We start from the raw sequence: 144,179 nt of genomic DNA, 5'->3' as shown, positions 1-144,179 counted from the left end.
CTTCTAATAAGAGAATTAGATGTTTATATTAAAAATATTTTATATTTAACACAAAATTATGCCCCTGAAGTCAACAAATTTTCTATGCTATACGGGATTCCTTTCGAACAATAGTGTAAAATTCAAACGGTCAGTGGAAAGTCCTTTAAGTTTGGTAACGGTAATGATAATTTATTCACCCGAATTCAAAAAGCAGGTAGCAAAACTCAGTCGAATAAAACTAGGCACGTGAAAAAATTATCATCAATTCCTCATTCATAGCAAATTATGAATTAAGCAGCAACACAGCAAAAATAATTCAGGTTAAAAAATGGAAGTTCTTATATAGCGTTATTCACCAAAGAGAGAACTCATTTGCTTTTGTTTTCAATTTATATAGATTTTTCCAACAGGAAAAGGAGCCTTTTGGAACAATGGGAACTGGAGCTCCAATAAGACATTGATTTAATTCCTATATTTTCAAAAAGCTTACTTTTTGTTAAAAAAAAAAGTCACTAAATTTGTCACAAAGACGCTAAATGGTTGCCAAGTTGCTGCCAAGGTCAGTACTTATTATTGACTTAACATTCATTAAAATATCTGCTAATTACAATATTAAAGGTAGCTGCAATATTAAGGATTCTTAACAATATTTTGTAGATAATCCTGATATACATCTTTATGTTATAATAAAATTTATTTATTATAACATAATTTAAGTAAACTTTTACATAACTTTTTTGTAATTTAATATTTTTCTTTGCATTTAGATGTTAAAATATTTTAATCGCTTAGCATTGTTCTTTCAGTTTGGAAATAACTTCTAAAAGCTATATATGCATCTTTTCCACAATTACGAAGCTGATGTTGGAAAGCAACTTTTACAATTTCCCAAACAAAATTATTGTTTTCCCTAAAGTTTGCCACTAATAACCATAGCTAAAATGCGAGAAAAAAAATAATAAAGGTTGTATAATACAGTTTTTATACTTTTGCCTTCTTCAAAAATTTCTGCGAGGAATTATTAATTTTGATGTAGCCAACGCGTTGATATACGTAAATTAGTCTCCAAATGGCGATATGAATTCTTATATCGGAAAAAGTATATCGAAAATACTTCAAATATATCATCTTAATCATGCAACTTTATTTAGAGAGATGAATATTTCATTCTTTATTTTTTATAAGTTTAAATCATCTTCACCTTCATCAACTGAGTGATATCAACTGGTATCAACAAAGCAATTTATTTATTTTTAATAATCAATTAATATAATTATCTGTATTCTTCATGCATTTATATATTCCTAGCAGGCGATTGGATCTGGATATAAATAACTGATAAAAAATAATTTAAATTAATTATTCTGTTGAAATTAATAGTATTAATGGGTAGAGTATTTCTAAGTTATTTTTGATAGTTAATTTTTTTTAGTAAATCGAAAATTGTTCTAGATTGAGTTAAAATAGTAAATTAGTAGTAATTAACTATTTATATTTAACAAGAAATAGCCTTCTATTCAACAGAAAATAACATAAAAAATAAGTTTGCAAAGCAAAGATTTATTACTGATAACATTATTACAGACAGATTTATTACAGTCAGATTTATTACCGATACGTGTTTTTCACAAAATACTGACGAATATAGATTTGTTTTTGAATTTGAAAGGCGAAATAAATGGGTTTTATTGTTCTGTAAAAGTTTGAAAGAGGCTCTATCAAAGCTTTAGGAAAATATTTGTCTGGCGTAACTAATGCAATGCCCAATAAAATTACACCACTCAAAATTTTGTCATATTTTATACACAAGACAGAACAGTAAAAAAAAAAAATGAGGCAGTCACGCTTAATAAATTATTTCTATTGCAAATTGATCAGAATTAATTAGCATTTGAATAGAAATATTCTCCCATTTTAAATTAAAATTCCGTATTCATAAAAAAATTAAAGTAGTAGTAATTCATCGCGAGCAGTATCATTCATCTGTCTTTATAAAATCAAGTATATCTCTTCTATTAATAAAAGAGAATTTGTATGTATGTGTTAGTGCTTTATAGGACAGATTCATTGACTTAAAGTTCGGTACAGATATACTTTGGAAGGTGGAAATGTGGACCCTGCAGCCATTTTCTGAACTTTTAATTAATTAAAATTAAGTAAGATTTTGGATTCTATTATAATCCTCGAAAATATTATCGCACAAAATAATTTTTTTAAGACTTGCCATTACAATGGTATCCATTTAATTACCATGAATTTTAATAATTTTTCACAAAATTTTGATAATTAAAAAAATTATTAATTATTAAAATAATTTCAGTCTTGAAAGTTATTTCACGTTTTTTCATTGTTTTGTCCAATATTTAGCATACGATTTTCTTCCATAATTGTTTAACACGGAAGGAGAGATTTTGCAAATTAACAACACAATTTACATGAACAGTAAATAAAGATACATTACCGCAAAAAATAACACGCAATATAAAAAAAATTACGAAGATATCTAATTTTTTAATGGCGCTTTGATGCTACGAAATGCGATTCCGTTATAAAGATTATATACACATAAATAGTAAAGATGTAAAGTTATAAAATAATACTGTTTTTATGTCAAAATATTGTTATAAAATACGGTTTTGATACTTACAAATATTTTGTTGAACTAATTATGAACGTATAAATTATGCTTAAAAGATTAAATTGAGATTAAATACAACCAATATCCTCTAGGCAAAAGCTGGTCACCAATGGTGGATAGAGCTCTGATATTTATCAAAACACCCGAGTTGAAAATCTATACAAAGAGTAATTAAAGCTTCTGAACGGTGCAATATTCCTTTAAGTGGATAAAAATTGATTGATTTATGAATATACGTTTTAAAAATGGTGTCTAATTTTAGTGTCTGATTGAATGCCAAAGACGGTGATCATTTTAAGATATTAATGTTAAATTTGAAGAGTATTTTGAATATGATGATTATTTGGAAAAACTAGCGAAAGTTATTTCAATGAAATTTTCTCGAGTACTTTCTAATAAAAGTCTTATGCCCACTTCCAAATAAAATTCAGGAATTTGGTCACGGCCGTAAAAGACACAAAATTTTTATTATGAGAGTCTTACACATAAGCGTTTTGTGCTTCGTAGAATAGTGAAGAAAATCAAGTATGCATTTTGGATGCCTATTTTACAGATTAAAACCAAAATCTGAAACGTAATTACAGATAATCTGATACAAAATAATATATAATACAGATACAGACATACATAATACACAATACTAATACATAAATAATAATAATACATAATACAGATAATCTGATACAAAATGTGATACATAATTACTGAAACATAATTTCACACGATCCCATATCAAATTTCATTTAATTAAATCTACGTTTTTAAATTATCGCGTTAACAAGCTTACGAAATTGGAAATGGTTAATCCTTCGATAGATTTGGCTCAAAATTCGATAAGATACTAAAACCATGTATCAGATTTCATCATCTAAGTTGCTGTTTTTAAAGCTATTGCGTTTATAAGCCTTCGAAAGTAGAGATAGATACACATTCACATCGAACGATTTTGTTCCAAATTTGATAGTGGTCTCCCTTTTAAATGTTAATATCCCCATTTTCTATAGAAATTTTACGTATTGAACTTTTAAGGTTTTGTAGTTTGTTGTTTCACATATACTCGAACATCAGGATTGCTAAATTTCCTTTGAATATATTTTGGCAGAAGTCTATAAATTTGTTGCAATGAGCGTGAACAAAATTACTTCCGTCTGGCATGAAACGGTGTTTTTGTTTATATCTGTTTGCTCAGAAACAAATATAATTTTAAAATTGTTTTTTTAACCCAGGAAGATCTGAAATTTGAAGATAGATTTTTTTGGTGATTACAATACTTTCTATTTCTGTTCTTCATTCACAAGAACGTAAAAAAGGACCTCCAGAGATGATTGATTTAAACTCCAATTTATAGTTTTGAGGCAGATGACGAGGCGATCTTAATTTTGTTTATTCAGTGGTATATGTTGAAACAAGCAAATATTAATAATGGTATCAGAAATAAAAAACCAGACTGTTTTGAAGCTAATGGAACCATAAACAAAATTCATTGGATATAAATTTAAATTTATTAAAACTGAATCTAAAATGGGGTTTAATTAATTAGTTTAAATGGCAGTTACTAAAATAAAATGACAATTAAGTTTCAGTTGTAATATTCAGTATATTCAATATACTTCCCCATTATATTTAGCATTATTTATTTATTTATATTATTTAAATATTAAGATATTGCCTACTTATATTATTTAACATATTTTATATTTTTAACACAAACACTTAAAGGATATATTTTTAATAATTATCATATAGTCAATAAAAAATAATAAGTTTAATAATGCAAAAATTTGAGAAATAATTTTTAATAATATCATAGAATAATTCAGAAATTAAAAAAATTAGTTTGTGGCATTTTGATTGCATGCTACACTCGTAAAGAAACTTAAAAATAAACAATAAAATTCGCTTTATAATTTGTTAATTTTTTAAGTAAACATTTTTTGATATTTTTTTATTGTATTAATTGTAAAATAGTATAACTTTCGATTGAATTGTGTAATAAAAGCTGTATTAATGTTTCTAATCCGGAGTTGAAGTTTTAAGGAGTGGTAATTTCTTTAAAATGCTATTTGTGCATTTCTTAATTCCTAAGACATCTTTACTTATAGGATTTATATTGAGCATATGCTCAACAGGATTTAAAAAAAATCTTTCGTTAAACTTTACTTGTTTCATGTTTGTGCGAATGGAATATTTTTTATTTACTTTCTGATACCCAAGTATTTAACAAATGCGGCACTTTTCTTTTCCTTGATGACAATACAATGATTTAATATTTTATTCAACACAATTATTTTTCAATTTTTAACTATAAGCTTAAGCTTAATATTATTAAGAGCTTAATAATCGATAAATCTATTAATAAAGTTAAATTTTGATTCCGCACTCCTTGTGCCATTTGGTGGTGAAGAATTTGAGAAATAACTTTTAAGAACTTATAACATTCATAAAAATAAATAATAGATTAAAAACTAAAAAAAAAATAGTTAATAATTAAATAAATACTTTTAAGATTTTAATACGAAAGTATTTTAAAAAACTGTATTCTAGAAATTTATTCTTAATATAATATGAAATTTAACCAACCATTTTGCTAAGTTTTTTTTTTTTAAGTCCATATGAATAATGGGACTAACAATTACTTTCATTTTTGTTAATTAGAGAGTAAGAGAAAGTACAAAATAAATAAATAAATCCCATGCATTATTATGTTATATGAAAAAATAAAAAATAGAACATCAGCAAAACATTAGTAATTTTTATATTATCATTCTATACATTTTCTTCGGTTGCAGTTAAAGTGTTTTCACAGCAAGAAAAAGGATTGGCGGTATTCTTTAAAGAAAGCAAACAATGCGCGGAAAGAAGACGTTGGGCCACTCTGGTCCCGTCCGGCTGTCCAGGATGTTTTCACGGCCATCTCCATTTGTCCGGGGAGGGGGAATCAAAGGAGGAGGAAGGGGGATGCTCGGAGTCAAGGGATGCGTTGGAACACGGTGTCTGTCGGATGCGGGGCCAAATTCCGGCGGCTCATCCAATCAGATTGGGCTAGAGGCAGTCTTCTCGATGTGACAGCTTGGGATTTAGGAACGTCGACTATTTCCTACCATTGGCTAAATTCGAGCCGATGGTAGGATTTGGAGTCACTCTCTTCGCTCTCCCCCCCTTTCCGTTCGCATCTCCATTCCATCGGAGAGTGGACATTGTCCAAGCGCAAAAGAACCTTTGTCGGAAAGGAATGAGGGACAGTTTTTGTTTCTCTAGAGTAGGAAAAAAAAAAAAAGGAGATAGAAAATTGTGAGAATCTATATGGCTCAAAAGTATTTAAGACGTACGTGTGAACAAAGACCTGGAGGATTTGAAGTCAGTACAACAGACCAAATAAGAATCAGATTTGTAATTTTTTGAAAAAATCATATTTATTTTAAAATTATTTTTTAGAGGTGGGAGGAAAGTATTATTCGAGGTGGAGGAACATTTTTTCGACGCAGGAGACCCTATTTTTGATTTAAATCTAAGAAATATGCTTCGAAGTGTCAAAAGTTATTTATTTCGATTATGTTTACAATCATAAAATTTCAATTTATACTTTCATAAAAGTTCTTGAAACTTTACATTGTTCTTTATAAAAGATATTTAGATTTATCTCAATACCATATACATGATCCATATGATGCCAAGTTAGATGGAGACTATTCTATCTTCTTGTATTATCGTCTGTTGGTTTTCCAACTTTCTTGAGAAGTAATAATTCAAAATTGAGTAGCCAATTTTTTGTAACTCTTTACTGGATTCATTAAAAAAATGCTGCTATATATCTTTGAGATTTTTTTTAATAATCACTGCATTATGGAGTTTTTTTCAAATATGACATTAGTGTATGGGAGGTGTTTTACCATGATCAGTGATGCACATTAGGATTAGGGTTTGACTGTTTTCAAACCCGGTTGTAAAACATCGGGTTTTTAAAGTAAATTTGTCACATTCGAAAACCAGTTTTGAAATTAAGAAAACCGGTTTTAAGAATTCATATTATTATGTAAAAATTAATTTTGAACTTATTTTATTTGCTATTCATTCTATGCAACGGGGGACAAACACGTTTTTTCAACGTTGCAAGTTGCGTTGGCCAGTTCTTGTACGCTGCACAATTGCGCTTCGAATTCGTCAATTTATGTTTTTCATGAACATCCCTTTTCACTTTTTTTCTAGGAGAAACAAAAGTGTGATAAAGTTCATCTCATGCTTCTCGTCGGATGTTTTGTCTATCGGTGTGAAGTCGGTGTTAATAGAAACGTCAGCAATTTGACTGGCTCGTTTCGAAGAACGTGTGAAAGGAATAAATAATTCCCAGTTTTCTGCTTCTTGATCACAGTATTTAATGATATCATGTAAAATTTTCTTCGTACCTCTCCTGAAAGCTTTTTTACACCACTTGAACAAGCCATATCAATACGAAATATTCAGTTAAAATAAAATGCTATCAGAAATGACATAACACTCACATACACGTGGAAAAAAAATAGAACTAAAAAATTATCTAATGCGAGAAATCCAAGGTCAAATGTGCTTATCGTTCCGCGTCTCACTCCTTAATGAAATAGAATTGTCGAAATGTGGTCTCAGAATCCGATCCGTCTCGAGTCACGACAGGTTTGCTTAATATTGTGAAAGTGAAAACTGGAAACAAAAATATAAAGTTGTTATATTTGGTAAAAATAACGTAAATATTAAGTATGTTTAATTTTTTTGTTTATATTTTCTATTTTACATTTTAAAATTTAAACTTTATTATATAAATTTCTTCTATCAAAAATTAGTGTAAAATAAGAAGTTCTGGCTTCTGTTTAATGGAATTTTAAATAAAACACAGGGTGTTAAAATATTCCATATTTTCTTTCGCAACGTTTTAACATAAATTATATCTTTAGCAAGCATCGGAATTAGATTAAGAAGTGTTTTTTTTTTTCAAAATTCCTAGAAAATGTGTAGATTAGATTATTTTAAATTGCAGTAATATTAATAGTTAAAATAATAAAATTGTAAAATAAACGTCAAAAATATTTATTCAATAATTTTTATTTCATTTTTAGATAAAAATGAGTATGTCGGAAGTTTGGGATAGTTTCAAAAAGTTCGTTATAGACAAGACAATCTGAAATCATTGTAATAAAATGCTGAGCTGCAAAGGATCATCTACGAGCAATCTACATAATCATTTGAAAGCAGTTCATAAAATAACTGTCGGAAATAATATAATTGTTTAGTTTCTTGAAGACCCTGAAGAAAAACTTAAAAATCCAAAGGCACTGAAAGTTGAATTTTCAATATTTGAACAAACGAATCAAAGAACAAAAGACTTAGATTTGTAATTTGATGCCAAACTGAGTAACTAGTGAACGCGTATTTTCAATTTCAGGCAATATTGTGTCCAAAATAAGAACGAGACTTAGCCACCGTTCAGTGAATATTTTATGCTTTTTAAAATCCTATTTGTTTAGGAGAAATTAAAATTAGTGAAAATAATATAAATATTATTTGAAATTCTTGTTTGAGTTTTCGTTATTTTGTGTAAGTAATATGTATATGTAATCTTTAATTTTGTTTTTTATATTTTGACTTTGATATTGATTTCGTTTTTTGTTATTTTATATAAAATAAAATAAATAGAATAGGGGAAAAATATTTTATTTTTCCCTATTCAATTTTTTTTTGACAAAAATTCGAAAACCGGCTAAAACTGGGTTTTTTTTTGGAAATATCGAATTCGAAAACCGGTTTTTCAAAAAGTCGGTTTTTGTATAAACCCTAATTAAAACCTTCCCTTTCTGTGCGACCGTTACACTATAATTCAACGACGCCGGATGCTTTAACAAGGCGGAGGTAATTCCAACTTGTTTATACTCAGTTACTAGATATTTTTTCACATTTTCATTTTTGACATTGCCAAATGCAATGTCTTATATGATATTCTATTAAAAATTAATGCTGAATTTTCAGAAACAACATATATCCAAGATGTCGTTAACAACAACACCAACAACATATATCAAGACTCTAAGTAACCTCAGCATGTATTGTTATTTATGAATAGTTATTTTTTTCCTTCTTATATATAATAAATCAAAAGATTTGATATGTATAGCTAGTAAAATTATTTCCCTCGTTTCTTTTAACATCGAATCTACTGACATCACAATTTCGATTTTGCATATAAATTATTCAAATATTACATCGACCTGTAAATTAGACAAGAAGAACTTTTAGACTATTTTAATATGCCTTTATAATTTTATTTTATAATCTCTCCAAAATTGCAAATGGGCTAGCTATCTTTATAATTTTTTAGTAATTATTTCTTCTTCCTTCTGCAATATACAGAAAAAATATTCTGGAAGTGAAAGGCGGAAATAAGTCAACCCAAAATTAACCCAATCATCAAAGGTTAACGAAGTTTTCGTTCAAAAGATGCATTTGTCTCTTTTCTGCATTTTCTTTTCTTACTTTTTCTTTTCTTTGTCGATTTTCTGTTTTGTACTACGATTGATTACTAGAATATTCTCAAATCTAAAATTGTCAGCTAAAAATTTCTCGTCTTCTGGTGTCGAGATGAAAATTCCACTGGGGAAAATTGGATGTCAGTGAATTGTTGTATGTCGATCAGTGAATTGTTCAAGTTAAAAAGTTTCTCTTTGCATTTACTTATTAATAATATCGTTTTTTCTTTCTAATCTTATTATTACTGTATTATACTTGCATTTTATGAAGCAAACTTATAATAATCATTTTTATTAATCCTTCAATTTGTCATTTTTGAAATAATAGTTCTTATTAAATTTATAATTCGCCATTTTTTTACTTCATCTTGTGCTAACAAAAGTTAACAAAATCATAATCGACAAAAAAAAAAAAAAAAAAAAAAAATCTTTCGATTCGGAAATTGGATGGGAAAAAACATTTTTAGAATTTTATTTGTTTGTTAGTGAACATGGACTTAAAATTATAACAAGATTATCGCAGACGGAATTTGGTAAGTCATATTTATACAATTAAAATTTTTATCAAATCTTGCCGAAAATTGTCAAGGAAATGTCCATCCATCCATTCGTGTACATGTAAACATGATAACTCCAAAGCACAACTATCTAGATAGATGAAATTTGGCATATATTTTATTGCTAAAGAGTAGTTTAAAATCTTGCCTCATATCTGCCAACGGATTGAATATCTGTCGAACTATCGATCTATGTATTTATATCTATTTCCTTCTAATTTCTTCATCTGCGGGATTTAGTTGGACGTAGGATATACACCAAAAATTGTACACCTGTATTTAATATCGGACTAAGTTTGTCGGAGAGAGATTATATATTTGATCATGTATTTCCATATACATCAATACCACAAACAAAATGAAATTTTTTAAATTATATTTTTATTATATTTTTTTATCTTGTATCAAAACTGAAATTCTCTTTCAATTACTATCGAATATGCTACTAAAATCAATTGAATGAATTCATTAACGTGAACACTGGTATTCTTATCGTGATACTTCTGTGCAGTTATTTCAAGTGAAAATCTTTTCGTAATCATGTCCCGCAGATTCTTGTTGTATATATATTACAGCAATCTCATGTTGTATACGTCACACAAAATGCTGTAATTTGCTAAATAACATTGTAAGCTGCTATTTTGTTTTGTCGTATAATGATATGACTTATTAATCCCGGAATTAAATAAATAGTTTATGTTTTAATATGTTTTTGCTCATTTGAATCAGCCTTATTAGCCTATCTTATCCTTTAAAGTAATTTATATAGAATATTCATTCTGACTCTGAAGACATAACTAAAACTTTTTGCATTTAATAGATTAACTGGAAGATGTCATAAATACATACACTACTGCCTACATTATATTACGAGCTAAACAATCAACATGTCATGTTGTGGAAATATGTAAGTCATATCACTGACGCTCCAACCCACCCGAAGGCACACGGATAAATAATGCTGAATGACGGGACCACCGCAACAGCAACACTGGTGGGAACTGTGGTTGAGTCCTAAGGGCCATCACCGGCCACAGTACAACCCTTCCCGAAGGAAGTACGTCCCGTCATCGATGGGACTTGCCAGATCCCCCACCTTTTTGTGTACCCTCCAAGGTGGCGAGTTCCAACCACCATTCCGGAAGCATCTCATCTTCATTTCGAGGTGCCTCCCCTTGGGGGTTATGTGGAAATATATAAGAAAGTCGATGGATTACTACTGAATTTTAAACAAAGCTATGTTTTCTTTCTGGCCATCTTTTTATGTATACTCATATTTGCATCCGAAGGTACAAAATTGAAGAAAAATGAATTAAATAACTTATCTGTGTATATAAAATAATTGACAAGACCCATCCCCAGTCAATACCATTTGATCAACTTCGCCACTTTTTATCTTTTAAAAATGCCTCTTGGATACATCTTCTCTGCCCTTTATCACTTTGCATTTTCAGTAAATATTACAAAAATGGTTTTCCAACTTCAACCGCAATGCTGATTTTAATAATTTTTATTTGATATGTAAGATCATGGATTCATGGATGTTATCTATGCCATCAGCGGACGCATTCGCTCCCTCTCCCTAATTTGAGAAATGTTTCAAAAATACTATTTTGCTGTTTATTCTCTTTGGAGGAAAATCTTCACAAATCCTCCATCACCAATTCATGAGTTATATATTTTCTATCAAAACTCCTGATTCCTAGTAACCCATTAACGATTGTTTTTCATTTTCAAGAGACATCATAAAATAAAATTTTGATGAGATATCCTAGCTTTAACAACTAGTCCAATTTCATGAATATATTTCAGCATTTTTCAAGCATCGCTAAGCAATAAGAAGACACTACGTTAATTATGCAAGCTAAACAATATTTTTGGCCTTTACTCTCCTCAGCCAACATACAACATAGTTTAGCAAGAATAGCTTAAAACATCTACCTATAATAAAGGCACAAAGTTTTACAAAAATCAAGTTTTAATAATTAATGACATTCAATATTAATATTATAATAGAATTAGCTGATAGTCGAAGAAGCATAAAATAATTAAAGTTAAAATTACTCCCATAATTTATCTATTGATCTTTTTGCAGCCTTTAAACTAAATAGAATGGCTCATTTTACCAAAGGAATTTTTCGTACGAATATACATTGAACGTACTGAATATACGTTGAACGAATGACTCTGAAGAACGGTTCGGAATATATAAGTCCATTCTTATTAAGTTCTAAATTAAGACTAGTGACTCGGAGTGAAGTTCCCTTTCTCGTGTGAAACTGAAAACATCATACTTCCAGCCCCCCCCCCTTTTCCCAGTTTATCATCTTTTTACTCGCATCCTTCCAGACACCAGTAAACGTCAGAAGATGAAATGGAATGAAAATGGAAGAAATCCCTTTACCACACGCGCCGCTGACTTCCCATCTCCTTCTTTGCAGACAAACGGAGGAAAATATGGAAATAACGGAAAAGATGGGAAGAGGCACAGGTTATCGCTCTTCTACAAACCCCCTCCCTCTTCCAGACTGCACCCCACCAAATGAGTGGGAGAGGGTCCCGAATTCACGTGTCATCGCACTGTCGTATCTAAACTCGCACCTTATGTCTGGGACCTCGAAGTGAAGTGATTGCTCTTCGCCTAATGGTATTCGTCGCTCGAAGCCCGTCAACCGCAAGAAATCAGGATGGAATGTTAGGAATTCCTACTGATGGAGCGCATCGGCAGAGGGATGCCTTCGGAATCGGGATTCCTTTCTTGCCATTGGAATTTGTGATGGTAGAGAATCGAATGATATCTATTGGTGGGAAAGAGTTGATGGGAAATTGAAGGGATGATATTACAAATTTCTTTGTGTTTACTAATTTTTTTACTAGGGTTTCTTTTTTCTAAATCATTTTTCAAAGTTAAAATTTCAAGCATCAATTTTTGAAATATAAAAGATAGCCGGATTTCTGACATTATTTGAACTGTCAAGAAACCATTAAATTTAAAATATGAAATATGTGATTATTTAGATTAGTTTATTTAGCTTAAATTAATGCCCAATCATTTTTAAATAAGCAGTGGAAAAATATATTGAGTTGACCTACAAGGTATTGTGTTTTCTTTTCTATGAATGAAACAAAATAAAGAAATAGACTTAATGATCTGATATATTACCCAATTACTTCGATATATATATTTTTTTGTTCTCTTTTAACCTACTTAATCACACAAAAATCCTCAATATCAAATCGATATCAATAAAGTGCACACCTTTATTGATATCGATCTTTCTCAGGATTTTTTGTTGTTGTTTAAAAATAATAACAACAGAAATGCTAACATTTAAAGCATTGCTGTGGTTCTGGACCAATTTAATTTAGCATATCCTGCTGATTCTATGTGTCAGGAATTCATGAAGAAGAGTAAGTGTGATCCTTTCTGCTGGTCAAAATGACCTTGGAGCGTCTTAGGGACATCTGAAGCCTGACCATCAATGATGTAAAAAAAAAAAGTCTCTCCCTGAAATCTTAAATTTTTTTTCTGCAATTGTAACTTGCTTGAAAGAAAACATCTGAAAGCCAGCTCGAACACAACGAGAAATTCATTAATTTTTAAAGTGTATATAGGTTAATAAGTTTTGAATAAAGATGATTAAGATTATAGCCCGAGGACAAAAAAACGGGCCTCTTTTTCGATTCAAATTCCAGGCCATGTTTTAAGTCATTGTCTTTTAGTCGTTTAGGTCGTTTTAGTCATAGGATGTTATAGATATTTTTCTAGTACCGAAACAAATTTGGGAGAGGTATATATTTGATAAATATGATGCATATGGTAACACACTTTATCCATCCTGTCAATTTTTTGTTTTTGTTTAACATTATTTGTTTTGTTTAACATAAAGTGTGACCATGATTTTCGTCATTCACCACTTCTGAGAGCACCTATTATATGAGGCAGTTTAATTTAACTAGTAGGAATAGTTAACTAGTAGGAATAACTTATTTAATCTATGCGAAGTTATATACAAATATTCTCTATCATTGATATCCCTCCAGAATAACAATATAAACTAACGTTGGAGAATAACTGCCACTGAAATGATTTGACTAATTCATAATGGACACTCTATGATCTTTTCCTTTTTCTGACGTTTTAGAAAATTAAATATCAGCTTATTTGTATATTCTAGGTGACAATATGTTATTATATTATTTTCAGAGATAAATAATCAGTTAATCCATTAATAATAAAGGAAATTAATTAGTTAATTTATCCAATCGATCAGTTAATCCATTAATAATAATTTGTGAAATTAATTAGTTAATTTATTAATCTTAATTTATCCAATCGATCAGTTAATCCCTTGTTTAATAAATTTGATCTCACTTAAGGATGTGACGTTTGGCAGTACATTTGAGAAAAAAAATTTCTAAATTCCATAAAAAGGAATTATAAATTAAATCTCAAAAGTAGAAAGTAATTAAAATAAATGAATTCTTCTTTTTCATACACTAATGAAAGTATGTTTTTTTAAAAAAATATGTTTATTGAATTTATGCACTAAGTGTAGTCAATATGGAAAGAATGGAATAGTTTCAAAATAATCGTTTTCTAAAAATTAATTAGAGAATGTGAATTCTTCTTTTTAGTAAACAAATAAAAATATTTTTTAAAGAGCTTTTTTATTGAATTTTTGTGCTAAGTGCGATCAATACAGAAAAAAAGAAATAATTTTATAATAGTTGTTATCTAGAAGTTAATTAGAGAAAGTAGTAATTCTTCTGTATTTGTCTTTTTGATGTTTAATATTCTGTTATCTAGAAAGAGGTTTTATTTTATAAAATTCAAGCTCTTTCAATCAAGTTTACTCTTCACTAAAACAATCGACAAATTACTCAGAAATATGTATTCATTTTTAATATTCCCTTATTGTGAAATGTCGCTCATAGAATTGCTTGTTTTGTATGCAAATTGATCCTTGCGAGGCATCTTCGTAAATTGAATTTGTTTTAATGAGAACACGAATATTATGTTTTCTATTTTCAGCATTTCTTTCATTAGTTCTGTGTTGTTTTGAAGACGTTTTTATGGAATGATATTAATATGGTTTGACCGTTACACATTCGTAGACATTTATGAATTTTATTGTAATGCTGATGTAAAAGTATGTATTAAATATTGTACTGAAATAATAATGCAGTAAATGTGATATTTTCTAGTAAATGTCAATCAATAAATTAAACTATTGAGACATATTTAAATTACAACCCTGTTATAGTTATTTGCATTTCCTTCCTTTCTTTTTTACCAATTACATATTTAAATTAATGTTTATATTCTATTTAGTTATCCTAAATTAGAAACATTTTTTGTTTTTCTTTAAAAGTATCTCCAAAATAACAATTTAGTCGATAATAATTAATTTATATTAGTTAATAAGAATAAATTCATAACAATAAATATAATTTTATAAGTTAATAATAATTTAAAAGAATTTAATATTGATTTAAATTTTCATTTAAAGTCTAAAATAGTTTCCTAGAATTTTATTTTCTGTATTGTACAATAAAAATGAATAATATTTTGATAATTTTCTATGGGTTAGCCGGACCTGTAAAAACAAAGAATATTTGCAAAGATAAAAAAAAAAATTACAAAGAAAAATAAAAGTAGAATGTGAACTTTTGCAAATATTTCAAAAATGCCATTCTAATTTAACAAATATTACCAACCGTAAAATAATACGAATTTTTAGAAACAAAATTTTAATTTGCGACAATAAGAAAATGAATAAAAAAAATTGTGATTTTATTCCTTAAATGAAAACGATTTTTAATGCAGATAAATCTTTAAATTTAATAAAAAGAGAACGATTGTTGAAAGCAAGTTTTGATGAAAAAAGAAAATATATTGCATGAATGCCAGAATGAATTCGAAATTTATAACGAGAAAAAACTGAAAATGTCGAATTTTTTGTAAATAGTTTTGTAAGTGGATTTTTGTGAATGAATCTAATTAGTTAGTGCAGTTGGAGTATGAATTTCAGTTTTTACGAAAAAAAGAAAATATTAAACAGCATATTCTGATCCAAGGAGGTAAGTAAATATTTTTACCGAATTGCTCTTAATAAATTAAGAATAAAACTTTAGAGAATTAGATTAAGAAATTAGAAAATATATAGTTTTTTGTTTTATTTTGTAAAAAGCTAGTCTATAAGTAATCAACATTAATGATTCATGTATCTTAGAAATATCATACATTGTACGAGTTGCTTTTAACCTCGGCATCGGAAATTGAAACAGGTAAATTTTTTTCTGGTAGGAAAAAAAATCAAAATGATTTGAAATATTAAAATGGCTATTAATTTTTTAACTCTCCATCTTTGCTTCTTTCAAATCAATTCTAAAAAAGTACTGTAATCTTTGACAAAATTACTTATACAAAGCATCAATTATTATTCTGGAATTCTGTAGTAAACATTGCTAATGCTTTAATTTTTAAAGGCTTTTGTAATATATGAGAATCATAGACCATTTTCATTTCAGACTTTTTTTTGTGGTTCAAACAAGCTATTCTTTTATTAAAATAAATGTAAGAATTGCATTTTGTTTTAATCAAGGTTGTTTCTGGGCATTAATTACTCATTTTTAGTTTGTACCTACGTTTTATGCACTTGTACTATCTTATATATCTTTCAAAATACCCTTTCCAGTATTTTATTTTCCAGTTATTAAATTATTAATTACTATTTTAAATTCATAAAAGGTTGTAAAAGCATATTTTAAATATTTGCTTCCCATTGAGTTCTTTTCCAACCTATTTTTTAAATTAGCAAAAAAAAAAAAAAAAAAGATTGAATAGTAGATTGAATTTTTGCCTTATGAAAATTTTAAAAGTGTTCATACGCTTTTAAAATGTGAAAAAAGCGCTGTATTTGGAATTCGAATATAACATACAATATTTTTCATATACAGTGGCTCAAAAAATTGAGAGTACACCTTACGTTTACTTGATAAATGCGACTTTCAATATAAATAACACATTACCGGGAAGTGCAAACTTGTTTTTATTTTTACACATAACAAATGGTTTAATTTAGAGTAAAAATAAAGAAAAATCAAAGAAAAATTTCTAAATTGAAAATTTTTAGAAGCATTTTAAACAAACATACGCAAAATTTTGCCTCAAAAAATTGAGAATACACCAATGAAATTTTTGCATAGAAACAAAGTGTCACTCTTAAGTTGCATGTCTTTTGGCTCTTATAATGGCATCTAAACGTCATGGTGCTGATTCGATCACTTTTTGGTGGTATCTGAAAATATTTTACCCATTCTTCTTGCACCACTTGTTTTAAATGGGTTTTATTTCTAATTTTTTATTTTTGAACCACTTTTTCGAGTATGGCCCACGAATATTCAATGGCATTGATGTCAGGGTACTGTGGTGGTGTGTGTAACTGTTGTTTACAATGAAAAAGACATCATATTTTGACGTTACGTGCATTTTGTTTGGGGTCGTTGTCCTGCTGGAAAATGGAATTTCCATCTAAACCAAAATTTTTAACACTTTCCTTTAGATTACTGCGACCATATGGTTCATCCAACTTGTTGCAGAAACTTTTCAAATCATAGGCAGAAGTGTAAGTGCTGAAACTGTGCTAAATGCCATTAGACAAACTGAATATAAAAGTAGCATTGTTAGAGAGAAACCGTTCATCATCTTGCAAATTCAGAAAAAGCATTTGAAGTTTGCAAAAACTCATCAATTGAAGACCAATAACCTATGGAAGAAATCTATATTTAGTAATGAAAGAAACCTCAACATTTTTGACAGTGACAACCATCTTACTATGAGGAGAAAGCCTAATACTGCTTTGTATCCAAAAAATTGACGTCCTACAGTTAAACATGATGGTGACTCCGTGATGATTTGAGGTTACATGGCTTCATCCGGGGTAGGAAATTTAATTTTTATAGATAGCATTATAAATGATATGGTTTGCTTTGATATACTTCGCAGCAATCTAAAGGAAAGTGCTAAAAATTTGGGTTTAGATGGAAATTTCATTTTCCAGTAAGACTACGACCCCAAACAGAATACACGTATCTTCAAAATGTTTTGTCTTTTTCATTGTAAATAGCAGTTACACACACCACAACAGTACCCCGACATCAATGCCATTGAATATTAGCAGTTACACACACCACAACAGTACCCCGACATCAATGCCATTGAATATTCGTGGGCCATACCCGAAAGAGTGGTTCAAAAACACAAAATTAGAAACAAAACCCATTTAAAACAAGTGGTGCAAGAAGAATGGGGTAAAATATCTTCAAATACCACCAAAAATTGTTCAAATCCGTACCATGACGTTTAGAGGCCATTATAAGAGCCAAAAGACATGCAATTTAATAGTGACACTTTATTTCTATGAGTGATATTGCAAAAATTTCATTGGTGTATTCTCAATTTTTTGAGGCAAAATTCTGCGTATGTTTATTTAAAATGCTTCTGAAAATTTTAAATTTAGAAATTTTTTGTTGATTTTTCTTTATTTTTACTCTAAATTAAACTATTTGTTTTGTGTAAAAATAAAATCATGTTTGCACTTCCCGGTAATGTGTTATTTATATTGAAAGTCGGATTTATGAAGTAAAAGTAAGGTGTATTCTCAATTTTTTGAGCCACTGTATTTGTCCATGTGATTCTTAAAACGATTTTTTAAATATGAAAATGCAAAAAGAGAAAGGTAAGAACATTTGACAAAAGTGATGACACATCGAATTATTTTCAGATAAATTTATAATTGAAGGTATCGTCTGCTACTTTTTCTTTGCTTTTGCATTTTGGTGATATTTTAAAAATCGTTTGGCTTTAATATTTGCTTATTTACTTTCCTATGTTAGATTAATCAATTTAAAATAGCTAGTTATATTAAGGAAATAATGAATAGCAGTCTGAAATTGATTATTTTGAAACGTAATTGGTAATAGTAAACCAATTCGGCATGTCAGTAAATTGGTAAATTTATTCCATTCTACAATACATTATGTCTTAAAACGCTTTCAAGAAGGAAAAGTTGCCCAACAAAATTAATTCAATGTAATAAAAGGTTTAGAATTAAAAAAATTTGTGAAAAATTCACGTTTGATGGTTGAAAAGATTTATACAAAATTTATCAAAATATTTCATACTTCAATTTCACTTGAAGCTATTCGATTAGCTCTCAGATCAGCTGGATTACATAGATGCTGAGTCCAGTGAAAAATTTTTGTGAGTGTGAAAAAAAAAAAAAAAGATTGGGGCTTTCTTCACTAAATTAATATTAAATAGGCCTGGAATATTTCAGAATCATGCCTTGTTTGTAGATGAAAACAAATTAGCATTTTTGATTCTGATTTGCGTATATTTATAAAGAGAAGAAAAAGTAAGGAATTTAAATCAGTAAAATATGGTGATGAAGGTATTCTTGTGTGGGGATGCATATCAGCATTAGGACTCTGAAATTCGGTATTTATTGACAGATTAATAAATAATTCTCTTGATTTAGATAATTTAAAATGATCATTCCAATTATTAATCTGGAATCAAATGTTTAAAAAAAAAATCAAAATAGCAATCTTAAGCACGTTGCTTGACTCAACATTTGCCTCTGGCGTCTCGGTAATTGTTCACAAGATCTGAAAACCAGATCTCAGTCGGAAGGTTTAATCCTAAAAAATGCATTTGAAGAGAATTCTTGCGAAAGCCAAACTAAAAATAATACTGTTGGAGGAATGGAGAAATAACAATATAAAAATAACAAAAACAACAAAATTCACTTTATGGCCAGACGTTTAAAAACTGATATGGATGCTACAGAATATCCTACTAAGTATTTATTGATCAAAATATCACAATATTTATTAGTGTGTATAAATTTTTTTAAGTGATAAAGTTTTTTGTGAGATAGCTTGTTTTTTCATTATTGTTGTTTCAAATAACAAGAAGTTTTTATATATTCTTAAAATATATAACAAAATTTTATTAAGGAACTATTATAAATATTATTAAAAAATTCACATTCTGAAATATTAATTAGTTGTAATCTATAGAATATCATTTCATTAATATTCCTAAATGAACGAATACCTTTGGGAGCCATTGCAATGATTCATCTTATTTATAGGTTATTTCTATGCATGTATGTTGATTTTAGTATATATGAAATCAATAAAATTTATTCATGTATTAAATGCCGATTGTTATAAATATTGTAATAAAAATAACAGTCAAACTTAAGATCATGTACTTTCTTCTAACATAATATGAAACACATATCTTTTCAAGTCATAAGTGTGATAACCAATTCGGTGACATTGAAATATATCAATAGACTTCAAATATAATTGACATTAAAATAAACAAAAAGGAATGAATCTTGTTGAGGAGAAGCGCGGACTTCATCGATTAACGGACATTTGTGTCCTGCATCGATATCGAAAATGGGAGTTCGGATCGGCGGAAAACAGCCTTCTTGTCCGGGTGGCTGCGATGCATTAAAATGTCAAACGAATCGGCGGCCGTCAGCCAATTGGTGTCCCAGGGTCAGCGAAGCGTCGACCTCGGGTTCCCTCCCGGGACAAGGGCCCGGCCATCCGGAAGATTCGTTTAATGGGTCGGTGGAGGCTGTCTCCATCAATGATAACACTCTTCCCTGCCCCTTCGCACCCGAGCCAGAATGAAAGATTTCGATCCTCTAAAGGATTTCGTTTGGTGCTTCGAATCATCTGCTTTTGCCTCTAATATTTATGTTCTCAACTTTATACTCTCGGTTATGAAATTGAAGCAGAAATAATACTTTTTGAAACTTCTGCTGAACAAATTCAATTTGGACTCCTGAAGCAATTATTTTTACTAATGTTAGCTATTTTTTTGAGGATACAGTATTCTGATAAACAGAATTCCAATTTATTAAAAGTTTGGATATCATAACATGTGTCACTAATAAATTCTATTTAAAAACTCATGTACAAAAATTTGTACAAATAGTATTTACAAGGTTTACAACTCTTATTCGCATATGACACTATAAGACAAAGGTGTCAAATCTAAAGTCTATAGCATGAGACAAATAAACAGGATCATAATTTACATTGGTCACCCTCCTCCCCGATTTTTGAAAAAAAAGGAAAGTTAGATTCATTTCAAAAACACAGAAAAAAAACAAAAAAACAAGAACAGTAAATATTTTCTTCCTGAACAATATCATCCTTTTTCTGTTACCTTTTTAATAATCTCGAAGGTATTTTATTCGTGTTCATTACATTCAAAACTGAGCTAAAGTGATTATTAGTAATTATGGATCTGACAAGACACTTATTTTCTCTCAATAATGAAAATAAATGTTGACGCTGAGAAGTATTTCCAAATATTTACCCATTTTATAAAGTTTTTTTAAGTCGGACTGTCAAATACTTGTAACATTCAAGCATTTCAATTTGACTGTTCTATCTTCAAATCTGAGCAGCATTGGATGTATATTACCTCTATAACATATATCCAATGTATATAATCATTGATTCAATATTTATCTTTGATGATCGAAGTAAACAAAGAATATTTTTATTCCAAGCATTTAAAATTTTCCAAGTTAATTTCAAACTTAACCCTTAAACGTGAAATTTCAAAATTTAATGATATATTAGCTAAATACCATTTGTTACCAGCTGCAAATACATTCGTTGAGGATCATCCTTTCTCTAAACTGACACATTTTACTAATTTTTGTACTATCTAAAATATTAAATTGTTATTGAAATACTAGATAAATATTATGAGAAGATCCAAACAGATTCGTTCTTCAATTTAGTCTCAATAATTTAAATTCTCAGTATCTTCCGTCAAATATTCATCTAATAATAATGTCATTAAATGTGACGAAAACATGATTAAAAAATAATATTCATTATTCCAATATACACAGATTTCCGCTAAAGTCCTTTCCCATCCCCTTAACTTTTAAAAAACCATAGCTGTAATTATAAAAGTGTTAACTAGTATACGTATAAGTCAATGACCTACTACTTCAAAGAAGCTATTTAGCGTATCACTCGAATGTTATCCAGAAAGTAGTCAGTTGCAAAGTTACAATTAAAATAATATCGATTTAGAAAAGATACGAATGTGCGAATAGACATACGCACACACAAAAAAAACCCCATACATAATTCTTTTTCTCTTTTTTTTCTGTCCATGAGTTACAACATTACTACTCGTAAATTGCGCCAGAAACGAGCAATTAGTTGCCACGAGGTACATCCGTCTTTGTACTCAATTTGTTCTGCTTATAGTAACAATATACTCAAATGAATTTTAATTTGAATTTTATATAGTACAATTTAACAAACGGGCAAGCTAGATTGAACACAGTGGAAGTGGGGAATGATTTTATACACTAGTTCTTTGATGTAACTACACCGTTAGAAATCCATCGAGGATGATAATTGATGTGGGTGGAGCATTTCAAAGCTACCACCACAGTTTATCAATTGTTGCTTGAAAATGTGTAGTCTGAGATTTAACCCTGAATTCTGCTCTCGCCCGACAGAATTATTATGGATTATGTGTCAATTATTAGAATATTATAAACAATACCATCACCAATTATTTTTGAAATATCGCCGAACTTATACATGGTTTTTCTTTAATAAATACAAGTAAATATAAAATAATAATTATTTGACAATTATGAAAACAATGCCATAAAGACTACATTTGAAATCTCGCAAAACTTATGCATGTTTTTCTCTTTAACTATTACAAGTGATTAAAAAATAACAATTTAGTTTTGAAATGATATAACTTATAAAAATATTAATTGCATTCTTCAAAGTGGATTTGGTAGACCAAGTCTATGCTTAATTTTTTATTACAGCATTTTCACTTTTGTGCTTGAATCATTAGATTAAACGAAAATCCATTCTCGCGTAAATGAGGAAAAAAATTTAAAAAAAAAAGATTTTTATTCCACGCAAACTTTAAAACGTAACTAGTAATCAGAAGAACTTTTTTGTTCCAGATTATGCGAAATCTGCATCGTTTGTTTCAGTGCATTGCGTTTTCTGCTTAATATATAAAATAGATAAGATAGGCGTCAGAGTACTTTGCGTTGATTTCACCAATTTATTAAGTTTGCTTGTTTGAATAAAAGAAGACGAATGAAAGACCAAGTGATTATCATCCAGCCACATAATATAATCGGTAGTATAAAAAAAATATTGAGCGTCGTCCACAAAAATTAGCATATCGCGCTAGTGGTAAACCGAATAAATTCCACAAAACTGTTTGAAAAATTTTTACAACGAGGATTGCGTCTGAAACTATTGAGCATACCTTTAACTACAGCAAATGAATTTCTAAAACGAAGATATGGTTCAAAAAGTGTCTTTTTTAGATAAATTAGATCATTGTATTTACACGGAAAGATAAGAGCTCATAAAGATCATTATGTAACTATTAGGGGGAAAATAATATCATCATATTTTACAAGATATTTTTCATTTCATTACTTTCTAAAATGTAATGATTTTGACAGTGAATATTTCCGTGTATTGTCGTAATTATCTGGTACAAAGTAAATTTCAGTTATTTTAAGAAAGTTTCTACGTGTTTCTCTACAATGCAATTAAAATTATTACAATTTGTTAAAATTAGAGAAAAAATTGTGTGGGAATTAAAGGTAATATTTGAAATTTATAAGGTAATATTTGAAATTTATGTAATATTTTAAATTTGTAAGTGAAGTAAAAATGGTTTTTCTCTTTCTTAATGAGCATTTATTATTCAGGAAATAACAATCTGCAAAATTTGATAGGTCTCATCTCAACAAGAGCTTTTTTCTTGATATTTAAACAGGCTTGTCAGTTCAAGATTATTGCAATTTACAGATAATGTGTATGCTATAATTAATATCATGTTTAATAATAAAATGGTATTCACTCATTGAAATAATTTATAAAAAATTCATTAATAAAATTATTAATGGTAAAAAATTAAAATGGTATTCACTCATTGAAATAATTTATAAAAAATTCATTAATAAAATTATTAATTAAAAAAAATCCGAATTTGATCCCTGCGGTAGGGTAAGATAATATTGAGGTTAACAATATTAAGATATAATAAACCGGTATTGATTAAACCGTAGCTACTTAGTTTAAGGATAGTAATCTAGTAACAACAATTTAGGCTTTGCATTTTGGTCACTTTTCGTGAAAATTGGGTATAAAAATCGGCATGGAACTGCTTATACATTTTTCAATATTTTCAATATTTTGTTATTCTAGCTATATATTTCTATATGCAAAATCGTTCGAATTTTTCATCAGAGCAGACCATTGGAGTTATCAAACGAATGTATAGTTACTTTTAAATTTCAGTTTAAATTCAAATATTAAGCTTTTCAGTAAATACATACATTTCTTTCCTCACACACATATTCACTAAAAATGTAACAAATATTTAAAAATATTTTTAAGTATATTTTATAACACTTATCAGTATTTATTTACTTGATTTATATTCACATACGTTACGTTGATATTAAATATCTTATTGGTGTACATTTTAACGCTGTTATATAATTAAGTGCAAATTAAACAAAAAATAAAATAAAGATAGACGATTCAGGTCTAAAATATTATCATTTTGCAAGTTCTCGGATTAAAGTTCGAAAATTCGAATTAAATTTTTTTGTCCTTTGCTCAAATCTAGTTTGTATAGAAAAATTTGCCCGTAATGCAGATTGACAAAAATGACAAGGGAAAAATGTAAAATCCTTAATATCATGAAAACAATAGAGGAAAAAAAATGAATATCCATTTCGCTACTTATGACATTTTAATGCGACATTTATGTAGCCTTATGTTGTGCTTAAGAGGAACGTTTCCGAATTTTTACAGTTGAAACTATTACGACTTTTAATAATTCTATGGCTATATAATTTTTTAATAACAAGACTTACATAATAGAATAATTTTTCAATCTACTTTGAAAAAATGAAAAGTTACATTTTTTAGAAACACCATGAATGTATTTAGTATTAGAACTTAATGAAATAGTGGTGGAACTTCAAACTTTTATTGCGTTGTAAAATTACAGGCTGTCGAGATGGACAAACTAGAGTTCACAGGTTCAAAGAAGGCAGGGAGAATAGGTTCCCTATTGAATGAGTCCGTGATATAAAACTATCATTTTATTACGATAATCTAATATTTCGAATTCCTAAACCTAATTAATGAAATAATATATTAAAGCTGGCTGATGAACCATAAAAAGGTGGAAAAAACATAACCAAACTAAATAGGTTTCTTTTATGATGCTGTCTTCATTTCAAATGTCATACGATTGTATTTTGCAACGATATGTGAAAATGAGGTTAATGATCTCGCCGTAACGGCAAGCACACAACTATGATAATTTGTTTGGTTGAAGCAAGAGCAATAAAAATTTCGGGTTTTATTATTATTGATGTTTCAATCATCTTCAAGAAATACACTTGATCTATATCCTAGAATTTTGTGCAAAGTTGGACTATATATAATAAATAAACTCAACATTGATTTCATCATTAGATGGTTTTTATTGTATCATATTGGGTCATGAGTTAACGTAACAAGGTGTGAATATTTTTCAGTCAACAACAGGGAGGTCCATTACACGTCTGATACCATGGTTTTGCAAGTGATTGGGATATCTGATGTAAATTTTCTTCTCAAGTGATTGTCCCTTAGAAATAAAAACATAAGAAGATAAATATCCACCGCGCGCGCGCACGCAAAAAGAAAAAAATTATTTGGCATGTGAGAAAGTTAAAAATAAGTCACAGATTTTTCATGGACACAATTCATTTTATTTGTACAATATATATATTACATCAGTGCACTATAATACAGATCACCAATGCTTAGAATATTTGTATAAATCACGCGTTGGTTGATGCTGATATGTACAGTGTTTGAACAATATTTTCTAATAGATATATGCAATTTAATCTTTCAATTCCTATCAATACAAAATATTTTGAAATTGTGAAAAAAATTTTATAATATCCTAACTCTTGAAAGTATTTTTAACCTTGAATTACTTTTGCTTATTTATACATAATTTTATTAGTTTTTGAGACATAAACGTAAAGAGTGAGAAAGATGTGTATATGAAAAATATTTTTAATTCAATATAACATCCTTATAACTGCTGCCGGCTATTGAGAAAACAGACGATAAAGATAACAAATTAAATATCTGTTAATGCATAGATAATATGCATAATTTTACTATTGTATGTTTTTGATATATTTCTTTCATAAAGTCTTCTTTTAATAAAAAAAAATTTAAATAAAAATGCGTATTCTTGAACTAAAATTTACTGAATTCATTGAAAAAAAAATTGAAATAAAATAATTCTAAAATTAGGAATAGAGCACCGAATTGATAATTTAAAAAAGGAAAAAGATTCCAGAAAGTCATAAAACTGAACTATAACGCTTTCCAGTTACAAAATTTGCTGAAATTGACATTAACAATGCGTATTTTAAAACATCTTTCTTTTGAACAAAATAAAAATATTTATATGAGAATTAGAGATATATGAAAATGTTTACACAAGATACACTAAAAGATATATTACATAATTTAGAATCACATTAATTCTTTTGTCAAGTTATTATAAAAACAATATGCAGATAAATTCATTTTTTTAAATTCCAATTTCTAATATTGAAATAATTTACTGAATTTTATAAAGCAGATAATTTTTTTTTAAAGTTTACATCAGTTATGAAATAAAATACATTCATGATTGCATTCTCTCATTTAAATGATTAATTTATTTTCTTATTTAGATTAATCAACGACTAAGAAAAATCTCATTTGTTAATAATTCTTCCTATTTAGAATATTCAGAGGTTTACAGCTATATACAGTGATATGAAAGTGATAATGAATATACATTTTCTTTCTTTTTTTTTTACCAAAATGTTCCATGTTCCTGGAAAATGTATGTCACGGCAATATGTACAAAATGATAGTCTTTCATACAACGAGAATCAGTTTTAAAAAATTTATTTCTCGTTCTTTTTTGTGGCAAATCGGTGTGTTTTGGTACGCTCTAAGCAAGTGTTGTTAACAGAATTTTAACAATTAATGAAGATTATTAGAAAAGAAATGTACAGTTTTAACATATACAACAAGAACAATGATATATAACCGAGATTAATTGCAATGAGATAACATCAGAATATTTACTTAATTAGAGTATTCCTCATGTGTGAGTGCATTAAAATCTTGTACATTAAGGATTAAAAAAAGAAAATATAGAGAGATGTATTTGGCCACAAGTTGTTAAAGGTGTGATTGATGTAAAATTTTCAGGTTGTGTCGTAAAATATAAAACGGATAAAATTGGTCTAGCTAATTTTCATTCAAAATTTAATTTTATTCCTTTAAAACTGCAGAATATTTGGATATCATTGGTTGAAAAATGTATTAAATGTTTCACGGTCTTTCAAAAAATAACTAAATTTTTCTTATTACTTTTTCAACAATTATACAAAAGAGGTTTCGTTTATATTATTCAATTTATTGCTGAAAACGTTCATTTTAAATGTATATAACCCAAAATACTAGATGAATGTCTCGATTCTTAAATAATATAAATTATATGTTTAGTTCATTGCTGCTTTTTTTTTTATCGAAGAAGAAATCTTGAAAATTGTAACAGAAACTTATCAATAGTTTCGGGAACAGCTTTGCAACCCTGTAAAGACATAGCATCTAGTTCAACTAATATTAATAGCGATGCTGTTTTTTGTGTGCTCCTAATCAGCAGAATTGAAAGAGAAAAAGGCATTGTTCATCATCGTACAGAAGACATAAAGGGTCAAAGTAAATGTCATTAATCATGGCACTTGATGCAAATTCATCACTATTAGTTCCTAATAAAAAGATGAATTGACGGACCCCATTTTCTTAATACCGCATAGAGCATATGTGAATTTCTGTATTTCTTTGAAAATTCATTGAAAGAAAGATATTGTCTCATATTATTCTGGTTCATATGATATATTAAAGTTATTAACTCATTTTTTCAATAATCTCACAATTCTGCACTCCTAGAAGAATTTGGAGTTTATAGAGTTTTTAACAATAAATATAGAATCTCTTATCCTTAAATCCCTTTAAAGAAATCGAAAATTTGTTTACACTAAATATTCACTTCTTATTTGATTTTAAAACTGCGAAACTAAAGCCCGTTAAAAATATTTCAATAAGATAATCTTACAAATGATTTTTGCTATTTTAAACTAAGAGAATTTTTTTCCTGTGGATAAAGTTTTGAAAAAATTTTCTAACACTTTCATTTCTCAAATATTAACTCTTCTCGAATTTTTATAAAAGTCTTATTAATGATTAATTCAATGAATAAGTTATGAAATTTCAATTTAAAAAATAACTGTGTACATTTCCTTTTACGATCTTTCAAATAATTATTAGTATATAATTAAATGTTCTTTTATTTATTAAATCTCCAATATACGATGCTAAATATTCAGTTTCTGCAACAAAATATAGAAAATATATGTTTGTACCTCATGAAGACTTCAATACAACTAGTTCTTAATTTTTCAGCTATAGATTACTACAACAAATTTTTGCTAAATTTATTTCTTTGTTATTTGCCAATAATTGAAACAAAATCTTATCTGAAGAAGTTTTCCTGTTGAAACTTTATATTAGCTGATTGATTATGATATAAATATTCATAAATTATAGAAGTTTTTAGTCATTTTTTATAACTTAATTTCTATCTTATGAATTGATCAGTTCCAAAATCACTATGTCAATCAGTCAAAAATCAATGTCCCAAGTCTCTGGATATCTGTGTCTTCAATAGAAATTCTTTGTCCAATACATCGGTAAAAATATTGTAATCCATTTATGTTCAACAACAATCTTCTATTTATTTAATTTGCGTCCCATGTTAAAACTTTTTGCAAAGGTAACTGACGTCCTTTGCAACACTTCATTAATCGATATATTTATCGATAGCTTAATGTAGGCAAAATGGATTTCCATTTTTCACTTTCCATTACAAATTAAGTTACTTTGCCAAGTATTTTGCTGATATTTTAAAAATATAATCTTTTGTTAATTTTCACTTGTGGAGGACTAAAACTTAAAATGCTTAGACAACGTATATATTTTTTTAAACTTTTGTAAATATAAAATTAAGTAAACCAATAAAATTATTCTCATACGAGAGGGTATATCAGATTTTATTGAAGGGTAAGTATTCTTATGCGATTGATTTTCATCTGTCATAATGGATTTTTCTTGTTATTATATATGAAATTAACTATACAACTCTATATATTTCTTAAGTTTGTTTTTATAAAATATTTATCAGAAAATTATTCAAATTTTAATATTTGCATTAAATTAATCATTAAGGTATCCTCCAACAGATTTAACAACTTTTTAATTCCATCTTTGAAGAACATTTTCGTTTCTGATTCAGAATTCTTCATTAGAGTTAGAATATTTTACTTACTTCGGCCATTTTTGTCAATAAGAAAATGCTACATTAATATTAACAGATATAATTTATGATGCTATTTTGTGTGTATAGAGGAAAACAGAATAATTTTTCATCCAAAAGTTTTAAGCCTGCGTTGAATCATTGTTAAGTTGCTATATGTTATCGAACAATGTTAAGATAAAAAATATATCGACAATTGCACGATTTTTTTAATAATTAAAACTTTATGCAAATGAGTTGATTAATGGCAAATGTGCTTGTAGCCAAAATTCGATTATTTTCTGGCAGATAATAATACATTTTCATCATGCGCAAAGTGAAATCTTTTCATAATTTAATCCTAAGCAAATTGTGCGAATAGTTTTTTATTTTTAAAATTTCAGACAAAGCGTTGTCTTTTTTCGTACAGCGTTATCTTAAACTATCCATTTTTTATTACAAGACATGAATCGCTTTAAAAAGACTTTTATTCCTTTCATGTGACAACAAAAAGCAAAGTGGTCCTTGATATTGGCAGTTTCGAATTGAAAGTTTGCGTGACATTCATTATCAGGCCTAACAAAACTTTCCCTGTCATTTCAAATGTCATGTATGCCCCCCGATCATTTCTCTGCCGGTGAAAGCAGGTATGACTTCACAACTATTTTCAATTCATTATCATCAGTTTGATTTGGAAATCGACATGCAGACTGAAAATTAAAATCTCTCCTTAGAAACTTTTAAAACTGTCATTGGCATTTTATAGTCAATGATAGCTTTCGGGTATACTTAAAAAAATGTTCCAGATGTGAATTATGAAGCTAATTCATATGTTGCAATTATAAAAATAAATCAGAAAAATAGAGAAAAATTCAAGAGTACAGCAATTATAAAATTTGCTGGAACAGAATCCGTTTAATGGGTTACGTTATTCTAAAGTTTCGATGTGGGAAAATCCTGTATTAATACAATAATCAAAATGGATAAATACAAAATTCTGGCATCTAATTTTGAATTTTTAACAGAAACATGATGATAAATTTCAACTCATTTGTTATATCAGAATTATTCAGAAAACAGTTAATATTAAGGAAAAAAATATGAATTTTTGTCTCTATATAGTTTCTTTTATTTGAGTTAGTTGTGTAATAGCATATTTTTTTGATAATAAATTCACCAAAGCCTCTTATTTTTTCTTGTAATTGCCGATAAAAGAGTTTTTTTCACTACAACGAAAATTTTAACGCAATCCGTTTGCCTTGCATATTAATTGATTTTGGAGCCATTTTTAGTCCAGAAGCCTCAAAATTTGATTTATAGCAGAGACTATTTTGTGTCTCTCGCGCAGAAATCTCTGAAACTTTTCATCCATTGCAAAAGGTGTAATACCACATATTGCACTCTTCCTTTGATTGAATTACCTCTCTTTTGCAATCTGTTTTGATTAACAGATTTTACAGCAGCGAATATAGACATCACTGTCCTAAGCTTTACACAGACACAAAATATGACGGAATACTAAACCGCTGGTCTTTCAACGGCTGCGTACTGACAAGGTGAAAGAGTCGGTGTCTGTCTGGGCGACACTGACACACCCGTAGAATACGTCCCAAAACCACTTGTGTGTTGCTTTGCTTTCAACCGGAGGGACGCTATGCTAGATGTCATCGTAGGACACTGTTCTCGGTATACATAAGGTGGCGTAGGTGCTGCATAGGGACAGGGTGCAGCCGCACTGGTGGCCATGCTGACAGGTGGTGTGGAAGGGTTGAAGCACTGTCCTAAGGGATTGACGGAGTTAAGGGTGGGCCAAGGGAAGCTCTTCCCTCCCAGTGGGCTGGGTACCTTGGCCGCCCAGTTGTATCCAGACGAGTAACCTGGATAGAGGCCATCGTCGAAGGGCTGCATGAGTCCATTGAATTGGCTGCCGAAACCATTTTTCAGCTCAGCAGCGGCATTGCGTTCACGCTTGCGCCATTTGGCTCGTCTGTTCTTGAACCATACCTACAAGAGATAACAAAAATAAATTATTTTAACAATAAATAGAAGAATAGCATACTAACTTTCTTTCCTTTTTTATTTGCATTATGTTTTTACATTATTTATAAAGCTACAATACACAGGAAAAAATCACACAAAGATTTTTTTTAGATGTCACTGAGAGTTTCATGATAAATATATATAAAGTTACAATTATATTTGAGAATATGATGCGAAACTTCAAAGCACCTACAGCAAATGAATCTTCGAAGATATCACTTTTAGAAAATTTCACCATCGGAAATGTTATTTTTTCCAAATGCTTTCCTCCTTTTTTGTTTTTCTTCCTCAGTAACTTTTTGGTAATAAATTCTTCATAAATTCACAAACTGGATCACTAAATTTATATACGAACTAGCACGCATTATTGCAAAATGTTAGTAGAAACCCCAGGCCAAACAATTTATTTGACCTTTGATTTATAAGATTTGTTTTCAATATTTTACTCAATAATGAGATCAATGTTTTTAATTTCAGATGTAAAAATAGTTATATAAATTCATAAAAAATGGTTTGTTAATTAATTAAGACGTTGTCAGATAACCTTGATTAGAGTTGATCTAATTCTTAACTCTACAAGACAATCCGATAGATTATCTTATAGAGATATATAATTCGTAATTCTTGTTAGCCAGTGTCATTCAAAGTATTTGTGACTTTACTCAAGATCCCAGTTTTAAGCGGGGAGAGGGCGTAGAGGAATAACACCTTTATTAGAGAATATGGGATTAAAGGGTTGAGGGAAGACCACCCCACTTGTTTTTAAATATGAGTTTACATTCCCAAAATATTGCATATAAAGTATCTGCAATGATTGCTGTGAATAATCTTTTTCACAAATTATTATAAGAATTCTATCTACGTGAAGAGATTTTATAAATCTGCAAAATATAAATGCCAGAAAGACAGTGATCTTCAAAGTGCTGTCATAGATTTTTTTTAAAAAAATGAAATAGACAGATAAATATAATTCCAAAAATGTATCTTAGTTTTAGAAAAATTTAAAAGGGCGAGATTCGTCAAAATCTCGAGTTTCCATTTCTTCAACGATTTCAATAATATATTTTTTTGTATACTTCATAGGCAAGAAAATAAAAGTAAAAAAAAAATGGATAAATGACATTTGGTATATGATCTTGATTATAAAAGTGTAGATTCGTAATACATTTTGTATCCAATCGACCACAGGAATGAGATACGAAATATATACTCATTTTTTTTTTTACCGAGTTTACAGTATAGTAAAAGGATATGAGAAATTAAATGTCAGAACACTCTCAATAGTTATTAACAATTTTAATAAATATTGCCAAATTCTAAAAGGCTCATTTAAAAGTTCATATAGTCGAATCAATATAAAAGATTTATTTTCCTCCCTTCTATTCTAAATACCCCTCTGATACAGATACGTTGGTCTGCTTCTTCATTACAGTTCCAAGTTTATTACAGAACCATTAATCAATTTGGACCGGTGATAGTTATTACCACAACAACACAAAGCCGCAAAACAGAGGGTGGCGTGACATATCATTTAAATAAACATGACGGATCGTCTCACGTGCATGAACGCCCCTAAGGCCCCCTAGTGAAGATGCCATTCTTTCCGATATAAAATCGAGACTCCCCTAAAGGATTAAGGGGCACCCGACGTGTCGCCCTCCAAATCGGCAATGTCCTCTTTCCCCCCTTTATGTTCCGATGAATATTGCATGATAATGGGCGGCCAGAGATCCCCATCGATGCGGGGCCCGAAAGTCCCCCAAAAGGACAGCGCCTGTATTAGGGAAGGATTAGGCGTTGACAAAGAGGTCATAAAAAAGAAACATTGCGTTCGGTGGTGGGGCAGGAACTGACTTTTTTGGCACCCCGAATCTGGTGTTGGATATTTTAAATGTATTATTGAAATTAAAGTGGGTGATGCTAAAGTGAAAGTTTATATATTTATGCCCTTTTCAAAAATAAATTTTATGCGATCTTTTGATTCTTTTTTTATCATATTGGGTGGTTTCCCCCCCTTCTTTTTACTTTCTTGTATACGAGGTTTTATAATCATCAGAAAACTGAAACTCAAGTTTTGGACGAATCTCCACATTTCAGACCTCCCAGATTTCGAAAAACACATTTCTGGTATTGTGTTTTTCTGTCTGTTACGTACGTTTGTCTATATGTAAAAACGATATCTCAAAAACGCTTTCAGCTGGGACGATTAAATTTGGTATATAGATTTTAGACCAAATGTGAAGACTTTTATCAAATTTTGAATGAAATTCATTTACTGTCTGGCTGTTCGAGTACAAGTGAACTCGATAAAGAAAAGTAATGAATTTGTCAAAATGTGGTAAACAGGTTTAACATCTAAAACGTAAATTCTTATCGAATTTTGAACCAAATCTGTTAAATAGGTGAGTGACAGTCTGTTGGTCTGTATTTTCGTATGATTTATTGACTTAGTAAAATTCGGTGTGAGATCTTGTGACTACAATTGTAATTCAGTGTCAAAATTTGATTCTTATCTGTTAGAAAAAGGCGTTTCAGGGAGATTGCTCGATTATTACGACTTAATGCTATTAATTTATTTTGTTTAATTTATTAATTTAATTTTTATTAATTTATTTATTAATTTAATTTTTATTAATTTATTTATTAATTTAATTTTAATTAATTAATTAATTTTATTTTATTTTTATTAATTTATTAATTTTTGTCATTAATTTATTTTTAATCTGTTTATATAAGGTTTGTCACATATAAGGCCATCAGTAAAAAATAAAGTATCTTAATGTTATAGAATTTTTTTTTCTTATTTTACAAAAAGAAAATCTATTTATATCAAACATCCATTTTTTTAAATTTAACATTGTTTTTTTGCTATTGAACATTTTAAAAGTTAATTACTTTTAGACTTCTAATCTTTGCTTTTTTTATTTTATGCTTCAAATTTACATGTATTTGTCTAAGGACACAAAATATTTTTATTATGTTACAGCGTTTATTCCTGAAATCATTACAAAAATAGTTTTATAAATATTTATTAAAAATGATCTATTAATACAAATTTACTCTAGTTTCTTATTATTAGAAGGACAATAAAATTCTTAGATATTTGAAAACATTTAAAAACAGATTAAGGGAAAAGCTTTTTATGCGCATTTTTTATTTTTTATTTTGGAACTGAATAAATTTATAAAAAAAAGCATCCGTAATGGAGCGTTGATGTAAGTTTATGATTAGGTATATAAATCACATAAAACCTAGTGAATGTTATAATAATATATGCTCGATGCAATTTCCTCCACATCATTACTTATTGATGATTTTTTTCGTCTTAAAATTGTGCATGTAATGCTTACCTTCCAAACCATTTCCAATTTTATTTATTTTCCTTTTTTAAGTGATTTAAAAAATATGTCTAAAAGTATACAGCGGTAAAGTTTAGTTGTTTCAGAACAATGGAGTATTTTTATTGTTTAATGGAAATATGTTATCATAATTATGAATTTTATGATAATTTCTCATAAATGAAATCTTTAATTCAACGATAAATGAATGAAATTGGCAGCAGATTAGTATCTATACAAGATTTTCATATATAATGCTCTTTTTATTATATATAACCATGATGGGGGGAACTTCTAAAGTTTAGAGAGCGTGGGATATGTTGAAAATGTCTTTTCTAATAATGATCGTTTCAGTCTTAAAAAAAACAAATCAATTGTGATGATCTCTTATATAAAATCATGCTTATGCTGGGAAAAATAATACCATTTTTATTAGCTTTATCTTCTGTTCAAAATTGGATGATTGTTTTGCCATTAAGATACGTTGTTGAACCAAATACGATCAAAGAGATAAGAAACTAATGAGAAAACGTACATATGGAAGCTTAAAAATATTCCAAACAATTAATAATGAAAAAATAAAATGAATTTTAAAAATGGAAATGAATAAAAGAAATTCGATCAAGATAAATTAATTTTAAAGTATTAAACAAAGATTTTGAGGAATCATTCTTCTAAAAAAAACCTCAAGAATTTGGCCGATCCATTATTCTAAGGGCCGTTATTTATAACATCACTATGCCTCTTAAAGAAAAGAATAATATTAATTCACCTAAACGTTTATCTCTTATTTTTCACAAAATATTCAAGATAAAAAGACGTCAAAAAGAACTGAACAACTTTACAAGTTAAAGGCAGGTCTTTTTTTTTATTTTTTAAATAAATGCTGCTTTTGAAACAGTTACAAAATCAAGTATTTTTCATTTGAATCTAGAAGTATTTATTAATCTAACTTGTAAACAACTTAATTCTACACCAAGAGCTCTAAATGAAATCCTACATTAATTTTATTGAGTCATTTGAATAATGATTTTTCATTATTGCAAACGGCAAATTTTTTAAAGGGTTTAAATATTAAAGATCTAGATTAAATTTATTGGTATTATAATACGTTTAACTATTTTATATTCTGATTTGCTATGATTTATCTGATATTATTATCTTAATGCTTTCAATGTATGAAAAGGTAATAAAATTTTTACAAAAGTTTCATCTTATATAATACTAGCCGCCTTTGGCGACCAGCCGGTTCGCCAATCTTAATGTTTTTAAAATTTTAATAATTAAATATTTTATGCAATTTCTACTTTAATAGCTTCTTCATCAAAATATTTTAAAACTTCAAATTTTGATTATCATATAATTCATTCATAATATTATAAAGGCCTTCAGTCATAACGTAATATGTATCTCTCTCATTTTCTGTTAGCACCCGTAGAATTTATGCTTTAAATTAAAGTGGAAATAATTTATCTTCAATTAATATAATATTTTTTACTGAAACAAAGCATTTTTTTATAATCTGATTACTGAAAATAGAGTCACTCAGCGTTTAAACTTTATGGGCACTAAAGAATATCTTTTTAAATTTATGTAATATCTCAAGAGTTGGTCAACAAAATTTTCTTAGATTCATTATGAGCAGATCGATTAATTAACAATGTTTAAATTTAAATGCATCAAACACTAAGAAAATAAAACGAATCGTTTAAAATAAACGGTTGGAAACAGGTTTTAAAAAAACTACTTAAAAAACGATGTACTTAAAACTATAAGGATATACAAAAAATATATAACTAACATAAATACAATTTACTTACAAAAGCATGCAACTAACCCAAAAATAATTTAAATCATCCATTGATAACGTTGTCATGGCAACAATCAGAACAGAATGCGCATGCGTGAATTTTCTTCGCCGGTTACGTAACACAAATACGTGATTTTTTCTACGCCAGTTGGGGTAACGCTATGCGGATTAGAAATTTTTAATTTTCTTTATTCTATTTTATTTTAATTCAAAAGTACTTCAGAATGAATCTGAAAGATTGATTCATTAACAATGTTTAATTTTAAATGCATCAAACATTAAGAAAATAAACAGAACCGATTGAAGTAATCCGCCGAAAATTTTTAACCCTAGCCTCATTACTGTTGGGAGAAAAAAAAACTGAAGCCTTTCTCGTTTGGCGCTGGGGATAATGGAAGATTTTTTTGGCGGAAAAGTTGGCGGTGGGGAAAATGGAAGATTTTTTTGGCGGGAAAGTTAGTTTTTAATTAATAATTAAAATTCTAATTAAAAATTCGAAAAAAGAAACCCCAGGTGCACATTCCAAACCTCCAAGGTATACATGTACCAAATTTGGTAGCTGTATGTCATACGGTCTGGCCTGTAGAGCGCCAACACACACACACACACACACATTGAGCTTTATTATAAGTATAGATAACCAAACAGTATGAAAAATTATAGATATATTTCGCTAATACAGTTGTAAAATATCAAAATAGATTTAGAAGATTGACATACAAATTTCTACAATTATTAGAATATATCTAAATTATTGAAATAGATATTTTAAAAACAATGATCATTTGAGAAAGTTTAAAGAAATGATAAAATAAACAATAAAAATCATAGAATTATGTACACAATTAACATAAAAAAATTAATGCGAAAGTGATTGGAAAAATTTATATTTGCAAGCAGCAACTTTTCTTGAGGTATACTATGGTTATAAATTTTGACATAAAATTTCGAAGAATCATGTGATATTTTTAAATACTCAAATCAATGGAAATTTGCATCAAATATATTCCTAGTTGAACAATATTTTTTTATTTCCATCAAAAATTTTCTCTTTAAACACAGGTACATTTGGTAAAACTTTCTGAAATTGAAACTAGTCATGTCTCCACATTTTAATTAAATTTAATTGGCAAAGTTTATATATTTATTTTCAAAATTCAATTTCAATATATATTCAATATTTTATAAAAGTTAATTTTTATTTTACTAATATTTATTAAGATTTCCAATTATATTGGAAACAAGATAAATTCAGATTTTCAAAATAAAGACTTCATTAGGTATCAGCAATGACACAATTCTTTTCTGGGAATTTTTAAACTTCCTACATTAATAAATTCATGATTGCCTTTAATAATAACAAAGAAAATTGATGATATTAATAATGCTAAAATTATAATAATACACATTAAAAGTAGTTTCTACATGACAAATGAAAGTATATTAAGAATGGATTGCTACTTTACTTGAAAAGATATTTTATTTGTGTTTGATATATTTGATGCATATAATAAAATGTGTGAAATAAACTTAATTATTTAAAAAAATAATGAAATTTTATTTTAAATTTAAATTTTTACAGGAAACATTTGTTGCTTCAAGAAACTTAGTTATGAATGCCCTTTCAATATCATTTTAAGAATTTGCTTGATAATAGTCAATTCTATAAATAAAAACCTCTTCAGCCATAAAGCTAATTCAAATTTCTTCAAAAATCTCGTTTAGAAAGATCTGAAACACTGTGGGTATATTAAATCCTTGGGTAAGTAATTAACATAGAAATATTATAATAAAAAAATGACTGTGATTAGTTTACCAAAATTTGAACTTAATTGTTATATTAATTCTGTAAAGTTAGAGTTATTAAAATTTGCAGGCTAGAAAAGAAAACCTAATTTAAAAAGAAGAAGCAGAAAAAAAGTAGCTTTGAAATTTGTCAAAAACTAGTTTTATATTTATGAAATTTTTATATAGCTAATAACCTGAAGAAGGAAAATGGGACAATTTCAACTCTTTTTTTTTAATGTCATAACATACGCAAGTAATTTTTTATTTGTGTCTATTTACAAAATTGTCAACAATTTTTTAAATCTATAAAAGCGTTAAAAATTTTCTCTCATTCACTGAAAGCACTAAATATAGAAGCATTTAGACAACGAAAACAATGTAAAAATAATCGAAGAATTTACAGTTTATAATTTTGATATTAAATGAACCAAAATATACTAGAATTGTTGAAGATATATCAACATTATTTAATATGAAATTTAGGCGAAAGAAAGGAAAAAAATTGAATCACTGGAGATTTTTTATTAAAAACATTCCAATAAACTAATTCTTCCCAGTATGTAGAATCCGTTTAATAATTTCCAGGAACTGAAAACTAATAGGTAAATTGAAATAAATATTCGCCATCATGGCACTTACGAAGGCTAGGGCCTATATCATCAGTGCTTAACTTGCTTTAGTTCACCATGCCACATGTTGAAACATGAGTGAAATGCATTCTGTAAGTTGAAGGTTGAATAGTTTAATTTTGTTGTGTTGAATTTGTGAATTTGTTTTGTTCTGTTGTGTCCAAGTTTAGAGCAATAACCAAAAATTCATTCAGAATTTTAAAACAATTTTGTTAATTTTATTTTTTATTTTTATTATTATTAAGCTTAATAATACAATCCGTAAAGCTGCAATTGCATGTACACAATACAAATGATGTTTGATTATTAAAAAAATGTCTAACAAATTTCTCGACTGATTTTTTTTTAACAATAGGTATATGTTTCCATGTAAGATTACGAAATTTCAATCACTTGTTTTCTTTATCGTTAGCGTGATTTTCATTTGCCAATTGATAGCTTCGTTTATGACAAAGATATAGGACAACTCTAAAGAAATATTTTATATACCAATATGATACAAAACGAACATCATCAATGAAAAAAAAAACAACCCTATTTTTTTATTCTATGATTAAAAGTCGGTTCCGATAAACACGAATATTATGTTTGTATGAAGTAGAATTGAAATTTTCCCCGATTATCAAGAATTAATTTGATAATTTTGTTTAATAACAAAATTTTTCCCTTCGATAAATAAAACATTTAATCTGAAGATTAATATGTCGGAAAACTATTGATATGAGAAATAGTTTCACATTCTTTTTATTTTTAACACTGTAATTATTTTTGAGCACTACAAATATCGTCAATTTGTAGAGTAAAATATTATGCTCTATAGTTGTTTTGAAATTAGCCAAGTTTGGAAGAATTCTGGGATCGGAAAGAGGGAGTTGGATTACCTCCCTCTATATACCCCTCAATATTACATAAATACTTCCGTGCATGAATATTCAACTCAAAACAGTTAATAATAAATTTTTAAATTTTGAAAGTTTGTTTAGAAACATATAAATTATTTTGGTGTAAACTCCAATTTTCGTTAAACTGATATTTTTTCAATCTCATCAAGTTATAAAGGAAAAAATTTGTGCAGTTGTTCACTTCGTATTAATAGTTGGACAATTTAGAGAACCTATTTTCTGGTCGAATCAGTTTTTCCTCAAACGCGGCAAGTCTTAACATGAATAAAAATCATTGTGGCTATGTATGTATGCATGCGTCTGTTGTTCATTCTTAGATTCGAAAACCCTCTGCGCTTTTGCGCAAACGTCAGGAGAAGATTATTGAGCTAAAAAAAGGAGTGAAAAGAAAGATAGAAGTAGGATATGTTTGCATTTATCAAAAGGGCAAATTCAGATTATCGTGAAATGAGGAGGTGTAATAAACGTTCATCTTTCTGCATATCACCCTTTGTAGAAGTACAATCGCCGAAATGGGCTTGTCTCGCGATCCTGAAACGAATAGTATATTCCGTATCTCCTCGTAAACAACTGGGTCGAATTCAACCAAAGTTTGCACACTTATTGCTTAAGGTATCAGAAAGAACATTAATATTCAAAATTTTAAAATTAATATTGCTATTTAATATTAGAAATCTGATATTTAATTTATTGGAAAAATAACTAAAATTTCATCTATTTCCATAGTAATTTCAGGTAAAATTATTCCAAAAGAAATATTTTTAAACCAACTTAAAATATAACAACTTACCATTTCAATGATGCCAATTTCACAGTAATTTTTTCAATTGTTACTAATCTTTAAAAAAAAATATAAACGCATTATATTTTAATGCATAACTTTTGACTGATACTTTTTTTTTGTTACAAATTAGTGATATAATAGTATCTAAAAACAAGAATAAGATAATCGCTCAAACGGAGGCAGAAATACAAAGCTTTTCCGAATAAAGTAGATGTTCGATTACAGCAGAGGAGTGTTGTTAGGCTATGAGAAATTAACCAATATTTTAACTTTTTTTCAGAGAAAGTTTCGAAACCATTTAATCCATTTTAAGATTAAAAATTTTGTTTTTCTAAGATATAAATTCCATTTTTGTGCAATTTTTCTTTCAGTCTTTATTAATTCTTTAGAAATTATAACTCAGATTATTTTGAAATAAAAAAAAATTGCTACTCCTTTGCTGGGTAAAATTAGGATTTTTAAGTGATATACCACTATTTATTTTAAATTTCTTTTTTATTTCAATACATGTGCTACGATTGATATATCCTAACGTTTTACATAAAAGAAGTTTTTTGTTAAAATTACATTGGATGATTTCAATTCCGAGTAATGCTGGTATATTAACTAATATGATGTACATTAATTCAGGTGCTATCTTTATTTCATGTCCTTGGCATAGTTTCTACCTTTCATTATGTAGCATTAAAACAGAATTTTAATCATTGTTAAATTTTTCCGACATCAGTTAGACAGAGTGCTTAAAAAGTACAAAGAATTTGGCGGTCAGTATCGAGATTTGTACACGCGCAGTCGATGGAAAAGCATAAGTAAGTTAATTTTCTTCTATTTTGATCAACAATCGAGCTATTTTGAACAGATCAAGTAATTTTAAATGATTATAAATTTTTGAAGATGATACTTTATGTAGAAACCATTTCTATGAAAGTGATGATGCGGATTTTTAAAAAAAATAAAACAGTTCTAAATACCATCGATTCTCCATGAGGCTTGGACGATCTATCTGATAGCATAGGTATATTTTGTTCTCTGCCTTGAAATCAGATGACAATGTTTTCGAGCTCTTTTACTATTTTAAAAAGTTTTCGAGAGGTGTCGTCTTCAATCACCTAGTGCTAATGCCCATCTCATTCTTTTTTCTTGTACTTTGTATACATATTTTAAATCTTATTTATTATTATTGCATGCATTAAATTGTATTAATACTTGTATTTTGTTTAATTCTCTAATACAAAATGCATTTTACATAGTGTATGAATTTCTTTAAGAAATCAAGAATTATGGTCTAAAACCCGCTTGATTAATCTGGCATTTTTTTTTCTTGTTTCACAATGGGCTTTAAAAGCACAATTTTTTGCGATGACAATGGTTTGCAAAAAATCTGGCTGATACATTTTGAAAAATTAAGTGACGTCTTGGCAGAATTGTGGAAGCAAAAATGTGTTATAAATGTTGAGTGTCTAATAAAGTCTAATAAATTTGAAATATAAAACAGTTCCAGCAAAGGATTAAAAATTTCCGAAACAACAAATGCGACAATAATTATGTAATAAATAAATATGCTATTTTTATTAATAGAAGCACGAATACCGCTTCATACAGACTTTCGATCAGAATTAAATCGGCATAAAGAAAACATTTGAAATTTATAGCATACACCCACATGTAAATTTTAAAAACTGACATTTCAGAACGGTTCTGCTTTCTCAAACTTTTATTGATTGCACAACAGAGAAACGGGGAGGAAAGATAGGAAGAGGGAGGAAGGGGGTCTTCCTAAAACAGTGGATCACGCTCAGGAGAAGGATCGTGAACTTGATCCCATCCCTTCCTCCCACCCCACACTCAGTGGGTGATCCCAGCGGAAACTGCGGCCGCCGCCAATAACTCGCACGTCTTCTCCGACATTTATCACGAGGCCCTGTCACATCGAATCAGGGCTTAATATTTTGCGCCCCCGCCCGGAATAATTGCTCCCCCCCTTTTCTCGTGCACCCTCCCTCCCTCTGCCCTTCGCAAAGGAAGAGGCCGCTGCTTTATGACCTTCCAATAGCGCGTTTTAAAAGAAAGTCGATCGGAAGGAAAATTCTTTGAAACAATCCCATTTTTGTTTTGCTATTTATATATTGGCTGTTTTTTTCACTTTACGTAATATTTGAACCATGTTAATCATAAAATTAAAAAAAAATACAAAAGATAAACAGAAAGGATTAAAAAAAAAATTCTATCTTTAAAATAATAGATCCATTCTTAAGTTATAAATAGCGTATAAGGGACACAAATTTAAATTTTGAATCTATTACACAATTTACAAGAGAAAAGAAATAAAGGATGCAAGATCACAAGACTCTAAGATAAACACCTTTGCATTTTTCTGAAAGAAAATTCACCAGAACAGTTACAGCAGAACTTATACAAAACTCTCTGTCTAATCAAAATGTAGTCTCAAAGTAATGAAATGTCAATCATTTCAGAACTGATGCATGCATGAATTTCACTTTTGTGGCGGAATGGATTGGACGAGACGGCCAATCCTTCAGTAAATTCAAATAATTGATCAAATGAGTCGTAAATGCTTGTAAAATTGATATCTGAAAATATCATGAGATCTTTTGTTGAGGATCTCGTGAATCATGCTGCTATGAGGGATTAAGTGCTATTTTTGCAGCAATAGAAATATAATCGAACAAAACGACTCATGATTTGAATAATAGCAAATAATATATATGACAAATAACTGACTCAAGTATTTTTATTAATTTGTGATCTTTTCCTAGATACTGAAAAATTTGTATTTCAACAGGATTCTGCTTCTTGTCATGCAGCCACTGTATGTAAAAATTGGTTTCGAGACAATCAGGTTTCATTACTAGAATGGTCTGGGAATACTCCAGACCTTATTCCAATCAAAATTCTATGAGCTAGCTAAAGAAACGTATTGCGTAAATCCAACCCAGCGATACAAACCAATTAAATAAAGCAATAATTCTATCAGGATATCACATTATACCAGTTGAAGAATTAATGTAATGGTGAATTCCATGAAACGTAGAAGCAAGAATGTAACTGATGTTAAAGGTTACCCAACTAAGTATATTAAGTAAGAATGTTCACAGACATCATTATTCTTATGTTTCCTTTTTCTTCATTATATTGAAGATTCCATTATAAATATCCATTATAAAAATTATTCTATTGAATGTTTGGTTAAATTATCTTAAAAATGATATAAAACGTTTGGGTATTTCTCTTAATAAAATTACTTTTATGGGTCATTAACGCTCAAAAACGAGTTATTTCACAAAGGTTTCCCCAATTTTGTTCGCTACTGTAAGTTAAGAATTGATATTACATTTTCATTAACTAGCTGTATTACTGTAGTTTTATTAATCAATGCTGGCTGGCTAGTAAAACCTGTACTAAATTTTTCTTCATTCAAAGTTTTTTTTTTAGTTACATTACCTTTAAATTTATATAAATTAAAATGAATAATAGAAAAATTGATTTCTTCAAATAGAAAATCTTAAATAAAATGACGCAATGAATATGAAATGTAAGATTAAGGGTATTAATGGAATAATGCAATAGAAAATTGTTTCAATGTAGAATAATATATTTAAATGTGTCAACCGACAAGAAATTTAATTCAAAAGTATAAGAAAGTATATTCAAATTTTACTCAAAAGTGTAAAAAACTTAATTCAGAATTATATTTCCAATCTTTCCAATGTCACAATCGCCGAAAATTTTATTTGCGAATTTTAAAATATTGCCACAGTCAAACTTTTTAAAGTAATTCGCGCAGACCAAATACCTCGTATGCATTAATAGTTATATCGCTTTTTTTTAAAGAACCACCCTTTTTATATTACCAAAAAAATATCTGAAAATTTATAAACAAAAGCAGGAAAATCATATTTAACTAAAACTAATTTAAGTTTAATAACACTCTTAAATTTAGAGCAATGAAGTAATTTGTTATCAATTAAAAACATGTGGAATTTCAATATTTATATCCTGGTTGACTTTAAGCCATCGCTTAGGAAGTAGGAGCAATTAAAATGCTTTAACGGATTATGATCAAAACATTAACAAATATTTAAAAGTTTTATTATTCCTTAAATATATGTTTGCAAAATATAGAAGAAATAGATACATTTTTTGAAGATACAGATTTGAAAAGCTGTTCGATTTGGCATTGCGATATTACACCGCCAAAAGGAAAAAAGCAAAGAAATTTGCAATAATTCAATAAATATTTATTTGATGCCAATAAACCCAAGTGAAACTTTCTCACTCTTACTCCCCCTCTCAAAAAAAGCCCTTTTGTGAGAGGGGGTAAGGGGAAGTTCTATATGAGAAATTATTAAAGGGAATGCACAAATTAATAAAGGCAATTTATTGATGCTTTTACAATTTGAAATATCTTTTTGTAAACCATATCAAGTGTTAGGATGAATTATATATTTGCCGTTTTTGGTAAATAATGTACAAGATATTTCGATTTATTTACTTTTGAAAAGGTTTAAAAAAAGCTGACAATAGAAATAATATAAAGGATTAAAGTACTTCATATATTTAATATGGAAACTTTAATTAAAATAAAATATTATAGAACTATAAAAATGTTTCACTTTAAGAAATATGATTGAAGAAAATTGTATAAAATGTATAAAATCAAATATTTCCCAAAGGAGCTCACACACAAACGCGCGCGCGCGCATGGAAGGAAACTCCCGACATATTTAGGTGATATTCAGTTACTATGCGTAAAAATTTTGCATTTGAATTATAAAATTTAAATCCCTTCTATTATCAGCAGAGAAGTATTAAAAAAATTTAGTTGATAAAATTACCTTGCTGATAAACAAAATCTTTTTTGCATTTTGCTTTTTCCTCTTTTTCTTTGTTTCGGTTAGTCGTCCAAGATTTTAATAATTTAGACAATAATAAAATAACACTAGTAACAGTGAATGATCCTTAAATTAACCATATTTGAACATCAAGATGCTCGTCAATTTGTATTGGTATTTTTATTTTTTGTAATAATGGGGAAACTATTTTTTTTTATAAAATTTCCTTTTAAATAAAATAACACCATCAAAGTTTTATATTGTTTATCTGAATAAATTTCTTTCTTTTATGAGATTTAATTTTATTCAGGCCAACTAAACATGTTGAAAAAAAAATTAAACTTGAAAGTAAAGCAACTGTGCCTGAATTTTTTTTCGTTTTTTAAAATTATTTTTTACATTTCATACTTTTTTCTACAGTTACCACGTTAATCATTATAACAGAATTCACAAAGATAAAATCTATCATAGTACAATCCAGAATATAAAATTCTTAGTTAATATTATATTAAAAACATATATTATGTTTTTGTATTATTAAAATTATTGTATTAAAATAATATTATATTAGATAATTACGAATACATAAAAATTAAGAAACATTCTAAGAATATTAATTAAAATATTATATTACATTTTGAAAACATTAAGAAAAAATATTTCCTTTAATATTTTCGAGCCAAACAAAAGCTGAGTGATCAGTATGACTGAAACAATTTTGGCTATGAAGATAATAATTATGAAATTAATCCAATGCAGTTAATATAACCAAACAATCTAAATCAGCAGGGCGTTAATTCGTTTCAGGAAATCTTTAATTATTCAAATGACACGAAAATATTTATGGTGCATTACTATATCAGCAGAAACAAGTCAAAGTTACATTAGGATGAAGCAGTCTTAACTCTGCTTTGGTAATTAAAACTCGATTTATATTCAAATGTACTTAGACATTTACCAACCTAATTCCTATTTATATCTATTGCCAATAAATAACCATTAGTCTTCGACAGAGTAGAAGTACAATAGTAGCATTTTGTGCAATAACCTTGCATAGTTCAGTTTCACAATCTAAAACATTTATCTATTAATCGGCTACATCAAATGCAGATAGTTTTAGTTAAATATTTTCAACACATCGTAAATAGCATTAAGATGTTTCTAATTTACTTTTTTTGGAAGAGGAGTACATGATGAAAGCTGTGAAATAATTATATGTAAAATAATCTGTGTATATAGTTAATATTATCATAAAAATACAATTAAAAATCTAAGTTATCTTATTTCCAAAAGGTGATCGTTACCATTCACAATAATCAAAGTTTGTATGGAGTGCAACTTTTGTACATCTTGTAAAGCAGTAGGAATATGGCAATGAGTTGAAGTAGAATAAAATGAAGCGATTTCTTTCTCTTGAGATTTATTTAAGAAACTGCCCGCTAGAAGCAATAAATATGATTTAGATAAAACATTAATTTTCTTAAAATCTACACATTGTCTTTTAATCCTTATATTATTAATTTCTGGAGACGGATAAAGGCTCATGATCTCTTCGATCCCGTTTATGATGATCTCTCAAATTAAATTCTTTTTTCTTCAACAGGAAATTCATTTCAATATGAAATCCTTTATTCCACTATTAAATAAAGTTCCTTAATAGATTTAACAGTTTACTTAATAATAATCAGAAATATCGATGTGCTATTCTGACCGTAAAAATAATAATAATAAAAAAAGATTTTAATGCATGGAATTAGTGCACAGGATCAAAATGATTACGTTTTCAAAATACTCAAATAATCCTGGCTGACTATGAAACAGCTATGAAACTATTTAATCACAATTTTTCCTTGAATAAAAATAATTGCGTCAAGAAATCTTCGGAGTTTGTAAAATATTCGTTCAATATATGGATTAATACATGTGCCCTTGTTAAACTTTTACATTAACGATCTTTATTGAACCTTCAAACTACTGCTAATTCCATGACTTCTTTTTGATATGAGACTTTTAGCGGAAAAAAAAAGAAAAAAAAAATAATCTCCACATTTTCAAGTCATTAGAAGATATCTATGAGTTACCTATTTTTGTAAGTATTCGTTAGAAACTTTTTGTACATCTGTTATATCATAATATCACAGCATAAAGAAATAATAACATCTGCAAATTAAATGCGTTGAGGAGAGTGGAATAAACAGCATTCAAATTAAATGCAATATATATATATATATATATATATATATATATATATATATATATATATATATATATATATATATATATATATATATATATATATATATATATATATATATATATATATATATATATATAATATAATATAATATAATATAATAAATTCTATTCTTTATGTATGCCAGAAAAAGTTATTTTAAACAATCATAATATTTATCCCTCTCTTCGGAGGTCTCTGAGGAACACAGAGGTAATATCATAAGTAATCGACTTTGCTCTGAGGCACACGGATAAATCTGAATGACCAGATCTCCGCGATAGCATTGGCGGAAATTGAGGTTGAGTCCTAAGGGCCAACTCGTCCTATGGGAAGCATGTCCCATCATCGGTAGAGGGTATTCAACCACACACCATTTTGTACCACCGGATTGCCACTTGGGATATGGGTAAGTTAAAATTCAGTTCAGAAACATGATTATATTTTTTAGAACGATAACATACATTATACGTGAACTTATAAGTGAAACTCTAAGACTGGAGCTTATCATTTGTTTAAGGTAATATTAACTTTAAAAAAAAAACAATATTTTAAAAGGATATTTTTTTATTTGAGCAAATTATTAAGTTTATTTATTATTTTTTTACATGGCTACAAAAGCTGCAAATCTTTTTTTTATAACAATAAGTTTTAGCCAATAGTTGATGAAAAAATTTTTAATACCTACTCTAAAAGGAATTTCAATTTCTCAGATGACATTTAAAGACTTTATGCAAAACAAGTCTTGATTTATAAAATTGTTCGAACAAAAATATTTTATTAAACAAGGCACACTTAATAAGCCTTCTTCGAAATACTTCTGAAAATTTTGAAACATAAATGAAGCAATAACTTGAATATGCAGCATAAAAAGAGCATCTGCTTCTATAATAATTTCTATGAATATTTAATAAGCTCTTTGAAAAATAGTGCATGACCAGCCACGGAATATCTAACTGGAATACAATTCTAACCGATGTAATATATTCAAAGACCTCTTTCCATTCATTACATTGAATTTATTCTAGAACGACGAGGATTATTTCGACTCAAATCAAGCTATTATTACTGGAAAAGGAAAGGTTATCACGGTTTTTTTTTCCTATTATTTGCGGTAGAAAATTACTTCTGTTTCTCGTAATAATACATGCCGCCAGATAAAATTTTTCTCAACAAATCTCTTTGGGGATTAACTTAACAGCGAAGAATAATAAAATATGGTTATAAAGGAGAGTTGTGTGTTTTGGGGGAAATGAATAAAATTTAAAAACACCATTTGGAAGAAACTAAGTAGGATTAACTAAACTTAAATAATAATAGCAGTTATTTTGTTGGAAAGGTGTAGTAATTGTTCTCTTATGGGAGTTTTGCATATGCTGAAATATCATAAATCTAATTTGAGTGTTATTCAAGCAAATAGAGAGCACTCTAATATCGAAAACAACATTTACCTCCTTATATTAACTATTTTTCATTTGTTTATTTACGAAAGAATCGTTCTGAGTTAAACTGACAAATCAGAATGAGACTTTTTCATATAAGAGTTTATTTATGAAAATTGTCTGATTAATATTTGAATATGTCATCTCCTCTTTCGAAACAGTTAAGTAATTGATATTTCTAATTTATTTTGAATATTGGTTATTTATATGCATTTGAATTTTTTTATCTTAACATAAGATACATTTCAACAAAAAAATGGTATTGGTTATTGCAGTTACATAAATGTCTCGTTTTTTAATCAATTCGTTTCGAAAAAAAGTTTGTAATTTTGAATTATGATCAAAATTAAGATCTGAAAAGATCTTCTTACCTCTACAAATTTTCTTGACATACGAACAGACGAAATTTGATCTTGACAAATTGAACATGATCAGGCTCGTATAAATGGTGGAACTTTGGGGGAATCGAGTTTTGAAGCTAGAACCAAAATAGTCTTTGGATTTGTGAGTAAATAATTTTGTATTTGAATATTTTATATTGATATTTAATTTTACATATAATTTGTATTTTGTACTGATATTTAATTTTGTACCAATTTTGTATTTTATGTTGTATTCTTATTATATTCGTATAAATTTTATGTTTGTGTAAATTTATATTTTGTATTATTTTGTATTTATGTAACTTTCTTTAACTGAGATATAAATTCAGTTTTTATTGCAAGAAATTTGGGAATCATAAAATTTCGCTAAACATGGGCAAGCATTTTCTTGAATCGGAGTATTTCTTTTATAAAAATAGACAAATGAACGTAACAAATTCTAAATACATTGTTAATTTCTTTTATCCATCGCAGGTGCAAAACATTACTTTTCCCCAAAAAGCATACACAGTTTTACCAGACATGCAGAATATAAATTTCGTTTGCATAAATTTCCAAGTACATTTCTTAATAAGAAATTCTTATTTTCTTTAGATATTCCAATGCTTATCCTCTCCATGATTATTCCTTTTTTTAATGAAGACACATAGACAATAGAAATTAAAATATCTACTACCAGGCTGTATTTCTTACAATGTTATTTAAATGGACCCACCGGTAACCACCACAACAGTCAAGGTGTTATAGAGCTATATACTGCTTTTAAAAATATCCAGTATAACCATCTCAATACAAAATGAAAATGCAAAGAATTCTGAAAGTTAACAAAATGAATCTTTCTCTCATCAATGCCAAAGTGGCATGAATTATTTGTTAGAAACAAAAATTCACAGTGGAAGTGAATGTAAAATGTCTGAATCATTTTACTAAATGAAGAAATACATAAGAAAACTTCTTAATATTTCTTATCCTCCATAATCTTGAGCATCTTCTTGAAAATTAATATAACCATTTTTCAATAATCTCTCGATACTGTAAAATTAGAATCACGTTTTAAAATCAGAAGCGACCATTAAAATATACCAGGGATTTCGAATATTCCATGACACTTTTTCAATAATAGTTTAACTTAATTTATCTATTTATAAACATACTATTTTAACGACCAAATTTAGATTGAAAATTGTCGTTTAGTAGTTTATGTTGCTATTGTTTATTTTTTTGTAATATTTTTGTATGGAAACAGTTATTCTCCTTTTGCTGTTGGCATCATATTTTCATTTTTACTTTCTCGTATACGTAATATAGAGGAAGTATAGTAATCGTCGAAAAATTCGAACTCGAGATTTTGACGAATCTCCACGTTTAAGACTTCCCTGAGTTCAAAAAACACATTTTTGGATATTATCCGTCTGTCTGTCGGTGACTCAGATTACTCAAAAATGCTTTGAGCTAGACGGTTGAAATTTGGTATACGGTTTTTCAATCAAATTTGCAGATTTCTACCAAATTTTGAGCAAACTCTATTCAGAGGAATTCCGCCTATTCTAACATAAGTTAAATCGATAATTACAAAATTAAGAGATCTACATAGGTAAGATTCAATGCATAGATTTAACATCTATAATATAGACACCTGACAAATTTGGCGTCAAATCCAATGAAAGATTGATTGTATGTAGGGCTATACTTTCATAAACATGTGAACACGATAAATCAAAAACAAATGACATAAATATATCAAATTGGCATGGGATTTTGTGACTACAAGTGCAATTTTGTTTCCAATTTGTGTTTAAATCTGTTGAGGAAAATATGTCTAAATTATGAATTCGATTTTCGGATTCTATTAACAGCGTGCTAGGGATTAACTGCCAAATAACTCGACGAGGATAACATGATAGATTCAATAAAAATGCTAAATTCTAGCCAAAGGTTAATATTTCATAACTATTGTACGTCAATGCTATGCAAGGAGTTCTTTAGCACAAGTTTATTAGAGAGTATGCGAGAAAGTTTTGGGGAGACTAATCCTGCTAGTTTATTATCGTTCTTAGTTTTTATTCTTCTTTCACTTTTTTCCAAATAACGTATAGTATAATAGTTATCATTATTTCTCAATAAATGATATGTTATTTATATTCTTCTAAGCTTTATTGATTCTGCTTAATAAATGGCACAAGTTTAAAGTATCACAGAAATTTCTAAAAATTAATTATTATTTATATTTTGTATTTATCAAAAATGAAAGTAATTTCATTGTCACAAAATTTTTTTTCACCAAGAAGTTGGCTCCATTTTAATTAATTGTATTACTTTTTAAACACATATTTTTTGTCAATTTTATTGAGATTTTTCATTTATCAAAACTGGTAACGAATTAATCACAGAACGATAGATATATATTTTTTTGCAAAATTATTACTTAATATATTTATATATTTATTAATTTCCAAACACATATCATTAATTAAAGTTTTTAAATTATTATTTTCAGAAATTAAATCAGAAAATACGGCAAATGCATGAATAATGCAATTTCACAAAAACCTATTCCAGATTAAGTGACTTCAATTTAGATCATAAGAAACAATTTTAAAAACTTTATTTCATTCAATAACTAATTATATCAACTGAAAAATACTGAAAAAATAAACCCCAAACTCCTGAATATCAGTATCAAATATTCATCCAAAATACTCTAAGTATGGTGGTTTCAAAGAAATTATAAAACAAAGGTATTCATCATAAATTCGTTTCCGATTACGTTAAAAAACTATTCTGCTTTTGTAAATTAGATTTTTAATGCATGGCAATAATTTCTAAAGTTTAATTTGCAAATAATAAAAAATAAAATATAATATGCTTTTATTTAACGCTACTCGTTTCATATTTGAAAAGAATTTTGGTAATAGATATTTCGCTCATTATACAGTTATCTGTTCACGATGGCAAAACAATATTTTAATATTTTCAGGAATAATTAATAGATTATTTTAATTAATGATTCTATGGAAGAGATACCATCTTGCAGTGAATTTATAAAAAATAGATCATAGTATTGCTTTATATATATAATAACGAATTACAAAATAAATCACACAAAAAAGTGTAGAAAATAATAATCTTAAGTTTTTAAATTCGTTCACTACGTATTTTAAATACAGTTGGAATATATATGTTCTGTTAGTAGTCAAAGAATTTAAAAAAATGCTTTTATTAGTGCTAAAGAAGTAGCAAATAGTTTTTTTAAAAAAAATATCGAAGTCAAAATAAACATTTAATAGCATAAAATGCTAAAAAAATACTATAAAAAATTACATGATCAAACAAAGTTAAAGTTTTAAACACTCATTAAAAATTAAAATACAAGTATAATTAAAACTTTTTATTTAAAATATTTCAGTATCTCCCCTTTTACGATTTTTCTTTTATGTCAAAATTTCTTTGATAAAATATAATATTAAATTTTTATTTAAAGATTTTTGATATGACAACAGTCGTAATACATAACTCAAGCCATCATATAGTTTTTTTATTATTATGTTTCTTTATTTTTCTATCTATTTTTTTGGTTAGATACTGAGAAATACGGTGGCGCATTTTACAACATTTTAACATTTTTTTTTATAAAAAGAAATGCTCTTCGAAAGATATTTAACTTATCTCAAAAAGTGCCAACTTCTTAACGAAAGCTATACAGAAATATGGCAGCAAGCAGCAAACGTATCGTGCTCCAGAGCACAGCTTTACTTCCCTCTTATTAAGAATCCTCTCCTGATATTAAGAGATTAAGGTCTTGAGACGTGGGACTTGGACTAATTCCCTTTACGAGGCCGAGACGCGCTGCGATTTAAAAGGCCCGGATGAAGGCCAGATTAGTTGGCGACGTCTGAGAGAATTGTTCGCCAGCCACTTTGCGGCCGGCGAATTACTTGTTTTCAAACGCTTTTGCAATTGATTAAGCAAAAAGTCGCCTAATGCAATTACTTGGCGTGTCTTTAAAATGTCTTGAACATGAAAATAATAGACAGAGGCTACATTGCAGAGTTAACTCATTTTAAAATGAAGTATTTGATAGATTTACTCTAGAGTAATTGATTAAGCGAAAGACTTAAGAAGCTATTAGAGTAATTAGCTGGTTTGATTTATAATACTACAATGTAAGGCTATTTGAAAATAGTTAGCTTTAATGAGATAGGAAGTTATTAGTTAAAGTAGTTTTCAGATTCTAATTGAATGAATTGCTTTCGCATGTGAAAGTACTTTAACTTCAAGCTGAGCTACTATGCCTGCTTTGATTTGATGCATTTTTGTGAACACACATGTAATTTTGTCACTTATGGGACTTTCAGTAATAATTAAAAGCTTCAGTGACATATAGAATTAATTTTATTTCGCGAATTATGAAAGCAATGAATGATTTAAATATAATCAATTTAATATAAATAGTTTAATATTATAGCATAAATGTTCTATGTACTTACGAAATTATTTTTTAATTTCTTTCGTATTTGTTAAAAAATTTAAATTATAACCCAAAGTAGTCAAAGATTTGAAATTGCATCTAGCAGACATTATCATGCAATACAGTAAATACGTACTTGGGAAACTGTATACAGTAAATGTTATAATATTAAAATTTTAAGTAAAGAATAGGAATTTTTTTCTAGTTATGGGGAGATAAAATTATTTCGCACCAAGTGCCTAAATGTAATTATGACAATTTAACTAACTTTTGTTGATTTGTATTGACTCATGTGAAACGGGTTAGATTTTATTTTTCCACCTCAAAAATTCTCAAGAGAAATCACATTTGTATTTCAAGCAAGACAAACAAAAAGAAACCTTCTTTTAAAGAGATTTATTATTTAACAAGGACTATAAAAAAGGCATATCAGTCTCGGAATTTTTTTAAAAAAAATATCATAGAATATCACCTTAAAAAGGTACAACGGAAAGGTGAACGGAAAAAATGCACTAGCATTTGGGATGAAAGAGCATTAAGTGATCATACAAATATAAAAAAAAATGGTTATTTATATTATTAACAAACTGATTTAGATTTTGCATATTTACAAGAAGTTTTTCTACCACATTCTTAAAAAATGCGGAATACTAAAATATTTTGTTGGTACTATTAGCAAACAAAAATTCCTTAAGATGGTATAAAAAATTGAAAATTTAAATGTTCACGGGTAACCAATTTTTATCAAAGCTTTTAAACTTTTATTTGTCAGTACTACTTTCTAAAAATGAGTCTGATAATGGAATCAAGGAATCCAGTCCCAATCTTCCTAACAATATATAAACGCTTCGTACGAAAAGAAAACCCATCTAACTTTTACTCAAGTTGGAAATAACGAATACAATTTTCAAGATTTCATCATTTTCGTGCGGACACATTATTTTCCTCAATGAATTGAATTGGATTAAACACCATTATACAATTATTATTTATACATCATTTACTTTTTCTATTAAGATGCTGCTTAAAATCATAATTTTGAGTCAGCATTTGTTCATTGTTAATTGACATAAGGAATAGTTTATTCTGTATTTTAATCTTCTTCAGTATCTCTTCCTGGAAAACCTTCTTCGAAGAAGATGATGCTTAATATTATAAAAATTTCATAGGTTATTTTAAACAGTTCTTTTTATGATTTTTTTGAAGAATAAATATGTATAGTTATTTTCCGTTTATTGATATCATTTTTAACAAAGAGTAATAAATTTAAAAGTAGTATACGATATTTCTCATTTCAAATACTAATCTGTTGCCAGAAATTTTTATTCTAAAATACTTTATATTTAATTTTTTTATCGCAATCATTCTAAGCATGTGTAAATACATTCTGTATTAAAGAATAAAAGCTATAGAATTTCAAAATTATTATTCAAATAACTATTCTGGATGCAGCTCTCGAAGGTCACCAATCAATCTCATTATGGCTTCTTTTGCAATCAAACTTGGGACAATTAAATCAGTTTTTTTTTTGTGATTTTAATTTCTGTAGTCAAACTCTAAAGTTCTTATCTAGATATTTAAATTCTTTGCTTAAATCAGTTTTCATAGTTTAAAACAAATACTGAACTCGATTTTCTATATTTTTTTATAAAGCAGCTGAAGAGTTGGTAATCAAATTCCAGTAATCCTGAAATTATGAAACATTTTGTTCTTTTACTAAATATTCGTCATGAATCATAAATTAATTATTTCTTGACCATTCATCAAATGGTGGAAAGAGAATTAAACTTTTTTTTGAAGAAATGAATTCTTTATCATATATTGAAAATTGTTAAAAAATCCAAAGTTGTTAAGAGCAAGTCGAATTATGTAGTATACAGGTACAGGTAATGAATTTCCTAGAACTGTCAATAACAATAAGGTCGTGTAAATGAAATAATACTTTATTTTTTATTCTTTTGCAGTGTATTTCTTTTAAGTTGCTAGTGATCCAAAAAATGTTTTTTTTATTATTTTGAGCATTTCAAGCTATTATTTGTGAATTTCTTTCCTTAATTAATTATTTTATAAAATAGGTTTCTATAAGCATCTTTTTGAATTCACAAGTTTTTATAATTTTGTTTAATTCGTTTGATATTCACTTTAGCTAAAAGATTTTAATTATGAAGGATATGGTTCATTCTAATTATTATGGTTCATTCGTCCTCATTCTTTCTGTATTTCTGCAAATAATAAAGATCAAAGTGCATGTGTGTCTGTGTATGTGTTGGCACTCAGTAGGCCAGATTGTTTTACTGATAGCCACAACATCAGGCACATATATAGTTTGGAGAATAGAAACGAGCACATCGTAGTGATTATTGAAATTTTAATTAGAACTTTACTTAATTAAAAATTAATCCTAATTTCAGCATTTTTTTCAATGACTTTGCACAAAAATGAATGACGGTATAAACATGAATTTTACACTATTTCAAAATTTACAAAATTGCCTTTATATAAATTGTCAATTTAATTGTCGTGCAAATTTTTTTCTGTAATTTGGAAATTTTTTAAAAATATTTTTTGTGCCTAATTTGTAATAATAGATTACATTGTTGGCATAGTTCAAATAAGTTTCATTGTTTCATCTAATATTTAATCTCGTGATTTTTTTTCCTATCGCTGAAAATTGGAGGAAAAAAGAATTCTATTTAATATCTGCGCAATTTACAATACTGAGAAAGTCAAAAGATAGATGAACAGAATATTTACGCTTTTAATAACACTATGATATCATGAAATTGGTCTCCATTGGTGAGATTCATGTACACACAATGAATGACTGAAATGACCGCATGAAATCGCAGAATAATGCTTTTAAAATAAGATTTTTTTCCCAATCCTCGGGTTCCCACAGAAAACATACTTTTTTCATCAATCCCATTTTCTCCTTAAAAATTGCATTTTTCAAAAAGTAAAACTGATATCAATCTGAAATTTTTGCAAGTTATTTCCTTTTATATACTATGTATACTAAAAAAAAAATCCATTAATTTCTCTCAAATTAACTAAAAACAAATTAAAAGTATTTTTACAGAGCTTGCAGTAAAGGCAATTCGAAGCATCAAAATAGCACGAAGCCCCAAGGAAGAATTATTCGCTTGAGCTCAGCTCAACTGACTGACTTCATCCACGGATGTGCTTCAGCTTAGTCTCCCCAGTTTTTTTATAGTTTCTGTGACGAAGCAAAGAAGGTTATAAAAAAATCGCTATAACTCCGGTCCTGAAAGATATATCGCCAAAACTCCTGCCATTACAGGAATCATCTAATTTGTCTCCAAAGTTGTTAAATTCGTCGTCAAGTAGCTAATCGGTTGACTAATTTTTCGCCAAGCCTGGGACCGACATCCGAGAGAGCTATTTGTAAAACTATCTTCCTTACCATGATAGTTACTTAACAGGGAAGTAGTATTAAAAATTAATGACAATATGCAAGTACAAACTCAGAAACCTGTTTTGGATAACCAACTGAAAATTACTTTGGATATTCAGCTTAAACCATTAAAATTACTGTTATTAATTTTTTTAAAAATTACATCTGCCTAAAAATTCCGACGAAGGGATTATTTATAAAAACACTTAGAACATTGTTAATTTGTAAAAATAAATAAGAAGATAGTCAGTGTTTATTTTTAAGAGAATAATTCAAACATTTATTCATTAAAGTATTATAAAAAAATGAGCATTCTGGGAAATTCTTATTCATACTGAAATTATTTATCATATAATTAATTTATTCCAACACAATCTCAGACTGCCGTTAATTTCATTGAACCACCGACATCGCCATTTCATTTCATATTTAAAATCTCGCTGCCCTCAAACCTCTTTCGCGTAACCGCATTCAAATGATGCTGCAACCCCCTTAACATTCTTCCATTGACAACAGAACAAGAAATCTTGCGGCCAAAGGACAACGAAATCAGCTCCCCCAGCGAACTGCACAGGCTGGAGAAGGAAGAGGCGCACAAATCAGAATTCTCGAGCGGAAGCGCATCAGCCAATCGATCGGGCCCTTCTCGAAGAAGCCAGGAGAACTCGTAACTGAAAGAACCCTGATTGGCAAGAAGTAGAGAGTAATTGAGAGAATGAAGAATCTCGTACCGGAGGGGGGAGAAAGCGTTCCAAGGAATGGAGGATTAAAGATCTGGCGTGACCACCTTCCATCAATCATCGCGGGATTGTGTCCAAGAAGTTATTTTCCGTCTTAATAGGAGAGGGGGGCGTGAAAAATGGCCGCTATTTTAGAAAAGGACGATGGAGCAATCTCCGTCATTGCTATTACGCCATTTCCTATCAACCTTGGCTGCGCAGTGATTCCCCCACTGAACGATATTTCGTTCTCTTCTCGCTTGTTTACCACCCCGATGATTGCAAGGGCTGGGAAATGGAAAGGGAAGGGTTAGTGTTATGGGCTTTTTGAAATCGGAACGAGGCATTTTTCCTGGCTGAAATGATATTTTTATAACAATGAGAGTGGATTTTGATGGTCGTCAATGTCTCACTTGAAGAGGCTTTATTTGTGGCAATAAACTGGAGAGATATTTCGTGCCCATTCTGACTAAATATGCGAATAACGAATTTTTGCCGGAAGTGAGCATATTTTATGTGACAGGAAAGATAAATTTACTTGAATGAGAAATTTGGGTAACATGGAAATTAGTTCGGCAAGGATCTGAGCCTTTCTTGAATTCGTATTTTTAAAATGGCAAATTCAAGATGAGGTATGATTTTGTTGTCAATGATAAGCTTACAAGATTATATAGATTTGAAGGCAAAAAAAAAATGTTTGTATTGATATCTTTATTTGTCTATCTGATTTAATAATATTAAGATTTGAAAAGAATCTCTAAAAAATATACATATACATCAATAACTCGTAACTAGAGATATGAATTTCCTCACTCGGCCAGAGACATGGAGTCTAAATGACTCCATTGTTATTTTTCTTTAGTCAACAGCATTGGAATTTATTTTGAAAACACAATACATTCTGAAAATCTTGTATTTGCTAAAATTATTAAAATATTATTATTAAAAATGTTAAATGTTATAATATTAGATGGTGTAAAGATGTTATAAAAAAAACCTAAACAATCTTTTAATGAGTATTTTAATGAGATTACACTAATGTTAATAACTGTTAGAATTTAATAAACAAAAATAAAGAATACAATATTTTAAAATATTATTTTTAGAATATTTCTTTATTCTTTTTGCATCATTCAATTTAAAAGCAATTTCAGAGACGTGGTGTTAACGATTCCATAAATAACAACAAAAACTTTGAAAAAAAATAACTCAGTTACAGGCATGTGTTCAAACTTAGATTTTTGCCAACATACTACTGAAAGAACAACTTTACTGAGGAGATAATTGTATTCAAGGACAAAATGCCACGTGATAATCAGGGCTAATGAACAACGTGGAGTCATTTTCGTTCCCGTCTCCAGTTTTCGGGATAAAATATTTCCTAATAGTCACTTTCCATTTCACTGCATTTTAAATGGCAAAACCATTTTAACCGAAAACAGGCAAATAAAATTTAAACAATTAAACACCTTACTGATTGTTTGTCTTGTTTGCCTAGTAGAAAATTTGACACAATTCTTACCAGACTAAGAATTGGTCACACACGACTTACACATAAACATTCGTTTCTGAGGGAACCTGCACCCCAATGTATAGTATGTCAATGTCCTATGATGGTTCTTCATATTTTAGTAGGAAGTTTACAACTTACTAAACAATGCATCCGCTGCTTTCATTCTCCCAACATCAAATTAAGGGGCATTTTTCATAAAGTTCCCCATTCCCATCTTTTTACTTTTTTAAAAATGCTTGGCTTTTACCTTTTGATAAGATTTAAAATTTATTTACAAAGTTGTATTTTACCTTGCGACTAATTTTTAGCAGACTTTATAGGTTTCTAGGTTGACAGGTCCTAGAAAATGGCGCAATTTAGAAACAAACTTTTAAAATAAGATTAACTCTCATCATATGTTTGACACACCTTAATCATAAATGATTCTTGCACCAATAAACTAAACCAATTTACTTTCCTTTTAAAAATATTGTGACAAACATTTTAGTTAGTGATTAAAAGATAAATATAATTATTCTAATATACAACGGACCCTCCCCCCTCTATTTTTTGATTAACTTAAATGATATATGAGGGCCAGTCAAAAAGTTACATTTCTCTGTAAAAGGTTTCAATGAAAAACTAATTGATCAAACATTATGACAACATTTCAGACATTTATATGTATGTGTGATGTAACGATATTTATGCGACAATTATAGTTTGTCTGGAAGTCAAATATAAACATGTTTCGGCAGCTGAAGCTGGGATCCAGGTTGGAAATAATGGCAACAACTCACTTTTTGTGAGTAAAATGTGTAATTGCTTTCAAATTTATCGGTTGTTCTTTGAAATGTGTGATGAAATTACAACGTCACATTAAGTTATCACGAAGTGATGCAACATGTTTGAGAATGGACGTACAAATATGAGGCTGAATGCGAAGGAAAACCATCAACTATGATAAATTCTAAGATCAGCACTCGCTTGAATGATGTTGGATGGGATTTCTTTGCAGAAGATATTGAAAAACCTAATTTTTTGACTGATCCTCTTAGCACATTTTTTACTGAGTCAAATAATTAAAAGAAATGAATAAGAGTTTTAATTTTCTCCATTTGAATGGATAAAAATAATTTTGATGCGTCTCTACAATTTTAATTTTGAAATCACATCTCAAATTCCATTTATATAGCTAATTACAGTTTTTAATTATCCGTTTCATGTAGACACGAACGTACAAACTGTGAGACAATTAACTAATCAATGAATTTGATCCAAACTAGGACAGAAATCTACAATACTGGTGATAAAACCATAACTCCAAATTTTATTTGTTCATCTCATTTATAAATAAAAGGATAATGGATAAACATATAGACTTCCCAGACTTGGCTTCAAACTGCAAAAATCTATGATTTTTGTATAAACATTGTATACCAGATTTCATTAGTCCAACCTTTTCTTTTTTAAATGATCGTTTTAACAAATAGGCAAACAAACTGTTCGATGAATATAAATCCAGAAATGGGATTTTAGACTGAAGGAAGTGTAAAACAAGAAAGTTCACGAAAATAACCAAGTCAAATTTCTGGTATTTCAAAGTAATACTTTCTTCATTATAATAATAGGTATAAGATTAAAATTTCATTCATAAATTTATGTCGAATACTTGTAACAAAACGATAAATACTCGCACATACAAACCGAGGAGAAATATTTTATACTGATTTAAAAATATGTACTTTTATGAAACTATGTACAACCAAGCACATCTTCATTCTGAAAAAATTTAATTACATGTTGATTCATATAGCGATTAATGTATACAACAACAGTAGTTTCATAAATATAAAGAATTTTTAATTTCAAACTCACATTTTTCGATGAATTAATGGTCCATAGGAAATTAATCTCTTAAAACAAACGTTATGTTTCTTTTTCTTCAAAGTGTAAAAACACATGCTGATGCATTGCTGTTTTTGAAAAAAAATCTATCTATGACATTCAAATGGAAAAACAAAATATTATTTGAAAATATCTTGCTCTAAATAGATGTTTCCCATTACGAAAGTCGGAAGGCAGTTAGAGAAAAAATACTTTGATATTAAAAAAAAAGATTTATATAATAAAAAAGCAGACAGAAGGTTAATTTATTTAGCACTTTTACTTTATTATTTTAAAGAAAAAATTTAAAAATAAAATTGTGAAAGATATTCGCCATTGTTCAACAATTTATAACCAAGGAATCCAAAACCATTTATATTCTGAATTAATCTAATAAAAGTTTTTTACATGAATTTTTGAAACATTAGTATGTAATAACCCTGATAAAAGATAACGAAATATTTTATATGTAATGCCTATAGGTTGACACATTATATGTAAATTATGATATGCATAATTAAAAAAAACTTCTGTTAACTAATTCAGGTTAAAGTTAAGTATCATGCAAAACCTTTCAGAGGGCAGATCGTTGCACTTAGAACTACCGAATTTGACAGGTATTTACTTTTTAGATAATAAGTAATCAATATATTTTTTAATTTAAATTAAATTTTTAATCAAGAATTAATCATAATTTCAGTTTTTCTCAATAACTTTGAATCATCGTTTTGAAAAAGGCTATTATTCCACTACTTTAAAATCCAAAACAATTAAATTTTCAGTAATACCCATTTCATTTTCATACATTTTTAAAAAAAATTTAAATACAGCTTTCAAAATATTTTAAAGAAGAGTTTATAACAATTATTTTTATTGTTTTAGTCGCTGCATGTAGCTTCACAAGCACTGTAATACTATTAAATATTTTTATGTGGTCGTTATTATTCTCATAATTAAGATAATTTTTTTAAAAAAAATACCTCATAACTATAGAGGAATTAGTCCTAAAATATTTACATGCAACGTTATTTCGGGGTAAAAATTCAAATCTATTTTAATACTTTTTTATTTTGGCATTTTGTTAAATGCTTAAATACATATACTCCGATATCATACGATGTTTAATTACATCTAAACTTTAAATCATTTGATTTACACCTAAAATTATGAATTATGATATTTAAAAGTAAAAATTCATTACACTAGTGGCTGTATCTTAAATTTGTATTCGTACATTGTTCCCATTTTATAATATAAAGACATTTATTATTACATTATAAAAGAGCTAGACAGCTGTTGTTTTCTATTTTTTTATTTTATTGATTCTTTTCCAAGAAAGAAAGGAAGAAAAAGACGGCCAGTATATCTCACCAAAACAGAGTCTTCGTTATAAAATCAATAAATATAAAGGTAAACAAAACACTATAACTATTGATTTGTCTTGAAGGTAATTCAGTTTATAATGGAAAGTATTTTCTCCTAAATATTTATTCTATCTTCCTTTCTAAATTTTTCAGCTCGAAGACAAAATGAAATAAAATGCTTTGAAAAATGTTATAGAATTGAATCATTTTTCTGAATTAGTAGCGTTAGATTTTATCAATGTAACTTCCATTGAGAAGTATGTAACATCACAAATTCAATCACATTTACTTTCTTCAAATAAAATTTTTTTTAAAAAAATTCTTTTTATAAAAATATAAAAAGACGCGTACGCATATTTTTAAACTTTCGCCAAAAATCCATTTTTTAATTGTGGAAGCTGTTACTACAAAACTTTATTACATATTCTCTATGAAATGTTCTTGTGCATTATTAACCTATGCTATTGGCGAACAATAGCTACAAAAGAGTCAATTAGCATGAGATTTTCAGCAATTTATCAGTAGAATGCGGTTAATACAAAAGTATCAGAAAACTGAATGGATAATTTGGTGTTTTTTTCATATGTTAGAACCAAATATCATAAACAAAATATCATTTACATAAATAATGCCTTTTTTTGAATTATAACGTTGAGAAATGTACGAGGAAGTACGTACTGAGAGACCGTTAATCCTTTGACGGATTTAGTTTCCAGTTTGGTACATATCTTTAGGTGTTAAATCTGTGCACCAAATTGTACCATCTAGCTTTTTTGTTTTGTATTTATATTAACTTATATTCAGACAGTTGGACCGACAGACTTTCTTTGAATCAATTTTGTTCAAAATTTGATAGATATCTACAAATTTTAAGTAGAAGCTATATACTAAGTTTCATCCATGTAGTTAAAAAGGTTTCTGAGTTTTTGACTGCCGATGAAATAGACATAATTCCAAAAATGTGTTTACCCGACTCAGGGAGTACAGAAACATGGAAATTAGTCAAAATACTGAGTTGAATTTTTTAGCGTTTATTGCACTTTCTCTGTATGCTTGGTATACGAGAAAAATCAAAGGATTTAAAGAGGTATTTTGTAAAATAAATAAATAAATGTAAATAAAAACGGCTGAATTTTTTTTAATACTATGCATTTTGGAATTCAAATACTTTTATTCCTTCTTTTTGAAAGATTTTAAAATATGATGACCGTCAATAAATGAGAATTTTTTTTTTCAATTTCAGCTATTTAAAGCTGCACGAGGAAGACTTTTTTAAGACAGACTTTGTTATTTAATAATATAGCCGGCCGGAGAAATGGATATGAACCGGTAATACCTTCGATAGATTTAACGTCACACTAGATATATATTTATATAAAAAAAACTATTTCATGAAATTCGGTCTCGATTTTCTCTTGATTTAATTTTATAAATATTTTAAATCATTATGCATATTTTTTTGGTATTCTTTTGAAGTCTTCTTTCCATGCAAAAGAAATACTTGATAGTTTTGTTCCTTTCACGATTAAAAATTTGTTTATTATGCACTTATAAATTTTAATGTTATTCGCTTCACTACGTCTTTTAATTAGGAAATCGAAACAATTCTCTTCGGAAAATTCAAAATAATGTCTTTCAACCACAACTTAACAATAAATTTAAAAATAGCAGACGATACTTTTCGTTTCAAATAATAATCTGCTGCCAAAAAAATTTCATTCCAAACTTTTTTTAAAAAATTCTTTATTGAAATCGCTCTAAAAGTATGTAAATATCCTCTGCAGAATTTCTATTATTACACTGATAAAAACTGGAAACATTTTATTATCGCTAAGAGAGAAATTGTTTTTTGAAAAAAAATAAGTTAAATAAATTAATTAAAGTAAAACTAAAAAGAAAACGCGAAGATAAGTTTTTCATGTTTTAGCTTTTTTTTAAATCCTATTTATATTTCAAACAACTTTAATTTATTTGTTCAAAGCTCTACTTTCTCTGATTCCTAACTTCCAAAGCATATATATTTGAAATATATGATTTGAAATAAATTCTTTCCGACATCTTTTGCGGATAATACAAGCAGGTATTCAGTATCAGTTTTACTACAGTTAGAAAATTACCTTATATACCAAATTTAGTTTAGATACACTGAAATCAGAGTTTAAAGCAATGCGAGGGCTATTTAGGAATTCACCTCACAATTTTTGACCAGGCTGACGTGCAAGAATAGCACGATATCTGGTAACTCCTGCTTAAACAACTCTATGTCAATCGAAAGACATATGATTTACGACAGATTTAATTGTACTAAATCTTCACACATAACAGACCTTTGATGGGTTAAATCCCTACCTAACATTCCATTTCCGAAGTCACAAGCTTTATTTTGTAGCATTTGTAGTACGCTAGTTTTAAGTAGCTATTCGTGGTTTTAAAACACATATCTATGATAAATACTTTATGTTCATTCCTTCAATCTATGTAACGAATTAATTTAGCTCCTTAAAAACACGGTCATTTATAAGGGTCTCATATATTGGCGAATATTAGTTGTCGGCTGTTGACATTCTTCGATTTCTACTGACTTCAGAAAGTTGCTGATGTGATGGAAAGCTTTGTGTTAATGTCTTGTTGGTATCATTAATTATTTCCGACTACAGAACATATATATATGGTCAATACCCCGATTCTTATTCTCTTTTCGATTAAAATATGACTTGGGCCAACAGGTACATGTAGAAAAATTCAAGAAAAGACATAGTGTCTAAGAATAAAGGAACAGTAAAAATTAGTTTTTTGTGAGTGACTAATTCATAGAAATACGACAAAAACATAAGAAGATCTGGAAAACAATATACTCATAGAATATGCAGGACTTCTGGGTGTCGAAACATCGATTGATAAGTGTAAGTGGTTAATATGTTCTATCATTCAGTAGTTACATCAAGTTTTATAGAATTTCTGCTTTTTGATTGATAATAAAATTGTATAGACGCAAATGAAATTATAATGTAGGTGCAAATCATCTGGACTGTTTTGTGAAGATAGTCACATTCTTTTAGATGATAATCTAAATAATCTTTAATCTAGATAATCATTCTTTTAGAGATAATCTAAAAGAATATTGAGCTTGGGTAACTCAGTAAGCCATTCCGATTTATAATTATTTGCTTCGACGAACTTGTTTAATTTCGAAATTATCTTTTAAATCATTTTCTTATTTATTTTATAAAAACAAAGAAAGAAAGAAAAGGCAAATCAGTTTATAAAACTACTTTTTATGATTTTTTTTAGCACTGTGCTTTTCTTTTTGAACTGAATGCCAATAGTCTTTGGCATTCGGTATTTTTATTATTATTCCTAGAAAAATGGTGTCAGATTTACTAATTCCAATATGATAATATTTCAGATCAATCTTTGCACATACTCAATGTTATTTACTTTTACCAAACTAAAGTAAATAAAAGATATGCTTATTTCTCTTCTCCTCCATTTTTTTTTATAAAGACGTATCTGGTCAGCAAGAAAAGAAAATTTATTTCCCAAATAATGTAGCATTGGTTTTTAGATTCTTTTCCATTTCTTTTTGGGAAATCTTTAACATTTATAAGGAAAAAAAAAAAAAAAAGGAAAAAGTTGCTCCTTTGAAATATTCTTCAAACCACTTACCCTTACTCTTGCTTCTGTAAGGTTGGTCCACATGGCTATCTCCTCCCTCGTGGACATGTCTGGATACCTGTTACGTGAGAAAGTGGCTTCTAGCTCCTGTAGTTGCTGACTGGTGAAGTGGGTTCTCTGCCGCCTTTGCCTTTTCTTCTTCTTAGGGTCACCGTCGTCCGCCCCTGAGTTCTCGCCGCTCTCACCTCCGCCTCCCCCGTCGCCTCCTCCCCCACCACCTGCACCTCGTATTTTCTCGCCACCTGAAGGGTGATGATGATGGTGATTGGAATCCACTGGAAATGATACAAAATTGAATTTCATGAGTTCGTGCAGTCTTTTAGAGCGAATTGCGTATCTATATAATCTTAAGGTCTCTAGTCTAAAGTCTCTAGTGAACGTGTCAACAAAGTAAATTATAGACATGCATTCAGAGCGTTTTAAACAATATTAAGTAAAATTGCAGATTTTTATTTTACTTTTATAAGAAACAATTAAAATAATTGAAAAATTAATAGGTTTTCATCTATTTCCAATAATTAAAGAATGCTTATCATACCTTCTGCAAAAGTTGATGTTACCCTTTTATGAAAGACTTCACTTAGTATTTTAATATTTTTAGTTTTTCTACAGTTAATATGGGCTTCTAAGAGAGATCGTTAAATAAAAATAAGGTACATAACATAAATGAATAATCTTCATACTACATAGATGTACTCAATAATTTTTTATCATGTTTCATTTTGCAACCAAACTTTTCTTAAATGTACACTCTCTAAAAATCTTACTATTACTGTACATTTTATCATAAAAATTCCAGAGTTTCTTATTTGAATAAATCATATCAAAATACTGCAATTGAGCCACTTAATTTTTTTCAAAAGTTTTTTTTGTACCCGAAAGAATTGAATCACATTTTAAATCTTGTAACTTTTTGGGCGAAAACTTATTATCTTAGTATTTTATGAAAATCTGAAACACATGAAAACGACATCTCTTATTGAAAATTTACTGCAGTAATGAAAAGGAATGACTTTCTATGATAAGACATAAATGATTTGAATTTAAACACATATGTTTTTTTTACATAAAAAAATCTATATCTTCAAGATATTATTCGTGTTTAATGGTATATGTATTTATAGCGTTCTTTCATTGCCTATGTGATGCTTTCAATTTTTTAATTTTTTTTCTTATGCGATGTTTTCAATTTGTTTTGCCTATGCGATGAATTATAAAAATTTATATTTGTTACAGAGTTTCTATTATTTTAAATTTATATTTGTATTATAGATTTAAAAAAATCGGCAGCTTGTATAACATTAATTTAACTTACGGACTACTGTTTAGATTTTTGTATATTCATTAATTGATGAAAAAACGATGATTTCATTTTTAGAAAGATTTAATTTTTCATATTTTTCTGTGTTTTGGTCGCATCTTTTATTCATTCATTCTTTTCTGACATATTTATAAGTACATTTGCACATTTTTTAAACATAAGTTACAGGTTACAGGTATAATATTTAAATTTAATAACCCAATCTCGCAGAAAAAGAAATTTTTATTTTATTTATTTTATTTTGTCCTCTTAAGGATCAGAATCTTGTTTCAAAATAGTTTCTGCTCTTCTAATCTCATATCCTTCCAATAGAAAATAAACTTTTTTGTTAGATAATTTCATTTCAATCTATTATGTTAGAATGATGCATTGCTGTTCATTGTAAAGTCAAAATGGAAGGTATCTTGGAAGTCACAAATTTATTGCAACATGATAAGAGTATCGAACCGTTATTAATTTTTTAAGTGAGTTAAAGAACGGTTAAATGTCATAGATCAAATTGAAGTATATAGTTCCACTTTTTGGACATTAATTAGCCAAAATAATTAGCGAAATAAAATCACGGGTCTAAAACTGGATACTTTAATGACGCAAAATGTGAATATTGCAAATAAGATGTCCAAATAAAATCGATGCAATGATTATATTTAAATAGAATTTAGTTACAGAGTATTTTAGTCGCAGTTCATACGTAACAATACACTTACACAATAATTGCTGTTCACAGTGAAGTATTCTTTTTCTCACTTAGGAAAAAATGAACGACATGAGTGTCGAAACTCCTGTATTACTGACAGATCAAATTTTTCTTGATGTCTTCCTTTTTTCTCTAAGTGAAGCGGACATTTTAGAAATATTTTAAGGACCTGATTTTATGAAAATCACATGGAATAATATTGGTGTCGTATGGAAGAGGTTCGGGGATTATCCGTATAAAATTTATTAAAATACTGTGGACCTTCTTTCACATATTGCTTTGCATTTTCTCAGAGCAGCACTTATCCCTTTTGAGAAGTTGCCGCTGTGCAATTTTTTGGTAAATTGTTTAATCTTCAGCATTAAAAAGTTATAAAATCATGATCATTAACTGTTTCTTCATCCCATTCTAGCCAATAAATGTGTAGAAAACCGTTTTGTTGGAAAAAAAAAATAACTGTCAGTTTTTAACCCTCATTGAAAAGTGTAAAATTTTTTTCTGAAGATGATGTGAGAAATCAGGATGCCTTATATCCATGCTTTATTAATAAAGGCATTCATCGACTGTTATTAATCATAACGCTCATTAAGCGAAAGTTTCCATTTTATTTGTATTCATATTTTAACATACACTAAAAATTACTATATATATATATAGTCACGTAGATACTTTAGTGTGGAACGCAATGACACACACAAATAGAGCTAAACCAATTTATTAACTCAACTCAGAACTGAGAACACAGTGACTGACAAATCTTCTCTTTTATACTAGCAGGAAAAGTTCCAGAATACTTTTCTGGAGACAGTAAGAAAAGTCTAGAACACTTGTCTGGTAAACTAATGAAATGTCCAGAATCTTCTGGAACATGAAATAAAGGGAAGCATAAAACCAAGGAATTAAATATTTACACAAACTGTGAATCGCATTGTCTCTAGTGGGATTCGAACTTACAATCTCTTGAATATGAGATCAGTGCTATGACCATTCGGCCATGGAGAGTCGAGAGGATGTATATAATTTTTCGAGCAGAAGATACTTTGAATTTTTAACTTCGTCTCACTACATCCCGGGAGGCATGAATTATGTACAAACAGTAGCGACGAGCACACCAACAGAGAGCGAAAATGAGAAAAACCTAAAAAGGGGAGAAATTATTTTTTCCAGATCTTATACGCATTGAGATTCTGATAGGTATTTATTTATACGTGTCGATTTCGGTAGCTGAATCTAGGTATCTTTTAGAATTCGCTTGGCTTACAGTTTTTTATCCCTTCACTCGGAGCGCGTGAACTGCCGATTTAAGAATTTTATAAAAAGCTTCTGTTGAATTAATTAAATAGAAAAAGTGCAATGGATATATATATAGTGAAATGTTGCAAATTGAGAAAAATGATACATATAATAATACTTTAATTCTCACAATTAAATTTAAAAATTAATTTATATTTCAGATAAGTCTTCCATTAATGTGTAAAGTGTCATGCTTTATAATGAGCCATGCTTCAGGATATATTTATAATAATTTTATTTGAAAAGTACATATAATTAAAGTAAAAGTCTAATTATAAATTTTAATAAATTAGAACATGAAATAGAGACCAATCAAGATTAACTGAAGTGAGCATTCATGAGATATTTTCAATGGATGTCTGAAAAAAAACTGATTTTAACAATCGACATTAACATACAAGATGCACAGGACTTTAGTGATGAGAAACAAGCTTCATTTTTCTCCACAAATGTTATAGAACTGAATGCACAAAACTGCTTTCAACATTATTTAAACAGGGGCAAAATGAACTCGATTTCAAATAAAGTTTGGCTGAAAATGCTCTAGAAATGCGGATAATAAAGGTTATCTTTTGTATTTCGATACAAAAGCCACTCTTCTTTATCCATACTTCAGCTGTTTATTTCCTTATCCTTTATTTGAAATAAAGCAACTAATTTGGTTTCTTCATCACAATTATTCTGTTTAAATTGCGTTAGTAGCAGAATCTGAAAACACGCAATATAAATTGTACAAAGGTTGATCAAAATGCTTTTGTGTTCCAAACTTTCTAGAAGAATATAGATAGGAGAGTGTCATTCATTATAATTAATTTTGTTGCCCATGGCAATTTTCTTTTCTTTTTCTTACTAATAATCACAATTATGCAGCCTTCATTTCACGAAACAAAACACGAAATGAATAGAAATTAATTAAAGGGCCAAACGAAGATGTGTTATTAAATACTGTATTGTCATATATATTGAAGTAAATCTTCAATTTTTGCTCTTATATTTACTAGATTTCAAATAAGGTATTATTGCCATAATTATTTAGAAAGTAATAAACAATGCCAAAAGTAATTACAGAAAGCCTAGATTTCGCCGAAAAATATTAAATTGATGTAGAATAAACAGTTTTTTGTAGAAGAATGTGGAAATTTTTTAAATTTATCACATATTTGTATAAATTCTTATGAATGCACATACGTTTATATTTTGTTTCTAAAGGATTAAAGAAAATGAGAAAATCAATCAACATCCAAACACTGATTTTATTTTAATGAAAAATATCCGATTTATATCTCTATTTTTCTTACTAAAACCGCTGGTTATAAAGTCGGTTTCCAACTTGGACCTCTTTGATTTTACCAAGCCACTATTACCTTAAATAGTTTTAATACCAATTTCTGATTTTTTTCTACTTATCATTAAATATATTTCATTTGCCAATATATATTTTGCTTATATCTATGATCATGCAGATTATTTTTACATGGATGTAAATTGTGCCTATTTTTTTAATCTTTTCTTTCTTTCTTTCTTTTTTTTTTCAACTACAAAACAATAATTACAACTATTCTTTGCTTTTAAATAATTTTTTAATTATATTTTTTATTTGAGTAAAATTTAAAGTTTGACGATTCAATCTCTATTAAAATCAGTTATTTAAGAAAGATAATGCAATTTTTAAATTGATTATATTTTATTCAATAAGAATCCAAAATGTTCTTTCGCTGCGTAGCAAATGTCCTAGGTTACAACATCAAGCCATACCTTGGGCCCAGAAACAAAACATAAAATAAATATCTATTTTCTAAATAAGAAGAAAATATTTACTTTACAACTTTAATAATAAGTAAATATAGAAATTATTATTGGCAGTTTTGGTGCTTCTGATAAAATAAAAATATATTAGCGGTTTTTTTTCGGAAAAATTAATTAAAATCTTATTTGAAAATTGTCATATAATAAGGCAGATCACCTGATGTATTTTAAAACAAAATGCGATTATCCGTATAAATTCTGTTGTACCTTAAGATGTTCAGATATCAGAACTTTGAATTTCTACCTCAATATAACTGTGCCGTCGTGGAAAAAGTAGACTGAAACACTATTTGAGTTTTGAAGTAGAATTTTTCTTACCTTTACATAAAGCATATTTCAATTGTTCTCACCTATAGAAATATGCTTTACATAAAGCATATTTCTATAATTCTCACCTATACATTAAGCCTAAGCGATAGCAGTAAAATTATGGAAAATCAAGAGGATTATAACAAAATATTTACTTACCATAAATAAGGTAGTGTTAATTTTTCTTAAAGATAACTAATCTGTAATATTGCTTTCCTGCGCATGTGGTTTCATGTTAAGGAAGAGAGTTCTACAAACAACTCTAAAGGATTCTGAAAATATGGCTAGTCAATGACTTCCTATCTTGGCAGCTTTACAAAAATGAAGGACCCATAATATTTGGGAATAGTTTCATTAGATAGTAATAGCTGAATTAAGACCCGAGTTCCGAAATTCTTTGTAGAAAATTTTCTCGGAAGCTGTAAAAGCAGACTCAAGTGGAGTAAAGGTTAAATAAATGAATTGAGACACTTCAGTAATTGAGTTGAGCTCAGGCGAGTATTTCAGCGAAATCTCTGTTTGGAATGTTGACCTCTTGCGAGTTCTTTCTGAGCGCTTTGCGTTGTTGCGGTTTCTCATTAACGATTTCTGCTGTTTATTGCAAGTACTGTACTTGTGTATGCTTCAATTATATTTTGATACCTGTGTTGCGTGTTTTGTGTAGAATAAAGCTTCGCTATCCTGTACTGAGAATTTTTATTTTCATGATGCACTTTATTACAAACATTGAAATTTTGCACGCAAAGTGACGAAATCAGTTCATTTATTAAGACATGGAATTATTCATTATTCATTTATTAAGACATTCGTCAAGTTATATTTTGTTATACTTTTTAAAAAACAAAGGATGGGTTGAGAAATGGAAAAATGACCATTGGCGATGCATTTACACATATAGAACATTCAAATGAAATAAAGTTGATGAAATCAGACAGGAATTCGGACTGATTTTTCTTCCCATAAAGAACCGACAACAAAATATTATGTTTGAGATTTCCCCAGAATATAGAGGCCAGTGGCGAGACACGCAATCATTGATAACTTATTTAGGGGCCATGAGCTTTCATATGAAATAAAAATAAACACAATCAGACCAGTGTTTGGGTTTGAGGCTAATAATTTAAGCTAGTTAATTATTTAAACATTACGGTGTTGGATAAAATTAGCGAAGCCGGACAAGTCTTTAAAACTGGAGACTCTTCTAAAATTTTATTTTGAGATATATGTCAAAATCTAAGATAATAGTGGGCAAGCGACTATTGATGACATATGTTGTGGTTAAGAATTTTCATCACTACTAATTATATAGAAAAATGTGTATATGTTTGTGTGTGTATGCGTGCTGGCGCTCAACGGGCCAATATGTTTAATCCACAGTTACCAAATTTGGCACATATATGTATCTTGGAGAAAGAGAATATGTACCTCGTAAAGTTTTTTTTAAATTTTAATGCATTAAAAATTATGCTGAATTTTGGCGCTTTTCCACAATAAATTCCGAAAGTATTATTACACAAAAATAAATTTTACATCATGTCAAAATTTAAAAAATTGTTATTTTAATTATTTCAATATAATTGTTCAAATTTTTACGAATTTTGGCATTTTTTAAAAAATATATTTTACTCAATTTTCAACAATACATTTCACCATTTTCCTGCATTACGAACAATTTTCATTATTTCATCAAATTTTTAATTGTGTCCGTTTTTTTTTTGTTGATATCTAAGAAAGAATTCTGTGTGATATCTGGGTAGATTAGAAAAACGAAGTTAAAGTATACCTGTTGAAAAATTGATGAACACGTGTAGTTACACTTTTAATAGCGGTATGATATTGTGGGACTGGCCTCCATTAAAAAAGTTCATACATACAATAAGAAGAATACATGTAAGATAACTGATATATCAGAGCTTTAATAGCTGTCAATTTGAAGGAATCATGGACATGAATTTATATGATCTGAACGATTTATATGATTTCTCCGAAATTAAAAATAACCAATATTGTCGGCGAACCAACTGGTCACCAAGGACGACTAATATGAAATAAACATTGGTAAAATAGGTTCTATGAATGACAATGGGGAACTCTGGCACAGTTTTCTTCATACAGAATATACAAAGCATAAGAGTTCTTCAAATATCAAATTAAAATGAAGAGTGGTACAAGGCAGCCCACCATTGAAAGATTTTTTTAAAAACTACAGCTATAATTAAGTTTGCTTGTCAATATACAGTTTTTCAGTGCATACCATAAAATAAATGTATTTCTCTTTTACAGATATGTTCTTTGATGAATCAATTGCAGAGTAATGAGATCCGTTACTTTTGAAATGCTAAAATAGTGGAATTTTTATGCTATTCACATATTTTTTTTAATGTTTTTTTAGTTATTATTGCTATCAAGACTTCTTTTCCTTTAAAAATAAGTGGTCCTTTTAATAAAAATATGTGTGCGTGTGCAGAAATGTGTATCTGCCATCTGGTAGAGATCAGTCCGTTTGACCTAAAGCTACCAATTTGACAAAAATAAACTCTGGGGAATAGGAATGTGCATGACGGGACAATTTTTTTTTTTGAAACTGAAAATGAGATTTATTAATTAATTAAAAAAATAAGCTAGATTGTAACTTTTTTTCACGATAATTCTGAAAAAAATTATACAATTTTATGCAAGAAATAATTTTTATTCTATTTTAAATTTGAAAAATTGTCATTTTAATGACATCAGTTTAGTTGTCGTGCAGCTAATAAAGAATATTCTTTGTATAATTTGCAACAATATTTTTCTATATTGTTGTTAAACACTAAATATTTTCATTATTTCATCAAATGTTCAATGTTGTGTTTTCTTTTAAAAGCTGATTTTTTTTCAGTTTTTTTTTCTTGTATAAATCATAAGCAAAATCCTCCAAGATATTACATTTATTAGAAAATATCTCAGTAACTAAATAATCGTCTTTGCAATTCTTTTATTTTTATCAATATTAGTTATTATTTTAATTTGATTAAATCAAATCGTTAAAAATTGTACGCAAAGGGTTGAATTAGGTATAGCATCTGAATTAACGCAGCTGCAATTTTTATCTTAATTTTAATTCAAGAAAATATTTTTTTATTAAATTATAGCTATGGTTGGCTTAAAGTTAATTGAATTAAACATAACGAATATTCCCGAATAGATGGCCACAAAAGGAGGCCAATTTGATTATAAGAATAGTATTATCACTCCGAATACCTCAGTAAAAGTGAAAAATAATTAGCAGACTAGATGCTTTCAATGATCAGCTGTTTGTCCATTATCTATATATTTAAAATAACTGGCAAAACCAAAGAATCATTGTCTCAGCAACAAATATTACATATATTTTTATTTCATATCAAATCAAAGTTACTAATGGCCATACGAGGATTACACATAATTTATATCAAATAAATAGTTTCCTCCTCTAAATCAGTGTCCATTTCCAAAAGATATTTCAAAAGCAATACTTCATCGTCCTTTCTCCGAAACAGCGTTGTATATTCTCAACAACTTTGAAAGAGTTGACCATTAAGTAAAATTTTCTATGTACTGATTTTACCAAATAGTAGAAAAGCTCCTACTCCCTAGATATACCATCAAAAGTTTTCTACACCCTGCACTTCAATTTTTCTAGATATATTGCGAAATAAGCTTAAATAGGAACACTACCCCCTCCCCTACCACGCATTATCAACAACTGAACAGAGTTTTCCAATTTTCGTCATAAATGATATGCATATTTTGCAAGTATAGCTAACAAATTAGAATGTTGTATCATAATTTAATATAGTGTTTTCCTTTTTGTGATAAAATATATTTCATTAAAATGAGTCAAAATGACTGTTATAGAGTCATAATATGATTGATGAAGATGGCTCATTTCAATTAATTTTGAATTAATTACATACTATTACAATAAAAGCATAATGAAAGTATAATTATAATAATATATACAACAGTTGCGCAATAATGCTGGGGCACTTTGAAGTTAGCTGTATTTGAAGATGTCAAAATGTGAAATTTGTAAAAATCTATTTAATTGTTAAGATTGGAGTGTGTTTCAAAGCTTTAATTTGCAGTATGTCTCGAAATGTAGAGGAAAGTGTTGACAACCAGTCATGACATATCAAGGGGCCAGAAGCAATCATATGAAAGAAAATTTTCGAAAATGGTACAATGGTTGTGACAATAAACTATGTCGCGATTTTTCTCCATAAATAATGTAAAGTGAAGGAGTGCGTTTTCGACTTTTCATGAAGACAGATCACGGTAGAAGACAGACAACACTTCAAGACATCTCTAGGTGTCATTAACTTTCATAAGAAATAAAGCAATTTCTGATTGGTCCCATGGTTAGAACAGGCAAACTGTTAAATTTCTTTTAAAATTTCTTTATAAAGGCTGTAACATGAGACATTGTCTTTTAAATTTCTTCACAATATGATGGGTGGTAAAAGTCAAATAGCCCTTGATGACATTTTCAGAGGTCCTGAGATTTTATATTAGATAAAATATTTTAAAATTGGATCGGTCATTTCAGCTGGCTAATTTCGTCACAACATTTACTCACAGAGAAAATATAGTGGGACAGTGTTTGTTCGATCTCTCAAAATAAATAAATAAATAAAGAGAATATAGGAAGGTAGACTATCCTTGATGATGTATTAAGAAGGCATGATATTTCACATGAAACTAAAACTAGCAAAATTGGTCAAGGGGTTGGATCTGGTAATCTGGTTTATTGACCTTCGTTATTATTTTAAAATATTTAAATGATAAAAATGGTTAATGATAAAAGGATTTAAATAATAAAAAAAATTCAATATTTCAAAAGACATTTTAATTTTTGAACAATTACCGAAAGAAAAGTCACATCCATGTTCATGAGCTCTTAAAATCAAGCATGAGGTATTATTCTTTTCTTGATAATATTTCGAAAGCACTTAAACGTACAATTTCATTTCGCAACCTGAAAACTTAAAGGCATTTCTTATATCAGTTTCATATAAAAGTCGAAAATTGTCAGAAATTTGGGCAAAAAAAAAAAAAAAATAGCCATGAATTAAAACAGAGGGCGTTACCTCAACGTTCTTGCAAACTCTCTAATAAACATGTTATCCCTGACAATGCTTTGCATGGTATTGGCTTGCAATACAGAATCTAGAGTGTCAATTTAGCTAGTATTTTTGACGATTAAGCTCTGGCGTTTTGCCATTAGCAGTACGAAAATCGAATTTGTGATTTAGAAACGTCTATCCCAAACAAATGAAACAAAAAATTGACACAAAATTATACTGATAATTACCAAATCCCATACCAAATTTTATATATTTTGTATCAAATTTGAGTTATTTCGTTTACATGTTTCTAAAAGGACAGATCAAGTCAATCCCTTGTTAGATTTGGCTCAAAATTTGATAGATGTTTACATTACAGATGTTAAATTTGTGCTAAATTTTACCTATCTAGGTCTCTTCGTTTGGCAGTTGTATTAACTTTTATTTGAAAACAGAAAAGACTGATTTTCTCTGAATGGATTTTGCTCAAAATTTGATAGAAATGTATAAATTTGATTTAAAAATCCTTTACAAAATTTCATTCATCCAACTCGAAGTCTCTTTGAATTTCTTTGTCACAAGTAGACCAACAGACATTTTCCAAAAATGTGTTTTTCCATAGAGGTATAAAGCACAGAGAATCGTCAAAATCTTGAATTTGGATTTTTTGAGGAATGCAAAACTTTCTCTATGTTTCGTATACGGAATCTTTGCGAAATTTTTATCGAAAGTTATATGTTAAAACGCTTGTAGGCTTTAATTAAGATATTTAATGAAATAGTGTTTAAATAAATAATTGGGCAAGGACAAAGGAAATATATTGAAATATTTCAAAGGAAAATATTTTTTTTTAAAAAAAAGAACCAAAATGCAATTACAATGGCATCCAACTATGTCTTCTGAATGTCTATCAAATGTCTTAAATATATCTATAGATATGAACGGAGCTTCAAACCAAAAATTCTTTTCCGGATGTTCCATTCAAACTGCATAAATTATATAATAAGAAAATATTCCCCCTCAAAATGCGTAAAAATAATTTTTTATTATATAAAAGAAACACTCAAGTACAAAATAAAACGTTAAGTGTGTCGTAATTAAAAATATTTTTTAAACTTAACAAGCTGCTTAACTAATGAATATAAAATAATTGAAATAAACATTTTTTTTACATTTCATGCTTGCATAAAAAGTTTTAACTTATTTCTAAGGCTTATTAAGAAGGACGATTAATCTACATCTACAATTGCTTTATAAGCATTCTAGCTAGAAGAGTTTTCTAAAATTATGCAAAAATAAGTCATTTTTAGAGTAGAACATGGGGCCTCAATCGCAAAGTGTAATCGCTGTTCTGTCATCGAATTAAATAGAAGAAAATGATATACTTGGAAATACAACGTTTACTGGAATACAAACTTCAACATTCACAATATCACAGGTGCATGAATAAGAAACGAAATGTGTATAGAATGCCTTCTTTAAGTATCACAATTCCATTGTTAATATTCCATCTTACTTGCAATTGTAATAATCTTGCTATTATATACATCTTTCAATGCTATTATTCATGCAACTGGGTTTTTTTGTGTGATATATTTAATCCGTATTTCAATAAACATAGCGTTTCGAATCTGTAATATTGCTTCTCCGTATTATTACTCTCATAGTAAGGAAGAGAGTTTCACAGATATTTTAGAAGTGACTGAATGGATATCAGGTCAATAAACTTGCGAACATTAGCAATAGAGAAGAAGATTCTCGAAAGTACAAGGACTTAAGCAATATCTGCATTAGGACTCGAGATGCGTGGTTATTCCAAGAAGTTCTTTGCCCTGTTGCAGAACTTATATAAAGCGAGTGGTGTAGATTTGAATGAAAACTCTTTTTGGAGTGTTAATCGGGAAGCGAACGACATGGAATTTCTAGAGCACTCTTGCTGTGATATCAGCGATATTGCATGGTGCTGTTTTTTAATTAAAATTTGTTGCTTGCGTATGTGGTGTTGATTTTTGCAAGTGCTGTCCTTGTGCATGCTTCGGCTGCATTTCGCTGTTCATATTTTATGTGGGATAAAGCTACTTTATCCGTTATTTTGTTAGACTTTTCAGGATGCACTCAGCCGATGGAATTTCCGTAACAATATATTGCAAACTTTATCTGATGAATCCATTTATTTAGCTTATTTCTTTGGCAAAGTAACCTTATAGCAATCACACTTTACGTTTGGGATTCTGTGTCCCATTATTAAAATCACTTATTTCTGAAAATTTGGTTTATTCTTAAAGTTTGTTTCATAATTTTAAAATCCCCTTTGTTTATGTTTGAAATTTCTGATCTGAAATCCACGATATAAACGATGCTTTGAATTAAAAGTATTCTTTAAATGCCTTTTCCTCCCCTCCTGGATGGTACCTCAAAAACGAGGAAGAGAAGCTTCTGGGACAGTGGTTGGTTCTTGCCACCAGGAAGTGTACAGAAATGGGGGGGGGGGGTCGGCTACCTCCTGTCGATGACGGGACATGCTTCCCACGGGAGGAGTTGTGCGATGAACAGTGATAGAACTTAGGACTCAACCCTGTTTCCGCTAGTGTTGCTGTCGGTCAATCAGATTTATCCGTGTGTCTTAGTGATGGATTGGAAGCTTAAATGTCTTTTCCGAATGTTTCGTTGCCTACGCATATTTAATGCAAATGAAAATCAACAACTTGTTTACAATCTTTTGATTAAAAGATATTTCTGGTATTTGCTCTCTCCTTAGAGAATATAATGGTTTCGTGAACTTTGAGAAAGTTTTCCATCATCGTAATATCATAATGTTTAGAATCTAAGTAAAACTGGTAGCAGTGTTCTGTGTGATCGTGTTCTATGCCACTGCTGATGTTCGTGTTTTCTCGTGAAACCAGTTTTTCATTCACGATATACAGCAATAAGAAAGCTATAGGTAGTATAAGGAGGATTTGTAGAGAAAAGTGTTTGTATTTGGAGCATTTTTTTAATAAACCATGAACAAGAATTGTAGTATGAGAGATAATATGCTGCATTGACGCACAAATCTATCGTATTAATTCAAATCGATGAAATAAATATTTGTTATAAAAGCATAACTTAAATTAAGAATAATTGTATTCGATTGAATTCAATTAAAAAATTTCATAGTAAAAAAGAGCCAATATTTAGTTTAAACTTTTGTATTAATAGTCCTGTTTTATTTTTTAAGTGTAAACAATTATTTATTATATTACAAAAAAATTAATTAATGTTGCGTCGTAGTCACATGCAAAAATAATTATTCTATTTTTTAATTTTATATTTACTGAATATGGCATTTCTTAAAGATAATTAATTACTTTGCAAGGATGGAACTATATTTTATAGATGAATTATAAAGTTATATTATAAATATTCATATCCCAATTTATTTATGCTTTAATGAACGCAAAATAAAGTTCGATTAGACTCTCATTAAAATTATGGCATAGAGGTGCATAGGATTGAATTAAGAGAATGAAGAAAAATACATCGATTATATTTTTACAAATACATAATCTTAAATAACTCATTTCTAATTTTTATCATTTCATAATTATGAAATTCCAATATTCAGTATCAAATTAATTATCTTTTAAACTTTATGATTCTTTGAATATTGTGTAAAGAAAATGGTAAAATCAATTTCCTTTCCTTTTTATTCAATGAGTCACTAACTTTTTTAGACAATATTTACATAAATATGCATGCATGTATTTAAAATATAAATACAAAAAAATTCTTAGTTCATAGCAACTTTATTATCAACAAGGATAAAATTAATTAAAAATGTAAATAGATAGATAGAAATTATTTTATTCAATCATTATATACAGCAAAAGTCAAAAAAGTGTCAAGTTTTTTGACACTAAATCACCCAAAGGTGAATATTTCTTGCTGAAATTGTCAAATAATGTGTATTTTTAAGTGTTTGTTTGGTAGATAAACTAAAAATAATTCAAACAGCAAAAAATTAATTAAAATTAACAAATTTATTATTTTATTTAAAACAGGTAAATTTTGTTGAAAGAGGCAAAATTGAAAGGATCGGTGAACAATTACATATTAATACTTGATTGCAAACTTCTTGGTATCAATAAAAGTTTAGCACCTATGAGATATAAAGTCAGGAAGAGCTTGGGAGAAAGAGAATCTTCTTCCGTTCTTCCTCAAGTTATTAGAACTTTTCATCGGCACTTCTTCTTACAAGACGATGATTCATCTCAGCCCATACTCCCATGGTAATGCTACTGTCTGGAAATTGGTTTTATCAACCAAGAAGTGTCACATGATCGCAGGAAAGTCAGTTTGGATGTGCTTCGGATCAATGTCCTGTTCAGAAATATGAAGCCACTACGAAGAGAACAGCAACGCATGTTTTTCTCTAGGATGTCTCCATATTAAAACTTATTCATGATTCTCTGAATCCGCTTTAAGAAACTCACACCAAGGCGAGAATTGCATCCCAATACTTTGATATATACCACTATATGCTTCATGGTTAGAATCTGATATTTGAGGTCGAAATTATTGCCTTGGGGCAACGAAACCACTATATTCCATATTTACCAAAAAATATGTATTTGTGTCCATCGCCCCAAAGGAAATCTTCCTGCTCTTTCTTGGTCCAGTCTTTGTGTGCCTTCGGCCATCCATTCTATACGTACTTTGCGATTGTTCGAAGAGGTTATTGATTTCTTGACGAAGCGTCTTCCAATCAACCCAGCTTCTTGAAGCCTCTGCCTGATAGTATGAACAGGTAATTTTGAGTTTAAATGGTCACGAAATTCGTGTGCAATATTGACGACCATCAGGCAAGGATGGTTGTCAATACGTGACGTTCTTGACGAAAAGACGAGACGTAGCTTGAGAACATTCGGGCTTATGAATCTTTTGCACTCCTTCATGATCAATTTATTTTTTGAAGAATTTTGATGTTTCACTCTTCTAAATGTTGAATTCTTTTCCAAGTTTTTTGAAGAGTCTGACTTTGAGCATGTCAATTAACTATGGCTATCTGATGCTGAATAATTAATTACGGAAGCCATAGTAAAAATCTATTATCAACAAATTTGAGAAAGTTATATTAAACAAATCGCTTATATAGAAATGTTTTAAAATAAAATTGACAGATAAAAAAAACCCACAAAAAATGTGATGGCATCTCAAATTTTTCAAAAAGTTATTAATTATTACTGTGATTATTTGTAAATAAGTTTATAAAGATTCGAAAAACACAAAATCGTCACTTAAATTCGACTCAGAAGTTTATGAATCCTTTCTGACAAATAGGAAGAAAATGTGTTTATAAAACATGAACTTGACATATTTTTTATTCGGCGTTCTATAATATTAAAATATAATGATGTAGAATATTTTCACCTCTCTTCGTAAAAAGTACAATTAATAATTTTAAGTTGAATTTACAACATAACCTCATGTTATGTAGGAGTGATAATTTCCAAATAATAACAGAGAGCTATATACTTTGGATTAGAATAATCTCTAAAATAACTTTAAAAAATACTTTTTTAAAGTTATTTCAGGCATTACATTTAAATATTTATAATTAGCATTACGATAACAGTTTTATATAATTAATCGTATTTTGTAAGATATTTTAACACACTATTTTAAGCACAAAAAAAGGGGGGGATTCTACCTCTCAAAAAGAAACTGATAAAGTTATAAAGCTTTCAATTTTATAATTTGAAAACCATCCACTGCATTCTTCAGAAAGATAAAATATTATCATTTATCTCATGACTCACATTTATTTTTACTATTTAATTTAAAAAAATTCAAGTATCGTTAAACCAAACCTTTTTACTAATCTTATTTTCAACTTCAATACAACTCACTGAGGAGACCGAAATATTAACATGAATTCCTCATAAAAAATTTGAAAATTCTTGATGTTTAAAAGGGATTGTCATAATACTAAATTTCAAGACTTTCTTATTGTTCAAAATTTGGGAAAAAATTGTCAATTTCACAAAAGGTAGGTAAAGGCTTCCCAGCATTCCTTTTGGTGTTGTGATCATGATTCATAAAGATCATATTAAAAATTGTTCTTGATACCACAATATAAAAAGTATTTTTCTTTGATCATCAGTTCATATTAAAAGCAAAAGAAATAGAAACCAATTAAAGACACTTACTACAGAAAACGCATATTTAAAGTAAACAACAATTACAGAACAAATAGAAAAATATAATTACAATTATTTATAAAATTTCGTTACGGTATCGCAGAACATAATCACTCACTCAATGGAATGTTTCAAAATTCAATTTCATAAGATTAATTAATATCCAAAGTGTCCAGTTCAACTTTGTGAAGCCTTTCTCGAATGATGATAAAAATACAATTAATTCTCAAATCTCAAGCTGATTATAATGTGTAAGTTATGATATGCATAAAAAATGCTTACTCCCTCCCCCTAAATATCTAGATAAAAACATTTACTGCTATAAAGCAAAATGTTTTTTCGTTAACTGTCAAAACAAAAGATAACATTTCTATGAATGACCTTTCACCAGTTGTTATTTTCTTTAAAGTTTCCCATCTGTGTTATTTCTCTCTTTGATTCTATTTATTTAGAGACAAGTCAAATTTATTCTGAATAAATTGGCTATGTGTGCATTTTAATTGAATTTTTTAAACCCTAACATTCAAAAATAACATATAACGAAAAATTTAAGTTATCTGCTCTGACATGTCAATTTTCTTTAGTTTTAGACTATTTAGTGTTTGACTTTTGAAATATGATTAGAATCCAAAAACTCACCTATTATTTTGGCTATAATGTAACTCATTATATTTCGAGTGTATTGATAAGAAACAAATGCTAGAAGATCTTAAAAATAATAAATAAATAGTAATTATAAAATAGCAAACAATAAAATAGTAAAATAAAATAGCAAAAAATAATAATAAAATAGCAAATTGCAACAATAAATTTCTGCTGCTAAAATGCAAAAATCTTAAATGACATACAACCAAAATAATAATAATAATTTTTAATTCCTTTTTAGGGAAAAAAAATTCCGTTCGCATTTTTAACCTCATTTTGTTTCACATCTAACCTACAATACTGGCACATGCTTATATTTAAAGTGTTTTGTTTCATTTAGTCAAAGAAATTTATATAAATTGTTGTTTAAATCAGTGACACTTATAAATATCATGACTATTGTTTTAAATCAAGCTAATAGCCTTTAAAAAAACGTTTGAAATATAGGGAAAAAATTCTATTGCATAATTTTTAAGAATTAGAAAAAATGTAAGATTAAAAAAAATTATTAAGTATTAAGAAGACTCGAATTTAATAGCCACAGAAAATATCATTACAAATTATGTTTACAAAAAAACTTTGGATGCTGCACATTACTAATTTTCAATGCATATTAGTTTTGAAATCAATAGCTTTGTATTCAATGGTCTTTCCTTCAAAACGCCAACTAATGAGCAACTAATTGTCCAAAAAATTTAAAGTATCCAAATGTTTATGCTGCAAACGTTGATTGAACATTTCTTTATTAGCGATCATTTTCCTTCGTTAAATAAACGTAGGAAAACATCAATACACTCAGAGTTCCATGCATTAATTTTCGGATCTTACACGAACTAATCTTTGACTGGCCTAATATCATAAAATCAAAGTTTCATATATAAATATTTAATTATTATTCATTGTATAAAATTTTCTTTTTCTTGGAAAAATTATTCTGATAATAACTGTCTAATAAATAAATATTAGATTCGCCAAATTGTTAAGATAAAAAAAATGATAATTAATTTTATTCTAAATTCTGAAATACTATAAGTAAGAGTGACAAAGAAAAGAATTTCAAAATTTAAATATTTGCGCCAGTATATTTTATGCATTTTTTTCCTCTTTTTTCGTGATTTTTTATAAAGGGACACAATCTATGATATATAATTTTATTTCTCCAATTATTTTAAGAATTTAGTATTTTTATAGGTATGAAATTATGTAAAAAAAATAAATAGCCCCCTTAGGATAAAGTAATCATACAGTACTTTAAAGTAAACAGAAAAATTTAAAACAAATTTAATGCCTCAAGAAAATGTCTCAAAGAACCGTTTGAATAGTACATGGTAGTTGAAATTCAGCTCTCTTATATAAGGATATAATTTTCAAGCTATTGACCATTTCAATTTTTAAATAACATATCAGTTTAATATATTTAAAAAAATTACAATAATTCATTAATTAAAATGAAGGCAAAAATTGCTTTCCAGGTTTTGAAACATTCCGCTTTTTGTTGAAAGTGGCTCTAAATACCAATTTTAAAAACTATCCAAAACTAATGCACAATTCACGGAAGAAAAGTTATTACAAGTTTTTATAAACCAGTTATAAATAAAAAAGAAAGAAAAAAAATCCTGGTATTTTTCACAAAGAATTAAATTAATGGCGTTTTTTTGTTAATTGTTTTAAATATGTTAATGATATTTGATTGTTCTTTACTATATATTGTAGAGTAGCATGAATATAGTAGAGTAGTAGAGCAGAATGAGATCTTTTTCAAGAGAAAAAAAACGGATTCTCTTTAGAAAATCTTTTTTCGTGCACGTTTTGATGAATATGATACATCAAAGTTAATATAGTTATGCAATTGGCTTATTTTCCTATATTTGAAAATTCATTTCGAAATTACCTAACAAAGCTTTCTAATAATTCTTATTCATTCCAATGATTTATTTTCTGCAGAACGACATTCCAAACTACCGCCATGAGAGCCGTTTCATTCTTGAACATTTTCTTAAGTAAACCTAAAATCTTAGCTTATAGTAGTTTTCTTTTAATTCTGATGTTTCTATTTCAGATAAGGTTAGGATTCTATTATGATTCTATTATTTTATTAAAACCAACTTTTAAAGTGAGATCTACAACAACTATCACCGATAGTTTTTGCAATATTTTCGCAAATAGGAAGATAATTTTCATAATTCATCAGATTTTCATTTCATATTTAATATCGATAAATAGATGGATGTAGAAGAAAAAAAGCAAATAATTTTGTAACATAAAATATTGAACTGTTGTTTACTACAATTCTCCGTACCAAAGTTGCCGATTAAATTTAAAGAAAGAGCAGCATAATTAATAAAAATCTCATTAGGACTATGTCCTCCAACTCGTGCTTGAACTCCCAAGTATTACCCTGCCATGTTTAATGCATTGATGTAATTTTGTCCTCGCACCATTTAATGCTTAGGCCTATTTCTTTTCTTTAAGTGCAACATTTCTTCTCCCAAATGCGATGGCTTATGTTCTTCAATAGGAGGCAAATGAAATATAATTTGTGAATTTGATACTTTATCTTTTTTTGGAATTATCAGATTGTTCTTATAAAATCTATGGAAATCATTCAGAAGTTTGATATCAAAATCATTGCAAAGAAAAAAAAAAGAAAATCAAACATGGTGATTAAAGCATTTTTCTCTTTATTCTAAATAACAAAGGACATATATTTTTTTAAGTGAAGGTTTTACTTTGAATATAAATAAAGGCAGTGAAGTTATTATGATGCAATTTATTTAATGAAATGGTAAATATGATGCTGAATTTTTATATATGAACATATTTAGAATTTTTAAGAATTTTTTTTCGATTTTATTTCTTTTCTGGATCTTAGTGAATATTTACAAATATTAAAAAAGTAATTCCAAGAAATATCTTCAGTTGAATAATGTCCAAGTCTCTACAATGATACGTTAAATAAAACTCACCTTATTGCTTCGATTCCTCTTTGGAAGAAAAAGAATCAAACGGATTAAATTTTAAGTAATCTCATTTATAACAATCATGGAGTTTCGATGTTTGCAAACGCAATTTTTCTTTTTTTATTAGTATCAGCTATCTGTTAGGGAGGATACTGGCTTGTTGTCTACAAGGCCTTTGGAAAAAATGTAATAAATAAATAAAACACTTTTACAATATTTAGAAAATAGGGGGCTTCATTTTTGGGTTTCCTTTCATCCCAGGACCCAAGGTGCACTCCTATTGCACCTTGCCTTTTATCTGTGTCTGAGCTTAACTAATAGACTGAGAACAGAATAAAAAACCAGATTTCACAAATTTTTATGGAAGATTTTATTAACAAAAATGAAATTAAAATAATTCGTTACATTTTTCATATCGGAGCCATATATTACGATTAGCATAGAGCTCTCACTTTGAAAAAAGACTAAAAGTACTATAGTTACACTGAATATTTCTTTCGCCTGTTTCATTGCGCATAGTAATAAATGTGTTATAAAAATGCATTCTCCAGAGGCATTCGTTATCATTTCATACAGTTCTTTTTGAGGGGATGGATGTATGATTATAAATATAAGTACATACCATAATCCTGAATAAATGGATATATGACCAGTTTGAATAATTGCCATCAAGGTTGACATTAAATAGTTGATAGTAACTTCATCTCTAGAAAGTATCTAAATATTTGATTTCTACATCTTTTAAACTTCCATATTACTTTTAATGAAACAAATAACAGTAAATGAAGTACAAAAGTAATTTACTCTCGTCTAAAAGACTTCAAATAAATGTTATTTTTGAAAGATGATGGATAAACTGAATATACTATGAGACATGAATGTAAGGGGGAGAGGATTCATTGAACTAAAGTGTCAAAACTGCGCATTTACAAAGTACAACATTCTGTACAATTGAATTTTAGCTTTGAGAAGTTAAAAATAATGATAAAGCCGGCTTCCTATATATACATTTCTCTATTGCGCTTTTTTGAATAAGAAACTTTGAAGCTAATTACTTATAAAACCGTAATAAGTTCCATAAATTCAAATAAATGAGCATAATGACCAAAAAAACTTGAGCCAAAGGAAAGACATCTTTAACACAGTTTAAAACAAATATTTTCTAGAATTATTAAGCGTATAAAAAAATATGCATGAAAAAATAAAGCAAGGTGCATACGCTTTCAAAAACAATAGACATTAAAACTACTTATAACATCGAATATGCATAATAAGTTCCATGGGTTCAAATAAATAAAACTAATTACCAGAAAAAAAAGTAATAACGTCAGCCAAAGGAAAGAAATCCGTACCAGAGTTTAAAACAAATATTTTCTAGATTTATCAAACATGTAAAAAAAAAAAAAAAAAATACGCATGAAAAAATAAAGCAACATTTATCTTATATATATAAAGGTAGTCAGAAGAAACTTAATATTTCATTTCGAAAAGTTTGGTTGCCCCGAAATTGCGAGCTTTTGGGGCTAATTGATTATACTACAGCAGTAGTCAAAAGTAAAAGTACTCGTACTTTCAAATAAACTTCAACAAATTTGTCATCCTGTCTAATTACGATGCAAAGTAGAAAGTAAGCTCATTAGTTAATGACAGAGCTGGTAACCATACAATTTTATTAAGGGGAGTAAGTTTGACTGCAGTACATTCATTTGACAACCACATTCATTTTATGAGTAGACTTACAACAATTATTATCTATAGTTGCCAACACCATTTTATTTCAGCTCCTTTTCGAAATATCAACTTGTATTTTCAATATTAAGAAGCATTCTTTCTTATCACCCGGCAAAGGTGGAATTCTTCGAGAAGGTTTTAAAAAAACATTCGTGTTATGTCAAAATTAAAGTATCCGTTCCAGATTATAGACTACGTATTAAAGATGGGCTGGGCTAGAAACAGCATGTGTTGACGTATGAGTTGCAGTTTGTAGAAGGGAATTCAAACGCAGATTGTTTGCTTGTCGGTTGTCCAGAGACGTTTGTTAAACATGTATGACATGCTGTTGCGTCCCTTGTGACACTATTTGATATTTTTACTGCGTCATCATGACCACGTTCGCATATGTATTTCTTTATTCATTCTTTTCGGAAAACCATCGGGACAAAAAATTTGGAAAAAAATGAAGTAATATTAAGGGGAAATAAAGCAATTACCGAGCAAATGAACAATTATCTTTAAAATGATTTTTTAAGTAACTGAAAATAATCAAAAAGGAATCCAAATCTTAAGCAAAAATTTAAGGGCGAATATTACATTCTACATTTAGCTTGATTAAAGGGATCCAATAAGTTTAATCGAAGGATAATATCGATCCAAGGGATTATGGACCGTCTAATAGTATTATCTAATTCTTCTAATCTAATTAGAGTCTTCTTATCTAATTAGACAAATAATTATGATATGAAATTCTATAAAACTTCATGAGTTCTATCTACCATATCCTCCTATAGATCTAATTGTTGAAGATGAATTAGAAGCTGCTGTGGAAATTGAAAAAGATGAATAAGGTAAAATGAATGAAACAAATATCTTTCAGAAAAATATTATTTTATACTTCATTATTAATATATTTTAGATCTTAAGATCTTAGCTACATTCTTTAATAAGTTATAAAGAAAATTATTTGATTTATTGTCACTATATTTATGCTGTGTCAAGATGCCAAATTTGGTTTTAAACCAATAAATTATACAACTCATTAAGAAACTTAGGAAAATAAGATAGTTTTATAAAAAAATTCAGTATGACAAATATTTTTTGTCCATAAACTGCGAATCATTGCATTATTAATCAATTTAAAGCTTAGCTATGCTAACTTTTGTTAGATTTTTTTTATTTGTCCTTATAAAACTGTAAGATCAAGAAGAATTCTTGTATCAAAAAGAAATAAGAAAAGTGTGGATAATTTATACCTGAATTAAAAAAAAAGAACTTCCATTAGTGAATTCTCTGACAAGATTATTCTATTTTTCCTTTTTAAAAAGTTTTGATAAAACTATGGATAAAAATAGAACTTCATCTTATTATTTGAAGGAAATCGTTTGCCATGCATGCGGATCTAAATGCAAGAAAAACAATTTGGTGGATCACCGAATACAGTCTTTAATTAATAATTAAGCATTCCAATATCTACTAAATAAAATTGTAAAATCAGGGTAGGAAACATAGAGAAGTGTTAGTCAAATTTTTTTAGAAAATAGTTAAGCACCAAACTATCTTCATATAGAGGGTCAAGTTCTACTTTCCAATACAGGTATAAGTTATAGTATGTCAATATAATTTCTCACCAAGACTTCATCCCTGAAATTCTTTGTTCTGTCAGTGACATAAAGGCAGCACACTCACCAAGAACTCTAATGTGGAATAAAGGTGCCACTGACAATAGAAGGAAGAATACTAGATGATGACTCTTAGATATTACAAAAGATTGTACCAGATGGCAAATATCAAAGAAAATAAACACTTCAAACAATTTGAATAAGTTTAAGAGTACGATGTACACATGTAAAATTACATATATCCTTCCCTTGAATTTATTTGATGCAAAAAAATGTAGACAATGGAGGCAAGCTACATACATATTTGAATTCAGTATGAAAATTCTAACAAACACAATTACTTTTTCACATGTACCAGAAAAAAATTATTATTATTTTTTACTTCAATTGAATTTAGTATATTATAAATATTTACAAATGCAAATTTAGTATTTAATATTGCTGATAAAATTATCTGCGTTTTGAATGCCATCCCTTAGAAATTATCCGAGAGGGCTTAAGGATATATATAATTTCAAAAATATGGATAATTATTATTCATCTAAGATTAAGAATATTATACATGCCACAGAAAGTATCTTTCTCATCATCTGACTCTTATTGTTAACCATTGCGAGATCCTTCTTAAAAAATAATAGCATAAATTATAAATGAGACATTAATCGAATCTTTCCTTTCAGTGTAGATCGATAAATTATTTCATTAAGTTTATTTAATCAAATTTTGAATATAGAAGTGCTGAAATGTTTAGAGTATTATAAAATGAATTTTAACCTAATTAATCATTAATCTATGTTTTGTCCATGAAAATTTCTGAATAAAATATTTATAATGAAATGCTAGATATTCTGTTGAACAATGCAATATCACAAATTAAAAAAGTAGTTTCATGGTACAAAAGAAAAGTAAGGATAATTTTGACATCCACCCCTTTTCAAAAGGGAAAGATAATTTTGAATTGATTCAGAATGTTATCATTTCAAAATAATTTGGAGAAAGGCCACATTTCTAATAGAAAATCTTATTCAATCTTCACATCTTTTTTTTTTAAATCGTCATTCATAAAGCTTAATGATTGTCTTTTTTTATGAAGTATGAAATGAAAACACACGCAACAGAATTTAAAATGCGAGTGAAGCATAAGCCTTGTCAATTTTAATTAATAGCTAAGAGAACTTCCGTTTTGATATCCAATTTCATAGTACGCTGAAATGCAATTACGAAGATACAAAAATCGATCCTCATCCAAGAAAACTTTTTTTCTTCTGAAAAACGTTAGTATTTATTTCATTTTCATCTTTAATTCTCTATTGTTTTATTCTTCAAATGCAGATAAAAGAGAAATGAAATAACAGCGGAGATGATTTAGCATAAAGGATATTATTGTTATGTCTCGAAAAGAAATGGATCTGGTTTTGATTAAATTTAAAGTAAGCATATAATTACATCGAGGAACTACTATGCATTAATTCAGTCGCAAAATAAGAGAATTATTGTGGAAATAATAATTACTTCGGAAATGCTTTTCTTTGTTCTTTAAAGCATTTTTAGCATAACTATTCGTCTCTAGAGAAAGAGTGAAAGTTATGTTTCACCTTAATGCAACATTTTTAGCTAGCAAATAATATTGATTCGATTATTTATTTAATTAAAAATATTTTAGAAAATGTAGTTAACAAAAAATTTAAACGTTATTGGAGTTAATTGCAGAAATATGCTTTGAAATTAATTCAAACTTGTTAAATGAGTTTTTTTATACAGGTGCTTGTAGTAATAATTTATCAATTGTTGAATAAATATCTCTGAAGAAAATTTAACACTATCTCACAAAAAAAAATTGTGAAAATGATAAACTTAGCTGAATTTATTATCTTATTTATAAAGGTGATTATAAAAGATTTTAATAATAATGCAATTGTTTCAAAAAATAAAAATTTAATTTTGCAAAAATATTTTTTTAAATGAATTTTTTCGCATATCTTTTTTAAATAAATGTTTTATCTATTAAAATAACTAATGTTTTTCCATAAAAATTACTGTATTTATGAAAAAATATATTATAAAAAATAATAAATATATTGTTTATATTGTAATTTTCCTTTCACTCCTAATCGTATCAGCAAATTTCGAAATTTTCTTGAGACATAATTTTTAGAAAAACTTAAAAATATATATATGTTAAACAGCTGTGTTTGCATTAGAAATTGAAGAGCTACATTCTGTTACAATTATTTGATATAAAAATATACTTGTTTATCATAAATTTACTATTTTATTTTTAGCTCATTTAATTATAATACTTTAATGTTATACGCATTGCTTATCTTCTAAATATGTTATATTTCTTTTTTATTTATTAAACAAAGCAAAATAAAAGCTTAATGAATAAGAATGCCGGTTAAAATATTAATTTAGAGTACAACGAAATAATTACCAGAGCTAATTTTTATTAAAATATTTGAAGGTAATAAGGGTAGTAATTTAATATGGTAGCATGGTAGTTTGAGGGTTAATTTAAAATTTTACTATAAACCGCTATACTACTGTACTATATTAATAAATAAAGCTAATGAAATGCTACATGCGTGTCAAAGTGGATTAATACAGTAACCTTTCATGCAGATGTGGAAATCTGTGTTTGCTCGCCTTCCAGATCAGCCATTCTTATTTTGATTAATTGCTCATTTTTGTGAGATTATTGTGCTGAAGACATGTAATACACTATTGAAATTGATGGCATTTTTAATGCTCTTCAATAATATGAAATGAATTTTCCAAAACATTTCAGTTTTCGCCCTAAAATTTGCATAATGTTATTTCTTCAAAATTCGAAAACCTTTTTTTCTAAGCATTCATTCAGCCTCATTTCATGTGGTTTTAAGTGAGGGTTTCAAAATTCTTGATTATTTGAAATTTCAGCAATTTTTGGGAAAGCCAGCTTAAATTTTTTTAATTATTTATTTATTTTGCATTCAATTGATTTCATGTTTAAATAATCAAGTTATTCTTCACAAAAAATTAAGTTTTCTTATCATTGCTAAATTTTTTATTGAAAAATATTCAGTGGAAAGATATTTATTGAAAAAAAAAGAAAAAGACCGAATTCACTGGTCATATTACCTAAAATAATGGTGTTCTATGAAAAATTAAATTTGGAACTGAGGGCAAAAATTCTTTTAAAAATTCAATGAGGAAATATAAAACTAATAACTACGTGCTTTTTAAATGTTTATTGATTGATTTATTTTTCAACATTATCACAAACGGCACAATTTTAGTTTGAAATTAAAATTGTTTTTATTGTATTGGCGTATTTTATAAAAAATTACCAATAATTTAAATTGATTTATTTTGTGAAAACAGGAGGTTTATTATTATTTAAAAGTAATCGTTTTTGGAAACCACGTGGTTCACAAATATTATTGGTTGCAATTGAATTCAATTGAAATTCTTATGTATGATCTGGTGCTTTTAATTTCAACAAAACTTTTTCTCTATAAAATTGAGATATCAGAACCTTGCTGTTTTAAAAGCTTTACAACTTGTCTGGATATTCAAACTGTATATGTCTTTTTTCAGCAATGTAATTTGATTTTCTGATTCTTCACTTAGAATGCGAGGAATACAATAAACTTTCTTCTTTAATTTTTAACGATGTAAAAGAATCACGTGATTATTATTTGATGAAATATTGGAAATATTTTAATTCCATTGCAAAAGAGAAAAATCTATAGTTCAAAATTTTGTAAAAGAATATTTGTTATTACACGTCTAAAAAATTAAGCATCTACAATTTGTTGAAATTTTGAGCACAATCCATTAAAAAAATCTGTCTATCTGGCTGTTCAAGTAAAAGTGCATTCGATAACTCAATAATTTCAAAATGTAAAGAGTTATTTAAATAAAATTTGATGCACAGGTTTAGCATCTAAAATATGGATTCTTATCAAATTTTGAATCAAATCTCTCAGAGAATTGACCGTATGGCATTCTGTTTTTTAGATGGCCTTTAAGTAAATGCAATTGCTCATAAATGCAATGACTTAAATCAATGAAATTCGGTATGTGATCTTGTGGCAACAAATGCAGTTTCGTATCAAAATTTAATTACAATCGTTCTGAAAAAAGCTGTCCAAAATAAAATCTTACTATAGATTCATAAATTTATTCCAAAACATAAAAAGCTGTATAGATAAAAATTTAACACATAGGTGTAGCATCTAAAATACAGATTCCTAAATTTTAGATTCAAATCTGTCAAAAAGTTGACCGTCTGTATCTTCGCATGCATATAGACACCATAACTCGTAAACGCAAAAACTGAAACCAATAATTTGGTATGTGGTTTTGTGATTACAACTGTACTTCCGTGTCAGATTTTGATTTCTATCTTCCAAAAATTGGCGCCCAAAATACATATTTGTGCGAGAGATTTAGTCAGAATGCTATATTTATGGCAAAGATCTACATTTAGTCACTGTTGTTCGCCTATGCCTTGCAAGGCATTCGTTTCTTTAGACAGGGTCCTCAATTTATTGCAGGGAAGGGGAGAGTATAAGATTTTTTTTGTTGAATATGCTAGCGAGTTTCGGGAAGATTACTTCTGTTGATCTAATTATAAATATATATATATTATTTAGTTTAAGATAAGCCTTTTCTTGAATCTTCAGTTTATCCATCATCTTTCAAAAATAACAGTTTATCAGGCTCAAAAATATCAAGTGATAATTTCTTCGTCGATAGCCTGGCTTAATTATTAAAGTAGAATACAAAAGTACAATTATCTTAAATGACGTGAATTTCGAATCTTGTTAATATAATTAAATGACTATAATTAATAAAATTAGCGTAGCAGTTGTTCTCTGCAAGTGGACAATTAAATATGAATTAGACCTCAACTTTACCCTAAATCATGGGCTTGATCATTTTGCGGCATTTTATTTGTTATACGTACAATTTTGGGAATGCTATTGATTATCTATTTAAAATATCATCACACTAGTTCATGATCAAATTTCTACTCATAAAAAAAGAAAGAAATTTTCAAATTTAGTAAATAAAGGTTGAAATATAAAACTATTTATGAAAGTATTACTATTTCGTTTCAAGTTAATGAGATTATGGGGAAGTTATATTAAAAACAAGTTTTTAAGGATCACTTTTTTTATATAAAAAATGACATTGACTTAAGAATTTCCACTTCTTTGTGAAACTGTCAGTTAATACTTCAAATTTTCATATTGAACTGTATAAAGAAGATATTTTGTCCAAAAACTATCTTTAAATTTTGATAAAATTCGACATTTCATATACCCATATTTCCAAAAAGGAACTATTTTTTTAGATATATTGGTGCATTGGTTTCAAATTTGGTATATCTACGTGAGTGCCTGATACCTGAAAAATGCACAGGTATGTAAGACTACTTGACGTATAGTCTTTATACCAAAAACATTAATTTGTTTGAAATTTTAAAACAAATACTTCAAAGACAAAAAGTATTTTTTCACAGTACACGATTATTTTTCTTCATTGTCTAAGCAAAAAAGCATTTTAATTTAATGTTTTAAAGCATTTAATAAATTAATTAATTTATTAAAAGCATTTAATAAAAAGTATGGAATGTAAAGTAAAAAGAAGAAGATTGTTATACCCCTAAAAGCTAAATGGCTACAATTAACTGATATCAAAGTATTTAAGAATTTGAATAAAGGTGGTTAAATGAATTTTGTTAACAAGAGCTTGAGGTAAAGTAAAGAATATGAAGTGCTCAGTTGAGCAATTTTTTTCCATAACACAATTCTGTAAACAGTTATTATTATTATTATTATTATTTGCATTTTAACAGAACGTGAGAAATGTCGCCTCATTGCAAATGGGGCAAAGAGATTGTCAAAAAGTTTGAATTTATGTAAGAGACTTAAATTAATTATTATTTTACTTATTACTTATGCATAAAATCTATCTTGTATTCTGCTTCGAATCCATTTAGTGACCTGAAAGTCTCCGACCGTAACTTGTTTATTTCCTACTTTGATAATTTTCAGATGTTATTTGGATTGAATTATTTTTCAAGTTGGAGATCATGTCCTCTGGAAAGGTCCAATCTATAAATGCCGAGAATTCTGTAACAGACTTGCAAGAACATCTGCTTCCTTGTTCCATAGAATTCCTGAATGATTAGATTTCCAGGATAGAATGATTAGAATTTTTAATTTAATGAATTTTTAAAGCGAGATTGGATAGTTTTAGGCAAATCAAAAGTGATATTGTTTAAGTAAACAGAGAGATCAGTCACTATCGGAAAGAATTAAAATATCTTAGTCTGGAGCTGTAGATCGTTCAAGGCGTAACAGATTGAAAGATTTCATCTGTAAAAACATAATTTTATGGGTGGATACGATAGGTAAATTTTTGGATTATAGATAAACCAGCAATTTAAAGAAACAATATGTCAAGATGCTATTATGAAATAATTTGGGAAAAGGCACAGAATGCATTCAGTGAAACCAGCTTTTACGATAGAGATTAGAGTACCCTCGTTTAGGAATCCGAAATCTTTCAATCACAAATATTGAGATTAGAGTGTGGAATGAGGAAGGATTAGAGTGAGTGAAGTTTATATTAAAGCCATAAGGGGATTTATGATTGTGAAAATTTAATTTTGGGTTTGGCATTATTACGGCATGGATTTCAAGATTTGAATCATTTTCTTGGTTATAGATAATTTTGCCGGAAATATATTTCTGATCATATCATCATAAGACCTTTGCCTGTTCTGTGGATGAATAAGAAAGTTTTGTTGGAATTAAGAAATTTTCATTCTTTTCCTAGTATATTTCTTGAAATATCCAAAAGAAGGTGTAGAAAATAATGGTTGATTTAACCAAATTTGTTTATTCTTAATGTTCTGACAGTTCTACTGAAGAAATGGTGTTTTAAATGGAGAATAAGTTTACGTTGGATATAAAGTGAAAACAGTGGCAAGTTTATAATGAAAAATAAACAAGGGAGAAAACAATTGAAAGTAAAGAATAACAAAAGAAAAAACCATTGATAAAGGGTTGAAAAGAGGAAGAAAACATGAGCAAAGGAATAGAAAAAACAAAAACAAAGAAAATGCCACAACTAGTTTAATAGAATATTCTCCTGGCTATTATATTCCCCTGAGTCCCATTGTATTGTGATGCTGGACTTTTGGTTCAAATGATGTAGCAGTTTATTTTTCCGTATTGGAGATATGTTAGAATCGACACTTTGAGCAAACATATTGTATATATTCTGTATAATGCTCTCTATGGTTTTCTCTAACATGTCAGCGGAATCAGAAGCTTGTTTATCAAGTCTGTCGTTTATCATTTGAAGTATTGATTCGAATTTGATATTAATGGTATCTTGAAAATCAATTGCGACTGGCATGCTTTCGACTGTCTCGGAATATGAAATGAATGATGATTTCGGCACTTCAATTCTAATTATTTTTGTAATTTAATAAGGGATGGTCAACATTTATATTTGCCAATAATTTTTGTTTTACAATTTGACCTTTACGGAACTTTTTCCTGCCCTTGACAAGGTCCAACATTTATCTCAGAATAGAGGCAAAAATACGTTTTATATCACAGGAACAGGAAGAGTGCATTACCGAGGAAATCTATGGATCATGTATTAAATGTTGCTTTCTTCGATTTATAAGCCAAATTTTGATTGAGTTTAGAAAGACTGTACCAAGAACTGCTACCAGCACTGGTTATTGAATCCTTTGTTGAATTTTGTTTTAGAAATCTTCTCATTTCAATAGTAAATGGAGTAATTTTTGTTCCGAATTTCATTAACCAACTTTTCCAGTGGAGTGTTTTCTGGAATTTCAAAAATCAAGAAAAAAGAAGATGCTTTTTCTCAAATAATATTTGTAGCAATATCTATACCCATAAATTTTTGCAATGAAAATAGTTGCCGGCACAAGTTTAGCTTAGTCAGATTCATCCCGTATTTCAGAGCAACAATTAATATATTTTGGAACGGACTTCGCAATTTTGAACTGCGGTCAGATGAGAAAGGCGACATCTGAATTGTCAACACCACACAAGCGGGAAGATATTTGACACCGGCAGATTTAATGCACACAGAAGTCCTTTGGTGGAATTGAGTCTCGAACCCTAAACTTTGCCGAGACCTTGCCACCAGGTCCCTGCGGCCTGATGGATGACATAAGTAGGATCTTTAGTTATTAAGATTTCCTTGTTTCGTGTATTTATATTTTCTATGGAAACATATCCATTAGTTAGGGGAGGGTATAAAGGCTTATATGAAAAATGGATTTGAATGAGAAGTTTCTTGAATTTATCAACACTCGTCAGAATTATATTTATTGCTTGGTTCTCTTTTGAACTAATACACATCACAAGCCCGTTCACAGTTTCATTACTTTTAAAATAATTGTTATTCTGAGCGGAATCCATATTTGTTTGAATGTCTTCAGTCATAAATAGCATATTTTCAAGACCCTTACAAGTAAACTTAAAATGAGTTTTGTCGAGAAAGGAACTTCTTAAATTGCCCCCCCCCCAAAAAAAACCGAAAAGAAATAGAAACAGATTTTCTTACCTTGGAAAACAAAGATAAGGAAAGAAACAAATTTAATTTCACGGCAATAAAGCACATACTCAAATACAAACAAGTTGAAATTGGAAAGAATTAAAAGATAACACCTCACTTATCGAAAGTTTTAGAAATCTCCTTAAATATAAAGAATATCACTTCTAAAAATACTTTTTAAAAAGTGTTTTTATTAATATTTTGACTATGAGAAATACATGACAAGTGAAAAGAAAATATTGATTATCAAATATTTATTTATTTGTCTGCGTATTTTCTCTAACATTGAAAGAAAATGTGTACATTTTAATAATTGACTTTATTTATCTGCTCACTGCCACTTCTAGTTCAAGAAAATTATCATATAAATTTTTAGTTATTGTATTTTTTTAATTGTTCTTTGTATGCCTGTTCATTAAAAATTCAATATACTTATTTGCATACATATAATCATTCTATAACTAAAGATGTTTCCGAAAAATTTAGGAACAAAAAGAGAAAAAAAAAAGCATGACAACTTGATTAATACTATTAAATAAAGAATTCTTGAAATTTTAAAATATCGGTAATTTTTTTAAGAAAATAGTTTTGAAATTTCCATCTAAAATCTAGAAAATTACGAAAGTAGCAAAAAAAATGCATATCATATAACCGGTAAAATGAACAATATTAGACAATTTCAAAGTAATTTAATGAAGGCTAAAGAAAAGAACATTTAGCGTCTAACACACTTTGTAATAATTTTTTGTTATAAGATACATTCTTATTTGAAAGCACACAAGAAAGTGGTACCTAGAAAACTTTTAATTTATTTCTAGATTTTGAAATAATTTGACCAGATTTACTACTATCGTATAGTTCCAAAAAATCATTTACTTATTTATTTTTGTTGAATGAATTTTTACTCAAGATATCTTTATAGTTATGTGAAAAATTGTTTAAAAAGATTTTTAATACAATAGTAGGATGATTGAAGGTTGGCTAATTCGTTCTTTATATAAATACCATTTTATTTCTTACAGCGACTTAATAAGCCTTTAGTGTAAATTTTCCCTTATCATATAATAATTGTAATTATTGTGCGACTGCTGATTTGTCTATTGGGATTGTACGATTATGGTTTATTTCGAAATTATGTGAAATAATTTTTTTTAATGTATGCATTTTTTTTAAAATTCGTATTTCAAAAATTTTTTGAAAAGGAAAGAGAAAAATTCTTAACCGCATCCTACAACTGAAATTGAAATGTAAAAACTTCGTGCCCAAAACCCCAGAGTCTTGATAATTTCGAACTCCTTTTCTCTGTAGAATAAAATCATCACATTTGAGTTCGAAATTGCCTTTTATGCATTTCGAAATGTAATATAAACAAAAAAATATAGCAATTTCTGCATTCCTTTTTGTGCTACATAGCCTCGGAGACCATCTGTAATTATATAATAACACAGAAATTGGCATAATATAAGGAAAATTCTCTCTCTGTCTAAGCTCGGTCGTTCTATTTTTTTTTTGGGGGGGGGGCACTCATAAACTGTTTTCTTTGAAATGATTTTTCAAAAGTTATTTTGTTTCGCTTTTCTTGCGAATAAAGTACTCCTTCTGGTTACATTATTTATTTATTTATCAAGTTACAAAGAATTATTGATAAAAAGTAACCACCATATTCAGAACAGAAACAAATGTGTTAAATGTTTTTAGGTTCAATGATGCATAGTAAATTTATATTATGCTGATTTAATAATTTTAATATATGAAATTTAACATCTGACATTGAAATTAAAAACTTTAAAAAAGTGAAAAGACACTTTCTTTAACAAAAACCTACTCTTGCAGCAGTTGCTCTTAAAAACCTACTCTTGCTCTTTTAACAAAATCCACTCTTTCCTAAGATGACGTCACAGGAAAAAGTAAGCAAAAACCCATCATAAAGGGATTTTCAAAACAATATATAAGGGAATTCAACATGATTTTATGCTGAAGATATTTTCAGTTAAGAAAAGAGATGTGAATTAATTTTCATAAAAGACCCAAATTTTTCTAGGTACTGTTAAAATTACTCCGAATTTTGTATACATGTAGTCGTAAATGATGACTTTATTTTTTAACAGATTTAAATCATTTTCAAGTGCCACTGCTTTTATATTTTAGTAATATTTTGCCATTAATTTTATATTTTGAGATATATTTTTCCTATGTGATTCATTCGTAACTATTACTTTTTAATATTCATCTTGCAAATAATATTTTATACTTTAGAATTCATAGAGAGCTCTGTCCGGCATGTCTCTATCGATAAGCCAGTTACTCTTCACTCACAAACTTTTTCTCAAGTCAGTGAATACTCTTTCAAAGTGAAGCTTACTATTTCCCTTAGAATCCAACTCCAAGCAATGCGGTTCCAAATCTTAGAACAACCTTTTGAGGAAAAGGCGAAGATAGACGCGCGAAAATTCCATCAGTCTACCTGGCTCTCCTGAGCCTAACAATTGGCGTGTTCTGTCGAACTGTAATTGAAATGTTTCGTCGCCTGGCCTATGCATTATGCAAAAGCAGACGATTCTGGCATCTACATTCGAAAAGGGATTCTGGCAATAGAACGCCCTTCCCATTCCATAGTACCGTTGGGATCCTGGCGTTTCCATTACGGGGATCTGCTGGTACGGTCCAAAGAGAGGATTAGGAATATAATGAACAGCTTGCGGCCTCGACGTCAATCCACCTGAGGCTAGATGGCGAGCCCGAATTAAATTGGGACGAGGAAATCTCAATATTGCTCTGCCAACTATTGGGGCCAGGGCTTTTAGGTTGGACAATGAGTCGCACGGATTTTGATACGCAAATTTCCCTACTACTTACTCTCGCGATACGATATCTTCAGAATGTATACGACATAAATATTGTTTCAGAATAAGAATTTTTAAAAAATTATTTTGAAAGAGGTGGAATTTAAATTAAAAAAATTATATATATTTATATCATTTAGAAAAAAAAAATGTACTTTCTGTATCAATGCAAGCGACAATAGAAAAGTACTAAATAATTACATAACTAAATAATTGCCTTACAATGCATTACAACATGAAAATGGCTATTGTACAAGACAAATTGTACTGCTGGAAGCTTTAAAACGGCACTGAATAAGCCCCCCATAACAAGAAATTTGGAAAAAAATGTATCATAGAGAGCTTCCAACATATACTATGCAGCTACTGAACTTTTGAAAAGACATATTTATTGACTACATGGTTGAAAATTATCTCATATAAAATTTGAATGAAGCCCCTGAAATGGAAGCAACGGAACAGCTTGGTGATTTTTCTATACGATTTGAGAGACTTTAAATTAGGATATCTAGTCACATAGCAGTTTGTTTTAAATTTATTTTTAGTTTTTCAAAAGAAAAACTAAAATTTTATGGTGTTTTAAACTTTTTCTTTTAAATTATAGCATTCTAGTGTTTTAACATGCATTACATGAGTTAGAAACTGGCAATAGCTAAATATTTTTTTAATAAAAAAAGGCGAAACTGGAATGGAGCTCTATTCTTATTTCACAGTATTTATAATTTCAGAAATTTTTTTAAATGTAATTTGTGAACTTTTTTTTGTTGTGCTGGAAACACCCGACAAGAATTTAATTTAGAAAAGGTATAAGGTGCAAAATTCAAACATCTGCTATATTTACTTATATTTTTATTATATATAAAGGCATTAAAATTCATTGGCTCATATCTCATTTTTAAACGCTTACCAGAAACTACAAATTATTTGAAACTGAAATTTTTTTTGAAATTTAGTGCCCCCCCCCCCTAAAAAAATCACAAGTTTAAAATTAATTATCATATCTTCTGAAAAAATTAAATTATTTCTTTCAATCTAAATTTAGATGCTATAGTTGAGCAACATAGACATGATTTAAGGGACATGAAGTCAAATTAACGATTTGAGTTTATTTTTCTCTAAAATTTCCATGTTATGAGTTCTTTTAACGGCTCTACACATTTAAACACTGAAGACCCCTCATGCTGAAGACACTGTCACTATTTCATTGCTTGTTAGATGATGTTCGCATATTTTATCTGACTTGTTGTAATTTTCAAGATTCTAAAACTGATCAAGGTAGTACTCTCATAAACTGACCATCTGCTTAAACGGATATTTAAGAAACTATAAAACGAACAAATATCAACATTTGAACTTTGACAAAATGTCTGTAAAAAATTGCAAATAATAGTATAAAATTGCAAAATAAAGTATCTTTAACATATTTGAGCAGAATATTTATCTCGGAAGTACTTCATATCCCCAATCTTCATTACCTCAAGAACAAAACAAAAATCACTGAGAAGTAAGAAGACATGTAAGATCTGATGAGAATTTATGCGAGTGCCTTGTGAGTTGAAAATTAAATTTACATTGCAGAAATATATTTATCTGAACCTAATGAAATAATTTAAAGAAAGAGAGAAATTATATGGAAATTATGTACCTTATTTATAAAATAAGGCATTCTCTACAACATATTGCAGAAACTATTTATATTTTAGTATTTAATAATTCACAATTTTATCCAAAACGCTATACAAGCTTGAAATACATTGAGGAATTACCGATAAATTACAAGAAAAATGAATATCCAGAAAATATCTACTATAGGAAATTATATGACAATGGTGGTATTTCAAGAATCATTAATACAATTATGAGAAAAGGGCCAAATAATTTTAAAAAAATACTTTTAAAGTGTATATCGAAAATTATTTCAATCTGATAATAATTTTAATCGATTGGTTGAACGAATACTTTTACTAATACATAAGAAAAAAATTAATTTTGAAATTATAAGCATAAATATAAAATTTAGATTAAATTTATATAGCAATAAGAAGAAAGAAAAAAATTTCTCGAAATTAATTATTCAACGATTAATATCTAAGTATTGGTGCCAATTTCTCGTTTATGAGTGCACTCACTTTCTACCTAATAAATCAAACAGCGTGGTATATTAATATAAATATCTTCAATTCTATCATCACTTTTAAAAAAGAATTTTGAAATTTTTATGAATTAAAAAATCATTCTTGACTACTTAATTTAAAATGAGTGCGATCTGCTGGAAACATAAGACAAAATTATTAAAAAAGAAATATATTGCATCTGATTCACAATGAAAAAATGTTACTGAATTCAAATCCCAGTTAAGATATGCTGCTAGCATAGTCTTAAAATTTTGCAGCTGATGACAACTTACACTGATAGTCGATGGAGGTAAGTGGGGGGTTATGAACTTAGAACAGCTGCCAACATTTTCATCCAATTTCTATAATATTGATCCAACAGTTTACGTTCACCGTTGAATTTCAAAATTTATAATGTTCTAGCAATATTAAATGAGCAGGTTTTGATATCTGTTTAATCTGCCTTTTCCGCAGATTAAACAGATATCAAAACTGTCATAGCAGCAGCATTTTCTGCAAGTTTACTCTAAATTATGCTCACTTTTTCTTTCAAAAGCCCAATTGTCTTCATCTGAATAATTGATTTATAATATGAAAAATAAAATAAATACTTAAATAAGATGTAAGAAGCAGGAAAACTTGTTAATTATTGTTGTGCATATATTGAAAAAAGTAGGACAAAATTATTAATTAAGGAATATATAATTACTCCTGATAATGATTTTTAAAAAAAAATTGTCACTTAATGTAGTCTTAGTCAACGTATGTGACATACATAAAATGAAATAAGTAAAAAAGGAAAGCCAAAGAAAATAAATTAAAAAGAGGATAAGAGAGGCAGAAAGGAAGAGATTGGAAAAGTGCCAATATCTGAATTCCCTTATAATGAGAGATAATCTGTTAGTCTTCAACACCAGTAATAATTTTATTTATTTTTTTATGTTTTGTATCATTTCAAAAAGCGCACTAACCGATTTTTCTAGTAATTCTCATCAGAATTTGAGATATAATTCTAAGCTGTCTCTTGATTTAAACTGAAGTTTCGTGGAAAGACAATAATTTTTATTTACTATATTGCATGATGTGACTGGAAAATAGCGTTTGTATATTAGAACATTGAAATGTCATCAAGGAAGCATCAACAAAAGATACTAATAAATTATAGATAATTTTTTTGAAAGAATTGAGTGGGTGCTGCCATTCTATAGAATCAGTGGGCTGATACCATAACAGAGAAAAATAAAAGGAACAGCATTTTTCATTTAAGAAAAATGAATTACCATATCACCTTATTGAGTATATTATAAGAGTATTAAATATACTGATTCTACTTCCATCCTTATATCTACATCCATCATTGGGTTAAACTACATTATAAAAATATGTTAAGAGCGTCTTCAATTACAAATGCGGACACAAATTTAAATTGACAAATGCACCATTTTTACAAGGATCTGTATTTGAGTAAATATTTTAAAACTAATCCAGAATTTTAATAAAATTTTCTAATAAGCGATTTTATTATTATTATTAAAGAAGAAATAGAGTCGCAATCGTCAACATTTAAATTTGCTGCCAGAGTTTAAAAACTTGGAATAAAAAAGCAAAATACTAGCCATAAATGTGATTCAACTGCTGTATTAAACAATATTGAATTTTATATTCTATTTATGTCATATTAACAATCTTTGATGAACAGGTAGTTTTCGGGGAATATTGGTTTTATTTGATCTTTTATGCACAACTTACTGTTCGTTACGCCCTCAATCTATTATTTTTCAGTATCACTGTGGTATACATTAATTGTTAAGTTAATTAAGTTATTTTTAATATCTTTAAGCTAATCTATTTATTATATGCATGAATCTTGACATAATAGTACCACTAAAAATATAATAAAAGGTTAATCTTTCTTTTAATTGCACTATGTCTTTCTTAATACTGTTAACTTCCTTTATTTCTCCTCATGGGGACTGGGGAGATAATAAAAAATACTTTTTTTTTATTTCCTACAATCGAAGAAAATCACAAGATTAAGCATTTGATGAAACAACGAGAATGGCTTGAATTTCATTGAAATAATGTGAAACATTGGGAAAATCATTAAAAAATGTTATTTAAAAACTTTTAAAATTTAGGAATAAGTGCATAATGCTAAATAGATATTATTAAGCAGACATTTTTTTTTTTTTTTTTTTTTTTTTTTGTAAAAAGTTTTAACTGTTGCAGTATTATTCTCCTGTAACAATATTTTTTGGAATTACCGATATTTCTTATTCATTAAAACTCTAATTAACATTTCGAAAAAGTTACTCTGAGATGCAAGTACATTTAAGCTAAATTTGGCAACTCTAGGTCAAATGCAGTGGAGTGTAAAGCGCCAATTCTCCTTTTTTAGAAACAGAGATTTTATGTGAGTAGGTTATTTTGTTTATCGGCTATAATTACATAAATAGCCAAAAATAAATCTGCATTTTAAGATGGAAAAACATATTAGATGGACTCTTACTTAAGATGGAAAAACATATTAGATTCGCTACGAAATTTACTATATGAGGAAATAGGACCTTTGTAATGCTTTTGAGATTTGAAATATCACTACCATTAAGAGAGTGAATTAGGTTCTTAAGTGCATAAATCAAATGTAGCAACGATGTTACAAAGAAAAAATGTATTATTTTGGATAAGAATATCAATTTATATCGTTTAAAATAATATAGGTGATATAATTCTTCATTTTATCGACTAAAGTTAAGTTATGAGAAAAAATTGAAATTAAGATAAAATTAACAAGTTTAATAAAAAATTTATTTCAATATATCGACAGAAAGTATGTTTGCCCAGAAGAACAAAAAAAATTAGCATCATGGATTTGTAAATCAACCTTCCACAGTCACTTAAACCATTTACAAAGACTTTTGCGAAAATCGATATGATCTCTTTTCATAAATTTCCTTTTAAAATGCTTTCGTCTTTCTAAAATTGGCCTTCACGAACTTAATTTCTCTTTAAGTTTGTCGATCAAAATGTAGGATTTTCTAGAAAAGCATGACAAGCTCTCATTTTCATTCGTATAAGTATATTAATAATATTAAACTAACAAATATTTGATCTTTATTAACAGATTCAAAAATTAATGTCATAAAGACAATAGATATATTTATATTTTTTCTTTAATTGACTTGTGGAATGAAAGTTGACTTATTTTCTATATTTCCTTTATTTATGCTCTTAAACAATTTCTATTATTCAATAAAATTTATTTAAAAAATGTTTAAGTCTCCCGCAATTGCATGATAGATCTAGTAGTTGTTCTCATCTGGTTTGAATTCTTAAGTTTTATTGAGTTTCGAATTCCAAGGTCAAATTTTTAAGATGAAAAGGTTTTATTTGTACATATTATCAAGGCCGTTTTAAATTTACTTCCTAAGGAAGAAAGAATAATTAATTTGTGCTGAACATTGTTATGATGTTTTATCTTATCTTTTTAAATTAGAATACGAAATCTGAGGTTAATTACTGGTTAACGATACAGATAACCTGTTAAATTCACTAATTATCTAGATTTCAAAAGAGTAAATATAAAAATTCTGAGGTGTATAATTTATTATTACATTCTGACATAATTATTATATACAATTATATTCTGAGACATAAACAATTTAATCGCGAATACAGAGTCGAAAAATTCCTTTTGAAGAATACTTTAAAAAGCATTAAGATGACAGTAATTTTTTTTTTTATTCATTTACTTATTCATAATTTTGAAGCAATGAATTCAAACTGATAACACAATATTTTATGAGAAAGTTCCAGATCAAATTAGGTATTTCATTGTTTGTTTAATTTTATTTTTTAGTAATAGAATTTGATAACAATTTTCCATCTTTATTTACCTCTAGTAGAAATCATTTGAAATCATATATTTGTAAGATGTATTTTTCTTTCCATATTTTTTTCCATAAACAAGTTATGCAAATATCTTTTCCATCAACAAGCTATGCAAATATGTTTTCCATCAGAGAATATATAAAGATGAAACGAATATCAGACAATCTAGTTCTTTATTTTTTAGATACATGTTTATTAGCATTTTGTAATGAACGAAAAAAAAAAAAATTATCATTAATTTTCTGAAAACACTTGGCTTTTATTGGTATGTTGTTCTTGATTTATTTTTATGTCTAAGAATGATATTTGGACCTTAACAAATGGTAGCTTATAATCAGAGTTAAAAACAAGGATAACATCAAAGAGCTGAATGTAATGTAAGAAAGCAAATGAATGAATCAAATGTTAAAATGCAAGGTTAAAATTCAAAAAAAAAAAAAAAAAGTCGCAACATTGGAAAAAGGTTAAAATGTCACATGCAAAATAAAAAAAATGTAACATAAATATTTCTGAATAAATAAGTTAAGAGCATCCTTATAAACTCTCTTTGTACTTTAATACGTACAAAGATAGTAGATAGAACATAGAAATGCTTGAAAGCAGTGATAAATTCTTTATCGAGTATTTGATAAAAGAATCTAAATAAAATAATTTTGTAAAATACATTCGAAAAACTGAAAACATGTTAAACAGTTCTAAAAGAAGAAATTTGATCAAAATTTCATTTTGAGGTTTTTAAATAGGTATATAGCTTTTGAATACAATTTATGCTTTTTAAATGCATGAAATCTTACTTGCAAAGTAATGCACGAATATCATCTGTAAATACAGCTTCATTTTTGAAATGGTTGATGCATATAATAATACTAATGAAGTGATATACTAAGGTTTTTGATAAATATTTTTGTAATATACTTAAGGTTTTTGATAAATAGTTTTCTCTTCTACTCTCTGATCTCTTATATCTACCTCACTGGCGATTTTAAATTCTCTTAGATTTTTTTAAACTGATTGGTAACCTGAAATACATTATACTGATGGACATTAATCTTTAAAGAATGCTTACTTTATACGTTTGGTGACCAGAGAAATAATCGACTTAAATATTGCGCAAATGGTTCCATTTAAAACATTTCTTAGAATTATATGAAATAAAACAATAGTAGTTATTTTCAAAAACCAATTTAATTATCAAAAGTGATAAATATATTAAAAAAAAATACTTCCATAGGTTGGAATTTGATAAAATAAAAAAAAATACATTTTTTTTTTTTTTTTTTTTTTTGTAGAAGAGCAAGCACATTGTATTTTACACATTATTTATAAATAAACTTAAGGATTTGAATTTTTAAGCCACTCTTTTGGAAAGATACCCTTAGTCTAAATTAATCTGAGATCTTGAAATGTTCTTAACATAAACCACCTATAATTCATATAACACCGTTGATAACAAGAAGTAATCTTCATAAATGCTCACTTGAAAATCTGTCCAAAATGATAACTACAAAGACAAATGCAGAATTCAAATGCAAAAGACGCTCACAACATTTTTTTTAATGAACAATCTTTTTGCTGTGCATCTTTGATAGTGGAAATAGAAGGGAATGACCACAAAAAAATATTGATTTTGGTAATCTTTCTTAGAAAGGTCCTTCTAGCTACGATTCTCAAATTTATAATTTATCAAACTTGGTCAAAATTACTTAACTTGTGTTACTGAGAAACTTTAAATATCATTAATAAAAATGTATTTCACACATAAACAATTAAAAAAAGCTGATTTACTTTAAATGGACCGACTCAAAAATTCAATTTACAAAGCAATCCCTTTCTCGAAGAAAATGCATTTCTGAGTAATTGATAACTGATATTAAAAATGAAACAAAGTAAGCAATGATTTGCCTGAAATAATATTTTCAATCATTTGTAGCTCATTTTGTTTTAGAACTGTGGAGCTTACGACCTTAATAACATACATTGACTTAAGCTTTCCCTTTTTTATTAATAAAATGTAAAATTGTTTATATCTACCTGTCACTTTTCCTGAATAACATTTCTTTTTTGCTGACTGATCAGATCATAAAGTTCCTCACTCATTTCTGACTCGGCGTTTTTCATTAAAGGGAAAAGGAAAACTTTTTCTTATTTCTCCTGGCCGAGGAGAAAGGTGAGATTTTTCTAAAAGTGCTTTTTGGTTATCGCTAATAATAGAATATACTGTCATTTCTGCTATAGTATCTCCTAGAATGTCTCTCTTATCGTGTTCTGCGCATTGCCATGCTGCATTCTATGTACGTTCATATGGTACGAGTATTTTAATTTTTGCACCTTTTGTAAAGGAGGGTGAGCAGTGGATCTAATGAGAAACTGAACATCGATATGAATTTCACTTTTGATATCAAAACTCCTGAAACCTTTTTATTTCATTCGTTTTCCTAGCCTTTTATCTGACTGAAAGTTTTTAATCATTGTCTTAGAACATTCATTCGGCGTAAATATAATTTGACGTCATTTGAGATCTCAATTAATTATTACGAATGAATAAATTTTTTGCTATTCATCGAATTAAGGAATAATGTATACATGTTTAGTTCTCTTTTCTTTTCTTTTCTTTTTTTTGACAGTTTGATGAGATATTATAGGTTATATCTGGATATTATAAATTATTTGTCAATAAGAAGGGTAACAAAAAAATTCGCATCAATAATCTCTGCCATTTCGAATATACGTAATTATTTACATACTCTTCTTGTATCCGTGCATTTTATTATAGAACGGTTCTTCATATCGTTATTATTATTTTAACTTCTTGTAAGTATTTAAAATGGGGCATTTCGTAATGCATTTTACTGCATTATTTTTATGTTCATGCTCGAAAAGTTAAATTTATAATATTTACATATTTTATTTCAAGGATTCAGTTGCAAATTGATCAATAATGATTCCTATTTTAAGGAATTTCCGAACTTAAATTCTTGGTATATGTATGCAACAAAATATGTATTCAACAGAAAAGATGGAACGTTATGAGATTAATAATGTTAAGAAAGCATCGTAATAAAGATGTGTATGAAGTAATTTTTGTTGTAGTAGATAAAACTCATTTAAAGTAAAATATTATACTTATTTATGGTTAAACAATTTGTTAATAAACATTTTATTCAACATATCGTGGTATTTATATTATATTTCATATTACAAATAATTTTTTTACTGAAATATTTTTGCTTTTAGAGCTTGCAGTGGTGAAACTATTTTTAGTGAAGTTTAATGAAACTTCTTTTATAAGAAATGAGCTCTCAAGTATCAGGACAGAAAATAATGCACTAAGACGAGCTGCAATTTTAGTGTATATTCCTATAAAATTATTATTATTAAATAGAGATCCGGAGAAAAAAATTGCTATTACCTACCTTTGAGAACTCGCAGATCATCAGTATTAACAAGTAAAAGGCAGAGTGGTATAAAAATCTCAAATAAAGCAAGTACACTAATATTGTGAACTATCACAAAGTTCAATAATTTATAACAATATTAAAATCCAATCATTATTTAATCTTGACATTCGCATAGGGGTATATTTATATAAATATACTTATGCTATATGTCTGTATTCTGAATATGTGGCAAATTCAACATCACGGGGGATTTTAAACTATAAAATAATTATGTTTCTCCATTTAATAACTTCGTTGGACAAATACCCATTTTAATGAGTGCAGTAGTTTAAATGCATGTAACTTTTTTTCTTTGAAAGAATGGCAACATTTAGGTAAATAAATGTGATAATGTCAAAAAAGTATGTGATATTTTTATTCAATCTGAAATAACAAACAAGCACGCTTAAAGTCTTTATATGCAGTGTCCTCTTTTATGCTGCATCACAGTATAATGAAGAAAATAAAGATGGACTAATATTTTACAAAATATTACACTTTTGGTGTAAGAATAACATGCAAAATTTCTTGTCGCGTTTTTTTTTTAATCGCCGATTTCTTAAACACACATATGAAATTACAATAACTGGTTTTCACGTAAAAAAAGCCATCACAATTTCGATCATTCTCAATGTATTCTTAGACATAGTACATAAAACACAAAAATACATAAAAAAAATTTCAATTTAGTTTGGCCTTAAAGTCTATTGTTGATTAACCGTACTTATGACATTAAGTTACATCTCTACAATAACTTAATCTCACATTATGGAAGATCTCAATTTTATGTTTATACTTAAATTGAAAAATCCATGAATAAACAAATAAAGTTTAATATTCATGTAAAATGTCGGGAAAGATTGTCCTTTAGATTGAACGTTTTATATTTCAATTATTTTATTCCAATTATTAAAAAAAGAAGAAAAAATGCACAATGCATTTTTTGTGTGTGATTGTAACAAGTAGCAAGAAATTAATTATAGAAATACAGAAAATTACGTTAGTATAATAGCTGTACCAGTGCCACTGTGCCAGTATTGATTAATAATCATTTAGTAAGAACGTCATTAAGTATCTTTAAGAAATAAAATGGAATTTTTATGGCTGGTGTTGAAACATTTCCACGTACGAGAATTCAAAATTATTGCAAACATTGAGAATGGCTGTCCAAAGCAAAATTTTAAAAAAAAGTTTATATTTGTGAACTATTTTAAGTCAACCTTTCTTAATTTAACAGAATAGTTGGAGAATTTCATTTGTAAATCTCTAAATAGGCCTATGAACCAGGATGACAGTTTTAAAAGGAAAACAATTGTTAACATTAATTGAACTTAATTATGACTGATATGTAAATTCGTTAAAAATCATTTTTCTTTGTATTTGACTGAAAACAAATCTAGGAAAGATTTTTTTCTTCTTTTTTGCCTTTTAGGCTATAAACTTTGTTTTATCAGAATTTGTGCAAATGGATTTGACAGTCACTTTATATTTCACAAAACAAAACACTTTTTTATTATATAACTATCTACTGAGTTCGTCATTTTGAAACATTTTTTTTTTTTTTTTTTTTTTTTTGTAATCTAAAACACTTTGTAAAATGTCTTCAGCATATAAGAAGGTATGAACAAAGTTCACTTAAAGTTTTGACCTTCAAATATGCATATAAAAATTTTTTGATTAAGTTTGGATCACTTTTTTTGTTTTAGCTTAACATTTCAAATTTAAATTTTGTTTTTCATATGAAATATGTTTAGATTTGCAATGATTTGTTTTACTATTAAACAGTCTTATCATCTAAAAAACGTTTGAGAATTTGTAATGATCCTGAGAAAGAATTCTCTTAACTACAGGAAAATATTCCTTTGGGAGTATTTTAATAATCCATAATTTCTACATACTGCTGTTAAAAATTCTTTCACTAATCATTCTCCATTTTTAAACAATTTTGGACTGCTAAAAAACGAATGTCAGTTTAAATAATAACCAGGCACTTCTAGTTAAATCACTTAATATTACAAATTACTGATGATTTTTTATGTCACATTATATGCATCATGCTGAAAAACATTTCTAATTTTGGAAAAGCACTTAAAAAAACAAATGATCTCTTTTAACAAATTTTAATATATTTCATTTTATTTTTCTTTGGTCCACGTTTACAAAAGAAAATGGAAATAAACTTGTAATCAAAATGTATCATGATTCTTCAAGATTACATTTTAGTTTACATAACCAGAAATTTTCCAAAAGGCTTTGATCTCTTACACCAAAGAGAAATCTATTGCATTCCCTCGACTGTTTCCTTTCAAGTGTAAATGATAACTTAATATGCATCCATATAAGAATTCATGCAACTAAACACAGTAAATGCTTTAAGAAAATTCAAAAGATTTACAAGCGGTGATAATGATTGTTTAAAAAAAAAAAACTTGGCAATTTTTACAAAATTTTTTATAATTTTATTTTGTTGCTTTTTCCATCATGAATAAGCAGCATGAAGAAAAGAGATTTTTTTTTGTAATGGTCCATTGCGTTTCAGTTTTTCGGATTGCTTCTTAGATTTAAATATCGAATGGTACGACATCTCCTGTTATCAATATTAGTTTGATAAAAGAAATTCACCATTCAAAAAGTTAATGATAGACGAAAAATATATGTGAAATATTATCCAATGTTTTTCTTAACACTTCCTGTATCAGTTTGCTTCTATCATTTACATATACTCTTAATTCTTGGTTACTTATAACTATAAAATTGAGTGAAAAAAACTTACCTCTTTTTTTGTGGTCATTCCCAGGTGTCATTGTGGGTCCATGCATCCCAACAGCATTGTTGTCTAAACGATGGTGGGTCATCGCGTGCAGCGATGAACACACCGCGAGAGGTTGCGCGGGCCCGGGTCCGACAAGGGGCCCGATGTGAGAACTCATAGACGTCTCGTGGTGCTGATGGAGCCCTCCCACAAGATCCTGCAAGCACAGGGAGTCATTCAGTGTGTCCATCCGGAGGCCGTGGAAACTGACCTGCACGCCGCGACCATTGGCCGTTGTTTACGGGCGATCACACGGAACGCTTCACGGAAAAGGGCGCCCCGCCCCCCGCCCGCCACCCTTTCCAATCAACGCAGGACATGGCATACAAGGTCTCCGCCCACCGAGGCGACGCCGCCAACCCTCGTCCGATACGATTCTTTTCGTTCATTCGCCCTTTTTTTCTTCCAAAAAGAGGGGGATGCACACTGTGCTTACCCCCTTTTAGCATTACGTTCCGGAGCAGAAAGCGAATTAGCGAAAAGCCGCATAAAAGGAAAAAAGGAAGAAGGAAAAATTATTGCAAATAAGTTTAATTTATATACGCTCATTCGGAGGTGGTGGAAGGCTTTGTGAGTGTTGGAGATTTTTTTTTTCTTCCCTCTGTCTTTCTCTCTCTTTCTCTCCTTTTAGTAGAGAGAGTTTTGCAGAGAACGCAGATGTAACAGGGTTTTAAATTAGGCGAATGCAGTTAAGGGACCGCGGGGGTCAAGAGAAGCGCTGTTCCGATTATAGGCGCTTGGGAATCTCTGAAAGGATGCGTTTCTGGAAAAACTGAAGTGTAGGGGCAAGGAGAAAGAAATGATCTTGACATTTAGGGAAATGCATGCGTCCCAGAATAGAAAAGTTTTATTTATATAGTCTGCTGTATTTTGTTATGCACGAAAAGTACAAAAATATATTAAAGATATTATGGAAATATTATTCAAAAATAAAGATTTGTATCAAGTTATATTTTTTTTAAATCCACAGATAAAAAGTGGGAAAATTCTGTCTTACAAATAAAGCAAAAATTTATATTTATCTAACGTATAACTCAATATAATGATTATAATATCATGATAAAAAATATGTGACTATATTTTTGCAGTATCGCATCAAATTTAAAATTCGAAGAATATACTCAGAGCCTAATATATTGAATTTACATGTATCGAAAATCTCTTATTTAACGTTTTACTGAAATATTTGATTCTAATTAGAAAAACAGCTTCTATTTAACGAATACAATTTTTACACATCGAACAAAAAAAATTAATCCAGCAAATTTTTTCGAGCTCACCATTACTAAGGATAATTTTTCATTTATTATAAGAAGAACATTTCTGAAATGAAATGTTAAAATGCTTTACAGTTCAGAACTACATACTTATCTATATTCAAAGCTGACGTTCCAATTACTAAACAGAATGCGTGCAAGTACAGATCTACATCCATTACAGAGAGGGAAATTGTGAAACTGTCCAACTAAGAGGACAGTTCTTGCCATTCAAATTAAGTATTTTTAAATCGAAAGCACCATCACATGTTTTTATTGCTGTTAGTAGTAATTGGTTTCTAAAAATTACACATAAATAGGTATCAGGAGAACACAGGAATCTCAAAAGAATTTTCCCCCCCAAATGTATATGTTTATAATAAAGGGTGTCCCAAAATTAACACAAGATTTGAAATTGCCACCAATCGTGAAGTAAAGTGTTGGCAGCCCTATTAAAAATGTCATTTGACAGCTGATAGTTAAGGATTAGTAAAAACGGAGTGTTACACGATAGAAAAATATGTTTTCATTATTGAACAATATTTAAAAAATAATGAAAGTCTGGCTCCACAGTTCGAAAACTTGAAAATTGGTCCCCCGAATCGTGTGATTTAACGCCATTGGTTTTATTTTTATAGGGTTAGTTGAAGTCAAAGGTCTGTGGCAACAAGCCCACAAGCGCACGCGTGCGCTGAAGAAGGAAATTCAAGGCTGCATCAATGAAATTCAGTTGCATTTATGCAAAATGGTCATGGAAAATTTCGACAAAAGAGTGCGTATGTGCCAACAAAGCCGTGGAGGCTATTTGCCCGATGTGTTATTCTGTACATAATCCTCTCTTTGTACTTTACGATTCAATAAAAATATAACAATTTTTAAAAAAAGTGTGTTTTTTTATATAATTCAAAGCTTGAATTAACACGTTGTTCCATCTTATAAATCTCTATTTTTACTACCTCTAAACTATTAGCTGTCAATGGGGTTTTTTTAATAGGATTGCCGTCACTTTACTGTGCAAATGGTGGTAAATTCAAATCTTGCGTTAATTTTGGGACACCCTTTATAATTCCGAAAATAAAATATATTTGTCCACAAAAAAAAACAAAAAAAAAACACGAAATTTAGAATTTATTAAATCAATTGTTGCTTGCAACTAACATTTGAAATAAACTATATTTCAAATCTATATATTACATTTCTTTATAACCCATAATGGAACAATGAATATGTTGGTGATAAAATAGGGAAAATTTTCAGTATTTTCTAATTTTGCAGTAATTATCAAGAAATTGTAATTCTAATGCAAACTAAACTTAATAAAAGATCAGAAATCTTTAAAAAAGAATTTTAAAAAGTCTTTCAAAAGAGATATAGATTTCTTGTCACAAAATTCAATTTAATAAATGTACACAACCAAAGTCTAATTTTAATAGAACTGAAATTAAACAAAAATTGAATTTATATATTTTTTAAATATATTTCTAGCATTCGATACTTTTTCCCCGATAAAGGAAAAGAAATTTTAAACGATGTTTCTCTTCCAGTTTTACATTATGAACAAAAATATTTGAATATCAAAAAATAGATTTGTATAATGTAGCAAGTATTATTAAGTAAAATATGTTAAAAGTCTTCGCAATTAAAAGTACATACTATTATCTCTTACATATATTATATTCAATGCTTCATTAAAAAAATTTGATAGCTTTTGATAATATAGTTTTAGTTTTTCAGAATATTACGTTCCTGCATGGATTCAGTAGCTTTGGGGAAAATATATTTCTTGATTACTGCATCAAGATATATTCGGAAAATATTATTCGCTCCAATTAGTTGAAAGTTCATTCATCAGTGAAATCAGTATTATATTAATACTTTTTGAATAAAAATTAAATATAATTTAAAATTTTGAAGATTATGATTGCACTAAATCGATCCTGATTTCCTTTTTAAAGAAGACAAAGAAACCAGATAGAATTCATATTGTCGAAGGATTTCTGATAATGGAGCATATTTAGAATATGGATTGACCAACTAGATCTCTGAACTTTAATTCTACAATTCCTGCCTTCAACATTCTTGGAAAGACAATTGCAATTCGTTTTCCAATTTCCAGAACCAACCAGAACTTGAAAACAACACCAATAGAAGAGTGAGAATAACTTCCGCTGGGACTCATAAACTGAATCATTTCCAGTGTGCTTTCACATTGTGAAAGTTTCTATAATCACACCGATAACTTTAAAAGAAAACTCATTTTTAACTCTTTTTTTTAAATTTCATTTTATACCGTCTGATTTACATTTTCATACACGGTCACGAATGTGAATTTAAATGCTGTTTCTTCTTATTATTAATATTTTATATTATCCGCACTTACGACCCATCAAATTTAATTAAAATTTGTTAAGTACTTATGAAAGTAATGGACCAGAATGAATGAAAATTCTTTAAATCTTCATGGTATTAATATGAATAATAACATGATAATAAATTGATAGTAATTTTGTAAACCCACTGTTTGCCTTAAAAAATAGAAATGATGTCTTTGCTTTAGGATAAATTATATAATAGCAGCTTTTAGAACATCCAGACACATTGTAAATAAATAAATCCGATTTGCACTAATCTTCAATCGATGCAGTTATTTCATAAATAATATTAACTTTAATATTTTAGCTTTTCGAATTTTTTAAATGCAACTAATCTTCACAGAAAATAAAATTTAAGATTCTTTTTTGTGTGGATATTTCTTGCATTTCAATCTTAAATTTATGTAACTTATAACTAACAATATCTTTCAGCACCTTCAAAGTATTAAAGTAAAGAAAGCTAATCTGATATGAATAAAGATTTAAACGATTAATAAAATGCGTGCAAATAATAACAAGCAAATATTTGCTGCGACGCACTGTTGCGAAATTTTCTCAATTCAGGCTTGTGCATACAAAAAGGTTTTCATAGACAAACTTCGCATGTCTGCGATTTTTGTTCCTTGTTTGATAAAGCTCCATATAAAACATTCTGCAAACAATTTCTTGCATGGAATGTTTTGTTTCAGGATATAAATGAACTCACTTTTTTTTTTTACAAATTGTTTCTACAGCTCAAGAAAGTAAATTATGAAATCTCATTTCAAACAAGACAATTGTTTTAACTGCAAATTTGCTTTTTAAAACGTCTCAGTGTTACTTACTACAGATAAAATCGGATATATTTAAATTCTCATACTGTATCTTAATAGTTAGTCTTGGGCTTGTTAATAAGCGGAGCATAAAAAATCGCCAAAAAATTTCCTCTGTAATCAAAATATGGTTAAGTAATTAAGATAAACAACATGGTATTTATTTAAGACATTCACTATCTTAAAACATAGTTTAATATAATTTTAAAATCTATATTGATTAAATATTATTTTTTCTGAGGAATATATAGATTCATGGATGATATTTAATGACATAGCTATTAGGTATGCATGTACCTCTTGTAAAGAGAATAAATATAAAGAATTTAAATCTCTGCTTATTACTGACCATTCTTAAATATCCATTAGGCGGCTTGATAAGCACTAAGGTGAATTGATTATTCCAAAGTATACAGCCAAAATGAGTTTTCTAAAAAATAATAGCTTTTTATAGTCACAAAGACGTCGATGCCTTCGGTTGCTTACCATACTGATTAACTTAATACATAATATACAAGTGTTTAGACAATGAATGAAAAAGACACTACTCTACCATTTGGCTATGCAATTTTAAATAAATATGAAATACTTCGGAGTGGCTTATGATTTAAACAATCCACTAAAGAAAATGATTTAGACACGGAGCTACAAGTAGAAACTGTGATAAGAAAATATTAAAAATTATATTTCGATGGAAAATTCAATTTTACTACGTTAATTGATTGATAAGTGTTAGGAATGGAATACTGAGAGTGTGATGATATGATGATGATGGTGTTAATGATATATTGATTTCGAAGAGGTCCCAGAAAAAAAAAGTGCTTCTTCCATAAACATCTACTATACGAAAATTAAGCTTGAATCTCTACCTACCTATTGAAGACCTACCATCAAGGAGATAAATATCTTAAGGTGCCTAAAGATTATAAAAATGGCACAAAGTTTGTTAGAAAGAGGTTAAAAATATTACTCTTTCCACAATTGGCAATTAATGATATTTTCTGTGCTAATGTCTTAACCAGAGATGGAACAAATATTTTTAGTTTCACTCAAGCAATTCATGGTTACCGAAGTAATGAAATATCATCTTTGATAATTCAAATTAAAACATATTAAAATAAAATCAGAAATTATTCTTCAGCTTCAGTTACGATTTCAACTATATAAAATGCCAGTATATGATGTGAAATTTTATTATTTCTTTCATGTAAAATGAAGCATCTTCTCTCATTTACCCTATCAGGAATCTTATCATTTCCAATAACTTCACTTCGTGCCAAAAAACAACTGGAATGAAATCACCTCATTTCTGCTAACTTATCCAATTGTGTTTTTTCCCCTCCCTTCACAACCCGTTCGGTGAAGATTCTACCCAAGCGGCGCCTTTTAAAACACGCCAGCGTTCTGGGGGCACGTCGAGGAATTCTCTAATGAGAAGCAAGCTGTCCCCGAGCAAGGGGAGATTCGAATACAAATGAGGGCATATCGGCGCTGATGCCGATCGATCGAGAGGAGTCGCGACCGTAGCTGTAATAACATCATGGCGACTGCTTTTCCGAAGAATCACCCTCAAGAGTCCCCTTTCTACCGGCGTCGTTGCGACGCACAAACTTCATTTTCTCTGCATAATTGCTCTGCGGTAATTTTATTTCTCCGTAATGAGGATTCCGATGAATTTATGTAACGTGCAGAGGCAAAGGCCCACCGAGAACGAGCACAAAAACAATCTATCGATGAATTAAAGCGAAGGTCTCAGGATGTAGATCAGAGTTTTTTTCCCCTCCTCTTTGAAGATTGGAAAAGGTTTTTGAATTCTTTTTTCTCCCTTCATCATTACCATTCGTCGTTTGAAGGAAGAATTCGTATTTTATGTATAAAAGTTATCAATCTTTAGGGTCAATCTAACTTGTTTTAAGAGAGGAGTCGAATCATAGATATTGAATTTACTTATGGTCGATTTTGCATTGTAAAAGATTGCCTGTGACTTTTAAGAAGGTTTCACTAAAATTTATCAGATATAGATTTTTTTCGACGTTAATCGGATAAATTTTATCATTTCCACCTTTTCTGACAAACCAAGGGAAAGACATTTTCTTCTTCCTTTGAATCCCAAGAATTAAAACTTATGGAAGTTTCATGGGCTACTTTTTCTTTTGATAAATAATTCTTTTATCTATTTAAAATCATATAAAGAGTAAATTAGAGGGAACACCAATTCAAGTTTAAATAACGCTGGAAAAAAGCATTGCAAGCACAAAAAGGCAAAGTATTCACAAAACCTAATAATATATTAAAAGCAAAGGATAATAACGAAAAATAAAAGAATTCCCAGTTTAGTATGATTATTTTGTTCATATATAATTGCGATTAATTTATATTTCTAAGGAACGACTTTTCCTAAGTCTTGAAATTATAATGTCATTGTATGTGTTTATACAAATGTTGTCACAAATACATATTTTATTCATAGAAAGAAATAAGAAAAAAAGTATCAATCTTCAATATATATTACATACATATAAAAGAAACAAAGAAACACTCTCTAATATACTTTGTGTCTCTTAGATATGGGAAATAAATTAACACATATTTAGCCGTGCTAAAATCTGTTCGTCTTTCGAGTCGTCTTTTTTTCTTTTACATACTATTTATTGATATTTTATGAAGGCAATTTCATAATTTGATGGTATATGTAAAGCAAATATTAATTTGTGGAGCATCCTAGATCTAGTTTCAGAAATGTAAGTCTAAACTACTTAGACTCGGGCTGTACTATTATGGTTCGTAATTCACAGCTTTGATTCAAGTAAAAATATTTAACGATTTTATTCAAATAAAATCTTATATCTGGATAACATCAAAACTATATATATATTTAAATTTTTAGAAAAGATGAATGATTTAGAAAGGGTGAATGATAAATTTTTAGAAAGGATTTTTTTATTTTCAATGTTTTTTTTATTTTTATTTTGAAGAAAAGGCATTAAATTAAAGAAAAAAAAGAGGGAGGAGAAGGAGGTTTTACGACTTGTTGTATTTATATTATTATCATTTTTTTTTAAATTTCAGGTTAATATCGATTTTTGATTTCAAAAGAGTAACTAGCAATTTCACAGCATTCCATTCTGTTCATATCTAAAACTATAAAATATTTAGTTCTATCATAAAACTATAAAAAGTGATTTAATGTATGTATAATGTCTTTTGAATGTCCGTTATTTGTTTATTTTTAGTTGCATTTCTCCATACTTGATTACATCCATAAATGTATTAGAAATTCTATTGTGTAAGAAATATTTCACTAAGCGAATGAATTTATTAATAACAAAATAGTTTCCAATAAGTATGCCTCCAATGATAATCCACCATTAAATAAGCTGAATATTTCTCAAAGAAACATTTGTCTCAAGTAAACATTTCAATAATGCTAGTTAACTGACAAGCATGTTTAAGAATATTTTCTACTCAAATATCTTAATTTTAGATTTCAAATAATATGTAGTATCCAAAAAGAAAAATAGAGTGGAATCGAAAACATTCCAAACAAAAATATCGTACACAGTGTATTTCATTTTCTTTTCTGATATTTAACTTCAAAATGATTCTGAGACTAAAAGAGTTTTCCCTTCTGTTTTCATTTTATGGGATGAGGGCAAGAGGAAGAGTTCTATTTGATGGGTTCAGCAAGATTTTGGAACCTTATATGTAGAATTAAATTGGAAAACATTTGAATGTAACATTCCTGATTCAGCATGATTATACCAAGAAAGCGGTATTTAGAATGAAAAGACAATATTTAATTAATAGTTAATGGGAAATTTCGTTAAACTGGAATTAACAAATTTTCTTACCACACTTTTTATATTTTACTACATTATTTAATTAATATTTTTTAAATTCTGTTCGAATTTAGCATGCATTCATTATCCACTGGCAAGTTACCCCGGGTAAAAAGATATTTCTATGGAATGATTAGATAACGACGAAAACTCTGCTGCAGCAGAATTTCATTCGAACAAAATTCAGGATAATAATTTTCTGAGTTGTTAGGAAAGTAATAAGATATTTTAAGTAATAAACTGACCATTTTTCAAAACAAAACAATTAAACAAATTAAAGAGAAGTGATGCATGGGAATTGCAGAATGCAGAATAAAAAATCGACATCTGGGACTAATCTTCGATGATACAGAGAAGAAAATACACTTTTCTATTTATTTTAGACCAGTCGGAAATATTAGATAAATTAAAATTCAAGGAAATCGTTCCGATAAATAATTCCATAATTCTATCAAATTGTGAAATACTAAAATATAGTGTTATTTTAATTATTTTACATATGTTCAGTTCCTTGTGTACATAAATTTTAATAATGGAGACCAGTGCCATAACATCATATTACTATCAAAAGCTATCATTACTATTAAAAGCTAACATCATATTACTATTAAATGTGCAGTTCATCTGTTTTCAGAATTTTACTATATCGTAACTTCACTTTTAGGTAAATTCCTTACAGGAAAACTACATATTGCACTAGTTTTCGTGACAGAACTTCAGGAAAATTTCTGCAAATCTTCATCGATCATGTTCTCTGGAACCAAAATCAACCCTATTTATATCTATAAGATAACAGGGGAAATTTTCAGCGAGAATGAGCTCACATATGAACCATCGAGCTCAAAGGGAGTGAAAATGGAAGAGGATTGGAATTTTTATTTTCTTATAACTTCCTTAATGCTGAATAGAAAAGTAATTCAAATTAACGGAATTAGAGCATTATTAAAAAGAACAACCTAACCTTAAAAGTTTTCTGATCGCTGCAATTGCTTAGAAGTAAGGGATTTAGATGTAATTTTCAACCTCTAATTTTGACGGTTTCTAATATCAACAATTTATGTTGCCAATTTTGAAAGAAGAAAAAAAAGAATGATGAAATAAAACTTTTTCTTTGTCGGATATTTGGTTGAATCTTAGTTCCAGAGCAATTCTAGTCAAATTGAACGTAAGAAAAAAAAAAAAAAAAGTAATTAAGGACAAAAAAATATTTTGTACTAGTAGCAGTAATAAAGCAGTAAAGAAAACTTCTACTTTTATTTGATTTTAATATTTTGAAACTGTTTAAATGCATGTGAACTAAAGACTAAAACCTTTAACAAAACTAATTAAATAAAAATAAAGGAGGAGGAAAATCTAATGGCAGACATTATATAAAAAAAATAACTACTCAAAAATTTCCAGAAACTTCAAAGGATTTAGTTGCTTTAAATTTTTATTATTATTATTATTATTATTATTATTATTATTATGCAAGAATATGAGTTTTTTTCACTTTTTTTTCCCTGCTATAAAAAGGAAAATCTTGTACTAGTTTCGTTAATTCGAATTTAACTAATGTAATGCCGGCGTCCTGGCATAGGGGTAGCGCGTCTTCCCCGTGATCTGGGCGTCCCGGGTTCGAGTCCCGGTTTGGGCATGGTTGTTCTTCTGTTCTTCTATTTGTGAGATGTGTGAATGTGCCCTCCTGTAAAAAGGGGTTGTGCAAGCGAATGAATGATGCGTGAGTGGCAAAGTCGTACTCTTGGCCCTAGTTGGCGCTGCTATAAAAAATAAGAGACGTTCCCCCTCAGGCTTAAATCGCTGTCTTCGTAACAGCGGGCTTGTCAATGGCAAGTGCCATAAGAAACAAACAAACAAACAAACTAATGTAATGAAAAATCAAGAAACAAAATTAACATATTTTGTGACTTACCGTTTAAAACAATAATTTGGCACTATACGCCTTCAAGTGTAATAAACTTCAATAGCCCATTTTTCATTTAAAAAAAATAAACAATTTTCTAAAATTGTATTTTTATCTGTACAATATTCATAAAATCGAAATATCACTGAAGCACTCATTGATTACAAGATCTGAAACAAGAATTCTTGTCAAATCTATCAAAACTCGTAAAATTAACTAATATAATTAAAAAAAATTTAAAGATTAGATTATTTCGGGATTTATTGCTTTTTAAAAAAAAATTACAACTTAGCGCAATACGCCGCCATATACCTGATTGATACGGTCATTTCTCTTTATAAAATAAGCCAAACTACTTTCTAAAACTGTATCTTCTTCATGATAGGTATAAGATCTGCAAAAAGTCTATATTTGTATATAATATAATATTTGTTACTTTAATATTATTTAAATTGCAATAAATACTGAATTATGCGATAGCAATGAAATTATTATGCATAATTGTTTCAATATGTGATATTTTATTACTTTTATCTAAGGACTGAAAGAAACTTAGACGATAAGGAGTCTACCTATGCCACCCAGCTTGTCAAGAGTTTTTTTTTTTTTTTTTTTTTTTTTTTTTTTTTTTTTTAATTTCATCATGCAAACTGCACAGATATTAATCAGAATCCTTCTTCCTTAACCCGCAACAATAAAAGAAAAACAAGCAATTAATTATTATTCGGAAAACGGTTTGTGTCTCAGGACAACAATATAATTTATTGTTAAAAGTTAGGCAAAAAAATATTTTGAAAAATTATCAAAACGATATCATTAAAAAAACTTTTCTTTTTTCAAATTTTGAAACGATGTAAAATTTATTTTCTGCAATAATATTTTCAGAAGTTATCATAAAACAGCTTTTTAAATTAAAATTTCCATAAAATTGCTCCAAGGGGCGCATTTCCGACTTCCAACATACGTATGTACCAAATTTGGCAGCTGTAAGTCAAACAGTCTTGAATGCAAAATGCCAACAACCATACACAAATTTTCATCTTTATTAGTAGTAGTTATTTTTAATGCCTTAACCAATGAAATGAGCTAAATGCTTAATCATTCATAAGAAGGTCCAGTCAAAATGAATGAAATAGATTTATAACTCGTATTTGTATACGGAGTGGAGTTTAAGAATTTCAGGAGCACTGCCGATTAATTTTGACATTTTTAAATATAATTAACCATTCAGAATGTTCTAGTTTTATTGTTCAAGTGTAATTTAAAATAAAATGAAATCTTTTTGTGATAAAATGTAGTTGATCAAAGTTGATTGACATGACTAAATCTTAGTAATACTCGCCAAAGTTATAATATTTTATCGACCCATTTTGATGAAATACACCTCATCAAAACAGGGAAAGAGAAATTCAATTTTGACTTTCAAACATCTTAGAAGTACATATTTTTTACTTCTAACATTTGTATAAACCTTTCTCTGCTATTAAAAACATTTAAATTTAGAAGCTGATGATATAGATTTTAGCATTTGAAGAAAAATTAATGCTAGCACTTTGTGCAATTTTTAAAAGTTACCTTTATTTTCAGTAAAGAATGTATTTATAGAATTGTATTACTAACAAAAATGTATTACTAAATGGCAAACGAGCGAACTCAGCCGGGATCACGTTATGGTCCCAAAAGAATCTTTTTGTGATTCTTGGGTCTTTGAGATGGGCGAGGAGAGGGGCAATTGTCTCTAATAGTAAATATTCTGGTAAGAATTTGAATAAAGTATAGTTGTCAAAGGATGTGAAGAGTAGTAACATCAACTGATACCATCTGAATGTAAAAAATAAGCAAGACATGACATAGTTCAATAGTTAAAACATATCATTTTTTAAAGAAATGCAAGAAATTCAAAGGAATTATGCGATTTAGATGTAAAATAAATCTGAAATAAGTGGAAATGAAACTCATTCAAATATTTTCTAATAAATGTACATTAACCGAATACCATTGACGAACTGTAATTATGAAAGAGCCTATTAGAGTGCGATCTTTTCCGATTTTTTACCCCCGCGATTGTTCAAAATATTCATTAGAGAACCAACTGAATATTTTGGACGCCTTGTTTTCGACCGATAAAAACCAAAATTTGGCACAGAACTACAATTTTATTCACAAAATCACATATCAGGTTTCGAATATTTAAAACAATCTTTTTTGTTGTTGTTGTTGCATTTAGTTTGTGAAAGTTCAGATCTATAGATGGTCAACTCCTTGCCGATTTGGTTCCAAATGTGCTATATATCGATATTTTGAATTTTAAATCGTGCATTAAATGTTATAGCATTTAGTTCTTTTCGTTTTGTTGTTACCATATTAACTTATATTCGGACAGCTGATCGGACAAATTGAATGGATTTCGCTCCAATATAGATAGAAATCTACGAATTTGGAGTAAAAAGCTATATATCAAATTTCATCTGATTAGCCCAAAGTGTTTTTTGGTATCGTGTTAACAGACAGACACACAGACATTGTACAAAAAACATACATGCGGACAATATCTGAAAAAGAAAATGTGCAAAAAATTTGCGATTTTAATTGTGAAAAACAGGTGAAAGAAAGACGAATTCTTCTTAAATATTTTTCAAAATTATTGACAAAATGTATGAAGCACTTTTAAGCTGTAATGTAAGTAAAGTCACTAAAAAGTCACAGTCAAGTCACAAATTATAAATTCTCCTTCTCGTTTTTGTGATCCTTATTGTGATGATTTTTAACAATTCATCAACTGCTCAAAACTCGTTAGATGAAATTAAATAGGAATTGCTTACTATCGCTTTCTCATTGCATACTGATATATATTTATATTGAGTTATTCATGATGACTCAATTGTAATCCAACAGATTTTCTTATGACTTATGGTTCTAGCTTATTTTGCAGTACTAAAATTTTGATTGTCTTTCCTTTCGGCCTTTTAATGTGGATTAATTAACTCTTCAATTGAAACTGAAAAATTATCAATAAAAAAATACTTCATTAGAAGTACAATCATAAATAAGTATGTGAAAAGTTTTTTTTTTCTTATATTTTCAGTTACCTTGTAAAATTTCATGCTCGGAATACAGAATTGGAAATTCATTAGTGGCAACCATTTAATTAAGCCGATATGACACTGCTACCAGTTTGAAATTTTTTGTCCATCTAGGAAGTTATCAATGTTATGCGCACTAGTTTCCAGTGATGCGGAAGTTATTCAGTATAGTCGTAGAATAGTGCCAGTTCTGTTGATAGATTAGATAGAGCGATCTATCGGTTTAAAAATCTTTCGAACATTTCTTTAGCGAATGTCTCGAAGTTCTTTCTTTCCAAAATACAATCATTATCACTGGTGCTTAAATTCAGGTTGAGCAACTCTTAACTTCAGTGACTGAGACAATGAGTCACTGATTGGTACCAAACAATTCCAGGCATTCTCGAATTCCAAACTCAGTTAAATTAAACACTATTGCGATTGATCAAGAAACATTCTGTCGTATATTCAGTTCGTGTAATGTCACAAACACATTGCAAATGCCACACCGTATGCCATCTAACTATATCTATTATACTGTGACATCACATTAGGTTCCTTTTGCTCTTTTCAATATACTCATCGGATTACAAAAAAAAAAAATCATAAACCATGAGACATTTTTAAATCACATTAGCTCCTCTTTCATTATTTATCTTTTAAAACGACACTGTAAGAAAGATGTCTCGATGTCGTCATTCCCTACTAATATAATGACTGAGTTAACATCATTATAAGTTTATCGAGATTAAATTGAAATCCATTTTAAATGCTAGAAAATTTTCAATATAACATTAAAAGCGGGTGACTGTTTAACGTAGAAACTATTTAATACCTTAAGAAAATTTGCGCACGTCCCCAGAGGTCACATTCATTTCATCTCAAAGACAAATACTTTCTCTTAAAAGAACTGTTTAACATTTTAAACGCAGAACATTCGCTTTGAGTAAAAATTTCTATAAAACAAAAGTAAAATTCCAAAATCTGACAGAGAAATTTTTATAATGTTCTTTCCAACACCGATGCAACATTTAAAAAAAAAAAAAAAAAATATTTTTCCATTCCGCGCACTTACGCCATCCGACCAGATAACGAAAGAATGCTCTTCTCCACGACACTGCGACAATCAAATCTGGAATTTTTCCTCTCCCCTTTCGCGCTTGCAGAAGAGCCATTTCCCATTCCAAATACGGACGTGGGGGTAGAAAGGGCCGTTCGAAAATGCCTGGTCGATATCCAAGGGGTGAGCGAGGAGGCGGGGCTCTCTTCCCATTGGCGGGCGGCACTGAATTATGATTGGGGGAGGGAGGAGGTGCGTAGGCCTAACGTGATTATACCTAGCTTAGGTGAGACTTTGGGGGCTTAGGGGCTCTCGCAGCGTGAAGCGCCGGGTAAAAAGGCGGCCGCGGCTTACAAGGAGGATTAAGCGTGATTTGCCGCCAAAGTCAAAGATATGCCGTTAAATCCTAAAAGGCTTACGCCTTTACTCCTTGGAGGGTATTAAGAGAAGAGGGCCTTTTACAATGACTCTCCCGCGGTTAAACTCTGCTTAATAGTTGACATATCCGAGACACGCGGTTAAGAGAGCTGGCTCGATTAGAGGCGAGCACTTGTCACGGATTTTATTTATTTCGCACGCGATCCTTCCTTCTTTTTTTGCTCTGATTTTTTTAGTGGTATACATAAGTGGCAACACCTGTTCGAAGAATTCTCTCACGCGCGCAGAAAGCGGTGGTTAAATAGGAAGTTATTACCCGTAAGGGGATGGTGTGGTGCACACGCGCCGTTTGAGGTGTGGGACCTTGGGTAGAATCAAAGCAACTGGTGGTTCTAGATGAGTCGTTAAAGAAAGTGGTTAGTAATTCATAAAAAGAGTTCTTTTTTTTTTACTTCGTAGTATAATTTTATTCTACATTATCACGAAAATGAAAAGTACGTAAGATCTGTTTCTTCATGCATTTCAAATATTAGTTATAATTTATCTACAGTGAATAATATCTGTAAGAAAACGATTAATCACGAAGAAAGTAAAAGTGCCAAAGGAAGAAAGGAAAGGAAACATCGAAGGTAGATATTTTTCTTTTCAGTCTTTAATAAGACAGCACTACAATAATTTAAAATTTGAAGAAGAAATGAATAAAAAGAAAATAGAAATCTTAGTAAATGTCAGAATCGTGGTGCGACTTTATTATTTAGAATTCCCAGATCCACTCTGTGTAAATAGTAGTCAAATAATACCACACAGATGCCATATTGATCCGTCTCCTGTCATAATCATTAAATTTCCTGATTTAGATCATTGTTGAATAGAAATTTGCAAGTTTATATTCGATATTATTGTAAATCTCTTTGTATTGTTAGGTAATTTTGTTTGACCTGAAAATTAGTTTCAGAATAGATGTAATGCGTTACAAACAAACAAAAAAAAAATCTTGAAGATATTTTTAAGAAATTGAAATCCATTAAAACACACTTTATTTGAAATAAAAATGCATCAGTAAGTAATGCGTAAGTTAGGAGTGATTTATTTCTTAGTTTGTTTGTTCTTTTCAATAAACACAGGGTTCATTGAAAAGAACCCAGTGTTCCAAGGAAATTCTCTAAATTAGAGCTCCTGAAGCTTACGCCTTAGATAAATGAAATGAGCGTTAATATTTCAGATTTCTGTTTCAGGCTTGATTATTTAGACTGATATTCGTAAAAAGTAATAGATTAACCATCAATATATATGTATATATCTGCATGTCCATATAAAATTAGCCTTTTGCGTGAATTAAAACCTACAGATTATGATCTTCGATTAACCTTTGCTTTGACATTTCTTGCCAGGATGGATGTCGACGAGATTTGGCCTTGAACAATTCTCTGGAGTGATGAGGCCCATTTTTCATATTCAAGAATATTCAAGAATTTCGCAAATGGTTTTCAGCGGCTCTTAAAAGAAAACATCTACATTCAAGGGAGATTAAATGCCTAAAAAACATTATAGGCTTTGTAATAAAGAACTTTTTTTTTCTTTCAATTATCATGATAAATTCAGCTATCTTCAGCTTCTCGAAACTATCCGGATTCATTTCCAACTAATTATATGTACAATCCGTGTTTAGATGGATTGGTGTTCAAAATTTCTGTATGATCAAAATTTACCCCCTTCCGGGAAAAAAGAAAACTTTGTCACCAAGCTACTGTTTTAATAATTAAGGACGAGTTATAATGGCTAATGATAATAAAGTATTAATCAGCTCATTTCATAAGACTAATCTACTTCTAGATAGCCACGTGTATCAGATTAACTATTTGGACTAATTGGGAAGAAGAAATTCAGTTACACTTTATTTCCACTTATTTTCGATGTACACATTGGAAACCCATCTCTCAAATATTATTTTGGAGCTTCCTACTGTATATTGTTTAAATTTTATTTTTAATCGTCATCAGATCATCAATGCATATGTCTGAACTCAAGAAATCCTAATATTTTTAGATTATGTTAAGGTGAAAAAGTTCAATACTTAATTAAATATGTAAACAATAAAATATATAAATATGATCTGAGAAAGGCTACTGTTACAGATCGAACTACAACATGGAAAAAGAATCAATCGTTGATGGATTTTGGGCCGTTAAAGGAGATGCGCTGCACTTTACGCAACTGTTGGCAATTTTTTTGGAGGGGTGGAGCAAAATTTTAATAATATTATAACAATAAAAATATCGAATTGCTGTTGAATTAGTAAGATCATTTCATCAGTGTTTTCTTTTATATAATATTAAATATCATATTTTAACATCACATTAAATAAGAAGCAGTATTTGAAAAAAAAATTGAGAATCTATTGTTAGTTACTTTGAATTAATAGATTGCCCGTAATATTAGCTAAAATTAATAAAATCTAAAGAGGAGGGAAAATTATTCTATTCTTGGTTTTTGACGAATTGTTATGATCAAGTGGATAATATTTGTCAGGAAGTCATAGCATATTTTATTTGTAATACATATTCACTTGACATCAAATACGATGTACGATGCAAGATTTGATTAAAAAGTTTTTATTTTATCTGTTTTTAGCATATTTTGATATGGTTTACTTATGAACGACGTTGAATTTATATATATTATTATTTCGATCAGCGAAAATACCACTTACATTTCTCTATAAACCAAACATTCAGAAGCCGATATTAAATACATTATAGTCTCGCTCACCATAATGCGACCTACCTATAAAGACGAAAATACCCGTTGCAGACATGTGTGCGACGCGGTCTTCTAGAAAATGTTACCGTCGCATTTATGTATACGCCATCACAAGTAATAATATCATCAGATGTCAAACAATTATACATGACACGTTAAATGTCTTCTGAAAATCAAATCTAATTTAAATTTTAATTAATTTCCAAATTTTTATTTTTAATTAGCCCATGTTAACTTCATCCTAAAATGATCTCGTATTTCCTGATCCAATCCCAATTTTTTATTTAATTGTTTTTAACAGGCGCTCTAAAAAAACTGATAACTTCAGCATTTTCTCACGCTCCGCGTGAAGGGATAAAAATCCCTAATGCTTTCAAAATTCTTTTAAAGATACCTAAGATTCCCTTTTCTAAGTCGTGTAAAAGAAATCCTATCAAAATCTCATAGTAAAATCACTGAAGGGAAAAATTTCTCTCTGTAGCGCTCTTGTGTCGCGATGTAAACAAATGTCAGATTATCAGGGCTTCTTCCTTATACATAATATGCCACCCTTGATGAAATAAAGTTCAATTTTTTCGGTCACGCAATTCTTAAAATATGTTTACATATATTTAAATATATAGATAGATGTTCACAATTTCCACTGTTACAGAGATAACATTTCAGAATTAAACGGATTCGTTTTTCTTTTTGTCTTGGTTAGCTCATTAGCTTTATAGCGATGATACATTAACATGATTTTTCGAATTTCATTTAAAGCTCATGATAGTTGTAAATGAAAATGGTAAAAATTTTTGAATTTATATATGCTTGCATGCCGTGCGCCAAACGTTTTTTTTTTAATTTTTTTAAAAAAAATTAAGTTTAAAATGTTGCTTGAAAATTTATAAAATTTGGGAATGTTTAAAGTATACCGATAAAATATCTTGAACATATCAGGAAAGAAAAATGAATGTAGTCAATCTGCATATATTTGTCGAATTAAAAAATAATCTAAAAATGCTTCAAAAAAATCCGAACTGAAAATTAATCTTCATTTTGGTTCATAACAAATCAACATTGGTTCTTCCAAAGAAGACAATATGAATCTCTAGTAATAATAAAAAAAAATGTGTGTTATTTTACAGGCCGGATCATTTGATCTTTGACCTATAGGTAGCAAACATGGCAGATAAATACTTTCACGGATGGAAATTGCATCTCGGAGCAATTTTAATAAATTCTTTGAAATTTTAAAGAAAATTTTTATAATTTTTTTGAAGTTTTGATAAAAATTACGAAAATTGTTTTCCATGGAAATTTCAGAAAATATTACAGCAAAAAATGTTTACATTATTTTAAAATTCAAAAATTCTTTTCAATGATATCAATTTTTTGTTGTATAGTTTTTCCATTTTATTAATTAATTCCAAAAATTAATTTTAACATATATTATAAGAATACACTTCATTGTTGATGGGAAATTTAAATCATTTTCATTATTACTATTAATATTTTATTTTATCCTTTTTTTTCCATTGTTTATGACTAAGACTTGAAGATTCGCTTTACTTTTTAATGATGAGTAAGTTTTAATTTCATATTTGTGTTTAATGATTTACTTCTTCAAGTTTTGAATTTCACAACGAAGTCATTCAATGAGTAAAATTTTTTTAAGTGCATCCTTTTTTAAACACAGCTGTTCTTTTCTGTAACTTAATAAATAAAGATATATATAGAAAATTAGGAAAATTCATAAAACTATGAAGAGAACTGGTTAAGGATTCTAGAATAGTAGGACTTAAGTATTTACCAAAATTTAAAATTTCAGAATATTTTTGTTAGAGAAGACCTCTAAAACTAGGTTACACAAAATATTTGATTGCAATTTTTATCAACTATTATCCCTCGCGACCAAATGTTCGCCGAAGGTGGCATATGAATAAAATAAAAGGAAAAATTTTTTTCGACAAAGTCGGAAAGCGAAGACAGATTTTTTTGTTTGTTTGTTTGTTTAGTTAGTGGTAGATATACTATTCATATACATCTTCCATGGAATCAGATCTCCACACTGTAATCTTTCTATAACCAAGTTTATTAAGAATCCAGCCTGAAGACTTCATCGAGGATGACCTCCAGGAGGAGATTTAAAAAAAAGAAATTGAAAATTTTTTTGTATTGTCTTTTTTAAATTTATTATATTCATATTGATATCCTTGATGTTTTTGAAAGTTCTCGCAATTTACGAACTCGAACCACAATGGATATTCAATCAAATTTATCGTTTCTTAATTTTTGTCCTTCATCTTGATAAATATTAATTATTAATCGATTCTGTTTCGATATTAATCGATACTCTTTCTGTTTTTCTATAACGAAGCCAACACTTTATCACAAGGGCATGCACCTTCAACATAACAAAAGTAACAAAACTTGAACACATGCTGCAATGTTTATTTAATTCAAAAGTAAATCAGAACCATTTTTTAAAAATAGTTTCGAAATTTTTGATATTATTTTCTTGTAACTAGTAATTTTTTCCCCTTCAGTTACCAGCTTATCTTTTCTTATTTTATATCCCAATTCCTAAATAGCTCTTTAGTATTTGCTACTAATTGTCGTCAAAATTGTAGTATAGTATTTTTAAATTCATGCAAGCAAAGTTTATTTAATGGTGTCTTTATAATATTTCATGTATCATACTATCAGATTTACAATATAAGTAATGAAAATGTCTTCAACAAAGTAATTAAAAAAAGGCTGTAATATAGCATTTAAAATAAGTAAAGTAATTCAGATGCCACTGCAATTCTCATTTTATTGTTTATCCAAGAATAGGTATTGGATGTCTATTATCGAAACACATATAACTGGAAAATGACAAATTTCATCTTTTGAGAATCAATCCTACAGAAAGACGTTTCCAAATACGAGCAACAAAGAATATACTTGATTTATTTTCAAAACACTGCTTTCTGATCTGCACAAGTTTATATTCTTCCACTCAACACTAACATAAAGGCAGTTAATTCTCCTCAGATTTTATGTGTAAATAAGACCAAGACATGATGACGACGCTAAAAGTTGACTATTTTTAATTTTCAGTTTTTGAGGTAAATTGTTTTTCCTTACATTTTTTTTAGTATTATCTATTCTTCTATTGTACCTCATTTTAATGATCGGTATAATTTTGAAATCTTCAAAAGTTAATGTAAAAGTTCCGTCTTTTCCCAGTATTTGACTAAAATGATTTTGATTTCAGAGTGATACGATAATCCTGATAAAAGATAAATACATATTCATTCTTAGACGAAATAAAACAATGCATCATTTAAATAAACCTTATTGAATTTTTTTTTCTGGCAATACGCAGTGTAAGCGTTGTTGTTACTTTTAAAATAGGTTATTGAAAATAAATTTTAACCAAAACCGCTGTTCTCTTATTTTGAAAAAAAGTCTGATAATCTCTCATGCTAGGGTTTGCAATATTTTATCCCAGTTTTCTGGATCAAAAGAGGTCTCATAACATTCAGAAACTGCACTGGGCTTTCTTTGAAAATTTCAGCTAATGTCACTCATAAGTGTAGTTTTCACCCCCCCCCCCCCCACTTTTTTTAGTAACAATTCCTTTTTCTTTCTTATGCATCCCGCCTTTTACCTTTATTGCTTTAAATTTTTTCGTTCCCTGTATGTCTTAGTTGCACTGATTTAGTTTCTAAAGATGAACATGTCTTATAGCATGGTATGACGCAGTTTTTGAAACCTGTGAGTCAAAAAAATTATTTAAAATGAATAAGAAATGCGCATGAAACACAAATAGAAAACAGTAAAAAACACTTGCAGCAAGATAACGAATTTCATAAACTTATCCTGATCTTCTTGCTTTGATCGGAAACGTTAAAAGTCTTTGATTTCTTTGGTAAGAATAAAAAGAATAGAATGTATGAAAAAATGCAATTCTGAAGAATGTACTATTCAAGATAATCATACAGAGTAAAGAACAGTTAAAACCATTCCTAAAAGTTAAAGAGAACTTCCGTTGAAGATCTTGAAAATTGCAAGGCTTAAATAGGATACACAAAAAGAATAATAATAATAAAACCCGAAATGGTCGGAAGCACTTCACTGTACGCATGTTTAATGTCTAGCAGTGGGAAACGTTAAAAGTATTCGTAAAGAGAGGAATTTTGAATAGCATAAGCATAAATTTATTCTTCATCTTTCCCTGCTTGTCAATTTGATCTGATCTTTCCTATTAAATTGAAGTGCACTTCACATCTCTGGAAAAATCAAGAATTTAGCCCGAATTTTTCCATAAATATATAAATTTGCGAGAACTGCAATTCAAATATTTCGTATATCGTAAAGAGCTGATTTGTTGTAGGAGTTTTTAATTCAAGGTCTTACTTGGGTATTGGGCTTAGGTAACGTAAAATTAGTGCAATAATTTTATTTCTATTTATTTTTTGAGTTCAAAAACAGATGCGCGAAATAAGTAAATAAATGCTGTTTTGTACACACAAATATAACCTTGCATTCAAAATAGCTAGATTTCACTGAATTTTTTCTCAACAGTGTGTAACATTTTACAGCCAAGGTACATTGTACATTTTTAAGAGCTTTTACAAACGTGTTTTTCTCCCTTTTCAAAATGCAAAACGCAAATGATGATTCGGCTGAGTCCATCACTGCTTTCGCCGATGCACCTTCTTTCAAAACCGGAAAGCAGATCCAGTATTTTTCTTCCACTCCCATCGATACATATAACATAAAAATAAGAAATCCGTCCTATTTCTTTACATTTTCCCGATTCGTGTTAGATGTCAAATAAAATCAAGGAAGACGCACCTGACAACAGGCACTGCCCGGCTTCCTACTTGCAGGAGTGCAGAATAAGCCCACACCCTCCCTCGCATCTAGTCGATTAAACAGAATGCGTGCCGGCAAACCCCCGTGTAAAGGGGGGGGGGGTGGAAATACCGTACCCCCCTTCCGAAGAGGGAGGGGGCCCCTTTGCAAAGAGAGGGCGGTCGTAATGGCTAGGGCTTAACTGGGATTCCGAAAGAGAGGGGGAAACGGAGAAAATCCCTTATAATAAAAATAAGGGATACATCTATATTTCGGGAAGAAATCTGGGAGGGGGTGTATCGTGCCAGAAGGGGAGGGGGTGTTCGTGAGCTGTCTTTTGCTTGATAAGTGATACTGTTCATCACACGTGAAGCAGGGTGGATCAGTACCGGTCGTCGAAAATGAAGGATGTTAGCCTTGGAATGAGTCATTCTAGGATGAGAAATGTTTTTTCGGGATTGGAACAGGGTTCATGAAATTAAACTGGTAGTGGACTGGCGGCTTTAAAATGCATTTTAACAATCAGGTCGAAGTCTTGACCATTTTGTTGATGTTACTAACCTTGAAGATGGATCCGATTCAGAAAGGATTGAATTGAAATAATTTATAAATTATTACTATTTAATTATATAATAAATACAGTTAATTCCTTTTTCAACCATTAGAATTCTAACTCCATTCAGGTCTTTCAAAAATGCTAGAAAAGGAGAATAAATTCAACTAGAGAGAATAAAGAAAAAAAAAATTAGATAAATTTGATCTTTTTCCGATTATAGCAAATAATAAAAAAATCAAATTAAAAAAAAACGTTAACAGAAATTCTTGCTTCTTGATATTTATAGACGATGCAATGTAAAATAATCATTGACAATAATTGCAGATTTATGATAAATAAATAAAAAAATTGTTCAAAGTACTTTTCTTAATAATAATCCTAAAATTGACTAATGAAATTACTATCAACAGAAAAATAAACGCTGATGAGAATCTTGATCTATTTGTCATATGACAGTCCTACATTATATTTAGTAATTTATTATGAAATACCAATGGTCACTGCATTGGTATAACAGTGCTCAATTAATCATTTATAATCGAATGCAGAACATTATATATTCATACACCAGTATTACATAAAGCACTGAATCTACAATCAGCCCATTTTAAATTATGATATCCATGCCAGCTTTTTTAAATTCTATTTTCCCTAAAGATAACAAATCTCTGATAAATCATAAGTAAACTATTTATATTACAAATGTCTTGGAACAAAGTCAAAAAGCCGACAAATTTAAGGAAAAACAGGGCCAGGTAACTACTGATGGATCTAAATACTTTCAAAATAAAACGCATTAATAATTAAATCTATAGAAATGAAAAAATTAGTGTTCTGCAATGGTGCGATACCGTAATACGAATCGCCTCAGGCGAATACTCTTCCGCAAATTACTTTTACGTATGAACTACCATAAATTTTCTGAGATGCATTTTGTTAAAATTTTTCACTAACCTATTTAAATTATCAAAAATTTATTTTCACTGCCACAGTAAGAGAAAGAAAAAGAGACAAGCCATAAAACTAAAAGCCAAAAGAAACATTCATTTAACAGACATTCAGAATGCCATTTAATAAGATTGCATTTTTCAATAAATATTTTTAAAAATATCTTGAACTGTTTGTCATGATAGAGTTATCCTTCAAAGTGCCTATGCATTGATTTTTTTAGTGGGTGGGCATGTAATATTATACTTATATATATTTTTATTATATTATATAGTTATACTTATGCTAATTATTAAACTAAAGCGCAATTTCTTTGTTTTAGCATTTTGCATAGGAGATTTTGAAAGAAAAATACAGTGTGTATGAAAATATTAATCATAACTAAAGATAACAAAAATTTGAATAAGGATTTCTGGCATAAAAAAAATCTTAAAATATTATTTCAATTTTTTTCTTGTTTTGTCTTTAATTATCCTACTCTTACAATTTTAGAGATTAAATATTAAGGACAATGAACTGTAGATCACACACCGTAAGATCATTCGTTTTGCGAATATCAGATCTTCCTTTTCTTTCTCTTTCCTTATTCAATATTTGTAGAAAAGAATTAATGCCTTACTTTGTAAAAAATATTTCTAAAAAAAAAATTCAATCAAAATTAGTAAAGAGATATTTTAAAACAAAAACAACTAATTTTTTTTTCTTTTTGTGAAAACGAAACCAACTAGCTTGCAAGCAATGATATCTTATTCCTGAAGTTATAATTGTATGTGTATACCTCATAATGTAAATAAAAACTGTCTAAAAGCGTTTTTGTACTGATTTGCATCTTTTTGCTTTCATTTTGCGAATCATCAGCGGCTGTTGAGCTGCCTAACTTTGTGAATTATAATAATATTATAACAATTGAAAAGCAGTCGGGTTCCTTCAGAGTGCATATATTAAAATATTTATTTTATATTACTGAATTCCTTACAAATCTTCCCTTTCTTCCCTCAATCATTTGTTATATCCCAGCTTTTCTTTGTATTCGATACTTCTTCTTTCAGGAGGGAAAGATTCATAAAGGTGAAAGGGAAAGTACATAGTACGTCCTGCAAAGAAATCATTGACTTTCCCAGCTGCATACTTCTAATAATATCCCCAAGCATTTTAAAGAGCCTCTTGTCATTTTTCTTTAAACATAGAAATCAACTCTAAAAGCAAAACATTCATTGCATTTGAGGGACAATCAATCATAATCTGGGATCCATTTTATAGCGATGAATTGCTAACTCATTTACGCTGTCTCCTGAACCATCTGGCTTGCCAGAATTTCCACTCACACTCAGGGATTCCAGTGATGAAGGAAGAAGAATCGAACCAATGAATGTTCCATGCTGGGGCGCCATGTTTGCGTGGGAGGTGGGTGAGGGGACTGCCCTAATCCCCTGGACGGCCATCTTGGAATCGGCATCGACCTCCCCATTATCGAGCAGCAAGTGGCTTTCACCCTCCCATTTGCCTCTACCCCATGCGATACAGATTTTCTTCTCTATCTGAGTGGCAACTTTTACACAAAAGATTCTCGGCAAGTGTTTGCGTTTCCGATGTTGCCGATAAAGTTCCTCGGCGCTTTCCGTCGTTATGAACTGAAGCGCTCTTTTTTATTTTCTCCAGCTGTTCTTATTTGAGCTGAAGTTCTTTATATTTTATTTAATGAGATTTAATGTTTTATTTAGACTTTCACTTGAATTTATACTGGCTTTTATGATTCTAATGATGCTAAAATGTTTTCGGGAGCGATGTTTTCCTTCTTTTCATTGTGTAGTAAAGATGAAAGGAGTTTGAGCTTTTTAGATATAATTGAAAATTTTTAATTTTGAAAACACACGTATGCATTTTAAGATAGGTGATCAATATAAGATTATCATTCAGGCACCAAAATATTAGAATCACTCAAAAATTTCCAATGTTAAATCTCTTATGAAACAACCTGTATTTGGCAATTCTTAAAATGCTTCAAATATTATTGATATTGCACTACAGGATGAAAACTGAAATCATTTTTAAAAAACATATTTCTAAAAAGAGTTTCCATAATGAGAAACTTCTCAATGAAAATAACGCAAATTTTAAAGACTTCTTGATTCTACTTACATTTCACTGCTCTTGATGATGTATTTCTAACTTAAACAGAGAATTTAAAAGGAAAGGCCATCCTAAGAATCTAAATTCACTAGGAAGTATTAAAATATTTTTATTTTAGTATCTATATGTTATTAACAAATTAGTTGCTTAGACAACCAGCTGATTCGGCAGAAATAATGGTTACATTACATTTCAGATGAATCGTTTTTAAAATTTCATGTTCATGATTCCACCAAATTGTCCGACATTAAGCCCATTTTATTTTTATTGTCTTACATAAGCTGCATTTTTTATGGATATGAACCTTCCTAATGGAGATTAGTCCTATGGCATCTTGGTGTTATAATAATGTAAATATCTCATTCATCTATATTCTAATTGTGGTGCCATCTATATTCTAATTCCTGATAATATTGTAATTTCATATATTTTTTTTTTTTTTTTTTTTTTTTTGTAATGTAAACTTCCTAATTCTTTATAACTTTCAAGAATGAAATAAAAGCACGTGATTAAATATTTATGAAACAATGGAAAGAATTTGAATTTCAGAGAAACGGCTTGTAATCTATTGTTGGAAATCAGGTAAAAGGATTATTTTAAAAATATTTCCAAAATTCAGGGGGGGAAAAAAGATTATTAAATAGCTGGTATCATTAAAAAGAAACTTTTTAAAACTTTGAAACGGTGTAAGACATGTTATCACAGAAAAACGACAAAATTCAACTAAATTACTGATTAATTTAAATTCTGATAAAAATTTAAAAAAAAAAAACGCTTTGAGGTGCATATTCCCATTCCTCAAGATATATTAGTGCCAAATTTGGTTCATATAGGACGAATCGTCTGTCTGTAAAAGTACAGCACATACACATTCATCTTCATTATTAATATAGGCAGTTATACAGGGTGGTCATAATTAAACATCCCATATTAATGGCATTCTACAACGCAAACGGATGAACGGATTGCAACGAAATTTGATATATAGACTATACACGAGATGCGCTCGTAGAATTTCGAAAAAAAAATTTTTAGTTCCAAAATGTTTACTAGAGGACGACTTTTTCCGGAAAAACATTAATTTTAACACAATAAACGACCAAAACGGAATACAGAAATAATATTAACATTCATTGACTAGTTTCTGATCACCTTGTCATTGAACCATATTAAGTAAAAGTAAGGGAAAAATAAAAGAACGCTGTTTGAGAAAAACCGTTCAGTTTGCAGAAACAAGAACAGATTAGGACGAAATTGCACAAAAGGAGAAGTTGTTAATCATATCCTAGATGATGTAGGGATAGGTGCTCCATGTGACCACCTTCATTCACCTGCAAAATTTCAAGTCGATGGACATTGTGTTCAACAGCAGATCGTAACTGATGAGTTGCGACGCTTCTCACATGAAGCGTTATAGAATTCTTTAAGTCATTCAAAGTCGCAACACCGTTGCGGCAAGATACCATCATTACAGCCGGAAACATTGACATAAAATACGACAACGACTGCAAACGCTTCTTATCCTAACCTGTTTTGCATAAAGTATCCTCTTCGCAAGCACGTAAATATCGACATTTTTTTCCTAGAACTGATAGCTTTTACAGGTTTTACATTTTATTACTCATAATTCTTGTTCCGTATTGTTAATATTGTTTCTGTTGTTCGTTTATTGTGTTAAATTTAATCTTTTTCCGGAAAAGTTTCGCCTTCGGTGGACATTTTGTAACTAATTTTTTTTCTCGAAATTCCGTGAGCGCATCTGGTGTATAGCCTATATATGAAATTTCGCTGCAATTCGATCATCTGTTTGCGTTATAGGATGCTGTTTTTAGGGGGGGGAAATTTAATTATAATCACTCTGTAGATAACAAAGTGATGCTAAAATTCTATTTCAGAGGAAGAAGCATAAAAATTGAATTATAAATTTGAAAAATAAAATTTAAACTTAATCATTTATCAATCCTGCTAAATTATAATTAAAAAAAGATTTCATACATTTGCAAAAATAACTATCTTTGCGAGTTTTTTTTTTTTTTAATTCCAAAATATAGACATGCGTACTTAAGTTCATTATTTTAAAACACATTGAAAAAAGTATTTGTACTCTAAATATAATTTAGGAATTTAAAAAAAGTATTCTCCGACTTTTTTTTTATTTAATCAAATTTTTATTAAAGCACTTTTATTACATTCGATATTCCGTAATCGAAAGGTTTTAATATGTGTTGATCTGATATATGATTTTGAAATTAAAAAATAATATATAGCGTTATTTTCTATTCGCTTGGTAATATCTTGCAGAATTTTTCTAGAAAAAAAATTATCCATTTTAAATTAGTAAAAAAAAATTAGTTTAAAATTTTCTATATAACAAGTGTTGCGGTCCTGCAAAAAACTAACTTTAAAGTTTGTGTAATTCGTAAATTTGTAACGGTTAATGGAATAAACAAGGCAACCATCATAGACCATTGGATTTTCTATGCATTTTGACGTTAATTTAATAAATTCACCTTTTTTTCTGTAGTACTTATATTTAACTCACTAATTATGGTAACTCACACGTATTGGCTATATTTGAAAGTCCCCTTGTATCGAGATTATGTAGGAAAAATCTGCTGACTATAGCTCTATTGTCATTGTCATTGCAGAGAAGCGGCATTTCTTTCAGATATGCTTATATTTTACTAATTTCAAAATATTTTATTAATCGGATTATTTTTTAAAACTAACTGTTCCGAACAATGTATTTAGTCGGACATAGGAATTCTTGAAATAACCATCTCTAAGGCAACTTATAATGATATTTCACCGAAGGTGCAATTTTTTATTCGGCCTTTCAATTATCTCTAGTACCAATAAGAAATGAATACGCACGTGAGTATATTGATAATACCACTAGCGAGACAGTTTGACAACTAGAAAATTTTGCATGTTGATCTTGAAGGGTGAGGATGAACAACTTGATGCGATTTTTTTGAAATTGTAATTAGAATTCTAATTAATTAAAAATAAGCTTGCATTTTAGTGTTTTCCGTGATAATTTCTGAAAATAATACAGCACAAAAATAATTTTAATATCACTTCAAATTTTTTTTAAAAAATTATCTTTTTAATAATACCAATTTATATTCCGAGCAAATTTTCTCAATTTTTAAAAATAATTTAGTAAATTTGAAATAATCAAATATTTTGATTAAAATTCTTTTTCTTGCACTATAAACAAAAGGTAGTATTCACTGTTTTTATAATACGATAATTATATTATATTTGAAAGACCTGTTCTAATCCCCCCCCCAAAAAAAATGCATGATTGACTGATTTTCAATTTAAATATTTTATTGAAAATAATTTAGAACAACAGATTGCATTGATTCTAGAATTCTAAATAAATAATTTTCATTATTCTAAATTTGCATTTCTTTGGATAAAAAAGACACATGCTCATGTTGAGATCGTTCTTCAAATTTGCCAAATCTTTCATAAATTTCCAAAGTAGTTTTTTTAAATACTAGGTGTAATAAAAAAAAAAAATATCGGGAACTCGTGTCTACTATTGGGCTGCAACACGCCGAATGATAAATGGCAAATAATGAAAGTAACCGTTTCTATGTCTATGTAGTATATTCCCGTGCATATTTCCCGCAATTTCTGTATAGTAGAGTTTAGATAAAAGGATGTAACGTATTATTTTCATATTTATTACAGCACCGAAGTTGAATTGAAAGCAACTCTCAGCTTCCTTTGATGCTCGATCTCCTCAAATCATATATATAAGCACAAACCAACCATTTATATACGATATTTTCAAACTGTTTCTCTCATATTTTTGCACATTAAAGAGATCAAATATTGGAAACTGGTAGCCTATGGACTTTTCCCTGCCCTCAAGACTGAAACATGCCAAATGATGATCTTGGTAGATGCCAAGTTACTGGTAGATACAAATTACTTCCAAAGTTATTGGTCGTAGCTCTCATCTAGGAATATGATGTATTGTTCTATTGCTGCATTTGATATGATATTGGATATTGAGTTTAAAGTTGCGCTCAAACATCTTAAATGTTCGATCAAAGATATTTTAAAGATAATGTATCAAAAACTTGAACAGACAATTCATTCTCTGATTTCGTGATATAAAAAATGTTTTTTTTCTCGTTTTTAGTACATTAGGAGGAGTCGGGCACAACCGAGCTTCTTTTTTAGTCTGTAGAGAACAGCTTTGGCTCAAACGGCGAATTTAAATTTTAAATTTAATGCAGATTCTTTGCTCAGCTTTCTCTGCTATTAAAATTGCGATGACAACTCGATGTTTACATTTGTTGAAAGATGCACTGTTCGGAAATAGTAGGAACTACAAGGAGACATCATAACATCGCTACATCACAAAGGAAACGAGTGCTTGCTTAAATATATTTACTCACGCACTCGTGGTGCTCCCAGTGTTTGGTAAGATATAATACGTATAATAGATTTTGCACTGAAAATGGTTATTTGCTTTTGAACTGATTGT

General features: G+C 28.7%; 1 protein-coding gene across 1 annotated transcript; it reads right to left on the bottom strand.

Moving 5' to 3' along the window:
- Positions 1-28,218: 28,218 nt before the first annotated feature.
- LOC129968727 (pituitary homeobox x-like) lies at positions 28,219-114,010 on the bottom strand. Its single transcript, XM_056082914.1, has 3 exons — positions 113,728-114,010; positions 66,434-66,717; positions 28,219-31,224 (listed from the first exon to the last, which is right to left on the bottom strand). Exons 1-3 carry the CDS (start codon positions 113,954-113,956, stop codon positions 30,739-30,741), a joined length of 999 nt encoding a protein of 332 aa, XP_055938889.1. The 5' UTR covers positions 113,957-114,010; the 3' UTR covers positions 28,219-30,738.
- Between the last annotated feature and the right edge of the window lie 30,169 nt (positions 114,011-144,179).

Source organism: Argiope bruennichi, chromosome 1 (assembly GCF_947563725.1).
Source record: "Argiope bruennichi chromosome 1, qqArgBrue1.1, whole genome shotgun sequence".
NCBI classification, from domain to species: domain Eukaryota; kingdom Metazoa; phylum Arthropoda; class Arachnida; order Araneae; family Araneidae; genus Argiope; species Argiope bruennichi.
Note: the sequence above shows the minus strand (reverse complement) of the source record. Positions and strands in the feature narration are given on the sequence as shown.

Coding starts and splice junctions, on each gene's coding strand:
- LOC129968727 (XM_056082914.1), bottom strand. CDS start 113,956: ATGGACACACTGAATGACTCCCTGTGCTTGCAGGATCTTGTGGGAGGG. Junction 66,718..113,727: donor GAATGACCACAAAAAAAGAG/GTAAGTTTTTTT, acceptor TATCATTTCCAG/TGGATTCCAATCACCATCAT. Junction 31,225..66,433: donor TTACAGAAGCAAGAGTAAGG/GTAAGTGGTTTG, acceptor TATCTCTTGTAG/GTATGGTTCAAGAACAGACG.